The following is a 144,179-nucleotide window of genomic DNA, read 5'->3' as shown; positions in this document are numbered from 1 at the left end:
GAAACTGACATTTGACAACAAAACAACACACAGAATAGGTATCATCATGAGAAAACAAAGCATGCATATGGCATATAAAATAAACAACACATTGCAAAAAAAATTAAGATACCCAACACCATCATAGATAAAGACTGTGAGTTAGTATCCATTGTGCAGACATGTAGAAATCTCAGGATAAAATACTCTGGACATTTAAGAACACTGAAAAGTGACAGCACTCATTCCACATTTGCAGACAACTTCATTAAAAACAACCACAACCCAGTGCCGTAGGAGCAGACTTCCAAATCCTAAATCACAGTAATTATCTGTCCCATTTTAATAACAGTTTTTTAATAAAAGAAGAAAATTACTACATCAAAAGCACTACCACACAGGACAAAAAAGTCATCAACATGCAAACAGTACAGCGCAAAAAAGTCGTCAGCGACCGAATAAAATCCTATTCAACGCAAAAAACGAACTATCAGACGACACAAAATAAAACACCCCACACACACCACGTAAACCGAATGAAAACAAAGCAGTGAAACAAACGACAGTCAGAAGCACATACGAAACGTAAATAGTGCAAGTGAAACGTATGTCCAAGGCACAACAGTAGAACAAGACGCAGTTTTCACAAACGAGCGGGAGAAAGTGTTAGTAACCGTTTTTAAAATATGAAACATAATGCCCGCAGGGCAGTCCAACAACACAAACACAATAAAAATACGTTTGGCATACAAATGCAAACCAGCCTTCGCTGAGAACAAGCCAAATACAGGAATAGTAAAGTGAAAAGGGGCATATATCACGATTTTTACCGGAATGTATATTTTAAAGGTTGATTGTAAATAATATTCAGTGCAGACGATATCCTACCTTCCCTTATAATTGCAGATGAAGTGGTATGCTAACTTAGACATGTTTGCTGATTTCGGTTGCCAGACAGACGCAAAATAAAATATTAATTATGTACTTGCTGAATAGGCACACCCATTATTAATCCATTATTGTTGTTCCAGTGTTTGGAGCCCTTACCAAGCAGGCATGACAACAGACATGGAACAATTTCAGAGACTCGTCGCTAGGACATAGGAAAAGTGTAACGGAAATGCTAGGATAAAAGGGGCTGTAGGTCTTGTGAAATTCAGAGAAACTATGCGACGGTTTTGCTGCCACTATCGCAGGGATCATGAGAATAAGGTAATAGAGATTAGGGCACGTACAGGGCAAGTAGATAGACACTTTCCATAGGTCAATACGCGAAAAGCATTGGGTTGGAGAGAAAATTGATAATTACCCGACGCACCACCTTTCAACATGACCTGAGCAGTGGTTAGCGGAGTATGTCTGCGTAGATGTAGGCCAGACGTGGGCAACCTTTGGTGACCCGGGGGCCTGATTCACATACTACTTAACCTCGCGGCCAACAAGTCACGTGACACTGACAGTAGCGCTCTTAGCGCATGAAATCAAAACTGTAGCGTCAGTGACGGTTACGGAGTAATGCGCCGATCTGAATGGCACCTCTTGCCCGATTCACAACGCCAACGAATTATGCTCCAAAACACGCGATTTTTGGGGTTCCTTCAATTTATGTTCACCCCGTTTTCGGATCTTTACATTTATTTACACGTCATAAACATTGTTTGTTTACTTAAGATGTTTTACAACAGCTGTCTTAAAAACTTGGAAGCGAAGCTTTAATAGAATATGGAATCAGAGCACATTGACAAGGCGTGGCTGCATTTGTTTGGTGGCAGTGCTAGCGTGCGATAAATGAACTATCGAAACTCGGTCAGTCAACTTGAAGCTGATGTCTATATCTGTACGTCTACGGAACATAAGGCGACGTCGCCCTCATATGGATGTGTGTTCACGCTGGAGGAAACGCAGTACCGAACGGTAGAAGTGGGTTTGTGAGATACCATCCAGGATACAAAAAAAAAGGATACAGTATTAGAATTTTGAAGCTAGCACTGATAATTGGGTTTATCAGTGCACCAACGGATATTTTTAATAAATATTATAGGGTAAATTTTGCACCCTGATGTGAAATCGAAGACATCAACATTATATACAAGTATATACATACAGATATATTAATACGTACATACATACAAACATATCAAACAGTATTTAGAAGTTAATGCGTACAGCATTTTGTACCCTAAAAGTGTGTTTTGTTTTGTACTAAATAACGTTAACAAATGTAATTTTCTGCTTCAGTTGAGCTGACTCTTTTTATTGAAAATTGTTTAATCAATTTAGGTTCCTATTTATACACAGCTTTGCCCTCATCTTTGTTCGGATATTCTAAAACCGAAATGGTTTTGTGGTGTCAGATATTTGGCCTCTTTATTAACTTGAGTCGTAGGCAGTTGACGCCTGTCTCTCCCCTCCGCTAACGTGAGCGGCGAAACTTTCTTTCCGAGAATGCTTGTCTGTGCCATGTAGTTTCGTTGACCTTCTACCATTCCAAATGCGTTGCGTAATGATTTGACGTTCTGTCGCATGATATCTAGTATAATGTGTAATGTTATTCGCAGGCACCGACATGCGTATCGCACACTGAACCATATGACATATTACATAAATTGCAGTAAAATAAGCGCCCCAATTACAAGAGACGTTGTTCTGTCCGTTACGTGTGGAAGCCAGTTATTTAGTGTCGGGTTAAGTAATCCGTTCCGGTGACGCTCCCATGACAGATTCAAAATTTAAGCGCTGCCGCCGGCCTGGGCATAGAGCAAGTGATGGCAAGGCAACTATATTTCGATTACATTAATTTTGCGATTGGCGTTTTAGCGAGTCGACGTAAGGGGCCAGCCGTGAGCAATCTTGGCGCCACGTGCTCGCTATGTTGCCAGTTTAGTTAAGTGCGTGCAGACAAAGCGCTGATGGCTGTGTGCCAACATCACGGACACGCCTCCGCCGTTGCCATCTGTCAATCACAGCTATTTTGTTCGATCTGTAGTTGTGCATAGTGTAAAGAATTCGACCCACTAAGGACAGAGAAAGGAAGTACGTCTTGTGGAAAGCAAGAGATAACAGAGGTGACTGAGGTAGTTTTTCTGGCCGTCAAAATTTCTGGAAACGGCCAAGCAGAAAGTTCTGCCACCCGACTCCCACGAACTCGGCAGTTTTAAACTTGCTCAACTTGCTCAACAACATCGAACTCGGCAACCTCACCGAAACTGGCGTCTGCAAGTAGCAGCAGATCTACAACGTTCTCTTCGCCGCTACCTGCTACTAGGCAGTAAGCCATATAGTAACTGTGTTAACTTAAAGAGTACTGTCACATTTTTATTACAAAATCTGCTAAAGTAACTTATTATCTTGATACCAATACTCAGAAGAATGACGAAAAAATATTTAAAGAAAAGAGTACATAATGATCAACTTCTGTTGTAAGTGCTGTTATTGAGAATACATTTTTAAGCTAACGATGGCGTTTAAACTTCTTACTAAACACACCTCAGTTAGTGCTGTCTGTACAAACTACCATTTCTCCATTGCAAGATTTTGTTTTGGATGAGTACCTGTCTTTCATTAGTTTTCTTGTCAGGAGCCAGAGCCGACACGGTTTAGCCAAGTGTGAGAATTACTCTGATGCCACTCACGAAAATTCCGGTTCAAACGAAGTCAAAAACACAATGAAAGCTCTTGCATGCATTTGTATTTCTCCAAAGTACAGACCTGTACGGGTACGCCCCGTTTTACCTGAAGGGTAAGTTGCGGAATTAGTGTAGGGGGATTAGTAGACAAGTCCACGACCTTTTATGAATTGCAGAGTTTTCCCCACCTCTATGACCATCCCAGGCTCCCGAGAAACCAGTCCAATCCTGCCAACGATGGCGTTTGTGACGTTTCAGACTCACACTTAAGAGGGCTTTTTATGGCCCCCTGGCGACAAACATGCTTTGCTGACGTGCCGTGTTGTATCGTTGTAGTGGAACACATGTAGTTTGTTCAAATGGCTCTGAGCACTATGGGACTTAACATCTATGGTCATCAGTCCCCTAGAACTTAGAACTACTTAAACCTAACTAACCTAAGGACATCACACACATCCATGCCCGAGGCAGGATTCGAACCTGCGATCGTAGCAGTCGCGCGGCTCCGGACTGAGCGCCTTGAACCGCTAGACCACCGCGGCCGGCACATGTAGTTTGTCATTTGTGGTAATAGCATCGTGATTTGAGTGCTGGAGGAGCCAATTATGAATTTGAAGTGCGAGTTGCAGGGAAAAATGATAGGATTTTGATGTTATACTGCAGTGTAATTTTTTCACCACTTTGAGACTGTGGCAGGCTCTTTAGTCGATCTGTCCAAATAGGCGGCAGCTTTCACCGGTTTGACAGCAAAAGCAATGCACAGCATTGCGGGGAATGCGTGCAGACATCCGTGTCAACTCGGCACATATCAAAATTTCTGTGTCGGAACAAGAAGATGGTCGAAACCAAATTACTAATTGGATACACTTCCCCAGGAGATCTCCGAAAACATCGTTCTTGCACGAAATCCTGAAAGCTGTGTATCAAGGATTTCAGGTAGATGCAGGATTCATAAGTTACGGAGAGCATTTGACCGAATACCACACCACTGCATATAGACAATAGAACGACTAGAAGGGGTCAAAAACGGCAATTACTAAAAGTATTTGACTCAATAACACACCACTGCTTACAAGAAAAAGTACGATCTTGTAGGAGTATCAAATTCAATTTGTGAATGGATTGAGTATTTCTGTGCTGGAGAGTAGTCGATAGAAGTTATTTCAGGTATACGAAGTAGAAGCAACTTCAAGCATGGCGGCCGGCAGGTTTGTTGGGCATTGGTGTTCGCATTCTATATTAATGATCTGGCAGGCATTATTAACAGTAACCTTAGATCTATGAAGACGATGGAGTTGTCTACAATGAAAGTACTATCTGAAAAAAACTGGAACACTATTCAATTAGATTTTGATACATGTACACAGATTTGAAAATCATCTAAAGACTGGTACATTTAAACGTTCAGAGCTGTACAGTTGTGCACTGCACGAAACGCAGAAAAGTGAAAAAGAAATGGGTATAACAGCATGTGATGATATGACGGGGAATGGTCGCATTGGCTCAGTTGTAGGTAAAGTAGATGGCAGACTTACGGAGTAGAATACTGGGGAAACAGCGTCTGTCTGTGAAGCAGATTGCTTACAAAACTCATAAATTGTTTCATCTTCGCGAGAGCGTCTTCCTGATGAAAAACTTGAACCAGCAGACGACTGAAGATAGACACGAATTAACTATCCCCGACTTAACTGTCCCCCGAAATTCTGCGTATGAAGATATGTGAGGAATGTAGTAACGTACTACAGGTTCCTACGTATCGCTCCTATGGGGACAAGGAAGGTTAGGCTAATTACAGTGCTCATAGAGGCATTGCATCAATCATTGTTCCCGCGCTCGGTACGCGAATAGAACGGGAAAAAGCCGCAACTGTTGGTAGAGAGAGAAGTATCGTCTACCAATCATTCCACAATGGTTTTCAGTATATAGATGTAGATTTTCTATGTGCCCGACTACCTGACGCGCCTAGCTGTGTTCAGTTTCATTACACTTACAATTAAATCTTCTACTGTGTTTCATGAGTCATTTGTTTTCCTATTGCAAAGAGTGAACACGGTTAGGGAAATGATATGAAGCTCTCTGATAGTAGTTGGAGCGAGACAGATGACATGAAATGGAAATCATTGGCTACTAAATTCAGTCAGTTCTTCGTAACGACACTGTAGGATGCACTAGAATATAGAAGAGGCTGGTCCAATGAGGGTGGAACCACTAGGTGTGCTTAGGCAATCATTGCTTACATCAGTAACACTTCCTGCTGTGATGTTATTTCAACCGAAGTTACGATATGTTGACCTGATTTGGTAGCGCCAGCCTTGGCGGGAGCCAATATGCAGATGTAGATCCGCTCGCCAGGAACGAAGTGCCGAGTACCTGGCACGGCGCAGGCCACTCCCGTTTTCAAGAAGAGTCGTCGGACAGACGCACATAATTATAGGCCAGTATCGCTGATGTTTGTCTGTTGTAGACTTTTGGACCATGTTTTTGGTGACGCATTATGTTTTTGGAGAGTGAAAATCACTTCCGTCAAAATCAAATGATTCCGCAAACGCACTGTTTGTCCGTGAGATCCAGGGCGCCGTTTGGCGAAGGCGCTAGAGTTGTTTCCATGTTTCTTGACTTCCGAACAGCGTGCGATACTGTTCGTTTAATGTGCAAAATTATAGCTTATCGTGTATATGACCACATTTGCGATTGAATCCAGGACTTCCTTGCACGTAGTTATTAACGGAACAAAATTGACAAACGAAAGTTAATTTCTGGAGTACCGCAAGGAAGTGTAGTACAGCCGCTACTGTTTTCAATTTATATTAATGACGTAAATGTGATAAAGTCGTGCAGGAGGCAGGCAACCATTACTATGATAATTAGTAGTTCTGCATTCAGCGTGACTGAGTCAAATCAAATGGCTCTGAGCACTATGGGACTTAACATCTGAGGTCATCAGTCCCCTAGAACTTAGAACTACTTAAACCTAACTAACCTAAGGACATCACACAACACCCAGTCATCACGAGGCAGAGAAAATCCCTGACCCCGCCGGGAATCGAATCCGGGAACCCGGGCGTGGGAAGCGAGAACGCTACCGCACGACCACGAGCTGCGGACTATCTTAATGGTCTTGTGTTCCGAAGACAAGAGAATCGAAGCGTTTGAGATGTGGCGCTACAGAAGAATGTTGAAAATTACGTGGGCTGATAAAGTGAGGAATGAGGTGGTTTTTCGCAGAATCTGAGAGGAAAGGAATACATAGAAAAACACTGACGAGAAGAAAGGAGAGGATGATAGTAGGACATGTGTTAAGACACCAGGGAATAATTTCCATGGTAGTAGAGGGAACTGTAGGGAGAACTATAGAGGAAGGCAGAGGTTGGAATACATCCAGCAAGTAACTGACGGTGTAGGTTGAAAGTGCTACTATTGAGATAAAAAGTTTGGCGCAGGACAGGTATTTGTGGCGGGCCGCATGCAACCAGTCAGAAGACTGATGACTCAATAGAAGTCAAGCTGAATGCGTCGGAGGCTCCGTCAAGCTATTTACGGATGATGTTGTACAGGAAGGTTGCAACGGCAGAAGACTGAAGCGGAATGCAGGAAGATCTGCAATCTAGCGACGATCGGTGCGGGTAGTGGCAGTTGGTAGTAAGTAAACGTGACGCCTAAATAGTGGAAGCGATCCGTGGGTGTTCGACTACACCTTATATGCTACGAATCACTGGTAACAGTAACTATCTTAATGTACCTAGGGGCAACAATATGGCGCGATCTGAAGTGGAAGGACAACATAAAACAAAGTGTAGGAAAAGCAGATCCCAGAGTAAGATTAACTAGAGAACCTTGAAATAGAATTCATGTAAGAAGTGTCTTTTGACCGATTCTTCAGTAGTGTTCAGCAGTCTCTCACACTCTCTAAAGGGAAGAGGGGAGAGAGAGAGAGAGAGAGAGAGAGAAGATTCGACGAAGAGCGCGAGTTTCGTCACGGGTCATTTATTGGACCCGACAGCGTTACGGAGATGCTCAACTACAGTTGCAGACGCTACAAGAGAGGGATTGTGCGTCACGGACAGGTTTGTTATTGAAATTTCGAGAGCGCGTGTTCTAAGGAGAGTCGAGCAACGTAGTACCGTACTTTCCCCAACATACGTCTCGCGAAACAATCACGACGAGATGTCATACGGAACTATACCAACAATCGTTCTTCCCACGCGCCGCTCGCAAATGGAGCAGGAAATTTGTCTTAGATAAATTAGTGGTACTAGAAGTATCCCCCCCCCTCCCCCCACACTTGCGCGCGCGCGCCCACACACACACACACACACACACACACACACACACACACACACACAACAATAAGGTGACTTCCGAACTGTAGATGTAGAAGCACAGGATCGAGAGTTATGCAGATGCAGTGGGAGGAGTGGCGGTGTTTTTAGTGCCGTTCTGGAGGAGGAAGAGGCGCGCCGCTAATTTTACGCGGGTAACCGGACTCTGAGCGGCTCTGCTGCAGGCGCCGGCCGCCAGGGCAGTGCGCGCGTATCTGGGCCAGAGAGAGTAAGCAAGCAGACCCCTCTCCGCCGGGCTGCACCGCCGCACGTCGCATCGCCGGTACCGTTCCCAACGCTCCACATAGATCCACCTCCTTTCGCAGTTTCTGCCATTATTCACCACGATCATTTTACGAAAAGTGAAAGTCTGCGTATTTGAATAAAAAATGCGCCCGATATCCGTGGTATGGGATTTGTCGGTACACATTGTTGCATACACTTTATTTTTTGCCCCTCAAACTAGATTTTGTTATGATTCGCTCAGTTGGATTTAAACTAGCTCGCGTCTTACGTTGAAGGTGCAAAGTGACGAAGTTTTACTGTCCACAGGCAGCCGCCATAGCGCTTCGATCTCCGAGCGATAGAAATTCGTTCTTAGGGAACCTGGACGTGAACGGGTAGCGTATTCGCCCCATACTATGAGAATACATTAATTGTTATCTATACCGTATAATATAATCATTATACTGGTGATGTAAAGGGCTGTTTCCGTATTTAGTCTCCAAATTACAGGATGTGTGGCATATCATATCTATGGCGATGTTGAATGAAGCCAAGCACAGTTTCAATCATCTAACACTTTTTCTACTCGTTCTAGACACTGTTATGAGAAGAGTCACAGCAGGCAGGAGACGAGGAATCCAGTGGGGTATCCACGAACGTCTGGAGGATTTGGATTTTGCAGACGACATAGTTTTACTAGCTCCAAGGCTGACTGATGTGCAAGCTAAATTAAACTTGCTGAAAGAAGAAGCAGAGACTGCTGGCCTCAAGATAAATATAGGCAAAACAAAGGAAATGAGAGTAAATTCAGGGAACATGGAGGTGCCATTGTTAATAGGTGAGCAGCGGGTGGAGACTGTCAACTCATTCCTGTATCTGTGTAGTATAGTGGCGGAAGATGGTGGAGCTGGAGATGACGTGAAAAACCGCATTAAAAAGGCAAATGCTGCCTTCATACAGTTGTATCCAATATGGAAAAATAGAAATATCACGTACAAAACAAAAATCCGTATTTTTAATACAAATGTGAAGGCTGTCCTTCTGTATGCCAGTGAAAGCTGGAAAATGGATAAAAAGATAACATCCCAGTTACAAAGCTTGTCTTCGACGCATCATGAATATCTGGTGGCCAGAAAAAATATGTAATGAGGAGCCCTGGCGAATAACAAACCAGATACCTATAGAAGACCAGATACGAGAAAGTGGGGCTGGTTGGGGCACACCTTAAGAAAACCAGATGGAGCCATCGAGAAAAAAGCATTGGAATGGAATCCCCAGGGAACAAGGAAGAGAGGAAGACCAAAGGGCACATGGAAGAGGACAGTGGAAGGGGAAGCAAAAAGAGTTGGCAAGACCTGGGCAGAATTGAGGCAAATGGCCAAAGACAGAGACGGATGGCGAGTTCTCCTGGATGCCCTATGCCCCAATACGGTGCGTGGCGGAGGGCACCTCGTACCACAACTACCATCTTCTCTCCCTGTTCCACTTCCAAACAGAACGAGGGAAAAATGACTGCCTACATGCCTCTGTACGAGCCCTAATCTCTCTTACCTTATCTTACTCGCATGATATCCCAAATAGCGGTAACGAAAACTAAATGTGCATTCCGAATTCATCTCGTAGACAAAATGTTGTTGTAATTAAACCATAATAGATAAGTAAGATTGATTTCTAATACTGCTCTACCTTTATGCAGTGTTGGCATAAAACTGTCAAGTTCTTGGAATTATAGATCAAAAGTAGTGTATTCTCAAAGTGTAGGGTGAAAGTTCTGCCTGTCGCGTCCAGGACTCCTTAAAAAGTGTATATCCCCCAAACAATCACGTAAGAAAATGTGAAATTTGCATGGGAGTTTGATTCTTTATGCAGTGTTGACATAAAACTGTCAAGTTCTTGGAATTATATATCAAAAGTAATGTATTCTCGAAGTGTAGGGTGAAAGTTCTACCTGTCGCATCCCGGACTCCTTAAAAAGTGTATGTCCCCTAAACGATCACGTAAGAAAATGTGAAATTTGCGTGTCGTATAGATCTCTGTAGTATATCAAAGCGTATTACAAGTCTGTTCTTAATTTTAAATAGGACCAGATTTATGATATTCTTTTTTGAAACGAGTACCACTACTTTTGTTCATAATTGTCTTCCCACCGACGAACTGTACTTTAGCGGCTCAGTTGTGTTCACTGTATACATATAAAATTCGTTCATATACGCAACATTAATGTTTTTGCCTTATATTAAGCAAGTAAATGTGAAAATCGTTACAAAGGTTATATTTTTATTTTTTTATCCTTTTTCAACTTTTATTCTCTCTCCTCAATGGAGAGATCAGAGAGCTTATGCCCGTTTCAGTCGTAGGTTTGATTCTTCTGTTATCACTCTATTTCTTTGAAGCAAGGAGACTTTTCAGTTAATTCTCTGTTGTATGCTCATTTTCGTTTGTTATTTTGGTTTGGTTTTGATTTTGAGAGACTGTGGGATAACCCCAGCATTCAAAATGGTTCAAATGGCTCTGAGCACTATGGGACTTAACTTCTGAGGTCATCAGTCCCCTAGAACTTAGAACTACTTAAACCTAACTAACCTAAGGACATCACACACATCCATGCCCGAGGCAGGATTCGAACCTGCGACCGTAACGGTCGCGCGGTCCCAGACTGTAGCGCCTATAACCGCTCGGCGACCACGGCCGGCCCCAGCATTCAGACTACGTTTTATGGACGCCTCTCACATGGCATTGCGTATTCGTGTTTAAGAACAACCACGTAAATATAAGAAATGGTCGAGATGCCAAAATGTTCCCGAATAAATAGTTTTCTTCTTCAGATATTCAGATAAAAGAAAGGAATCTATAAACTGTGTCTTACATCGATATACAGATGATTGTTACACTCTCAATGGACGCGTGACACAGTTTTTTTCGTTATCTCAGTTTGTTATCAATATTTTCGGTGGCCAAAGATGAGTGCAAGGAAGCATTTCATACTTGATGACGCAAGTGGGTGGTGAGGGTTCTCCTGTTTCTTCCCACATAAATACAAGACTTGTTACTATAGCTTTCCATAATCACTGTCCACGCGCGCATTGCGAGCTGTCGACAGGAGCTGATGTGAATTGGAACGTCATTATCTAGTCCAGTGACCAAGTTACTTCTCGCAACTACCGAGTTCGCATTGCGAAGTAATACCTATTTTCTTGTTTATCTTCCTTGTATATCAGAACGTTAATTACACGCATGAGGAATAACAGCATCTTATTACTGTCGTGCATGTAAGAAACAGGAAAAAAGATGACATTAACCATAACGGCAAATTAATCACAAGAATGTACATTCATGTGCATCAGACTTTTAACTAGCAGAAACTAGTATAGGGAGTTCAAAGTGGGTGCACAAATGAAGGTCCATAAATCCGGTAGTTTTTCTGCAGACATGGATCAGTCAGAGGAGACGAACTGTACAACGATGTTTGCAATATAGCCCTCCTGTTAGGTAACAACTTTGTCCAACAGCCAGACGATGCCAAGTACAGCGAATAGGTTGCATGTTTGTACAATTCGTGCATAAAATCTTATTTCTCAGTGTTCGAGCATACTTCACCTCCATTGCAAGATCTGTTTCAAACTAATGTCCCATATATATATAAGGGACATTCAGTAATTAAAAATCGAAATTGATGTAAAAATGAAAAAGTGTATAAAGAGGAGTTTTGTACTTTCATGCCTTTACGTTGACATCACTGGGATGATCTGTCATATATCCTCAATATCGCATTGAACGATGGCGTGTCCGCTTGAAATTTCCACAGTAGTTGAACAACTTTTCACGATCTGTGTTTTGCTTTCTGGAGATGAAAACCCGGCTAAAATCCTTTCTCTACTGATTTTATAGTGTGATGAAAGCTTTATGAATTGCGGAAATTTTTATAAGTTGGTAGAGCAGTCCAAAGACGATTCTTCCTCAGTAACTAACGAGCAAAGTTCTGGCCGGCCAGTGTTAACTCATTCCCTTGAAACTGCATTGCCAACATTACTCTAGGGGATCGACGTGGTACAGTTGAACATGTAGCAAAAACAATTGCATTACGTATTTGCACAGTTAATAACGTTATCAGCAGCAGACTCAAGTACAGCATAACAAGTCCGAGGCGGGGTCCGGAAAGAGCTAACACAAAACACAAGGAAACAAGACTCCACAGTGTGTGTCTCTGTGTGCGTGTGTGTGTGTGTGTGTGTGTGTGTGTGTGTGTTTTTCCAGACTTGAAAAAACGCTATGAAAGGGAAGGTGCCTCTTTTGTAAACAAGATGAAACTTGAGGTCACAATTTTGAACCGGAGTTCAGAAACAACGAGGAGGTCCTTATTCGTGGGAAAGTCGCTCAAGCAACAATACAAAGACCTCTTTGCATCAGGTTAAAAAAAAAATAGTTCAGTGCTGACACAAGCGTATTGTTTTGGCGGGGATTTTGTTGAGAAGTAGCAAAAGTCTCATTGTGTAAAAGTACACAGTTTTTTTTTCAATGTTACTTTGTCTCTCTAATTATTGAATGTCCCTCGTAGTTTTGATAAGGAACCCATCTCCGTAGATGTACGGTTTAGATATAAAATAATTTGAATATTGGACGGATGGTACTGTCTAAGAATGACAGTACTCTTTTGCCCACTGATTTTGTGTGTCATTAAGCGCACCGCCCCAAACCGACTAATCACTCTCTGTTGACCTACCATTCGACGGAAAACCCATATTTTGTCAACTTCTGCAAACTGTTCATAATAATTTCGATGCGACTCGACTGCGTACGCCACTTTCACCCGAATCCTGCACAGAAATGTCCTCGTCATACATACAGGCGCGTGGACGGTAGCGCTTTGGCACTGTTGGACGAAACAGCAGTACGACGACTGCTTCTTGTCCGAATGTTCTAGAGAACCAGCCATGCGTAAAGGGACGTTTGACTACGTGATACTACAATCAATAGTTGAACCCTTTACGCACTGCTCTAAATAGAGGAACTAGTCAACTGATTCTATCACTTCTTTGTTCTTTTGTACTATTTGCTCTTGATGCACTCGTTACATATTACTTTATTATTATCGATTTTCAGGCCTGCTTTAAAACTTGTTGCGTTCTTCCGTTCGGTATCGTACTACATTTGCACTAGAGGTAAAGGCTACATCGTCTGCAAAAGGAAGGTATTGCAGATAAAATCTAGTAGCAAGTATTTCTTCTTCGTTTTCCGTTTAAGGATCTGTAAATTTGCTCTAGGGTTACTGAGAATGATTTTTGTGGTATGGAATAACCTTGCCCGAGTCTTATTTCAATTCTGAACTTTCCAGTATTTGCATCAAGTGTATTGGAAATTTAGCATTGACGTCTATATTCTTCAGTAAACTAACGTATGTTGGATCAATGCTTTCTCTCTCTCGAGTCATTAGTTCTATTTTTGTTGAAAGTATTCTCAAAATCTAGACACAGGAGTAATTCGTACTCATTCTCAGGCTGTATAATCTCGCACTGAGCTCATTTATGTAAAACTTTACTATCCATCACATTAAGAATAGTCGTCGCGCAGAATTCGATGTCTCATGTCAACACTTATGGAAAATGATGTTGGCATTCGCTGAATGGGTACGCATTTAGATGAGCATTCGCAACCGGGGTAAACAGTTGAAAAATACGCGTAAAGTAATCGGTCTCTGTCTCTGCCCCCCCCCCCCCCCGACACACCCACCCACCCACCCACACCCACACACACACACACACACACACACACACACACACACACGATCATGGGGGGGGGGGAGGGGAGGGAGCTTTTGTGTCGTCGGATGGCATGTCGAAGTGTGTCACAATTGCCCGTTTCCTTTCCGAGTCAACGCAAGCTTACACAGAGGGCGATAAACGATGTTATTATATTTGTAATTGGCTGTTCGTTCCTTTTTATTCCCCACCTCGTGATTAGTATTTTTAAGAGAAGTCAATTACAGTGAAGCGGTATTACGAGGAAAAAATGTCCGAACATGTAATATGGACTTCTTATGACGTTTGCGAATCTGTTCGTAACGAGCGATAAATTCAACGTAATCCGTTGGTTCGGTACGTTTTTACCAATTTAATTAGCACTGTCCGTATCACAAGCATGTTGTTATCATCAAATGTTCGGCGGAAGCCACAGAAAGACAAGTAATGACAGAACTCGCAAGTGTATTTAGTAAGTTATCACTAATACTTCGACTTTTAAAAAGTCACGCCTTATCAGTGCCCTTGTTCGTCCCCACTGGTGAATTTTATAGTTCGTGGCCGTATTCGTCGTTAGACAGCGAAACTAACGAAGTACCAGCGCCGAAGAAGACGCAAAGTTGAGAACAAAGTGTTAATAATGCATGATGTTTACTCATGGTTGAACAGAGGTAAAGGTGATTATTATAATCACTGCAGCCTGTGCTGCTCGTCATCTAGTGTGTGACACGATGGAGAAAACGACGTAAACGGTCACATTAGAAGCTGAATCAATAGTGAAGATGTACTATTCGTTTGTGTGCTCACTGTTTCATACTATTTTCGACGGTGAGTTTCTAGTAAGTTCGCAGCGTGAAAAGCGAGAATAATTATCAATAAGCTAAAGTGCCCTACATTGCTTCGATTCAAACTGTGTTATCTGTACCGATAAAACACTCCCAGGATTCAAAGTAATAAACCGTTAATTGTAGATTGTATAGCGTGAATGCTCTATAAAACTAGCATGCCATTTATCTCGTGAATAAATGATTCACGATTTCGAGGTTTTCGGCAAATGGTAGGCAGAGGGGCACGTAGGCAAGTAATTTTGTTTACTTGAGGAAGCCTCTTTAAGTCTTGTATTAACCAAGATATTAAAGACATATGGTCTTTTTGAATCTAGAACTAAGCACGTTTTCAGCGGCATTCGAAAGCCCTTGAAAGGACAAGCACAGTTATATAAAGCTTGTTAATGTTGGTGTTGGGCGGCTGATGATGCTGTGGTGTACGGGAAGGTGTCGTCGTTGAGTGACTGTAGGAGGATACAAGATGACTTGGACAGGATTTGTGATTGGTGTAAAGAATGGCAGCTAACTCTAAATATAGATAAATGTAAATAAATGCAGATGAATAGGAAAAAGAATCCCGTAATGTTTGAATACTCCATTAGTAGTGTAGCGCTTGACACAGTCACGTCGGTTAAATATTTGGGCGTAACAATGCAGAGCGGTATGAAGTGGGACAAGCATGTAATGGCAGTTGTGGGGAAGGCGGATAGTCGTCTTCGGTTTATTGGTAGAATTTTGGGAAGATGTGGTTCATCTGTAAAGGAGACCGCTTATAAAACACTAATACGACCTATTCTTGAGTATTGCTCTAGCGTTTGGGATCCCTATCAGGTCGGATTGAGGGAGGACGTAGAAGCCTTTCAGAGGCGGGCTGCTAGATTTGTTACTGGTAGGTTTGATCATCACGCGAGTGTTACGGAAATGCTTCAGGAACTCGGGTGGGAGTCTCTAGAGGAAAGGAGGCGTTCCTTTCGTGAATCGCTACTGAGGAAATTTAGAGAACCAGCATTTGAGGTTGACTGCAGTGCAATTTTACTTCCGCCAACTTATATTTCGCGGAAAGACCACAAAGATAAGAGAGATTAGGGCTCGTAAAGAGGCATATAGGCAGTCATTTTTCCGTCGTTCTGTTTGGGAGTGGAACAGGGAGAGAAGATGCTAGTTGTGATATGAGGTACCCTCCACCACGCACCGTATGGTGGATTGCGGAGTATGTATGTAGATGTAGGTGTAGAAATGTGCTACAATTGAAAGACAAAGTGGCTGGATCAGATATTTCGGTGTATTGAATATGAACAAACATTTGAAATAATTTCATCGAGCCCTTTTTATACGTTACCGTATTGTTTCAGTTTCGATGAGTCCTAGCTGAGATTGTAGTTGTGTTGTATGAATTAGAGCCAAGAGAAAGTTTGTTTTAACATATAGGTATGTCTTATTGCTGCATGTAATGACGGAGCCTGGCATTAGAGCCCCACTTGTTGATGTTAAGAAGCCTCACAGTACTTTTGTTTGGAAGCTTTGTAAATATGTTAAAAAATACATCGTATCATAAAACACACACTTGCTTCAATATCTCGGTTGATATAGAAGTTAAAGAGTAGTACATATGCAACAAAATTACGTGCACTCTGTTAGGTATCATTTGCCAAGAGCCTCGTTTCGATATCTTGAACATTTTACGATATAAAAGTAATGCAAGGTTTAGGGGATTCACACCGTATGTTTTAACTTTAGACCTTTATGTGTTAGCATTACAAAGAGGTCACAGATTAAATCTTTAGCAAGGCATTTGAAAAATATTAGCTGCTAATATCTCACCATGCGCATCAGGAGGACAACAGAAAATGAGTGTCCGGGAGATGCAGAGATCAACCTTCACAAAATGGACACTGTCGACGTTCAGGAAATGTTCAAAACAAATCATTAAGTTGTACCATGAACGAATAAAAAATGGCGCGGCACAGTGATCACAAAGGTTCGCCCCATCAGGATCGAAGGCGAACTCCTTGGGTGTTACAAACCGGGCAGGACGATCATCTTCGTGTCTATTTGTAAAGAATGCATGTAGAATTATATTGGTGTAACGGGATGATGAGAACTGCGGAATGTGATGGCATGAACCCGATGCGAAACTGTCTGTCGTGGAGCTTATCGTGAAACTGGCTATCCTTTAAGACATAGCTGTACGTTGTGCGTTAATGTTTTATAGGCACGAAAAAAAAAAAAAAAACAAACATCCAGAGGCTCCAGGCGGTATGAATTGCAATGTCACACACTATTGAGGGATATTTTGCTCTAAAGAAGTATGATTTCTTATATGCAGACCAGGAACTAAGCAAAAGCCAGTTGTTTAGACTGTGCTCATACCGTAGTTGTAGTTCTTTTACGCCAGTTTCCCACTCTTGCTTGCTGCGAAGTAAACTCACCTTGCACAAACGCTAATATTTCATCTGCCACTCCTTTCTCTCTCTGCGAAACTCCTCAGGCTCCTTTCTGACAAAATGTCAACTTAGGCAACTGCTGTTGTACTTATAATGCAATGTTCGCCTTGTTTATCGTTGCCATTACTCTGGTTTGTATCGCCACTACTAGCACTGTTGTGAGTCACTCGTCGACTAAGCAGTTCAACTACGCTCCGTAGCCTTAAGCTGTGCTTACTGACCATTGGATACTTCCTGTCCCGACCCCTGTTGTTATTGGCCGCCAATATTGTGGTTGCATGGCAGACAATATGTGGGGTGTCGAATGCCGTAAACATCTTTGGCCTTTCGCGACCTCGTACTCAAGGTGTTCCTTGTTAGAACATCAGTATCGAAAAACGCCGACTGTGTTTCGAAGAAAACCTGGCAATCTCGGTTTATTCCCAGACCTTCAAAAAAAAATTGTCGTAGCGTATACCGTGGATAAGGACTGAGGAGGTCGTAAGGCACCTGTGAGAGAAGGGACTAGCAGGCGCGCCAGCGGTGGCGGAGGGGATTTGGGCGAGGCGCGCCGAGCGCAGGCAGGCTACAGGCTACCCCGGCCAGGTCGATAGTGCAGCCGGCCAGCTAGCTAGCGGCGCGCCGCTGTGCTGGGCATGGCTCGCTTGCGCCACGGCGCGGTGCGCTGCGCTGCGTGCACGTGTGCATCCTGTAAACAGCCGCCGCGCGGCTGGTCGCAACCGCCTTGCGCCACCCGCCACCCGCCACCCGCTGCCCGCGCGGCCCATTTATTTTCCGCCACGCTCTTCTTGCTAGATGTTGGCACTACTGTGCTCACTGGTAACGCGAGCCCGGGCATTCTAGTGACGTGGCAGATGCCCAGCTTCCAGGAATTGACAGCACCGTGAGGGTCGCAGTGATAAAATACAGAGCGCCAAAAGGTTGCCCAGGCGGCAGTTACAAGTGACGGGCTCGGTGATCTAGTGTTTAACTGCGTGTCTGGAAACCGAGAGGTGGTGCGATCGAATCCCGCTCAAACCACCGAAATTTTTCAGTCTACCTTTAACCTACAGTCCGATTAAAATTACTTGTTCATGTGTTAGGAGGAGCAGTGTTGGAAGTGGCCGCCCCGAGGTATGTCGCAAATGCGAGACCTCTGTCGGCAGCCAATTTTAAGTGACCAGTGACTGCATTGCGGCAGACGACGGGCTTTGTAGCCCAGAATTTAAACTCTTGTCTTTGAGCTAGCCACAATGGCGGTTAACAAATCGCGGCAGAACTAAAATCACGATCTCTTTGTTCGCTGCAGTTAGAAGTAATCTCTACGTGCAATCTCAAGCCAGAAAAAATTCAGTTTCAGCGCTAAAAGCGAATTGCAATTTCTCGCTATTATTGATTACCTGAAACTGTCGTCACATTGGCTACAAGAGCTGCCGCGTTACCAAGCGATGAGCAGTCATCGTTGGAGCTTGGTTTTAGGTTATACGCGACAGAGGCAGGTTTCAAACGAAAATGAATGACAGGATGAAAAATAAGAGCAAACAAAATGACGCAGCAAAGGATTAGAAACAAAAAATACATTTAAACCAGTTAATTGAATTAATATAATAATAAAACTTTTTTGATTAGATTTATAAATAATAGAAAACTTTCAGTAGATTTAACCACATTCGAACTTCCGATCTTCTACACGCCAGATTTGTACGCTATACATTGCGCTACGCCATAAGTGGGGGTTTACAGATGACTGAAGTCGTCAGTCGCAACGATGAATTGCAGCCTTCAAAAATTCGGCCTTACTGAATACCGTGCTAATGTAAGCCGTTCTCAGTGATTATGATAACTGTTTGTGACGCTGAATCGCGTCTCGTGCGAAAGTATCCAATAGACCTTGGCTAGTGCTGTGTATGAAAGGTATGTCTTTCATTAGTGTGTGTGTGTGTGTGTGTGTGTGTGTGTGTGTGTGTGTGTGTGTGTGGTTATCGTATGTGATGGAATACGAAATAAAAGTGCCAGACCCGTGATTCGAGATTCAGACGCGTCAAGAAAGAATGCTGGAAGTGAACTGGTTGTGGCAGTCTGGCTGTGCTGACGGTTTGGGCGTGATGCTTAGCGCTCCGATTGCGGGAAACCCAACTCCAAAGCGTGAACTGTCAACTATCAAGTAATTTTAATCACACTATAGCTTTCAACTCTAAGCGATTTGAATAATCGCCAAGAACGACACTGTTGGTTCCCTTTCCCTGATAGTTAGGGACACGAAAATCGCTGAAGTAACATCTAATTGAAAGACTTGAACCAGGCCGATGAACCACGCGACCTTATTATCTACACCTTTGCTAGTACGAGGGTGTGCTGAAAAGTAAGGGCTCTGAATTTTTTGTGTGAAAACTCTGAAAGCTTTTTAAATAAGACACATCTTTAACATTCTGCATCTTTATTTTTCATATCTACGTATTTATTCATCCTGGCGACGAACAAAATTCTGTCATCGACTGATCATTTTGTTGATACCATCATTGTAGAATGTTTGGACTTTGTTGATGGAGACCACAACCTCACCTCTGCTTGCACGGCTATGTCACTGTCAAAGTGAAGTCCTTGAAGGTGTTCTTTATGTTTTGGAAACTTTGATGATGCAGAGGGTGCTCCACGTGTGGAAGAACTCTGCGAATTCGAAATTCGATTAGCACGCTGTTTCTCATGCACTGACACAGTTGCGTTACACACTGCCATATTAAACGCTACAGTTCAGTACCCTGTAGTGGCAGAGTGTTGCAAATATGTAGACCTGAAGTATAAAGACGAGGAATGTTAATAAAGTTTGCTTTATTTAAAAAGTGTTAAGAGTTTTCATTTTAAAAAATTCGTAGCATTACTTCAACATCCGTACAGACTTCAGCTATGGATGTAGACTATACAAGAGTATAAGTGCAGATACTTTTATATGCCGTACCTTAATATGTACACACATCGGTGTGTTGGTTGTTTTTTTCTTTGCGTCGAACACTCTTCGCAGTAACACGTCACAAACTTTACGACCTGATGTTTTCTGCATGGCCGTAACTGCACCACTAATTAGACTACGCCTGTCAGTATAGACTAACCGTTTGGCGTCCACATGGCCACACCCGGGCATCAGTGCCATACGATTATTTCATTTTCACCAATCTAAAAACATAATACTCGTGATACCTATAATTATTAGCCCGTAAAAAGAAGTAAATACTGTTCAAATATTGTTCAGTACACCGTCCTCTGTCACCGGTAGAAATATCTGCATTTACACCCTTTACACGCTGTGTAATATGTAAAGGGGATACTATAGCAAAGATCTCGAAATTTTTTTGATAGATCTACTGCACATGTTTACACGATGTTCTAATAAACATTCGGCTATATTTTTTCTTGTATATATAATATATAAATACATGTTCCTACCGAGACTACTATATAAAACCAAGTAGTTGTTTAAGGTTGTTCCCCAATTCCGTAAAAATATAGAAAAGTAGTCGACCGATTTACCTCATATTTTTACACAAGACTTCAATAAACGTTCAGATGTACATAGGCCGAAACGTTGTTAGCAAAAATCTCTAAAAGATCTTGACTGATTTACTTCAAATTTTTGCGCAATGCCGGCCACTGTGGCCATGCGGTTCTAGGCGCTTCAGTCTGGAACCACGCTGCTGCTACGGTTGCAGGTTCGAATCCTGCCTCGGGCATGGATGTGTGTGTGATGTCTTTAGGTTAGTTAGGTTTAAGTAGTTCTAAGTCTAGAGGACGGATGGCCTCAGATGTTAAGTCCCATAATGCTTAGAGCCATTTTTTACACGACACTCTAATAAAGATTCGGATGGACAAAGGCTACATTTGTCTTTAATATAATACATAAAGGGGAAAAGTTGTTAACAAAAATCTCTAAAGGTTCCTCACCGATTTACTTCACATTTTTGCACGATTCTCTAATAAACGTTCGGAGATTGGGGGCGAGGGGAGGTGGGGGGGGGGGGGAGACGAAATTCCTATAGATGGGAAGAGAGGAGATGGACAGAGAGACAGGAGAAGAGGAGGAGGAGGAGGAGGAGACGGACAGAGAGATGGAAGAGGAGTGATGGATAGAGAGAGACGTTGTAGGAGATGTGGGCAGAGAGACGAGGAGGAGCAGATGGACAGAGAGAGAGGAGAGAAGATTAGGATTATATCCAATTCCCATAGATATTTGGCAGTTGCGAAACACTGCCGCATTCGCTAGTCAGTTATAAGACAAGGACTCGACAAGTCTTCGGAAGTCGCTGCAGAAGTATTGAGCCTTGCTGCCTCTGTAGCTGTCCGTAATTGCGAAAGTTTTGCCGGTGGAGGATATTGGGCACGAACTGACCTCTCGATTATGTCCATAAATGTTCGATGGGATTCATGTCGGGCAATCTGGATGGCCAAATCATTCGTTCGAATTGCCAGACTGTTCATCAAACCAGTCGCGAACAATTTTAGCCCGGTAAATGGCAAATTGTCTTCCATAAAAATTCCATCGTCATTGGGAAACATGAAGTCCATGCAGATGGTCTCCAAACAGCCGAACATAACTGTTTCCACTCAATGATCGGTACATTTAGGCCAGACGCCCCAGTCCATTCCACGTAAACACAGCCCACACCATTGTGGAGCCACCACTGGTTTGCACAGTGCCTTTTGGACAATGTGGGTCCATGGCTTCGTGGGACCTGCGCCACACTCGAACCCTACCACCAGCCCTTACCAACTGAAATCGGTACTCATCTGACCAGCCCACGGTTTTCCTGTCGTCAAGGGTCCACCCGATATTGTCGTGCTGTTAGCAAAGATATTCGCGTCAGTCGTCTACTGCAGTACCCCATTAACGTCAAATTTCACCGCAGTATCTTTACGGTACGTTCGTCGTGCGTACCACATTTATTTCTGCGGTTATTTCACGCGGTGTTGCGTGCCCGTTAGCACTAATTCTACGGAAACGCTGCTGATCTCCGTCGTTAAGTGATGACCGTCGGCCACTGCATTGTCCGTGGTGCGAGGTAATGCTTGAAATTTGCTATTCCCGGCACACTATCGACATTGTGAATCACAGAACACCGAATTCCCCAATGTTTTCCGAAATGGAATGCACTATGCGTTTAGCTCCAACGAGCATTCCGCGTTGAAAATCAGTTAATTCCCGTCGTGTGGTTACATTCACATCGGAAACTTTTTCACGGGAATTACCTGAGTGCAAATGACAACTCCGCCAATACACTACCTTCTTGTACCTTGTGTACGCGATGCTACCTCCATCTGTATATATGCATATCGTTGTCCCACGATTTTTGTCACCTCAATGTATGACTTTGTAAGTGCTGCATGTGTTGAAGTATATTTTTTAGCTTTTTTGCTAAATAACACCTCATTACTGACGAGTTTGACTCTGTTGGTCATGATTGTCTGTTATACGGTGCAGTTTGCTCAGCGGCTTGTGCTGCTGTAGCACTTAGCCGTGTTAACCTTCAAACTTCGATTGTACACAGATAAATGACCTTGATAGTGGTAGAACATACTCATCTGCACATTTCAAAGTAGCTTTTAATCGGTTTCAATTTTTAGAGTTATCGTTAAAACATCATCATTGGTTATTCCGTTAACATTCTGACACAGACGGGTATGCCATTTGAGATTTCGATTACAAATAGAGTTAAGAAAATCCTCTGCTTACGTATGTATATTCTTTCTGCTGGTTACCTCTCTTGTGTTTTACTCCACACGGAGGCCAACTATTTTGTCGTCTCGTTGTTAGCAGAGGTCGAATTAGAAATAGTCAGTACCAGTAAACCCCACGATTCTTTAGAGTATCTATCTCCGATGTACAAAATAGTCTCAAACTTCTGATTACCTTAAAAATGATTTAATGTGTTAAATATTTGATGTGAAGCATGAAAGCGAGAAAAAGGGTTTAAAATTATACTTTAAGTTTGTTGGAGGTCGCTAAGTGCTGTCACTTCGAAAACAGGGGATAAATATAGTCCGGGTAAATTTTCGCGCCATTTTAACCAGAAGATTTGTCTTTGACGTCATACCTCCTTAAGTATGTGTCGTACAGTTATATAATTTTGCAGGTGCATTCAGTCTACAAACTGTGTTGCGAGTAGAGTCGGTAGTAAATAATTAATAAATTAAAACGTGATGCCTGATGTTGAAGTTCTTCTGCGTGAACAGCGAAAATGAGGTAAGCGATGAACATGATAGCTGTTTACAATCTGGGAAACGAGTCTTGAAATTTGCTATTCCCGGCACACTATCGACATTGTGAATCACAGAACACCGAATTCCCCAATGTTTTCCGAAATGGAATGCACTATGCGTTTAGCTGACAGCTCGGGTTATTTCGGCGCCTAATGACCGCTGGAAGACGGTCAATGACTGACGGCTCTGAGCAGGAAGCATGAGCCACAGTGCCGCGCTGCAAAACAAACGCGGATTTTGGACGTACTCAGTGAACTTCTTGCGTGCAAAGGGTGCTGTGGTTCGCTTCTTAAACTAGAGGTCTAGGTCGTAGTTTATAGCATATTTAGTTTCTGCCATTTTTAATGTATACTCACTTTTATTTCTGAAAGATGATATTTTTAAAGACTAAATTTTCATTGTGTAGAGTAGTCGATGACATACGATTTAGCTACTTAGTAATTAATGGACGTAAAATATTAACGAAAAGGACAGACTTTGTTGCATTGTGGTTTAGGTTTCTGCAGAGGATCATGGGTGTGGTTAGATAGAGTAGAATGACGGTGACAGCTCTAACAGTGCAGAAGAAAGCAGTTCGAAATCTGATTATGGCAGGGATGTGAATGGAACTATTTTATTACTGTAACTGCAGCGTAGCAGAATTTAAGAGAGCAGCATGCTGTATACCGATCATTACATTGTGAGTGCTTCCCTCCGATTATAAGTGTTATATACTGATATTCTGTCGCTCGTTGTTGAAAAAATTAAAAATGTAGATATTTAACAACGAAAAGAAAAACAATGAATGTTCGACAGTATTGCTTCTCAATTTTTAGAATTTAGTTATTAGCACCTCCTCTCTCTCTCTCTCTCTCTCTCTCTCTTTTTCTTCTTGATTAATTAATCAATTATTATTTTTTGTTCCACCAGTCTTCTGACTGGTTTGGTGCGGCCCACCGCGAATTCCTATGCTGTGCCAACGTCTTCATCTCAGAGTAACGCTGGCAACCTACGTATTAATTATTTGCTGGATGTAGTCCAATCCCATCCTTCCTCTCCAGTTTTTACCCTATGCAGCCCCCTCCAGTACCCTGGAAGTTACTCCGTGATGTCTTAACAGAGCTCCTACCATCTTGATCCTTCTTCTTGTCAATGTTTTCCACATATTCCTTTCCTCGTCGATTTTTCGGAGAACCTCCTCATTCCTTATTTGTCAGACCATCTAATTTTCAGTATTCTTCTGTAACACCACATCTCAAATCCTTCGATTCTCTTCTGTCCCGGTTTTCCGACAGTCCATGTTTCACTCCCATACAATGCTGTGTCCCAAACGTCCATTCTCTAAAATTTCTCCTCATATTAAGGCCTATGTTTGATACAAGTAGACTTTTCTTGGCGAGGTATGCCATTTTTGCGAGTGCTAGTCTGCTTTTGACGTCCTCCCTGCTCCATCCGTCATGGAGCAGAATTCCTTCACATCGTCTACTTCGTGAACCCCAATCTCGATGTTAAGTTTCTCGCCGTTCTGATTTCAGCTTCCTCTCATTACTTTCGTCTCTCTTTGATTTACTCTTTGATGAGTACTGATAACTGTAAAAATCTTAGGCTTACGTGTAGGATTTGTATGCTATGGCGTTGTTGTTGTTTCTGTGGTCTTCAGTTCAAAGACTGGTTTGATGCAGCTCTCCGTGCTAATCTATGCTGTGCGAGCCTCACAATGTTTCAAATGGCTTGAAGCACTATGGGACTTAACATCTGAGGTCATCAGTCTCCTAGACTTAGAAATACTTAAACCTAACTGACCTCAGGACATCACACACATCCACGCCCGAGGCAGGATTCGAACCTGCGACTGTATCAGCAGCGCGGTTCCGGACTGAAGCGCCTACAACCGCTCGGTCACAGCGGCCGGCTGTTCAAAATGGTTCAAATGGCTCTGAGCACTATGGGACTTCATCTGTGGTCATCAGTCCCCTAGAACTTAGAACTACTTAAACCAAACTAACCTAAGGACATCACACACATCCATGCCCGAGGCAGGATTCGAACCTGCGACCGTAGCGGTCACGCGGTTCCAAACTGAAGCGCTTAGAACCGCACGGCCACACCGTCCGCGGCCGGCTGTGCGAGCCTCTTTATCTCCGAGTAACTACAGCAACTTACATCCTTTTGTCTTCATCTCCGAGTGACTACTGCAACGTACATCCTTTTGAGTCTGCTTGCCGACCGAGGTGGCCGAGCGGTTCTAGGCGCTTCAGTCTGGAACCGTGCGACCGCTGCGGTCGCAGGTTCGAATCCCTCGGGCAGGTTTAAGTAGTTCTAAGTTCTAGGGGACTGATGACCTCAGATGTTAAGTCCCATAGTGCTCAGAGCCATTTTAACCATTTTTTTTAGTCTGCTTACTGTATTCATCTCTTGGTCTCCCTCTACGATTTTTAGCCCCCAAACTTCCCTCCAATACTAAATTGGTCATCCTTATTGTCTTAGAATGTGTTCTATCAACGGACCCCATCTTTTGGTTATTTTGTGCTACAAAATTCGTGACTCTTCAATTCTATTCAGTAGTTACGTGATGTACTCATCTAATCTTCAGCATTCTTCAAATGGTTCAAATAGCTCTGAGCACTATGGGACTTAACATCTGAGGTCATTAGTCCCCTAGACTCAGAAATACTTAAACCTCACTAACCTAAGGACATCACACACATCCATGCCCGAGGCAGGATTCGAACCTACGACCGTAGCGATCGCGCGATTCCGGACTGAAGCGCCTAGAATCGCTCAGCCACAATGCCCGGCTCAGCGTTCTTGCCTAAACTGTTTATCGTCCATGTTTCACTTACATAGATGGCTACACTCAAGACAAAGAATTAAAGAAAAGACATGCTAACACTTTAATTTATATTCAATTTTAACAATTGTATCTTCTTCAGAGACGCTTTCCTGGCCATTGCTGGTCTACATTTTATATTCGCCTACTTCGGCCGTCATCAGTTATTTTTCTGCTCAAATAGCAAAACTCATCTACTTCTTTAAGTGCCTCGTTTTCTAATTTGATTCCCTCAGCATCACCTAATTTAATTCGACTACATACCGTTATCCTTGTTTTGCTTTTGTTGATTTTCATCTGATGTCATCCTTTCAAGGCCCTGTCCATTCCGTTCAAGTGCTCTTCCTAGTCGTTTGCTGTGTCATACAGAATTACAATGTTATCAGCAAACCTCAAAGTTCTCATTTCTTCTCCCTAAACTTTAATTCCTACTTCAGGTTTTTCTTTGGTTTCTTTTACTGAGTTTTCAGTGTACAGATTGAACAACAGCTGGGATAGGCTACAACCCTGTCTTACTCCATTCACAGTCACTGCTTCCCTTTCATGCCCCTATTCTCTTACAACTGCCGTCTGGTTTCTTTACAAGTTGTAAATTGCCTTTCACAGCCCTGCCACCTTCAGAATTTCAAAGAGGGTATTCCAGTCAGCATTGTCAAAAGGATTCTCTTAAGTTTGTGGTGTATATTTTTAATATTTTTGCCACTGAGTACATGAGTCGTAGCGTACAGGGTGCATTTGGCCATGTAATATACAGTAGATCATTCCTACTCGTCAGTAATTTTCGCCTTTTAGAAACATACTTTTCCTTTAACTCATTAGATTATGCACTTGTCATCAGTGTCGTACAATTTGCATGTAGAACCTGTAATAAAATGCTGTCATGTCTCCACATGTATAAGTAGCCTCGTTAGTCAGTCATGATGGGGCGAAGTGTGTTCACTGAATAGCTTAGTTTGAAATACAGTTTAAAACCGTACTCTTTCTTCTGGAAAACGCTTCAACAAGACTACTATTTACAGCGACAGACAGCTGAGTAGTTGAAGTGCAATGTCGGTGGCGCGCAGAAACTCACCCCAGCCGGACTGTGGCGCGGGAAAATTTACGCGCTCTTGGGTTCGTGCGGCGTGAGCGGCCTGCGCGGGCAGAAGCTCTTTAGCCTAGCTAGCGGTTGGGACATTGGCCTTGGCGCTGACAAATGCCGTGTGTACGCTAGCGCAGCCGTGGCGGTTTCAACAAGCACGTAGCGTGCGCCTGCTGCCACTTAACTATGCACACTCGGGCACTGTCGTAGCGTGTGAAGTTTCGTGGCATCACACCAGCGGGAAGCTACTAGCTCATCTAGAGTGAAGTACTGCCAGAAAAAAGCTGCGAAATATTCAGTCAGACCTTGATAAGACTTCAAAGTGGTGCAAAGATTTGCAACTCGCTTTAAAAGTTCAGTAACGTGAAATGTTATAAAAATTTTAAAGTAATATTCTGTGACTACAATATTAAAGAAGAATCGAAAAACTGACAGAAGTTTACTTCTGCGAAGGTCAGTTTGAAAACCCCGCGGAGTGGCGGCGTGGTTTTGCATGGCCGCTCCCGCCGGAGGTTCGAGTCCTCCCTCGGGCATGGGTGTGTGTGTTGTTCTTAGCATAAGTTAGTTTAAGCAATGTGTAAGTCTAGGGACCGATGACCTCAGCAGCTTGGTCCCTTAGGAATTCACACTCATTTGAACGTTTTTGTCAGTTTGAATTCCGGAGAAATGAACGCGTTAGGCAGTTATGACGCAACAACTTCTCTAAAAGGATAGGTTAAAGAAAGGCAAACCTACGTTTATAGCATTTCTAGAGTTAGAGAAAGCTTTTGACTGAGTTAACTGGAAAAAACTCTTTGAAATTCTGAAGGTAGCAGGGGTAAACTACAGAGAGCGAAGAGCTATTTAGCCAATCCGCGATTTTCTTCAGTCTGTATATCGAGCAAGCACGTAAACGAAACCAATGAACAATTTGGAATTTAGTCCAGGGAGAAGAAATAAAAAACACTGAGGTTTGCCGATGACATTGTAATTCTGTCAGACACATCAAACGACTTGGAAGATCAGCTGAATGAAATGGACAGTGTCTTGAAAGGAGGATATAAGATGAACATCAGCAAAACCAAAACAAGAAAAAAGGAATGTAGTCGAATTAAATGAGATGATGCTGAGGGAATCAACTTGGGAAACGAGACACTTAAAGTAGTAGATGAGTTTTGCTATTTGAGCAGTAAAATAACTGATGACGGCCGAAGTAGGGAGGATATAAAATGTAGACTGGCAATGGCAGGAAAAACATTTCTGAAGAAGAGACAGTTATTAACATCGAATGTAGGTTAAAGTGTTAGCATGTCTTTTCTGAAGGTGTTTCTCTGGAATGTAGCCATGTATTAAAATGAAACATGGGCGATAAAAGTTTAGACGAAAAGAAAACAGAAGCTTTCGAAATTTAGTGCTACAGAAGAATGTTCAGGATAAGATAGGTAGACCACGTAACTAATGAGGTGGCACTGAATGCAATTGGGCAGACAAGAAATTTGTGTTCCGCACTGACTTGAAGTAGGGATCGGTTGGTAGGACACGTTCTGAGGCATCAAGGGTTCACGAATTTAGTGTTGGAGGGAAGTGGGGGCTAAAAATCGTAGAGGGAGACCGAGAGATGAATAGAGTAAGCAGATTCCGAATTATGTAGGTTGCACTAGTTATTCGGAGATGATGAGGATTGCACAGGGTAGAAGACAACAAGACAGGAAGATCACGACAACAACATTAAAAGAGTCACTGTTGAAAATTGTCAACTCAAGCACATACCTACGTGTAACGATTTGTAGGGAATGTAGGCTGACTCTTACAGTGAAGATAACAGCAATCAACCATATTTTATTACATTGTTTTATTTATTTATTTAAATAACACCGTTAACTGATTTCGAACCGACCGGTTCAATATCAGGCGGCTTGTTCAAGTTAAGATACACTGTACATTTGCTTTCATTTTTAGTTCTCAAATGATGAAATTTTCTTGCGCTGGTGGTGACCACAACTAAAAAAGGGCGTGAGACAGTGTCTATTTAACTTTAATTGTGCCTCACAACGATTTTAAACGACGCAAACAAATTATCTAAGTGATGCTGGTTTGGCTACGTTCAAAATGGTTCAAATGGCTCTGAGCACTATGGGACTTAACTTTTGAGGTCATCAGTCCCCTAAAACTTAGAACTGCTTAAACCTAACTAACCTATGGACATCACACACACCCATGCCCGAGGCAGGATTCAAACCTGCGACCGTAGCGGTCGCGCGGTCCCAGACTGAAGCGCCTAAAACCGCTAGGTCACAGGGGCCGGCTTCAGTGCTGTATTGAGTAGAACGTTTTGTCGCAGTTTGCGAATTTCGAGATGGCAGAGTTAAGAGGAACAACGCATTTGCATTAAATTTTGCATGAAACTCAAGAAGACACTTACAAGAGTTAGGGGAGCAACGCAACTGCATTAAATTTTACACGAAACTGAAGAAGACTTTTACAGAGACATACAAAATGATGCAGGAAGGCTTCGGTGACGAGTGCTTAAGCCGTACTCTGTGTTACGAATGGTTCATACGGTTTAAAAATGACCGGACAGAAGATGACGCCCTTCGACGTCTGCCGACGACGCTCATGTCAGGTACGTCAACGAAAGTGTGCGCCCCAATCGGAGACCGACTGTCCGAGAGACACACTTGTACTCTGCCCAGCATTACAGTCTGATGTTAGTCCCGCCATAGTTAGCCACCTGTCCCGGTTTACCAGTCTGCCCAGCCTACGACGTCCGACATCTGTAATGAGGGGTGGCCTCCCAACCCCACGACTTCTGGACATGGTTTCACCACCTGTTGAAGACACCTATCACAGCACTCCTAGAACACCAGACAAGCCGTGCGGTTTCCGAAATGCTCGTGCCGAGCCTCCGGGCGATCATAATCTGCCCTTGGCCAAACTCAGGTAGATGGCGTCCCTTCTCCATTCTACATACAGACAACACACTCACTGATACTACATGCATCTTGCGTATGTCTGACTAGCAGTCATTCCTCGCCAGATGACACTGCTATCGCTTGGACGGTTTATATCGACAGTAGTCTGATGGTAATAATGTTCTGGCTGGTCAGTATACTCGTAAGTCCACTTACAATTGCAGCTTTCACTAGCCAAGTTAAAGAATGTGCCAGGGAAACTTCTTTAATACTGTCAGTCTAAATACGACTACCTATCAGTACCGCTGTACGAAATAAATGAGAGTTTGGCATTACATCAGAAAATGCAGACGCCTATGAGGGGTGTTGCAGGAGGAGAAAAAGATAAATTTTTTAGACTGTGTGGCCTAGCTGCATGCATTTAGCGCTAGAAGCAGCGAAGTACGAGAGGAAGGCACACCCATTCGTTGTTCGGTCTAGTAACTATGTCGAGGACTATAAACATAACAAATATGGGAGAGTACAAAAGCTCGATGAAGCAGTACTATCATTGTTTGAAGACCTCTGTTGCAGCATATTTTGATGCGAACTGCAGGGTTTATTTGGATCTGCTACGAGCGAAGTTTTTGTAATTAAAGACCTTTTTTCCGTCACACAGTGCATTTTCTGTCTGTGACGTTTTCGCTGGCAAAATGAAATTTTGAAATCGCAAACCGAACACAAATGTTAGCTGATTTAGATGAATGTTTTAGATTCACTTCGTCCGTCAGCAACTGCTGCCGGAGGTTTATTTGGACTTGTGAAAGCGCTAGCTTTCATTCGTTCATTGACAAACCTTACTCCACAAATCCTAACATAGAACCTTCTGGGATATGGAACGAATCAGTTTACACATTAACTACAAGCCAACTCGGTAAAGAAAACAAATACCACATTATGACTACTGATAATCTACTCTTATTGGCCGTTACGCGGATTACTTCACGGAAAATTGTTACTCTCGAAAAAAAATTGCTCTTCCTCTTACGAAATTCAGCTGGTGTCTTTATTTAATACTTCAATACCTAATTATCTATCTAAATTACCGTGTAACACTATCAACTGTCTATTTACTGGCAAAGTCTACACCAAATGTAAACATTAGTATTAAATGGAATTTACATCCCAGAGTCTACACACCTGGCCAAATTCTTGCATTATTTCCTTATAAGATGCCTAAAAAACGTCCCACTGAAGAATGGGAGTTGGTTAGATTAGAGTGAACGTAATTACGGTTTTACGTGGCAAGTTAAATCTGTGTACCAGAACGGGTTTCAAACAGCAGCTGTCCTGTCCGCCATTACTTAATTAACATGAGGAAAGCACGAAGCTTCCCTACAAAGCTTAAAGGTATGTCAGTTGCTGTTGGTTCTTTCACCATTGCCAAAGTCTAAACAAGACGCTGATCACAACCATATAAATGGATATGTGAAGTGCATCACAGTTGAAGCCACTCCGCCGACTTGGTTATCGATGAACGTAAACTGAAATGATTAGAACAACGCAAACATTCAGTCCCCGACCGAAGAAAATTGTTTAATGCTCATTTATAACGTCCTGTCACTGATTTGTTGAAAATGGTTAAATTTAGCGCCATGGTCCTTCCTATATATATATATATAGTTTCCGTCACGTAAACCTCGCTCGTTTTCTCATGTCTGGACTGTTATCCCCTGTCTAACGACTGCGCCGCCTATAGAACATTAAGCTCTGAACAACAGTGAACGGGGAAACAGAGAGAGCAGATCGTGTGAGATCCTTCGTCACGTTTAACAGCTGGTGGAGACCAAACATAGTTTCGGTCAGGTTGTCTAGTTCTATAAACGCCATGTATTACAACAAAACTGGCTCAGAGGCAAGCGGGGAGCGAAGAAAGAAACAGTTTCATGAGATACGCATTCGACTCGGAAGAAAATCGAAGACAGGGAACCAGTTACTTTCCACGTAATTAGAACCAATTCAAGCGAGGCGCGTGAGACACGCAGGTCCGCATAATTGTTCGTCAGATGTCTCGCTACAGATTTATGCATTAACTTAAATTCGTTGATTACCTTCCGCGAAATGAGCGAGGAGGCTCAACGCTATTCAGCGTGTGGACAAACAGTTATCGTTGTTGGTGTGCAATTTTTACTGTCGCAGGAGAACCAGAACAGCGTGTTATACGCTGCACTGCGTCTCGAAATGCACTGACTTTAACAACTCTCTAGTCACTCTGTCACATACATGTAACTAACTAACCTGAATACGAGAAATATGCCATAGTCGAGTTGGAAGACGCTGAAGTAGCAGTGGTTTATTTATTTATTTAACTACCCACAGTTTAGCGTTATTCTTGCTGTGGCGAAATAAATAAAAAAAATTAAATTTGTTGATTTTTTTGAAAAGATGAAAAATTATGGACATGGAACTGTAACTTTAGAATTTTTGAAAGGCTTTTTTACGGATTGTATTGACCGGCTTGAATGCGGACAAATTCAGTGCTGCGTGAAATTTGCCTGTAATATAATTTACCATTCCGATTAATTACATTTTTGAATTCTATGTCATTGTTGATTTATTCAGAGTTCTCACCTTAGACGTAGAATTTGTCCTTCTGCCACAATATTAATTCATTAATCGCCATCGATGTTCTTCTCTGTTGACCGTGTGTACCTTCCTGAGTCGGCATCGGTTCACTTCACGAAGACGGAGGAAACCAAGGAATACAATGCTACGTCGCTTTAAATAATTTTCGTAACACTTCGATACTTCTCACTATTTTTTATTCACAAGACAATAAGACTTGCTCTGCTCGTCGCACAAGCCATAATTACTAACAAGATGGCTGCCTTTCCTCACACACCAAAAATTACGTCCGTCCTCTACAAGGCAACAATCGAGAGTGTCTGTTAACTCCTTCTTGGAGTATGAAACAAAAGAGAATCCAATATGAACATTACAAAGATTATAATCTACATGCCTCTCAATTTAATCTTTGGCGCAGCCTTTAAGGTATTGTATGTCTCTGCGTCGGAATGTGTCATTACATTGCACAGAAAAAAAACGAAGTACGTATTCACAAAAATATCTGACCCCCTCTCTTATCAATTAAGGGGTGCTAGCAGGTAGTGAAATTTTTAAAAAAGTTGGGGTTCATGTATAAAATTTTGTTGTAGATAAAAAAAATGTATATTTATATAAATGGACGACGTTTAGCCATGTCTTTAGAGAGCCAGTGTATCATAATTGTAAACCGACTGACTCTAGCGAGTTGTCGCGAATACATACACGGAACTTGCAAAAAAAAAAGAATTAAACTACACTGAACTGGAATTTCATATCAGCGCACACACTGCTGCAGAGTGAAAATCTCGTTCTGGAGGCATCCTCCAGGCAATGGCTAAGCCACGTCTGCGCAATATCCATTCTTCCAGGAGTGCTAGTCTTGCAAGTTTGGCAGGAGAGGTTCTATAAAATTTGGAAGGTAGGAGACGTGCTACTGGCGGAAGTGAAGCTCTGAGTCGTGCTTAGGTAGGTCAGTCAGTAGAGCACTTGCCCGCGAAAGGCAAGTCTCGGTCCGGCACACAGTTGAATTGAACGGAACTAAATGGTGTATAGTACCTGCATGTCAATGCCACCATTCCCAGAATTTGCGATTTCCAATCTATAGTTACAACACAAATGCATACATGAGAAAAGAGGACCTATGCGCTGCCTTGGTCAGAACTTACCATGTTTAAAGATTTAAATACATGTAAAAAATTCGTGAAATTGCTGCTACGGAAAAAAGAAAAACCGCGATAAATTAGCTCGTTGGATTCGTCGTCGATTGATGAGATGTGCGATGATGAAACACAAACAGATCGTGAATATGTTCACAAATTGTGCTACGGGTCGATGTGAAAGCCGGCAGGACGTTCCACGCATTTCGCAGTTGCTCGTGCGCCTAACATTGGAGTGGTCAAAAGAAGAGGAAGTTAATAGAGAATGAGTCACACACATGTCGTCGTATGTCAGTAGTTGCAAGTTGTCGGGTAAGATAAGCTGCAGCGTTGATAAAAACCCGTGTAACATTGTGCGTTACATGTTTTTATCTTAGAATTTCTCAAAGTAGTTTCTGAGTTCCGCCATGCTAATTTTAGCGTATCAGTAATCCGGGATCTCCCTGTTACAAGTAGCCCGCGGAGACTGAAGAAACACTGTCGCCAAAACGATGACTTCGGTGACTTTGTAAAGAAGATGTACAACTCTCGAAGTATTGTTTCTACTACTACTACTACCACTACCAGTACTACAGAAAGCACCTGTAACAGTGGTCGATTCGAATCAGACCTGTATCAGTGCAGTAGATTGGAAAATGTACATATTGGGAGGATTAATCTTAACGTATCCTTGATGTATGCTGAGATGCCTCAAAGGGAATGTAGGAGGGGCATTCTGACGGAATTTTTTTGTGTGGAGTGCCCGAACCAGATTATGTATTTGATTCTTCCCGCTAACCCCTGTTGGTTTAGTTGTCAGGTAGCGGCAGCAGTGCGGAGCGTTCCTAAATTGCATCTTGCATCGGCGTGCGTATGAAACAGAGGCGTGTCCATGAATTCCTCATTCCAGAACAGTGGAGGCACGAATTTCCAGTCGCCGCAAAGGCTACGCTAGCATGGAGTTCACTTGCAAATTTGATAGGACTTCCGTGTCACATCCACCGTACAGTACTGCGGTAGTACCTTCAGATTTCCGCCGCATCCTTCTTTGAGAGATGGACTACGTGACCAAACGTTTTCCTTGACTCATATGCTGTTGTTAAAGCTATAAGACAATGGATGGCCACAGCTAGTTCACATGCGGGCTCTTGTTCATCGCCGACAAAAGCGCTTAACGGGTGGTGATGACTATGTGGAAAAATGACGGAAATCGTGCTCTGTTTAACTGCGTTAGTGTGCGTTATGTATCTGCTGCAGTGTCCATCGTCGTCTGACATACAGTAATTAGGCGTATAGCCGATCCGCCTTCACGAAGTTTACGTCCGTTGATTCCTAGGTTGACATATGCATATCTCTCCGTCCTTTCGGTCTGTAGTTCAAAATTTTCTTGGATGGTCTTATTCATTCTCTTTGCGTGATATTTCCACTTCTCTCTATATGCAATTATTTCTTTATTAATAGCATCTTCGTCCTCTGTTTCATCTCTTCTTGTGCAGCACTTCGTACCCCCCCCCCCCCCTCCCCCCTCCCAGAATCTCATCTCTCCTACTTATATGTTGCTGTCGGCTTTGTTTTCATATGTCCAGCTCTCACTTGCAAACTTGTGTCGCTATAGTTCTACAAAAGTAAATTTTTGCAGTGAATGTTCTGTTTGTTGTCACACATATTGTCTGAAATTTGTAGCTGTACTTACCGTGATTGTAAAAAGAAGACATTAGTTTCGGAATGACCCTCGTATTACTCACGACGACGAATCGAGTAGGCTCAGAATTGAGTTCTTCTACTGTGTAAGAGACCAGCGGAAAAATGTTCCTGTCGTAGCTAAAAAAAAGGCGAATATTCATCTGTTTGAAAGACCATTACTGAAAAATTGGGGTACCAGCCAGATGCCTTATTCTGCCTTCTTCAGCATCTTCAAAAATTTTCCCAAAAATGTAGGCATCGAAAATATTTGCGCTTTTTTTTTAACATGCAACTCACCTCATATTCCCATGAGCTCCCCTAACCGTAACTCACTTACACCCATTAGTCTATCGCTGTAAGTCGCTCATACTCTTTCACCCCATCTTGCCCATTCTCGCTCACTCATTTATCCCAACTCATTTCATTATCTCTTTGTGTCTCTCCGTCCACGTCTCCGGTCTCACAGCCACAGCCTCCTTCGTTTCTGTCCTACTACTGTCTCCTCTAACTGGTATTGTCTCCCTTTTGCTCTCTCTTACTGCTTCTATATCATTCATTCCTTCCCACTGTTGCTGTCTCTTCTCACTGTCAGTATCTCTCTCTGCCTCGTTGTCATTGTCATAGACTATCTCTCATTAACACTAGCTCTCGCCCACTTCCACTTTCTGTTTCCTCTGTATCTGTCCCAGTTACTATCTGCTCCACTCTCTTCCTAACACTGTTCTGCTATTCTGTCATTGTCAGCTATGTTTCACTGTCGCTGTGTCCCTCTCTTTCCCTCACACTGCTATTATCTCCTTCGCTCCTTCTATACCACAACCACTGTCTACTATGTTCTAGTGTTTATTACTCTTTGTCTCTGCCACTCTGTCAGCATAAAAAAGCGGGAATATGCCAAAATTTTTGGGAAAATTTTTAAAGATGCTCTGGGAGGTAGATTGAGACAGCTCGTACCCCACTCCTCAGTCACAGTCTTGTAAGAAACAGTAGAACATTCGCCTTTTTTTGTGCTCCGATAGAAGCATTTTTCTGGTGGTTCCCTTCTTTTCCCAGCTACGGCAGGGCGTGTAACTAATATGAAAAGAACTTTATGGGTCAGTACAGTTTTGATAGTTTACTTCTGTGAAACTGAAATAACGCAAAACTAATTTTACACCTCAGACCAGATTTTACGTGCACAAAAATTTTGCTTGTGCTTCAGTACTACAACATGGGGTTCCAATTACCCTTCTGATGATAACGGAGCCACTTGACCGCATTGTTTCTGTGCTACATCGCTGTGTTAACTACGTTTCCGCCAGACATGGATTTTACGTGCGTATTTTTTGTCTACAAGTAGGGAAACTTCGCACCTTGGAAACGGATAAAGATATCAAGATAATTTTCAAGGCTGTTCGATATCGGGATCTTGCGAAAACGTCGTAAAAATTACACCTATTTGCTGTACAAAGCAGTCTTGCCATCCGCGTTTTCATACCCAGAAGCCATGTTTTTGGGGTGTTTCTCGATAACGAATAAAGATTTTTGAAAATGGGATGATGGCTTTTCTAGATAAATGCTTGGAGAATATACCGTTGGAATCTGAGCAATTTGCTGCGGTTAATTATTTGTATATCTGCTGCCGACGGCGTAAAAATGGTGAAAAATGCTTTTTTGGGGTTTTGTCAGGAACCGTCCATGAGCTAGATGGTGCCTCAACGAGACCCTTAAGGATCACCATAGACCACATACAATGCAAAAAGAAGCAACCGATTTGCTTCCTCCATTTGGCCAAACAGCAAGAAGTGCGAAATATTGAAAAAATTAACTCTGCACTATAGGATACCTACAGTAAGACGATCCTTATGTTGGGCATGCGCAAGGGATATCCAAAACACTTGATCCTACCTATCTATCTATCACCAATAAAACCTGAAGTACGAGCGCCGGAAAAACCCAGTTTTTTTGCGTTTTGGAACATGTTGGTAGCACATGCTGTCGCAGCTGTACAGATTTCCTGCTGTAAAGTAACGCATGTTTCTCGTTTCCTTCCGCAGGCCTGCCTCTGGACATGGACATATCGTTCAGCAACGTGCTGGAGGACGCACGTCAGTACTTCCAGGGGCTGCCGTCTCCCGCGTCGGGCCCGGGCGCTCCGCCCCCGCAGGCGCCGGGCCAGCAGCCGCCCCCGCAGCAGGCACAACCGCCCCCGCAGCAGGTGGGCGGCACCGCCGCCGCCGCGCCAGCGCCGTCTGGCCAGCCTCCGCCGGCGCCGCCCCCGCAGCAGGTGGCACCGCCGCCGTCCGCCCCCGCCGCCGTAGAGCCGCCACCCGTGGGTACACAGTACGACGTGGCGCCCGCCTCCACAGCCGCCCCTACCGTCTTGTCCTACTGGCCGCCCCCAGCCTCCACAGCCACCACCTACCCTCGTAAAAATGTGAGTTTTTCTCTAACCAAACCACAGAATTTTATGATGTGACAAATTTCGGATGATTACAAGTGAAATAATAAAGAAAGAGGTGAAATAAGTAATGGGATACCTCCTAACATCGTGCCATACTGCCTCTGTAGCCGTCCATAATAACGAAAGTGTTGTCGGTGCCGGATTTTGTACATGAACTGACCTGTCGATTACGTCTCATGTTCGGTGGAATTCATGTCGGGCGCAGTGGGTGGCTAAATCATTTGCTCGAATTGTCCAGAGTGTTCTTCAAACCAATTGCGAACAATTTTGTCATCCATAAAAATTCCATCGTTATTTGGGGACATGAAGTTCATGAATGGGTACACAGTACGACGTGGCGCCCGCCTCCACAGCCGCCCCCACCGTGTTGTCCTACTGGCCGCCCCCAGCCTCCACAGCCACCACCTACAGTGGCCGAACATACCATTTCCAGTCAATGATCCGTACAGTGGGACCAGAGGACCCAGTCCATTCCACGTAAACACAGGCCACACCATTATGGAGTTACCACCAGATAACTTGGGTCCATGGATTCGAGGTTTTTGCGCCACACTCGATCCCTGCCATCAGCTCTTACCAACTGGAAACGGGGTTCATTTCAGCGGGCTACGGTTTTCCAGTCGTCAAGGGTCCAACCAATATTTTCATGAGCTCAAGAGGGGCGCTGCAGGCGATATCGTGCTGTTTACAAAAGCGCTCGGGTGGGTCGTCTACTGCCATAGCCCATTAACGCCAAATTTCCCCGCACTGCCCTAGTGGATACTTGCCTCGTACGTACCACATTGCTTTCTGCGGTTGTTCCACGCAGTGTTTCTTGTCTGTCATCACTAGCAACTCTATGCAAACGCCGCTGCTGTCGGTCATTAAGTGAAGGCCCTCGGCCACTGCGTTGTCCATGGTGAGAAGTAATGCCTGATATTTGGTATTTTCGATACACTCTTGTCACTGTGGATCTCAGAACACCGAATTCCCTACCGATTTCCGAAATGGAGTGTCCCATGCGTGTCAGTGAATTCCCGTCGTGCGGTCATAATCACGTCGGAAACGTTTTCACATCAAACACCCGAATACAAATGGCAATTCCGACAGTGGATTGCCATTTTGTTACATGCTACTACCGCCATCTGTATATGTGGATATCTCTGTTTCATGATTTTTTTCACCTCGGTGAGCATAAATATCCAGTGATGTTACGAAAGCTCGCTGAAAAGTAATTTTGTTCTCAATATTCTTTGAGGCATTGCAGTGTCACGCATATTACTCGGCCGACTTTCCCGCTTCGCTGACACAAGTTGCAACCCTCTGCGGTTAGAAGGCTCCAAAATGTAGCGTCAAACATGTCGGTATGTAACGGAACTATGGCTTTGTGTGGGGAACAGGGTGCTGTAGTCCCTCAGGAAACTGAAAGCACGAATTCGAAGAGTTCGTCCACACATGGTGCTTGTCTCCTCCAGCATGAGAATGCCAGATCACACACGAGCTTTGCGACATCTGCAGTAATCGGACGCCTTTGGTTCACTAATCTATTATCCTCCACACTGCCCTGATTTGCCCCATTCGTTTGCAGCGGTTTCCAAAACTTAAAGAACTTCGAAAGTGTTGAAGCGGTGCAAGCAGAAGTGAGGCTGTGGCTCCGTCAACGTTATACAGTTATGATATCAAATAACTGGTTTCTCGTTGGAAGAAATGTCTTCGTCGCCAGGGTGATTATCTTGAGAAATAAATACGTAGACATGAAGAATATTGATGTAGAAAGATACTAATGTTTGTATTTAACATAAAAAATTCGGAGGCACTACTTTTCAGCACGCCTTCGTAAGTGCCGAAATTCAGTACGAGTAGCGTAAATGCAGTGTGACGAGGGATAACAACAGAACACACGAGGTATAACAATAGAACGCTCAAAAGTTCTGCTGTGTAAAAAAAAGGGAACATTTACAGTGTACACAGTTGTGCGGCGACTTCTCTCCACCATAGTCGGCTGTAGAACCAGTGAAAGGAAGGAAGGGGGAAAAAAGAAAAAGAAAGAAAAGACCAGATCACAGAGAAAATCACGAATGACTTATTTTTCGTCTTGGAGCTGTTTTGTTTATTTTGTGATCATCCAGTTACTTATTCTGTGATAAAGAGTCCCGAACATTGAATTGTATACTGACCTTGACACAAATATGACGTAAGACTGGTTATCTCGAGATAGTCTGAAGCGACGTTGATCCTCTAGTTCCAGTTACGCGTTAAGTGCGATAAGCGCTTCTGAGAGCACAGTCAGCTGGAGCGCGTACACAGTCACAAGCGGATTTATAATATCTTTCCCCAAAGTACTGGACGCAAGACACACGTACGCCATTCAAATTGCCTGATCTACTAGCCGTGTCTCTGGGTGGATCTCTAGCGCAAGTATATTGCACTCCCCATTCATGCAAGGAACTTGAGCGTAGGAACGATACTGTTGATGTCTGTGGTAACGATATAGTTTTGCCCGCACAAAGGCGTGATCTTTCGTTCTCATTTCAGTATTAAAAGAGACCATCATGAATCAGACGGTTGGGTGTGAAAATAATACCGCGTCGTTATAATTAAAGTGCAGCTACTCACGGAAGTCCACTGCAGACTGTAATTATCGTATGGCAGCGGAACTTAGTAGATATTCTAATGTGTTAATGCGGAACCGATTTACGGTGGAAAAAAATTAGTTCTAATTTTGGCTACAAGGTGCAGATCTGGCGCTGTGATTGCAAGAAAGGTGTACAGAAATGTTTCCATCTGTAATGGATTAGGAACGTTACGTAAGCAGAAGGTGTCAAACAAGCGAGAAAGGCATAATGTTGATTTTATTAATAATCGCGTCTTACACAGTTTGTTCAACATAAGCACCGGATACGTCGACGTAACGCTGCATTCATAAACCGTCGTGATCAACAGTTGTTCGCAGCAGTTCCGATGAAATCTGAGCAGCGTGTTCGTGTATATACCTACTGGCCTTCGGATCAGGTAGAGACCGAACGTGCCCCTGTTAAACGCGTTCTTTTAGATATCTCCGTAATCAAAAGTCACATGGATTCAGAACAGGGTATCTTGCAAGCCGTGCATCTGGAAAACCTCTGGAGATAACGTCCGTGGAAGGTTGCATTTAGCAGTTCTTCCACTGGGCGAGCGCCATGAGCTGCCGCCCCATGTTGCATGAAAACAGTGGTTTCCACATAGCTGCGCTCTTCCAAAACAGGAATCACATAATGAAGGAGATCTCGATAACGTGCTGACCTTACGGTACACCTGGCAGGCCCTCTGTGTGTATCCTCTTCAGAGAAGAGCGGATCGAGAATAAAGGCGCTTGTGAATCCTCACTCCACAGTCACTTACGGCGAGTGCAATGGTTCTTCCTGCACAACACTCGGTTAACAGTGCATCAAATTCGCCGGTTTTGTGTATGTCACACCATAGAATATCGCTGGCCACATGTCATCGACCTCGATCTGTGACAGAAACCGACGAGCAAATTTAAAACGTTGCTGCGGATCATGAGGTTTTAGTTGTTGAACGGTCTTGGTCTTGTGAGGATACCAATGTAAAATAACGACAAAGTATTCTGTACTGTTGACCATGGAATGAACAATTCTCGTGACACCGCACGAGCACTATCACTGCCCAGAGAACGTGTTGAATAGCCAGTTACAGTACCAGCAAGCTCGTCATAACTTCCAACGGGATATGACACTTGCCTCACACCAAGCTCACCCGTGTTTTCGAACCTCATCATCACCACATTTAAACAATTTAATGACATGCAAACTCTCCTAAAACATTTCAGTCGTCGTTCTCTCTCTATACAGCACTGTAATTGCTGACGGTCACATAAAACACTTTCACTAACTGCGCACGGCCTCACTTCTCGATAGCCATACTGTTCACTCACGTTATGGCTTCTCAAATGACAGCTTGGCTGCCACACCGTGATACGAACTGTGTTAAGCGCCAGATTTGCACCTGGTGGCCACAATTGGAACTGATTTGTTTTCCAGCGTAAATCGGTTGCGCGTTAATGTACTGGCATATCTGCCAAGTGTCGCTGCCATACGATAATTACAGCCCACAGTGGACCTCTATGAGTAGCTGCACTTTAATAATTATAACCACATGGTACCAACGAAAACTCGTACTTAAACGGAATTAGCTGAACGTACTTCTCCTTGAACCTACTTACTGCGTGTAATCTTTGGTTTCCGTCTTCAATACTTACCCCTCAAACTTTCCCCATTATCAAATTAACTATTCCTTGATGCTCCAGGATGGGTCATGTCAACCGATTCGGTGAAGCTGTGCCATGAATTTCTTTTGTCCCCGATTCTATTCAGTACGCCTTCATTAGTTATCTAACCTCAACATTCTTCTTTAGCACGACATAAAAAAAAAAACCTTCTGTCCTGTTCTTGCGTGTGTTGCTTATCAACCATGTTTCACTCTCGTACTAGGCAACACTCCAGACAAATACTTTCAGAGACGACTTCCAACCACTTACTTATTAGATGCTAAAATATTTCTTTTTATTTTCCTGTCCTGATAGCAAAATCACTTTAGTAAACTTATTTGCTTATTCTAATTTCCTCAGCCGTCGCGTGATTTTATTCGGCTACATACCATTACACTTGTTTTATTTTCATCTTATAACTTCTTTTCAAGACACTACCCATTCCGTTCAGCTCCTTTTCCAAGTCCTTGCTCGTCTCAGATAGAATTACAGGGTCATCGGCAAACATCAGAATCCTAATTCCTTCTCCCTTAACTCTGCTTCCAAATTTTTCTTTGGTTTATTTTACTACGTGGTCACTGTATCAATTGAATAACTTGTGGAATAGGCTACAATACCGCCACATTCTGTTTTCGATCCTTTTTGTGGCCTTTGGCTCTTACTACTGCAACCTGATTTTTGAACAATTTATAGATGACCTTCCACTCCTTATCTTTTATATTTGCTTGTATTCAGAATTTCAAAGAATACATTCTTCATTGTCAAAAGCTATTTCTGAACTTACAAATGCTATAAACGTAGATTTGCCGTTCTTGAGTCTATCTCCTAAGAAAAGTTGTAGGATCAGCGTTGCCTCACGTGGTTCTACATTTCTTCGGAACCCAAGCTGATCTTTCCCAGGGTCGGCTTCTACCAATTTTTCCATTCTTCTGCAAATAATTCGTGTCATTATTTTGCAGCAATGACCTATTAAACTGGTGGTCCGGTAATATTCACACCTGTAAGCATTTGTTTTCATTGCAGTCGGGATTACTACGTTTTTCTTGAAGCCACGGGCTATTTCGCAAGTTTGCATACCTGGCACACCAGGTGGAATAGTTTGTCCATGGCATTTTCCCCCAAGGATCTCAGTAATTCTGGGTGCATGCTACCTGTCTCAGCTGCCTGATTTGGATTTGGGCACTTGCTTTTGAGGGGGATCGTTTGAGAAAATAAACGGGTACTGATACATGTAAGCTAAGGTAACTCTTCGTGTTTGAAAAATAATTGAACCAAATTTTGCACATCTTGTGATGTTATTGGCTATAATCTGGATTTGTTTTTTAGTTTTTTGTCAAGTAATTTAATTAGGACATTGCTGGATGCTTTTAGAACACAAACCAAATCCAACGAAAGCGTGTGCTGATAGGTGTGAATATTACCGAATATCAGTTTAACAAGTCATAGTTACAAAATACTAACACGAATTGTTTACAGAAGAATGGAAGAAAACTGGGAGAAAGCGAGGGAAGATTACTTCGGACTCTGGAGAAATGTAGGAACACGCGAGGCAATATTGCCGCCGTGACTTCTTTTAGAAGATGGTTAAAGAAAGGCAAACCTACGTTTGTAGGATTTATAAAGGTAGACAAAGGTTTTGACAATGTTGACTAGAATACTCCCTTTGAAATTCTAAAGGTAGCAGGGCTAGATTACGGGGAGCGAAAAGCTATTTAAAACTTGTACAGAAACCAGACGGCAGTTGTAGGAGTCGAGGTGTATGGGACGTAAGCAGTGGTTGAGAAGGGCGTGAACAGGGTTGTAGCCTACATCTCATTTATTCAATCCGTCGATTGAGGAGGCCAAGGAAAAATATGGAGAAGTTCAGTTAAAGGTCAAGAAGAAGAAGACGATATACAGTTCAGTCAAGAAGAGAGTAGAAGGTTTTGAATTGTGGTACTACAGAAGAATGCTGAACATTAGATATGTAGATCGCGTAACTAACGAGGAGATACTGAATAGAATTGGAGAGTCAATAAGTTTATGGCACAAGTGGACTAAATTAAGGGGTTGGTTGACACATTCTGAGACATCAAAGGATCACGTATTTAGTATTGGAGGAAAGTTTGTGTGTGTGAAGGTTTTTCTTAGTAATTAGATAAACAAATGTGTGCACCAGTTTTTTAATGTTAGTGTTACAACTCTCGCAACAATTTATGAATTATATATATAGCATTTTCTATTTCAGAAAAATGTAAATAAATTTGACATTAACACACTTTAAAAAATTTTGTATCACAGGGAGTTATGTTATAGTATGTGCGAAGACTATAAGAAATTTCACATTTTATCTGCGATGGTTCAGCAGAAAATATTCCTCATACACTGAAAAATGAAATCTGCGAGAAACGCAGAAATAAGATTTTATTAGCGTTTAAGCCAGAGGGAAGTAACTTAATATTGGCCATAACCATACATTTGGTGATTTTGGTCTTCATTTAGCTCTTTTCCCGTTGTATGATTCAGTTTGGCAAATACTGTTTACTGACATTTCTGGACTAGCGATACGCATGTCATCTATATTTTTCAATAAGTTTTCAGTGAAGCAACGTGCACCAGATCCTTGTCTCACAAGGGTCCTGATTCTTCCACTATTACCATCACTCAACACCAAACAAACATCATATAAAAATTTTTTAACAACAGTAGATAAGGAAAATTTTGTCTTTGGGCGTCTGTCTTAAATGAGGTTATTAAAGCTCTCGTTAAAGTTTTGTGTTCCACCAAGTGTACATTTCTGTAACAAATTATAATTAATCGCATCATAAATGGTGATGGGCTCACAGCCACAGTACTCTACGGGAAGTAATAAAATATCGCAAAAAAATATAGTTTTGTAGAAAAGGGGTCGTAACACTGCTCATTGGCCCAAACAATATGGCCTTTACAGCATTTGTAGCACGAATTAAAGTCCGCAAATTGATGACATTATTTCCAACATGCAACAGAACTAAACGGTGGCAAAATAATTCCAACGTTTTTAAGCAATTTTTGCGCACACTGAGGTGACAAAAGTCATGGGATACCTCCTAATATCGTGTCGGACCTTCTTTAGCCCAGACGTAATGAAGCAGCTTGATGCGGCATGGACTAAACGAAACGTTGAAAGTCCCCTGCAGAAATAATGAGCCATGCTGCCTCTATGGCCGCCCATAATTGTGTAAGTGTTGCCGGTGCAGGATTTCGTGCACGAACTGGCCTCTCGATTACGTGCCATAAATGCTCGATGGGATTCATGTCTTGCGATCTGGGTGGCCGTATCATGTGCTCGAACTGTCCAGAGTGTTCTTCAAACCACTTGCGAACAGTTGTGGCCCGGCGACATGGCGCATTGCCATCCATAAAACCACATATTTGTTTGGGAACATGAAGTCCATGAATGTCTGCAAATGGCCTCCAAGTAGCCGAACATAACCATTTTCGGTTAATAACCATTTCAGTTGGACCAGAAGACTAAGTCGATTCCATGGAAATACAGTCCACGCCACTATGGAGCCACCACACTTTGCACAGTGCCTTGTTGACAGTTTGGGTCCACAGCTTCGTGGGGTCTGCGCCACACTCGAATCCTACCATCAGCTCTTACCATCTGAAATCGGGCCTCCTCTGGCCAGGCCACGGTTTTCCAATCGTCTAGAGTCCAACCGATACGGTCACGATTCCAGGAGAGGCGCTGTAGGCGATGTCGTCTTGTTAGCAAAGGCACTCGTGTCGGTCGTCTGCTGCCATTGCTCATTAACGCCGAATTTCGCCTCAGTGCGCTAACGGATACATTCGTCGTACGTTCCACATTGATTTTTGCCGTTATTTCACACTGTATTGCTTGTCTGTTAGCACTGACAACAATGCAAACGCCGCTGCTCTCAGTCGTTAAGTGAAGGCCATCGGGGTGGTATTCTCGGATCAATCTTGACGCTATCGACCTAGGAGTTTTGAATTCACGAACAACTTCCGAAATGAAATGTCCCACGAGTCTAGTTCAACTGCCATTCCGGGTGCAAACTGTGTTAATTTCCGTCGTGCGCCCACGACCACGTCGGAATCATTTTCACATGAATCACCTACGTACAAATGACTGGTCCGCTAATGCACTGCCCTTCTATATCTTGTGTAAGCGACACAATCGCCATCTGTATATGTGCATATCGCTTTCCCATGACTTTTGTAGCCTCGGTATACATCCCCCCTTATCCAAGGCCATTTGCCAACATCGCTGCTCCTCGTTACCGCAGAGGTGGTAGAAGGTTTTTGTTGAAGCAAAGAGCTGTGGGAGATAATGCTCAAGGCCACCAGATGAGTGTGAAGGCTGGGGGACTGGACGGGCGAACCGTGAAAGCGGCGCTCCTACACCGCGCGCCAGCCAGGCCGGCCGCCTCAGCTGCAGCGTGCGCACGCATCTCTCGAATTAAACGACGCACAAGCCACGAAGGCCCGAGCAGGGAGCGCGGTCGGGGTTGCGAACCTGCCAGTGGCGTGTGCAGGCGGTGTTCCATTGTTCATTCAAGTTTCGTCTCATCTTTGACAGCTAGCTCGTTTTGTTGTCTTGGTGGCCAAGGGCGCTCGTAAAATTTGTATGGGGAGCGGGTTAGACTTGGGCGTATAGTGTACTTTTATTATTTTGGAAGACGGATGACAATTTGCAAGTAGCCATAGAAATTATCAAATAGCCATAGAAATTATCAAATCCGACCATCTTAAGAACATGTGTAACACTAAACCTATTTCTTTTCCTTACGTAAGTACACCATATTGTTTGCTTTGCCAGAGAGCTAGAGGGAGGGGGCGGGTCCCCACTGTTGCTCATACCGGCGCCCTTGTTGATGGGTGCCTACGCTTCTTTCATCGTAAATTCAAATCTAGTGTAAACATACGCACTCTCATTGATTGTTGATCGGCCGCAGTGCACACCCAGTGTTGCATCGCTACTAAAAAATAGGGCTCACTTGCTACACATCAAAGCGAACTGGGTAGGGCGGTAGCACCATTGTGCTTACGACCAAAAATATATTGACTGAGTGGGTTCGGGGGCGAGGAGGGAGGTAGTAATAGCGTACATTCCGGTATTGTTACAAGTGTAGAGCTGTCGCACGCTGTACGCCAGTGCCTTGCGTAACTATCCCAACAAATCGTGGGTTCTGCTTTTGTTTGACAATATCGTTCGCACGGTAATTTGTAAGCATTCAAGTTTGATGTAATTATACCATTTGCCGTTTTAACACTCGCAATACAAAAGGGGGGGGGGGGGGGGGTACTTCATAGCCACCTTCACTGGTCGTAACAAAATAGCTGGTCAGCTATAATTTAAAAAAAAAAGTTATTTGTTTTTAATGAATTTAACCAGATTTCAAATATGTTTTAAATTTGTCACATAAACTTAACGCAAAAAGTTAAGTCTCGGTAGCCGATGTCACTTTTCCCAATGAATGTCACATTCAGCATTTCGACTTTGAGGACCTTACTTACATATCAATATCTCTTTAAAATGTATGTTGAGAGTTAAATTCAACAACAGTGAACGAAATTTTCATTTTTAAAAGTTTTTCTGTGGTGGTCATGAAGTAGGTAGTATGTTTTATTGAACATGCATTGATATAAGTAACAGTGTGCTAAACGGTTTTTTCAGGTTCTGGACCATACTCACACATCAGTACGTCTTTAGACAGTATGTTGTTAAGACAATTCAAGAACAATTAAAGAATTTTGCTTTTTCTAAAGAATTTTTTGCAGGTGGGCATAAACTACCCCACCTAGCCTTCTTGGTAACGCACGATATGGAAAATGCCTTGATATTGCTTGGCTTAATTCTGACGTTAAGTTTTTTCGTAAAAAATTTGATACGACTTATCTGTTTTGAAAGTACTTCTTATTTGTAGATGACGATTCGTTTATTCTGACTCTTTCTAAAACCAAATCTTGAAGTTTCCTTATTATCCTTGAAGTGAAGTTCTTGCGACAAAAACTATGGAGCTTTCTTTGCAACACTAATTTCAGAAACTAATGCCTCATAACACATTTGTCGGTATCGTCACTGACTCAGTCACCTTTAACGGTTCATTTCAGCGCTCACCCCTTTCTCCCCCTCGTTTATTTACAGTGCAAAATAGTAATTTACCTATGTTTAATGACAATTTGTATTGCTATTACAACAGTTTAATTATACGTTCTCTAAAAGAAGTTTTTTTTTTCCCCGGAGAATGTTAAGTTCTCCCTGCCCTGTTGTTTGCTTACCCATTTTTTCAGCCACAACATAACTGGCAGGGCATGTAAAACAGATTTTGCCGTGAAATGTGATTTCTTTTTAGCAGTCGACGCTGTGAGAGCTCTATGTAATGGCTGATTCCATCCAGCTTTCTCAATCGATCATGGTCGTTGCAGCCTCCATATTACGTAGCTTGGCACTGCAGCCTCCACGCACCATAGGTGCATGCACATGCTATTATATTCAGCACCATTATATTTTTGTGTAGGGTGATCTTGGTGGGCAGGATATTGTTCCACCACGTCCAATTGAAGTCGACACATTCCTACTGAGATAACAAGACAATTTCACGATGATACTGTGGTGGCACGCCATCTGGTTGTAAAATAAATTCTCTGCCCATATCCTGTTGTAACTGAGGCATTAGATAATGTTCAACCATGTCCAGATATGATATGTCAGCTACAGTTGACTCCGCAAAAAATAAAGAACCGTAAATCTGGCCGACCTTGACCCGGCGTCCTACGTGATACACAGCCCAGTATCGGTGGAACGATTGTACCAATTAATAACAGTTTGTTTGAGGTGGTGACGTGCTATATCCTGAATAAAAATTGAACATATACTGCATTCAGTGCTGTGTCAGACATTTGTGTAAGATATTTATCCTTTTCACAATAAAGGTTGCTTTTGTATAACTAATTTATAAACACGCTGTATAATAAGACATTGAAACAAAACATAGCACCGCAGCAAGTGTATTTTGTAACTGGGCTCTTCGTAGTTTGATGTCCAAATTGGGGACCCATTCGAGGTAAGACGGTGTGGCGTTGAAGCCAGCTGGGCTGCCCTGATAGGGTCGTAGTTCACCGTCCTGGGGGATGTGTTGGGCCGTTTGATTTGGAGCCCCACAGACGCAGCTAGGGCTAGGTAGCTTTTCCCAAATGTGCAGATTGTGTGCGCATACGAGGATGGTTTTGTAAGTCTGGTAAATTTCCATGAAAGAATGGAACGTTTTTGTTGCACCTTCATGGTTAGTAAGCGTGATTACTCCAAGGATCGTACAGAGAATTTTCAACAATATAACAGCGTACAGTTCAGTGTTGACAGCCTTCTGAATTGGTAAGTGTGTCGTCTGCGATTGAAAATGGGTAAAACTAAGTTTCCTGCTGTTATTAAATATTTTAATTTGAAGGGTTGGGCTGCCGCACATATCAAAACAGAATAGGATGAAGTTCACGCAGACTCTTCACTATCTTTGAGGACCATATACTTCTTGATTAAGGAATTTAAACGTGGTGAGACAGGTACCGGAAACGATACGCGCTGCAGCATTCCAGGAAGGTCATCTCAAAGGAACCACTGACAAAATCCGTGATATGATAATGAAAGAACGCCGAATAAACATTCATGAGATTGCTGAGACTGTAAGCATCTCAACTGAGCAAGTGCATAATATCCTGCACGAGAATTGGATACGAAGAAGCTGTATGCGACGTGGGTGCTGTTATTCCTCCAAGTCGTCCAAAACCGCACTTGGGACAACATTTCAGCACAATCTCTGGCGATGTTTAATCGCAATCCGCAAGACCTTTGGCGCCGATTTGTAACTCGATGAAACCTGGATCCATCACTACACGCCAGAGTCAGAACACAGTCACAACAACTGACAAAGCCTGGTAAAAGTGCGCCGAAGAAGGCAAAGATCATTTTGTCAGCTGGTAAAGTGATTGCCCCTGTTTTTGAGATTCCCAAGGAATTTCCTCATAGGTTACTTGGAAAAGGCAGAAGCATAACTAGACCCTATTATGCTTCATTGCTGGATCGTTTGAGATTTGCATTGTCTAAAAAAAAGACCAAGGTTGTCAAGAGAAAAGTGCTCTTTCACCAGGTTAATGCACCATCCCACAAATCAGTGATAACAATGGCGATAGTGCTTGAATTGGAGTTAGAACTGGTACCTTAACCACTTTATTCACCAGACTTAGCCCCAAATGACTTCTACCTGTTCCAGAACTTGAAACTTTGGCTCGCTGAGAAGAACTTTTCATCAAATGAGGAAGTGATAGTTGCGGTCAACGAGTATTCTGCAGACTGTGACAGAACCTGCTTTTTCGATAGGATGAAAAAGCTGGAGAATCGCTGGAGCAAGCGTGCAGACGTGTTCAAATTATTAGACTAAAGACATTTTTTCCAAAACTGTACGTTTATTACACATTTACATCCACATACAGATTAAATTTGTACATTCAATACTTTGTATGCGTGCCTTTGTTCTTACCTTTGTATCCTTTTTGGCGTAGTTTTATTAACTTTTCACATGACATTTTAATATCATTGTCATGGTACCAGATTTCCTCCAGTTTCCCCATGAGATCTTGTTTGGTGGTTACTGTAAGTTTCCTTATTCTCTGTTTCACAATAGCCCATGAATTTTCAGTTGGGTTCATACAGGGCTATTTTCTGGCCAGAGCAACACTTTCAGTTACTTTTCTTCCAAGTACTTGGAAACACTTTTGGCTTTGTGGCAAGGTGCCCCATCATGCATAAAAATGGCATATTTATTTGGAAACCACTCATTTATTTGGGGGAAAAGTTCCTTTTCATGGATTTCTGTATAATGTACTTGCCTCATTGTTCCTTCACGATGTGTAATCTGCCAATGCCTTTCTCGGACGTCACATTCCAGACCATAATGGAAGTTGGATGCTTCACACATTGCTGCACACACTCAGTCTTGAACTGTTCTCCGGGTCTGCGACGAACATACTGGCTGCATTCTTCCATCGCAGTGAATACAGATTCATCACTGAAGCATACCTGAAACATGATCACAAAATTGAAAGTTAGGAAAGCTGGGAATCGTAGCATGAGATCTCAACAGCTCCAAAATTCAAATGTGCGTTTCTTCAGTATCAATAAAACATCACAATTTCAAGCCAGATCTAACTTTAGAGATCAGACCAACTCAATTTACCATGTCATTGTACGTTCCTTAGCCCAGTTCTCTCTTGTCCACTCCTGAAGTTGTTTAGCCCACTACAATCTTTTGGTTTTCATGACAGGTGTGATTTTCTATTTTTTTTCTTGGTCAGTATCCCTTTAAACGGCATTCAGACAGCCTGCTCCTCACTGTCACAGGTGAAACTTCAACACCCAAACCTTTCAGCTGATGGCTCATGTCTGTAGAAGTAAGTTTAAGGTTCATTGTTGCCATGTTTGTAAGTCTTCTCATTATTCTAGGGCTAATTTTTCTTTTACGTCCACGTTTTCCTTTCTTGTTTGGCTCGTATTCACCACCTTTCTGCACTGAACTTTTGATTCTGCTGACAGTTTTCTGCGATACTCTCATTCTGTCAGCAATTTCTTGCTGTGTATAACGATTTTCACCAAGAAGTGCTACCACAGCCGAAACTTTCCGAGGTGGAGCATCTTTTGTCTTCCCCGTAACCTCACTTTCTTTGGAAAATCCACGATTTATTCCTATAGCTGAAAAGATGCAAGTTCACAAGCTTTGTAATGTCTTGTTAATGTAGCAAGAAGATGATAGAATAAATAACAAGCTGTAGTACACAACAGAAACATAAAACATTACTGTAAACACAGTTTTAAACCATGTACCCAGACAACTAACACTAACACGATTAGAAGGAAATATGAAAAATGGTACGAGCTGTGAAAAATTCAGTGACCTGCGAGTTGCTTGAAAGGGAAATATCGTGGCATCAATCAAACCATTGAAACAAATCAGTAATTACACTTTTCTCTCCTATTTTTACGCCAGAAAACATAAGAGCGTCAAAAATAATCGTTTAGTTTAATAATTTCAGCACGTCTGTATGTATCTCGAAGGAGAGTATGTCGAGAAGTGAGGTTAATTGTTTACGACTTATCAAACCACCCTCGTATTCCATGCGCCGTACGGAGTCTGTTTACGCTTTTCCCATATCTGTATTTGAAGTACAAAGCTGATAGGTTTTTCAAATTGATTGTTATCGTCACGGCTCTCAGGGAAGGCACTACCACTCGAGCTGTCGTGCCATTTGATATCCCTGCTGAAGTTTGTTGCTACCAGATGCTGGGCCAACTCGGGACGTTTATAGAGCGGAGTGGAATTATTTCGAAAACATTGGTTATTCGTGTACAGAAAGTGGAGAGACCAAGTTACATCACTGGCCATTAAAATTGCTACAACGAGAAGAAATGCAGATGATAAACGGATATTCATTGGACAAATATATTATACTAGAACTGACATGTGATTACATTTTCACGCAATTTGGGTGCATTGATCCTGAGAAATCAGTACCCAGAACAACCACCTCTGGCTGTAATAACGGCCTAGATACGCCTGGGCATTGAGTCGAACAGAGCTTGGATGGCGTGTACAGGTACAGCTAGCTGCCCATGCAGCTTCAACAGGATACCACAGTTCATCAAGAGTAGTGACTGGCGTATTGTGACGAGCCAGTTGCTCGGCCACCATTGACCAGACGTTTTCCATTGGTGAGAGATCTGGAGAATGTGCTGGCCAGGGCAGCAGTCGAACATTTTCTGTATCCCGAAAGGACCTGCAACAAGCGGTCGTGCATTATCCTGCTGAAATGTAGGGTTTCGCAGGGATCGAATGAAGGGTAGAGCCACGGGTCGTAACACATCTGAAATGTAACGTCCAGTGTTCAAAGTGCCGTCAGTGCGAACAAGAGGTGACCGAGACGTGTAACCAGTGGCACCCCATACCATCACGCCGGGTGATATTCCAGTATGGCGATGACGAATACACGCTTCCAAAGTGCGTTCACTGCGATGTCGCCAAACACGGATGCGACCATCATGATGCTGTAAACAGAACCTGGATTCATCCGAAAAAATGACGTTTTGCCATTCGTGCACGCAGGTTCGTCGTCGAGTACACCATCGCAGGCGCTCCTGTCTGTGGTGCAGCGTCAAGGGTAACCGCAGCCATGGTCTCCGAGCTGATAGTCCGTGCTGCTGCAAACGTCATCGAACTGTTCGTGCAGTTGGTTGTCGTCTTGCCAACGTCCCCATCTGTTGACTCAGGCATCGAGACGTGGCTCCACGATCCGTTACAGCCATGCGGATAAGATGCCTGTCATCTCGACTCTTGGGATCCAGCACGGCGTTCCGTATTACCGCCCTGTACCCACCGATTCCATATTCTGCTAACAGTTATTGGATTTCGACCAACGCGAGCAGCAATGTCGCGATACGATAAACCGCAATCGCGATGGGCTACAATCGGACCTTTATCAAAGTCGGAAACGTGATGGTACGCATTTCTCCTCGTTACACGAGGCATCACAACAACGTTTCACCAGACAACGCCGGTCAACTGCTGTTTGTGTATGAGAAATCGGTTGGAAACTTTCCTCGTGTCAGCACGTTGTGTGAATGTTCTGAAAAGCTAATAATTTGCATACCACAGCATCTTCTTCCTGTCGGTTAAATTTCGCGTCTGTAGCACGTCATCTTCGTGGTGTAGCAATTTTAATGGTCTGTAGTGTATTTTGAGCACACTGTAACAGACGATACGGAGGAATGCAAAACGCGACATTGACTCGGGATTGAACTTAGGACGGAGAGCGATGGGTTGGGTGTGTGCCGTAGGAACACCGGTACCTGAGCGCGGCGCCGTCCGTGACGACGAGCAAGCAGCAGCCGACGGTGTATAACGGCAGCCGGCTGTCTGCGGAGCACGCCGCCTTCCTGCACCAGAGCCGCCAGCAGCAGCAGCAGGCGGCGGCGACCAGCCACAACCTGCCGCCCATCGCTGCCCTGTCGGGCTACCGCGGCGCCGGCGCGGCCGTGGGCGCAACCTCGCAGCAACAGCAGCAGCACGCTTCCTCCGCAAGGATGACTTCGGGGTCGCAGAAGACGTCGCAACGCAGCCAGCAGCAGCAGCAGCAGCAGCAACAGCAGCAGGCGGAGTACGCGGCGCAGCAGAGCCGCTACCTGCAGTACCGCGCCGCCGCCAACAAGTACCTGCCCGCCGCGGGGGCGGCCACCACGCTGCCTGCGCACACTCCGCAGCAACAGCAGCAGCAGCAGCAGCAGCAGCCCTACATCAACTACCCCACGCCGCCCTCGTCCGGCTCGAGCCTCACTTCCCAGCAGCAGTCGCAGACCCAGCAGCCGGTCGCGCAGTCCCAGCACCACCCACACCTCCACCAGCAGCAGCAGCAGCAACAGCAGCAGCTGCTGCAACACCACCACCAGCAGCTCATGCAGCAGCAGCAGCAACAGCAGATACAGCAGCAGCAACACCTTCAGCAGCAGCAGCAACAGCAGCAGCACTACGCGTACCTCGCCCAGCACCAGGCGGCTGCCCACCATCAGCAACAGCACCACCAGGCGTCCCAAGAGCACCTCAAGGCCGTCGAACAGCAGCAGAGCAAAGCTCGCCAATATTCACAGGTTGGTCATCAGCTTTACTGTCTTCCTCTTCAGTCCCTAGCTGTAGCAAAAGCCGTCGACACTCGGGACGTGCGCGCAGATGAAATATCCAGTGGCAGTTGTCGCCGTTATTTGGCTAGCAGACCGTACATTTTGTTCACGAAAATGGACGCACGTGGAATTCCTATGTTAATCGTATTAAAACGCGCATTTACTTTCTCGACCATACGCTAGTCAGGTTGTTCTGTCTTTGGTGTACATAATTAAAAACATCAATTTCCGTGAACATGTAATAATACAAAAATAAAGATAAATTTCCGGCCAGTAAGGTCATCAACTTATAGAAGTTCACCAAATCGAATAAACTCACTCCTGACAGAGAGCACACTTATATTTACATAACGTCAAATATTATAAAATTGTTACTATTCTCAAGACCTTTCAGAAAACGCGAAGGTAAAAAAAGTATACAAAAGGACGCTAAACTTCTACCGCTCCACTCTCGCTTTCGTAACAAGCCGCCACAACAAACTACACAATACTGACCGTCTATTTTATGTTACAGTCTCCTAAAGGTTTTAACCGCCCTAATGCTACTAATTGACATTTAATTATAACAAACCGTAACAGGACAGACACGTTTTAATGAATCTTCAATGGGTCGTTGCCTTAAAACGGCCTACTCCTATAACACGCGAGTTATAACGCAAAAATAACTAAATACGAAAATTATTTAACCACCAATACGACGTTTTTCGAAGTTATATTATAACAAATCGCACCAATAACGATTCGTTCTCGAGACGTTCAATGTGCTGGTGTTTGGAAACAGCATGTATTCGGGGGGTACCGTATAACATAAAACCCATAGAATATGGGCTTCTACTGGACGCGACAAATACAGTATAGCGTCTTGCCTTCTGCTTGGTTCTACTTTATGTGGTACGTTGCCGACATATTGTAGAACTTGTTTTGTGTGTCAGCGATATAGGGGAAAAGATGCATTGCTACTCACAGTAAACGTGACAAAAAGACTGTTACATTTAGCTTTCGGCCAAAGCCTTCTTCAGAAAAGGAAATACACACACACACACACAAACACACACACGCACACACACATTCACACAAACATTACTCTTCTCACGTCCGTTCTTTCTCTTCGTTCCTATGTTTGTTCACCTTCCGGTTTGCTTGCAAGGTAAGTGTAATAGTCTTTTCGTTATGCCTGTCCACAACTCGACGTGTCATCGTTAAGGTACGTAGCAGCCTTATCCTTTTCATTATATTGTTGATATTCCAGTCTGGAGTTTCCATTATTTTATTTTGTGTCTCACGTGACTAAATGCGTGACTAGCGTGAAATAGGAGGAATTGACCTCACATGAGCTTTAGTTAACTTATTCCGTATGCCGACGACTTTTCGTGTCTGAATGAGGATGGGGATTAACATCTAGTGTCTCACGTGAAGTAGTTGTCAGACCATTTCTTTTAACGGAAAAAAAGTTAACAGCTGAGACTCATACGCTGCTAATAGTGAGCGAGCATTATAGTTTGACTTAAATTAGTTTGCAGTTGATGTTTGAGGTCCAAAGTGTCAACATTGTCACTACGAGTGCTGTGTGCATGCGGCTGCCACAGCCTCCATGTCCTACAAAAATCACGTAAAAAATACGAAAATCGGGTATTGTGTACATATCTATATGCTTTCTAAGTAGTCTGTTCTAAATTTTAAATGAGGCGAAAGTTTAATTAATTTTTTTAGTGTATTAAGTTTTGCTTTCCGAGAAACGGTTTTAAAATTATCGTATCTCGAAAACGAAACCACTGAAATACGTTTCTTCATTGATTAACAAGGTAACTCACTCAGCCACGCATCTCTCCAGAGTTGCGTATTGCATCGTATTTACTAGGGTCCAGCTCTTGAAAACGGCATTGTTTGTAATTTTATCAGCATTTTTTTCCTGACCAAGTATGAAGTTTGAAATCACTAACTCTCATACAAAAATTATCACGAAATTCCAAAATTTGCATATGATTGATTTCTCCAGCATCTCTCAGCGCACAATAAAATCTGTTCTTAAGTTTCGTCTTTTTTCTCCCGGATTAGGTGGGATTTTTACACCCGAGAAAATTTCCTACTCGAGAATTGGGAGGCACAGTGCTCTGCATAGCGAAAATTGCAACACAGACAAAAATGTCATGCTACCATTGTGTAGCCCGCTAGCTGTCAAGTGCCAGCTTCTTCTAATCTGACTGTAGAGCAATGCATCCACTGGGCGAATCCGAGCGAACGGTTCTCGTTTCTCACCCGGCTCATCTTCACTGAGGCAGTGACATATCCCTCGAGCACGCAGCTGCGACATCAGGCGACGCACTATCGGCGCGGGTCACGTAATGTGATCTGGGGTATCAGTCACCTTCGGTAACTTCCGTCAAACTGTGCGAAGTTTATTCGCCTTACACGAAGAATTTCGAACACATAAGCTAACCTGGGCTACATAATGAGCTGTAAGTCTATGCCGGTCACAAAAAAGACCTAGAATGTTTATAGAAATGCAAGTTCATTTTGAAAGTACAATACGTTAAGGGGCACTTGAAAATGTTGAAATCTCCCTCGTGAGCACGAAGAGACATAACTTACTGAATTACACCTAGGCACCTTAAATCTTCATAGAAATACACGCTGATTTTGAATGTTCAGGACGAAAGAAAGGAAAAAAGGATGAAATTGTTTTCTTTCTGATACTTAACATATAATCTCTGACACTAACCTTTTTCAGTTCAGGATAAATTTTATTTACTAATTCTGGTTCCGTCAGAGGAAGTTTATCATAATAATTGTAAATAACTGCTGACACTGATAAGTACGTCCAAATATGGACATTATTTCACATGCGAATTTCTGGTATTTTAATACGATGGTAATTACATACTTATAAAATCCAGCAGATAGATGATTTTAATACGTTACAAAACAACTCCTCAAAAGGATGCATACAGCACTTCGGTAAAAGTTCGACTTTTGTACTTACGAGTTACGGTATTAGTAACTTGTTCATATCGTCTGATAATGAATTTCTAAGGAGGAGAGTATGGAGTTATCTATGACATTGGTGATGTGCGTTTTCATTGCCGTGTGTGCAGGCCAATACGTTGACCCACCTGGTGTCATTGACGTAAAATTGTAGTTGAGAGGGAAGAACCAGCAGTGCACGCCACGAACTGTCCACATTGTTTATAAAATCCGTATATATTTTGTCCGTAAGGCAATTACTTCACACCAGTTGCGCGTGTGCTGAAGCTCAACGTACACAAGTGAAGGTGTGCTCCCTACCCTGATGCCGAGTTTCACCAAGTCCAGGGGGGCAATGTAGCATAGCGCTGTGGATTTAGTACCGTGTATTTCAGATTACTGCATCTACGTTACATTTAACAGCTTTCAAAGAAAAATAAACCAAGAAATCCGCAAGGGGCCAAAAGTTTGGGTGTTCACGTGCTCTTGTGCTCTTACACAACAGCCGCTCCTGGATTTTTCAGGAAAGAAATCCTAGGTGCTTTTAGCAACCTCCCCTAACTCTTAAATGATATCGATAGGTTTATGATTCAAATTTTATGGAGAATATTTCCGCGACTGAACTATCAACTTTCACCAGTTGCTCGAGCTACGTTCTTACCGTGTACTGGCAACCCATGCGGATTTCCGGACGCTACAGCCTAAACTGCCAACATTGGCCCACTTTCAACCACAGCAGCAGCTGCCGGACTTGGCTAGTCGTGTGGCGCATGCTTACGAGACACTTTCCTTTGACCACGTCTCTCGACCCCGTCACAGCGGTCATCTCGTGACGCGACCATAATAAAGATGGACAAATGGTTCAAATGGTTCTGAGCACTGTGGGACTTAACATCTGTGGTCATCAATCCCCTAGAACTTAGAACTATTTAAACCTAACTAACCTAAGAACATCACACACATCCATGCCCGAGGCAGGATTCGAACCTGCGGCCGTAGCAGTCGTAAAGATGGACAACTTAAAACATATAGTGTATCATACACATTGAGGAAACACACGACATCACACCTTTGTGCATCGTTTGGCCCTTACTAACACAGTGGTGAACCTCACCATGACTGTACTCTGTCGTAATGAGTTGTGTCACGTTATGTTTTGACGAACGTAGTGAATGGAAAAGAGTTTTGAGTTTTTTTGTGTATTCTAAGGCAATGCGTTTCATGTAAACGGGTAAGTAAAGAGTAAAGGACGCAGGAGCGACAGCAATAGAAAGTAAATTGAGGTGGGGTGTAGACGTCCTTGGCGGCTGCGTGGTGCTTATGCAACAGCGTGCTCGGCACTCTCTCTGACGGGCGCCGACCCGCCGCCCTTGTTCTGAGACCGTTTCATCTATTTGAGCGCCCCTTCTCCTCAGAGCTCTGGCTTTGGCGGGCGCGCTTCATAGACACCAACACTTGTTTGACTTCGGTGACTGCATCATGTTAAACTGCATATCAATGTATGTCTCGTAGGCCTGCAGCGTAGTATAAGTCAGCAAGTGACATATTTATATGGAGTGCCCAGACTCACTGCGCTGTGTGATATTAATTTCTGTTTTATTTCCCTTTCACGATGGATGTGTTTCGGATGAATTGCTATTATCGAGTGACCTGAGGTACATTTTGATTTACATTTTTGTTATTATAGAACACTGAGCGTGAATTGCTACTTACGTCTATATTTTGTCTAGATCACTGGTTCCCAACCTCCAGTAATTACCCTCCGGGGGTAAGATAAAATTTTCTGAGGGGTAAAAAACAAGAGAGTTCTACTGTGTTTCGGTCACGAAACTAATTTTTTTTGAAGGTTATTAGTGTTATCACTGTTTTGTAAGACCCTGCAACGCTCTGCCACTGCGCCAGCGTCCAGTGCCAATGGTCACGTGCCCATTTCAGTCGTAGTTGCCAGTGTCGTAGTGTTAACACCGGCACATGCATGGGTCGTTGGCTGCGGAGGCCCGTCGTTAGGAGTGTTCGGTGCACTGTGTGTTCAGAGCACTTCTACTCAGCCTAGCATTAAAGTCTGATGTTAGTTCCGCCACAGTTCGCCGCCTCTCCACTTTTGCCTAGCCTGCGACATCCGACATCTATACGTGTTTTGACCTTCGTTTCGCCACATGTTGAAGATACTCGCCGCAGTACTCCTCGAACAAATGGTTCAAATGGCTCTGAGCACTATGGGACTTAACTTCTGAGGTCATCAGTCCCCTAGAACTTAGAACTACTTAAACCTAACTAACCTAAGGACATCACACACAACCATGCCCGAGGCAGGATTCGAACCTGCGACCGTAGCGGTCGCGCGGTTCCGGACTGTAGCGCCTAGAACCGCTCGGCCACCCCGGCCGGCACTCCTCGAACACCCAACAAGTGCAGTTTCCGAAATGCTCGTGCGGAGGTTTCCGAAATGCTCGTGCGGAGCCTCCGAGCCATCACAATCTGTCATCGGTCAAACTCAAATAAATCGCGCGGCTTCCGCATTCTACACACGGACAGCGAGCACACTGATACTACATGCACCGTGCTTGTATCTGACTAGCAGTCATTTCTCTCCAGGTGACAGCTGGTATCGCCTGGACGCGTTTGTATTGATATTAGGTCGGTGGTGATAATGTTCTGCCCGATCAGCGTACAGGGTTGGTAATAAACTCAGAGCAGGCCAGTGCAGGGGACTTGGAATCGAGAAAAAAATTCCAATTAACCGTGCGTCAGAACTGTAGAGCTACGCCCATAAAACGACAACCCATCATCGACGAGCGCGCCGAAGTTTGCCCGCTATTGTCTGTAGTGGAGTTGGCGAAACATCCCTGACAGCCGACCGCAGTTGCCAGCTTCCCAGCTGTGAAGCGCAAACTGCCGCAAGCGCTGACAAGTCAGCTGTGGAGCTGCAGCACTGGGGCATTGCCATAGAGACGAGTACAGATCTGGGTTACGAAATTGGCTGATCTATAAGAGCGAAGCAGCCGCACTATCCGATTGCAGCTGCTAGGGATCTTCTGTCGCTGCGTCTACAGCGGTCGTGCTGATTTGTCCGACTAATACGCTGCTATGTTAAGCAATGATAGTTGTGTTCCAGTACTCTCGCTGTCAATCTTGTAGCTATGTTAAAAGCAGAAATATCTTAACATTTGCTATAATAATGAGTTGAGAAAAAAAAGCGTGTTTAAAATTATATTCTTTTTTCTTTTTAAACATTGTCGTAGTTTTCACTTGTCGATGTTCAGTAATTGTTAGAATAAAAGTTCATTCGAGCTCTCTACACATCAGCAGCAATAAAAATATGTGGCTTTCAAGAGTGATTAACAACATTTCACCTTACAGCACCACATGTCAAATATCTTACTCCAGCGCGTTTTCGTCAATACGGCATGTTACCTTAATCCTGCTCGATAGTACTGTTATTTTATGAAATACAGTCTGGCGTGGAATAGCGGGGTACTCCTGACTTTTACTGTACTTTTCGCACACCTATTTGAATGGAGAAAATTAATGATGATGGATATACGTTAATTCTACTGCTATGTGTTCTTTATTTATATCAAAACAAATTCACTGGAGAGAAACAATATTTACATTAAAAAATCAGAGAAGCGAAACAAAGCACTAAACTGATGAAAACTAAGGTCTCGAAAATTAAGTACACAGCTTTGGTAATTAAGACTAATGCAATTGTACGCTTTAATGTCTGTAGTACAGAACTTAGTTGAAGTATTGAAGGAAATTTCTATTTCAGTCCATTTCACAAACCCTGAACTTGAATTAATTTTCATTCGTCGACACGCTCTAAGCGGGATGAATAGCTGCAGGCTGCACGCATATTTTTGTTGCAATTTTGACATACGACTTCACTTTTCTTATTAGACAATCGAGTACTCGGGGAACATCTCTTCCATTTCGTACTACCAGCTCGTAGCCCTAGAGATGCCACAGTCTTATTCAGACGAGCCTCTTAGTCATTTAGGCAGCCTTGTACTGGATAATCTTCCATTTAGATGTGACCCTCACAGATGCCTTGAACGACGTCTCAGGAAATCAAGTCCGCAGAAGGATGAGTGAAGCGGTTCTAGGTGCTACAGTCTGGAACCGTGCGACCGCTACGGTCGTAGGTTCGAATCCTGCCTCGGGCATGGATGTGTGTGATGTCCTTAGGTTGGTTGGTTGGTTTTGGGGGAAGAGACCAAACAGCGAGGTCATCGGTCTCATCGGAGTAGGGAAGGACAGGGAAGGAAGTCGGCCGTGCCCTTTCAGAAGAACCATCCCGGCATTTGCCTGGAGCGATTTAGGGAAATCACGGAAAACCTAAATCAGGATGGCCGGACGCGGGATTGAACCGTCGTCCTCCCGAATGCGAGTCCAGTGTGCTAACCACTGCGCCACCTCGCTCGGTGATGTCCTTAGGTTAGTTAGGTTTAAGTAGTTCTAAGTTCTAGGGGACTGGTGACCTCAGAAGTTAAGTCCCATAGTGCTCAGAGCCATTTGATGAGTGAAGTAATGTGAATTTACGCCAGCAATGTTGAGAATTCCAAAAAAAACACTGCCATTAGTCAATGACAGGTGCGCCTAATAGTTGAAAAGGTAATACATGTTTTATGTAATCCATCAGCGCCTCCTTTTATTTGATTGTGGAACAATACAATGTATGGTTTGCCGGTTTCATTGTAATTGCTTTGGCAGTGATGCATGGACAGCCTTATTTTTCCTGAGCACATAAGAAACAAGTATAGTACAATGTTTTTCATCTGGCCGTTAAAATTTTAGCAATTTACATCAAATCAGTACCATTCGTGCCATGTCACTTTAATAGACCCAGAGTTCAGTCTCTCAGCCTGCTCTGCACAAATAGCTTCGTGCGGTCAAGGTGCTTTTCGCGTACTTGTAAAGTATTGTTTCGTAATCCAGTTTCCTCATTAACACTGTGCGACACCCGTCTGAATAGGCTTTTCTGTCTAGAGTAGTGTGCTGTTAACACAGCCGCTATTCGCTGTGTGTATTTACTTCCGTCACTGCTACTGAAACAAAACGAGAAACTCACAGCTGGACTATTGACGTCAGGCTTCTTGCATTCGCAGACATGCCCGTTCGAGTACTCCAATACGAGGAGCCGTGGTTTGTTGATATTTTCGCAACGAGACAGTTTCGAGGGCATTCAGTGGTCGACTTGGCCTTCTTCGTCGGACCTTCTTCCTAGTAAAAAGAAGAAAGGAAACAAAAAAGATGAGAAGTTGCAACAAGCAACAGTTTTATAGCACGTGCTGGATGGTGGCAAAGTTTCGCTGTCACTGTGTAAATCCATACATATTGTGGAAAAGTGAATGAAGTGCAGTACCAACAGGCCATCACAGTAGAAGCAGACAGGTGGACACTAACAGAAAAAAGCCGTCCACACTGTCGCCCAGCACCCAGCATTATGCTAGAAATAGATATGTATTTTCCGGAAAATCAGATGAAAGTAAACCTGAAAAGATTCGAAAACCGGTTCATGGAATAATAAATAACTATTCAAAAAAGTGACTGTTTGCAGTTTTTGATATTTACATTCAATTAACAGTCACGGGTTCTAAAATATCCATAATGGATAAGCTTAGATGAGAAGTTATTACTGTATCTGACTACCTATGCAGAGGTGCTGGATCCAGTCTCCGACAAGTTTGTGAGATTTTACTGTGAAAGGACTGTCTGCAACAGTGTTTTCTCAGCCTTTTCACACGAAGTGTTTGAGTAAATTAGCAGTGACCTTCAAGCAATTTAAAGGACGTCAGTTTAAACGTGTGCTCAATTTAACGCATCTTCTGAATAGAGTCTATAGAAATGACCTTCCATCGTACAATGATTGCTGTTTGCTGACGATGCAAGCATGTTAACCAGATCAAGCAGAAACAACTTCTAGGAGCAATAAATGAAATGTTCGCTAGTATTGTTGATTACTTCGCGTATTGAAAATATTATTAATTCAGTTCTGCACAAGGCAAGATCAGTAACAATACAGTACGGGAATAAAAAGGGAATATGTAAAGCTAATTGTTCAAAGTTTTTGTGTGAGCATATCGATCAGAAGTTCAATAGGACATGACATATATCGTCTCCAGCGCTGGAGTTCAGCAAGATTTGCCCTTTGTGTAATTGCTGATTTTGGTGATGAAAGAATTGTAAAATTACCGTACTTTGCATGCATCCATTCATTGATATATCGCTTGGAATAATTTGCTCGTGTTACTCCACACAGGGACACAAATTTTTATGTGGCCGAGTGGTTCTAGGTGCTTCAGGCTGGAACCGCGCGACCGCTACGGTCGCAGGTTCGAATCCTGCCTCGGGCATGAATGTGTGTGATGTCCTTAGGTTAGTTAGGTTTAAATAGTTCTAAGTTCTAGGGGACTGATGACCTCAGATGTTGAGTCCCATAGTGCTCAGAGCCATTTGACACAAGTTTGTTGATATTACGTGGCATAATTTTTTTATGTTATTCTACACAGAGACGCAAGGTAATCATTCGAGGCAGATGTGTCGACTTGCAGAACATTGCCAAAATACTGTCCCCCTGAACTACTCTCAATCTCTTCAGAAAGGGACGGTTTAAAAGCGCAGGCACGCCAATTCCAGCGCCTATTCTCAGCATACATGGCTCTTGACTAACTGCCCAACATCTGTCACTAATTCCCACTACACGGTCAAAGAAGACACGGCACGGCTTGTAGAGACGAAGTTCAGTTTTACAGTCGCTATTCTGAAGAATATGGTCTCACTATGAAATAGGCATGTTCATTTATATTTCCTGTATGAACCCAAATGCATCAATCTAAATATAAAAAATTAGTATTTTCTGCGCCAGAAGAGAGGAGAAAGAGTGAAAAATCGAAGTCGAAATGATCTCCACTCCAAGTAATCCGAAAGCTATGGTTCCAACAAAGCACAAAGTGCAGTCAAAGAATTAAGAATGTAGCAGTCCAGTTGGCATGGCTGGACAGAAGTTTATCAAACTCCTGGGGCAGGATAAGTTTCGTCTTGGTTTCTAGACTGTTAAGAGTCGATTGTACCTGGCAGTTTTTGATGTTTTGGATGGCTACCAACATTCATCTTGTGGAATACTGGGCTGGGTTATACTTGAAGAACTCAAAGAATATAGATTTCAAAACTTTTTATGGAACTTTAATCATGGTAGTCATGTCCGCCCCCGGTAGCTGAGTGGTCAGCGTGACGGACTGTCGATCCGAAGGGCCCGGGTTCGATTCCTGGTTGGGTCGGAGATTTTCTCCGCTCAGGGACTGGGTGTTGTGTTGTCCTAATCATCATCATTTCATCTCCATCGACCCGCAAATCGCCGAAGTGGCGTCAAATCGAAAGACTTGCACCAGGCGAACGGTCTACGCGACGGGAGGCCTTAGTCACACGACATTTCCATTTCCACGGCAGTCATGTATTTCCTATAGAATCCATTTACATAATCAGATGCGAAGTTTTGTAAGCAAACGCTGTTACACGTATTATAAGTTGAATAAGCGTTTTTAAAGTTTATTTCCTATTTCTTCACTTGAGGAGAATTAATTAGTGGCATTTTTGCTGGTTATTTTGGTTTATTATTAACCAGTAATCAACTGGAATTTCTCAAGTTCTCTGACATCAAATATAACAGTTTTGAATCTTACGCCAATGCCTGCTCTAAGGGTAATGTCGTGTGTCCGTCCTCGATCTTCTTGTAGGCAGTTGTTTAAAAAATTGGCTTATTTACAACAGTCTCATAGTTCATTTGCCTTGTAATGAAGTTTGTTGTGTAGAATCAAGGATAGTCTGAAAACAATAGTAACGTTCATAAAATAACTGTAGGAACAAAAATAGCCTCCACTACCCTCAATTCAAGCTTATTCTTGCACAGAAAGGAGGTAAGTACGTCATCATAAAAAATTGTGACCACCTTTTCTTGCGAATTAAAGATGGGGGCAGAAAATGAAAGTTTTAAAAACTAATTTAAATCATTTCCTCTTGACAACTCTTTCAACTATAGAAATGAACTTATGAATGGAGGCTATGTAAGCGGTTAGGTAATACTTAGCGTATTTTGTATTATATTAAGATAAAACAAGCAGTTACGGAATTGGCCAACATGTACCCATGTTTTCGCACAGAAAATGCAGCTTATTTGTAGACCTACTGACACTTGAATTGAGATACGCTAACGACGCTTTCGCATCATAGCGAGTTGTCATGAATATGATCCACGGAGCATGGAGAAATCTGAACTAAACTAAATTCGGCTCGATCACAGCTGCTTCCTTGGTGATTCGCTCTGAGGAATCCAGGTGGCCGCAGAAATCACTACTCCCTTCTTCCATCGTAACACAACACAAGCACGATACTACATACGCCCATTAAGTTCATCTACACTCAACAGATACACTGAAGGCACAACTCTCAAGAGTTCGCGAAGGAAAGTTGCCTTTGTGCTCAAAGGACGGAAAACTCCAGAATCAGGTGTCTGAACTTATTCTCGGGGTCTCCCAGCCAGTCATGTCTTTCAGCTTCTCTGTTTCTGAAGACTGTTGCTGTACTTAAGCCAGTAGTTGGTGATCGGTGTAACAGTGTAGACCTGTAACATTATGCCGTCCATATTCGACTGCGTCTGGGAAGATAACTGTTTATGGTATAAAGTAAACAGTTATCTGTACCAGTCACTTTTATTTTCTAACCTTACACTGACATATTCAGATGGATTAGTGAATTACATTAGGATTCCTTTATTTTGATGTAGCCAGCTGTCCTGTCTTAATCTTCGTTTTGGAGATATTCCAGGAAAAAGAACACTGAGGTTGTTATAAATACACATTTGTACTATGAAATGACACACAAACATTAAACAAAAAATTGTTTTGTTGAAAACTTGAAATGCAGCTTACTTGTTTCGGGTTTGCGTGATATTCAGTGACCCAAATGTATATTTGTAACGATCCTGAGCGTTCTTACTGTTGGAACATCACCGAGCTGAATATTAAAACAGCGAGCTACACAGAGAAAAATAAATTCGACAGTAACCCACTGATCGACGGGGTTTTAAAGCCCTCGAAACGCGTTGTGAAAGAAAGTGAAATAACTGTTAATTTTTGTATCAGATTATGTCTTAATACCGACCCCAACAGATTCTTGTCTTTCTTGTTTTTGTATCAGATTATGTCTTAATACCGATCCCAACAGATTCTTGTCATGAATACAGAAACTTTCGTTTGCTCGAGATAAAACGGTATTTATTCATATGAAGAAGAGAAGAACAATAATTGTGAAGACAGACAACAATGCCTTCCGCGTCCCCGTTTTATTTTGTGATTGTGAAATTACACAGTAAGTACTGCGTATTTTATCGACCCAAATTCGTTAAAAAAATCAGGACAGGCTTTCATATTCTTGCTTGCGCGCACTGTAGACTATTTTGTGGTAAGTTCCCGCGGAACCAAACTGCGGAGGTCATCGGTCCCTAGGCTTACACACTACTTAAATCTAACTTAAACGAACTTAACTCTAGGGACAACATACATACTCATGCCCGAGGGAGGACTCGGAACCTCAGCAGCCGCGCGAACAGTGGCAAGGCGCCCTATACCGCGCGGGGCTGTAGACAATTTCGTTATGTTTCGTAGCAGTTCCAAATAAAGTAGCAGATCCTATAAAGCAATGTTGTTCGTCTTCTGGAATTAAGGAGACTTTTGATAGAATGCATCGTTCGGGGCATGTACATTCGTCAAGAATGACTTAAGGACGTTTGGAAAGGAAATCGGAAAAAGTGCAAAAAATCTGCGGGCAAAGTATAGTCCACACCAACACTTAATCTTTGTGATTCGACAATAATTTGATGCTACAAAGTGATGTCATATGTTATCGTAAGCCGTTAGTTTCCAAGTTCAGATAATACGATTGATAGGCCAGGTTCTCAGATGTCAGTAGTATTTGTTTGCGAATTGATATTGATCTAGATTAGGTAGCTGCTGTAGGCTGACGTCAAATGTTCCACACCTGTTAGAGAAGAGATATTAGTTGTGTCACAGCTGTGACGCTCAAAATGAACAAATTGTTCGCAGCGACATGATTCATGATTCTGATTGGGGCAACGGGCGGAAGCCAAGTTATTATTGGCGCCAATCCCGTACCCCTTTATCATTACGTCATATAGCCGTATATCGAACACAGGCATTACAGTAATACATAATCATCGTCTTACATTATGGGATTCGACAGCTGCTTGTTCCTGAGAGAAATTAAATCATTAAAAATCGTAAGTCACCCTTTACCTTGTTTACAACAGAGAAAACTGCACAACAATGGAGCCCTTTTCTTTACTTGGGATTGTTCGTGACTGCTGAAATGAAACGTTGTTTATGTAAAGCAAGAGCTCATCAGTGCTGTACACACAAGAGAGAATTACCAGTACAAATTTTGTACATTTGTGAAAGTTGTGCCGGACATTTAAAGGTATGCATTCAGTCCATAAGATGTGGAATCTAGTAGTAATGCCTGCGGACGATATTAGTTGGGAGCATCGGATCCAGTCTCTTGTATTGTAAGCATTAAGAGATACCGATATTCCAGGAAGACCAATTTGCAATTTCCATCTTTTGTATAATTTTTTTCCTGTTACAATTTTTTGCAAATGAAGTTTATGATGTCCTAATTGCACAATAATGACCTGGTAGACAGTAATAGTTGCAACATTAGTTTTTTTTTGTTGCAAATGGTAGTGATCAGTAACAAGGTGTTACCAGACAAAAGCCGCGCTTATGTTGAGTCAGGTCTTGAGAAGTTTTGAAAATGGTTCATAGTTGCTAACATGCTTTAAATGTTCGGGAATGTAAAATAGTGCACTTCACAAAATGCAGAAACATATCATTTTCTGACTACAATATCAGTAAAACACTATTGGAATCAGTTGACTCGTGTATACTTATAGGTATAACAGTTGGCTCAGTTGTAGTAAATTAGTTGGCAAACTTCGGTTCATTGGAAGGATTTTGAAGAATATTAGTCGATTGTGTGGGACCTATACCAAGTAGAATTAACAGGCAATATTGAATGCATAGAAAGAAGGGCACCACGAATGGTCACAAGTTTGTTAGACTTGTGGAAATGCTGAGAAGCTAGAACTGGCCACTTCAAGAATCAGTATTAAATGAGGAATTTAAGAATATTCTGCTGACCTGTATCTATTGCTCCTGTAGGAACTGTAGAGATGAATTTAAGATTAATTAGGCACTATATGTGCAGAGATATGTAAGTAGCTATTTTTCCTGCGGTCTAGAATTACACAAATGGAATGAGAAGAAAACTTTGTGATATAAAGGCAAGTATCCTGAGACATACACTTCACAGTGGCTTGTAGAGTATGGATGTGGATGTAGATGCATTGTGTTCTTTTTGCAGCACCACATTCTCACTGTGCTGTCTCTCTTGTAAGTAAATGCAGAGCATTGTTAGGCAAGCTGCTTGCTGGCTGCCCCCCACACCACCACCACCACCACCCAAGTTGCAAACTGTTTTCATGTTCAGTGGCTCCTTTTTGAGCAACAACATAAGCGACTGATATGTTGACATATTGTTGAACTTATTTTATGAGTTGATAGCTGTTGGAAATAATGTTAGAAATAACTAACTCCACCCATGGATTTGTTTAAACTGCGTGGACAATAAATTCTAAGTGCTGGAGATGGAAAGTAGTTTAGTGATGATGCCTTACGGGACCATTAAATTTTATAAGAATTTGCCATGACTAGTGCCAGTTTCATGCACAAAACTGTTTAGTGAATTTATTTTTCCTTTAACTAGGCTGTATTTATTCATGAAATAGTCTATATATCTACTACAGTCAGCAGATTTTGGTCTTTTTTCCCACTTCTTCTTTGTTTGCACTGTGCAAAGTAGTGTGCATTCATCAATGTCTTGTGCATTGTACTTACTACACGGTAAATACATACTGCAACTCATTTTATTGTGTTCTCTTACCAAAGTGTGTTGTGTGAGACAATGTTTCATCAACATAAAGGCCGAAATAATAATAATAATAATAATAATAATCTCAGCAGTAGACATGTAGACTCTTGTAATAAATACAGCCTATTTAAAGAAAAAATATCAGTAAATAAATATAATATGTTTGTATGGCATATCACATTTGTTGATGAATTGACTTAAAATCACAGCTGCTGTTGGTGGTGGTGGTGGTGGTGGTGATGACGATGAAAGTGTTATTTAATCTGTTCAGGTTAAAGATAGTGAGACTGATCATACTTTAAAACACTTTTCCCCTTGCATGCTATCACTGACTTTAAATCTTATTACAGTATGTTCAACTATTTCAAAAATATTTAAGTTAACGTTGGCAACTTAGCCTGACCATTGGCTTTATTTACATATGAGGTAGTTAATTTGTATTTTCTACATTACCATGGTCTGACGTTTTTCACACACTGATGTTAATTGTTGAATGTTGTGCTGACAGGCATACTACGAAGCTACACGTCCGCACACTAGTGCCATCGTGTCAACAGTGCTGACCAATGGCCACCAACACCAGCTTCAGCACCAACACCAGCACCAGCACCAGGTGCAGCCGCAGCGCTCGGCATCTGCATCCTCGTCTTCTTCGTCGTCGGCGGGTGGTGCAGTGTCAGCTGCAACGCCCACCCCTGTGGTTGCGCCAGTGCCAGCACCCGCACCCCTCGTCCCGTCCGGCAGTCACCAGGTCGCTCCCTCTCAGCAGGTCCAGCCGGCAACGCACGCGAGCCGTGCCGGTGCGGGAGCCCGCAGCAAGCGTGAGTCACCACTGGACCTGTCAGTGAAGACAGTGCGCCAGTCAGCCGACTCCACTGCCAAGGATGACCCCGACCTGGCAGCGGCTCTGCACGGTGCCAAGGTACAGCTGCCACCCCTGCAGCTGCCCTCCAGTGTCGCATACCCCACCATTGACCCTCGTGGGCGACAATCTGCTGCACACAAGGTCGACTTTGTGCCCAACTTTGGCTCTGCTCAACACCCACACCACACTTATGACGCACAGCGTCTCCAGCAAAACCACCTCCAGGTAACAGCAAGTTCTCTCACTCAATTATTCTCATCTATATCAGAATCGCCTAGGTGTTGGCACGTGCGAGCCAAGGCAGTTAGCGCTTTTGGTGCAGAGATTGTAAATATAAAACAGTCTTGCTTGTTGGGGACCAGATCTGGGGCTTTAAATTGCTTTATGTGACACACAATTTGTCTATGAGTTTTGGAATAAACCCTACCTAACTACAGTTTGTGCATAACTGTCTCAAACCTGGATCGTAACTTTTGTCTTGTCTCATAGCTAGATGAGAATCCATTTTTATGTAACACTTGCAGTTCCGTACACCTTCCCTTTCTGCAGGCACTTTTATGGGAGCAATGTGTTCACAAAAGTTCATGCAGTTAGGATGATGTAATGTAGTTAGTAAAGGATGGACTAAACATTTTTGCGCTGCTTGTTTATGTATTGACCACAGATAGGCTAGCCTACTTAAAATTCAGAATTTAAAATTTGTTGTCTTGCTGTCAATTTACACTTCTCTTTTGTTTTTGCAAGTGTTAGCTGTTCCCAACATGATTATAATACGTTTTATAAATATGTACAAACAAGCATAGTTTGCATATGGTATAAAGAGCATGTTGCTAGAGCATTTTTATATTAACTTGTTCTAGGCCCTATAAAATACTTGCGTTAGCGTACATTCCACGGATTTGCATGATACTGTATCCGATTGTCAATTTTAAGCATTATATACCAGTTGTGGCTTTGAACATTCAAATAGGGCAATGTATTAAAAATTAGGAAAAAAAGTGGGATTAAAAAATTTCAGGACACTCACTGCAGGGATGTAATTTTGATTCTGTAAAGCTTTCCTTTCTTTACAATGCTTGAGGATATCTCATTTCCTTCTGTCACTTCTGTTCATCCACAGTTCTACAGTTTAACACAAAATGCAATGCAATATAATTTAGCATTTTACACTCACAAGAAGTGTTCTCAGAGTGAACATCAACTGAAGTATTAGAAAAAATGCAAACCTGACAGAGATTAAATTCACAGTTTGGGGTCTAGCAAATACACATGGAGCAACGAAAGCGATGTTATTCATGTTACTAATGAAAATACAACAATATACAGACTGTTGTAATGACCTGTATTTCTGTTGTTAACACAACAATGCCTAATAATCTGTTAACGTCTTCAGTTTTCTTACAAAATTTCATTTTCTTGTGCTATAATTTTTAACGTGCATAAATTTTGCATAACATCGCTTTCGTTGCTCCATGTGTGTTTGCTAGACCCCAAACTGTGAATTTAATCTCTGTCAGGTTTGCATTTTTTCTAATACTTCAGTTGATGTTCGCTCTGAGAACACTTCTTGTGAGTGTAAAATGCTAAATTATATTGCATTGCATTTTGTGTTAAACTGTAGAACTGTGGATGAACAGAAGTGACAGAAGGAAATGAGATATCCTCAAGCATTGTGGTATTACTAGCATTTGGGTTGATGAGTGTGTCACTGCGTTTCATCTTTCTGTTGGAAACAGAATTGTAATAAAAAACTATATTGCTTGATGATTGTTCTTGTTTCTGTTCGTTCTTATCTGTGCTCATAATGTAATGAGATTGAATAGAGAATTCAACATAATGATGTGGCTGCTATAAATGAAGTCTTCAAATTGAAGTCTTGAAATTGAAATACATTGATCAGTACTGAATGCCTTTCAATCAGTATTAGCCTTAGCTAGCTGGTGACACCGTGTTTAATGTGTCTCATGTGTGCAGTAAAAGAGATTACAAGTTCCTGTACACCAACATTTCAGTGATCTGTTTTAAATGATTTTGTGATGCCTTCAATTGACATTTTCTTTATTGGATGTATGACTAAAATTTTGGCTTAGTGCCATTTTCAGGTATCTAATATACAAGCATTACTTATTGAATGCATTGATATCGCTTACAGATTAAATGTAACAACACATCATACCCAAACATAGGCTGCGAGGATTATAAAACAGAAGATTTGTTACATTATGCCACGTATGTCTTTGCTCCTCTCTTGTAGTTATTAAATTTATGACTGCATGTAACAACCATAAAATAAATTGGAAATATTTTTCATTATTATCAGGGCATTTTACTTATCAGCAGTTTTTGAAAAGCTCTATATAAAGTTGATGTCTTTAACATACATTACTAGGAAACATAGCTTTGCAGCAACTACTGAGTAGTAATGTGCTCTCATAAAAATGAAAAAAATTTTAGAATTTACTTTATGACTATAACATGCAGTCATAATTATAACATAGGAGCAAAGAGGTATTAACAAATGCTGTATAAAGTTAGTTATATGTCTCCTAGTATATTTTGGGATATGACTTGTTTTTATATTTAACTCATAAGTGATATTAATGCATTCAGTGTACAGTGTTTCAGTTTTTGATACCTGAAAATAGGCTAAAGCCAAAATGGTACAATTTTACATCCATCAAAGAAAATGTCAGCTGAAGGCATCTCAGAATCATCTAAAACGTTCATCGTAGATATGGACCCAGTCAGAATGAAGATATATTTCAATGATTGTTAGTTTCACATGCCACGTTTGGTTTGGTAGACATAGACTTCCTAAATACAGTATTGTCTGCAAACCAACACTGGCAGTGGCCATAAAGCGTAACTGTTCGCTGTTATGTGATTTCTGTTGACTCATCTACACTGGTCAGCCACCATACTTAGAGTCTTCTAAGAGTATTTGAATGGTATGCAATTGTGTTTCATTGTTGATGGATGCAGCATGTGGTTTCCATCAGGAAATTGGTGTATTATTTCTCCTCCATAATTATGTTATTTATTCTAGTGGGTGTTCTTACCTTGTGTGCTTGGTGTTCTTTTAGAGCCGTAACAGTTCCCAGCATCAACTGTACAGTGCACAGCATCAACAACAACAGCAGCAGCAGCAGCAACAACAACTTCAGCAGCAGCAACAGCAGCAGCAGCAGCAGCAGCAGGGTAGTGGAACCCTTCCTCACATGGGAAGCTTCAAGAAGGCCGCTGCTGCTTCTGTTCTCCAACAAGCCACTTCTGCTGCTCCGTCCTCAGCTTATGACTTGAACAAACAGTCTCACTACTATGGGGTGCAGGTCCCACAGCAAAGGGCAGTGCCATATTCTACACCTGTTTATCCTGGCTATGATTCCTCTAAGAGGGCAGCTACTTCTGTTGAATCCTACAATCGCACTGAGTATGGGACTCAGGCAACGGGTGTGGCATCCTATGCACAGGTAATGTGAAGTTTATTATATCTGTTGAGGTTTGTACTTTGTATGGAGACCACAGGCATAGGCTACTTCATTTTACAGTTGCATAGTAGATTGCATTCATGTAATTATTCCTGTAAGGGGCAGTCAAATGAAAATGAGACAGATGGAAAAAAGTTAGTTAACTGTTTGTTATTTCAAAAGAAATTGCATTGCCCTCGGTGAGACAGGATGGTCAGTGCCTTCATGGAAAAATTTTTGTGTTTGCCTACGGACCCCGGTTGTCCTCAGATGCGCATCTCTTCATCTGAAGCAAATCAACGGCCATGAATGCCTTTCTTCAAGGCAAAAAAATATTGAAATTGGATGGGAAGAGATCAGGACTGTATGGAGGATGCTTTAGAGGGCTTCCCAGCAAAACTTTGCACCATATTCAAAACAACCATGATGTGTGTGAGAGTTGTTTAGAGTATGCTGCAGAAGTTTCGCTGGGAAGCCTGTACACATCCTCTGTACAATACTGATATCTCCCCATCTAATTTTCATATTTTTGGAGCCCAAAGAAAGACATTTGTGGCCAACACTTCGTTTCGGATGAAGAGGTGAGTGCCTGTGTACAATCATTGTTCCATAGGTAACAGCTAACATTTTTCCATGAATGCATTGACAGATGTGTCTCACGGTGGGGTAAATGTATTAACAGTTATAGTGATTACTTTGTAATAATAAACATACTTAATTTTATCTCCTTTTCAATTGACTGTCTCTTATAAATTACTAGACTCTCTTCATTTGAATAAAACCTCCAACTTCCTTATGACTTGTATTCACGTCTTTTTGGCTTCCCATCAGATGCTGAACTGTTCAATGGTTACACTGTCTTCATTGTCATTTTTTACTCTGCTTTAAAAGTCTTCATTCCTATTCCTTTCATTGCAGTACTTTCTGATGTGAAATTTACCTCTGTCAACATGCATTCACAATCAGTCAGTAATTAATAAAATCCCGCATTATCAGAATATAATTTTTTTATACCTTGATAAGTTTAAATCCATTTCTCTTAATATTATTTTGACATTGCTGAAGAATTTTTCCATACAGACAGCACCCCAATTGCTAACTTTTCTCTCCTCTTCTGAGCGAATATGTTGTTCAGTATAGTGGTAAAACTTCTATTTTGCTTTAAAAATGGATTAAAAACAGTCTTGACTGCAATATAGTATTTATTTGCAAAGGTTACTGGTCTTGATCAGAATGTGACCATCTTCAGCCCAGTTATACCATGATGGTAGGTGGTAGCAGAGAACAGAGCAGGTCTTGTGACTCCATGAACATCAGCTGCAGTTGACATTTGTGGAGTCGCAACACCTGCTCTGTTCTCCACCGCCACCTACCATCATGTAATAAACAGTTTGAAGATGTTGCATTTTGACTGACACCGATAATCATTGTGTATGAATATTTTATTGCAACCAAATTTATTTTTAATCCATTTTGGCCAGACTGGTGTTGTTTGTGACAAGAAATGTTCTCAAAAAATTATTTTTAGTTTGCTCTTGCACTAACCTCAGTCCATGACTTGATTTCCCCAATCACCAGTGTTACACATTCTATCCCAAATGTTCTTTGTTGTTGTATAGTTTCGTTTTCTTTCTACAACAAACTCCATTTCAGAACTGAGTTCGTGTTCGTTTATAGGACATTTGTAAATTATTTTTATTGATTTTTTAATGTACTTCGTTCATTAGTTGCTTCATTTTTTCCTCTGTTGTGCAGTTGGCACTGGCTGTAGAACTGAGAAATACAGGACAGTTCAAAACGAATATAGCAATTATAAATGGCTATAACTGTTTAAAGTGTAGCGGTACACTGATGAGAATGACAGAGAATACAGTATTTTTTGCATACGTTACAGGTGTTCATTCCCTTTGATCACACTGACAACATTTAATTGACTATGCATTTCATACCATACAGTCTGAAGCAGAAGTGGAGTAGCCGACTCAAGCACGTTAGAAATAAAAGTTTTGAGTTTATAATTGTTTCTGCCGAAGGTTGTATCAATATCTGTCTCATACCCCATACAAAGACTAATGAGTAGACGCCTGAAAAATATGCATTTGAGCGAATATATGTGTGAACTTGGCCTGAAAATGCAAAATTGCTAAATTACTTAATAAAATAGTGAACTGTATCTAGATAAACTATTTTAACAGAGTAATTTAAAATAGCTTTATTTTCTGTGTATAAATATCGAAAATGAAACCAATTTTTGTTTAGTGGTATTGCACGTCATCTGGAAAAGCCTAATTTGGAATGTTAATGTGTATAAGAAAGTGTTTGCAGAATAAGAAGTGTGCAAATGCGAAGGTGTACCAATGTTCTCAATGCCCTGCTGCCTTGCTGATCGTGGGCAGTTGAATGGTGTGTAAGATACATGCCACCTAAGGCAACATAGGACTCAACTGTGGGATCTGGCTCTCAGAACAAAGAAATTCATAAGTTTGCCTGCTAGCTAAATTTATAACTTAATATAATGTGGACACTTTTAACGTGAAGCTGTTGGTGGCATGTATTGCGAATTGTGATTGCATCAATCATTGGGAGAGGCGAACCTGAATTACCTCTTCTATGATACTGCCAACCTCAGCAAGCAGTTGCGTGGTAGCTGTAACCAAATGCTGTGTGTTGTGTGGTGCCCATTGTTTTCTTCTCTTATTTTGAAATGAATCAAGAGACTAATCCTGTTTCATCACGGAGTTTGATTACGACCCTCATCACACCAGAAGGAATTTGTGATCCCTATGACTGTGTGTCAGTTCTGCATTCGCAGAAACACTGAACATGTGTGTAGGCTGTTTATTTGCACTTTGCAGTATAGTGATTGCAAAACAAAACCTGTTGGCATATGTTGACTACACTGAAACTTTTCCCTAATGTACGAACAGAGTTTATTTTTGATTGTACTTCTATGTTACTTACTTTGTTGGTTCTATCTGTAACATTGTCATATATGGATCATATGCCCACACAGGGTCAAAATCATTATTCTGCAGATTTTGTAATTATTAAATTGTGTGGCAAAAGAAATATGTCCAAAAAGCTTCTAAAGTCCGAGAATGACTGAGAGTTCACAAATGGGACAATACTGCAGTTTCTCAGTGGAATCAAACATTTGTTGAAAGCTTAAATAGAGCCAAAAGAAGAAAACAGGCAATAACCATTTTGGAAAAAAAGCTGTTGAAGTTTTTGCAAAACTAAACATTCCAGTCGAAAAGCTTGGTGATCACTGCTTTTTCTTCTTCTTCTTCTTCTTCTTCACCAAAAATAGGTGCTACAATTTCAGGTTGCCGTTCATGAGTATCAGGTCCATGGATCTGGGTGGCCAAGAGAACAGTGTCATCATTTTCAGTGCAACCAGTGTAACAGTTTGGAAGACATTAATTTAAAAGTGTGAACCTTCATACTCTTATGTGGTGGTGCTCTATCTTGTGGAAAGATGTACCCCATGAAAACCATATCAAACTGTGGCATCAGCCATTGTTCAACCAAGTCCATCTGTACGGAATCTGCCTTTTTCATGTATGATATGGAACTATTCACATACATATCACCACTAGTGCGTGACTTCTGATTCAATGCGCTTCACCAACAATTGAAATTCCAAACTTTTGTTTACATTATCTGTACGTGTTATTGATGTATGACTACAAATTAAATACCTGTAGTTGTTTGTAATCGTTATATCCGTTTTGAATTTCACTGTACCTGTGCTTGATAGAGATTGAGTAGATTTTGGCACAGCTAAATGTATCATGGTATATTCCTGGCAAATGTCAGTGTGATTCCTAACTTCCTGAGTGTGCTGGATTACAGTATTTTTATTGTTTAAGTTTTGCTTTTGGTATCAGAAGTGAGGAAATATTTTGATAGATGCATGTCCAGAAATTCATTGTTTCATCCTTTCCTGCATGTTTGAGAATTGAGTAAGATGAGAAATGATGCTAGATCGCATTAATGTGATGACCAAAATTATTTATTGGCAAATACAGCACTAAAGTTTGTTAGTTCCACTTTTTGTCATCAGTGTTCTCAAGAGATGTGTTTCAAGTGGTGGGAACAACACTTGTAAATGTTCTTTCTTTTCAGGCCAGAGATCACTCTGCAACTACAGGCCAAAAACGTTCCTCATGTTCATCCGTGTCAGACACGCGGCAGCATACGGTAGCTAAAGTTCCTCGCCTGGACTCTTGGAGGACTGCCATCGAGCAGCAGATAGAGCAGCGTATCCATTCCTACAATGGCCCACGACAGCAGCAGCAACAACAGCAGCAATCTCAGTCAGAGATCAGTCTGCAACACCAGGTGCAGATGAATGGCAGGCACAACTATCCTCACCACAACCATGTTGTCCAATCTCAACAGCAGCATCAGCAGGCACAACAGCAGCAGCAAGTGCAGCAACAGCAGGTGCAGCATCAACACCATCAACAGAATGTGCACCAGCAACCTGTCATGCCATATGGCGGTATTGGACCTAACTACCAGTACCAGACAGGCCACTCACTGCAGAAGCTTTTGGCTGGATCACTGCCACAGGCACAGCACCAGCAATCATTGCATCACCATCAGCAGCAGCAGCAGCAGCAGCAGCAACAGCAACAGCAGCAGGTTTGTTGACTCTTGTAATTGAGACAGTTTAATAATGCCCAAACTGGTAGCCTTTGGTGGTATGTATGCCCTTGACTGTGTTTGTGTTATGCAGATATGTATATATTAACATGAGAAACTTGGATCATACTGCTCTCCACAAAAACTTCTTTGGGTGTCCACCTCATAATTATCATCAACTTTTAAATGAAAGGGAAAAGTTAATTAAAATGTCTGTTTCTGTAGCACATTATTACAGGGCTGCCCTCTATTTTATAGTTCAGTGGGACACACACATTGCAAAATGTTCTATGTATATGAAGAGAGAGAGAGTATTTTGTTGTTTGAATTAGTGTAGGTGGACATTTTGTTTTACCATATTTTAAATATTTTGTCTCAATATTTTATGCAATGGTTTTAATGACCACCTTATCAAAAACCTAGAAACAGTACACCAGCTTACCTAAACCAATCACAACACTGTGATTCAAGTTTGTCTTAAATATGTTTTACTGTTTTGTTGTACTTCCAAAGAAATTCCTTTATTTGTACCTCTCCATACTTGTTTTTCTCTTTGAGGTGTTGCTGAAATGTTGAATTCAGAGACTGTAAGTCCTGACGTACCCACAGAAACAAGAAGTATGTGGTAGTTTTAATTCTTGGTGATCCAAAGATTTTGCAGCTTTCTCTAATCATTGATAGATTACTTGAGTACTTCTGAAAATGTGAGATGCAATACTGAGTGGATTGCGTAAAACTAAACATACTGTAGCAGTGTTAACTGGTATTTAATTCATTTCACTTAAAAATATTTTGATGAACAGGTGAGAGCTTCGGCTCCTATGACAACTGCCCAGGGCATAGTTGACAAGCACGTGATAAGCATATTGCGCACCAGCCTGGAAGTGAAGGAAGCTCGTATCAGTCAGCTGCAGAATCAACTACAGCAGAATAGTCGCCAGGCACAACAGCTGCCACCACCACCATCACAGCAGCAGCAGCAGCAGCAACAACAACAGCAGCAACAGCAACAACAACAACAACAACAACAGCAGCAGCAGCAGCTCCGGCAACAGCAGACTCAGCCATCTGCACAGATGCAAGAACCTCCGGGTACCTACAAACTGCACCTCCCTAAGGCAGTCGATTCGGTCTGTCTTGATCACACTGCAACAGAGGTTGACCACACGGCTGCAAACCTCGCAAGGATACGCACAAAGGCTGAACTGAAGCAGGTATGGAGTGATAGGATTAGTGCATCTGGAATTTCAACTAGGTGTGTCCTTAATACATCTGAGCAAAATGGGGAGTACATTAATGGGCTGAGAAGTAATTTCATGCCATTTGAGTAAGTTTTTTTCAGTTTTGATGGATTTCACTTAATCGATTAAGTCTCTCTCTGATTTCTTCATTGAGTCATTTCTGTATGTAAGAAGTATTAGAAAGATGCTATCACTGCTCTGCCTTGTCTGTTCATTCAGACCCTTAATCCTAACATTACTGGTAAAGTTTTTATTGCAATAAATAAATGACTCAGATTGACATTCTGGGACTAACTTCTACCATTGCAAATTTAATGCAATATTTTGTAATCTGTACTACAGCTTTTTGAGCTACGTAGTTCTGCTTTATTTCCAAAAACTGTGGCACAATTTCAGTGTTTGTACATTTGAGCATCATTATTACTTTGCTCAATGTAGCGGACTACCAGCACACATGCTATATTACTGCTCATAAAAAGAGGAGAAATGTTTCTGATATACAGAAAGCAATGGCTAATAAGATTTCTGACAAGGCTCTCATTACTTTTGGTACACTAATTTGTCAGCTGATGTTCATGATTGATTGCCACCCAAAAAGGTTTAGAAGTGACTAAATTTTGTTCTATCGCTGCACTGTGAAAAGGGCAGGCAATCTCAGCATCCTACCTAAAATGAGTTGTTGTGGGTTTTGTCAAATTGTAGTTGTTAAAAACTACGGAAGGTTCTATATTTAGGCTTGCAGTATGTTTGGGATTAGCTTGGGCAGTTCTAGTTTTTTAACACTGTCCAGGACTGCAAAAATATCAGGGATTGAGAATTTTATGACTGGTGAGGATAATTTCTTTTTAGACCTATTTGTTCGACATCTCATTTTAGATATTTTGTTATGGTGGTGCCTCTCCACTGATATCAGTGGTGAGGCAGGGTGGTTCCACCACCAACTTCTCACATTTGCCAATGCAACAGGGGCAATGTGTTTATGTTGTTTTTGTGTGTGTGTGAAAAGGAACTCGTGTACAGGTTTTTGATCATTTTATCTCTATTCCTTTTTTGTCTCACCGTTCACCGTTCAGCGATGTTAACCTACTGGCGTTTAAGAATTGTAGAGGACTTGTTCTGATAAAGTTAGTATGTTGCAGCGAATAAATTAATGAACTGAAATTGCCTAATGTGATTTAAAAGAGAATGCACTAGTTGTGGATAATTCAAAAACACAGTGTAGGTTGTGGTCAAATTCTGAGAAAGTACTAGATATTATTGAAGAGATGTTCAAAGAAATTTTTAAGGTGTTTCAAAAGATAGATATTTCATGTTGTAATATTTCTAAAATGGTTAAGTTAGTAAGTTCTTTGCTTGGGACATCTGCTCCAGTTGAGAGAAAGTTTTTTTCAGTTGTGGGGAATATTTGGTCTGTGGGAATGGGTAGACTTTCCATACTTGCTGTTAAAAATGTACAACTGGGACTGAAAAATAAATGAAAGGCCTACATTAGAATTGATTTGAGTATCAGTTCAGCTGCTGTTCTCTTGCAACGAATATGGTGGCTATAGCGATTTTTTAGTGTGCTTGAATTTCAGTCTGGTGGCTTGATATTACTGAATTTGTCATTTAGGAAATCTCATCTGTCTGCAGTCTTTCATTGGTTTAAGGGAATGAGACATGAAAGAAATTACTTGTTAATTAAATAAAACCTCTTTCCTTTCTCGTGTAAAATAGTCACGTCAGTTCATAATCTAGCTTGGAATGCTTTATGGTAGAGTAATAAAAGATCGATTACTTCCACAGTTTTCACCAGACTTTACATTTATGTGCTCCTTTGAAAGTAAAAGGCATCTTATTGACAAACAGTTATCAATAATATTGAAAATAGTTTGGAAATAACGTTTGATGGTGACTGGAATTCTGTTGTATTTTTACGTAAGGAACAGTCATCTGAATATTCAGAAAGTCATTACATCATCCTAAAATAACAGGTAAGTGATTGAGGAGTTACAGTGAATTATAATTGTCTATCTTTATTGGGTGGCTAGTTGTGGCTGGTATGGTGGCTTTTGTGTGAGTGTGAATACCAATGAGTAGTCAGGTTTTACACTCTTTGAGGCAGCTTGGAACTTCTGCAATAAGTGTGCCAGATTCCAATTCTCTTGTAACAATGTGCTTTGCTGTTATATATTGATATAAGTTCTTTGGTTCTAGGTGGGTCAAAACTTGGAGCAGCAACTACAGTTCCGTTCACCAACACCAGGCAGTGCGACCAGCTCAGCAGGCCCTTCTCCTCGTGGCACTCCACAGCTGTTTTCACCTCCACCCCCACAGCAGGGCAGCCCACCGAAGTTAACACGTGAGCGTGTGCCGCCAGCTACCACACCCACTTCGGGTCCACCACGTCGACGGCTGTTCAGTCCTCATGATTCATCTTCCTCATCAGGTGGACATATGGGAGAAGACAATCATGGCACTTCTCTTGCGAGTGCCCGTAATGATCCATCAGGCTTACGTTCCTCCTCGGAGACTTCTGTGTTTGATTTCCGTGACAGCGACAGTGATAGTGAGATGCCCGTGCTTGAGAGGCAGACTCTGGACGAACTGCGCCGAGACCGTAAATCGATGGCCAATAGTGCAAAAGCAGCAGGGCACCATCCATATCATCACCAACATTATAGCCAACAGCAGCAGCAGCAACAGCAGCAGCAGCAGCAACAACATCATCATCATCAACAACAACAACAATTACAAGTACTGCAACAACAACAGCAACAGCAGCAACAACAACAGCAGTTGCTGCAGCAGCAAGAGCAGACAACAGATGAAAATACTGATAAGGTTAGTGCTGATAACACAGCAGCTGAATCTGCTGATCCAGAGTGGTCTAACACCTGTGAGCAGTTCCTCGAACAACTGCGTTCAGGATCTGGGTCAGACCGTGTGAAACGGAAGGGTCCTTCCAAATCTCGCAGAAGGTATGCTATTGGTCCACTGGCTGGCCTGGGCAATATTATACGTGGTGGGAAGAATGAAGCACCATACTTCCAGATTGACACCCAGCAACCACTTCAGGCATATACCGTGGAACCTGCAACAGCTGCTGTTACTGCTGCTGAAGCAGCAGAGGCTGAGGGGTGCGTTGAGCGTGTGTTGCAGGTTGAGAATATTCTGCAGATACCGCCCGAGGAGCTTGAAAGGGTTGAGCAGTCTGAAGATGCCGACGACAGGCCCGATAATGATGAAGAGGGTATAACTGTAGATGTCGAAGGTGAAGACGACTCTGTCGCTCCACCACCGTCACTGCCCCCAGAAAGACCAACTCCTGTGGAAGATCCCATCAGAAGTGAATATAGGATTGTCAATGATGGTGTGATAAGGTTAGTCAAACTGGTAGAGAGGAAAGTACTACGTGAGGAAGGTATAAACATTCCCAGTGATAAGGAATCGAGTGGGAAGTCGGGTAGAGATGGGTTTAGGAAAAGTGGGAAGGACAGAAAATCGATGAGAGATGGTACTAGGAGAAAGGATGAAATGAAGAAAATGAAGGAACCAAGGAAGGTGAAACAGCACTGGAAAGCTGTAATGAAACAGACTTTGCAACAGCCAGAAGACCAGCAACAGGAAGAGCTCAGGAATGACACAAACGAAACAAAGGTAGAGGTAGTAGAAGAGCAGTGTGCACAAGTAGGAAATGAGGAAACTACATCTGTGAAAAAGTGGCAGGAAGGCGACAATAAAATTTCAGGAAAAGAAGCAACAAAGAAGAGAACGAAATCAGACATTTTGAAGATTTCAAAGGTGCCAAAAAGGAAGTCAAAGGAAGGTGATGATGAGGTAGATGTTGAAAGAGATCAGAGTAAAGATGTTAAAAAGAGTTTAGAAGCACTCAATAGAAGGAAAAGTAGAAGCGAAACATGTGCACTGAAGGAAGATGATGATGTCAAGCCATTGAAAGATAAGGATATAAGACCAGACACAGGAGAGACTGACATGGTAGAACTTAAGACGGTGACAGCAGAGAAGGATTCTAAATCGGCAAGTGAGAAGACAGAAAAATCTGATGTTAAGGAGGAGAAGGTGAGGAAACTAATAAATGAGAAAGAAAGCTCACTGACTGGTTTGAATAATCGTGGTACTTTAGTAGTGAAACTTGAAAAGGATTTAACAATGATAAAGGTGGAAAAAAGTACAGTGTCTGAACATGAAGAATGTGATTCTGACGAAGATGCACCATTAGTTGCACGGCAGCGAGGTCGACCACGGAAAAGGCAACTACAGCAGCAGAAGGATTTGTTGAGATTCCACCAACGACCCCGAAGTGCTGGAGCTATTGACGAGAAGGATGGTGAGGACGAGATCAGTCTGGCTGAGATGAAAGCCCGCCTGGGGCTTGGTGGTCAGCGCGATGCCTCTGTTGCGAGTGAGGCTGCCACCAGTGTAGGAGGTAGCATTAGCCACAGCAGTAGCAGTGGCTCAGAGGATGAGACAGCCAGCGAGCCGCCTAGGACACGCCTGCGATCCAAAGATCCTCCTGTTGCTCCAGCACCTCAGCAGCACCAGAAGAGACAAAAGAAACGCAAGAGGAGGAGGAAAGGCCTGCGAGGTGCTCAGAAACGACAGCGGCAGAAATCAGTAAGTAAATTCATCTCAGTTCTCTTATTACACATTTTTCACACATACACATATTTGATTGAGTAGATATGATGGATGATTCCTGTACTTGATAGATGAACCCTATACTTGGTACGTTGAATAGTCTTATTTCTATGGCAAAGTAATATTATATTTAACAAATTAATTCAGGAACAATAATACAAAAAGTGAATCTCCAACAGAGTTTCATTTTGTAATGCGATGTATCAGACTCACACTCTCTCTCTCTCTCTCTCTCTCTCTCTCTCTCTCTCTCTCTCTCTCTCTCTCTCTGTGTGTGTGTGTGTGTGTGTGTGTGTTTGTGTGTGTGTGTGTGTGTGCGTGCGTGCATGCGTGCGAGTGTCCTCGTGTAATTCACAATTGCAAGTATTTCTTTTAGTCCTTCTTATTGACCAAATAATAGCATTTAAACATATCTTTAGGTTCTTTATTTTATTTTTTCTTTGAAGAGAAAGATAATTGCTTTGTTTCCAAAAATTAGTAAGTTTCGTTAGTTGGAACGCCCTATCCCGACAATGTTAAATTTAGGGACTTAGCTTCCCTGTATTTCAGGAACCACTGTAGCCATTGACATGAAACTTTTACAGGACATTAAACTGTATGTTCTGAGTCTACTGAACTACAATAATTGCAGCCCCTGCTTTTGGAAATACAATTTTTTAATTACTTGGTTAAAGTTTTGTTTACTTTTTTTGCATGTTATCCTAAATAATTTTAATTATACATAATATTATGTTCTTCTTTTAGTTCAGTAGACTCAGGATATGTATGTTATTATTCCCTCAAGATTTGAATATGCTACTCAAAGTGGTTTCTGAGATTTAGGGGAAAATGCAACAGAAAAGGTAAATTTTCAGGAACGGCTTCTAAAGTTTCAAAAGACTGACAAACTGCCTATTGGCTTCTGTCTCGGGTTCTTTTTTCTTATTTCCTTCTTTCTGGACTCCTTAGTGGCCCACTGTGCTGCATACCCTGCTTTATCAATGCGAACCTTGTCCATCTTTTCAAGTTCGCTGATGCAGTTTGAGCCAGGATTAATTCCCATATGCTGTAGCGCTTTCACCCTACCAATGTTGTCATCATTAAAAGTAATAACAGCATCACTGACCCCCACTTTAGTGTCTTCATTCCAACAAAAAACATTTTTTTGGTAAGTGAGTTCATGTAAGATTATTGAAAGACTCATTGGGATTTTGAGTCTGACCGTGCAGGCACTTCTCTAGTAATTCAGGATTTGCCAGGTCTCTGTAAATAGGTTTTATGATATCCGTGACTGCTGCTGGGTGGACTGTTTATGACTATGAACTGTTTTGAGTAGTGGGCATTGCAGTTATTGTACCATCAATCAGGTCCAGGAGGACAAAGGTGGTGTACTGGTTTTTCATCAGTTGACAGTCTGTGGAAGAAGATAGCCCATACTGCCTGCTTCATTTTCAATAAATCCTCAGTATTATTTCTAATGGCCACCCAATAATACTGCTGTAGTTCATCAGTCATTTTGTTTGTCAGCCTGCCACTTATGGTTTTACCATCAGAAAGTTTCTTGTCTCTTTTTTTCAACTTCCTCAAGCTGGTGCCCACCCTCTTCGTGACATGACCAACGCATTCCAGTTTTGCGATAATCTTCTCACCATAAGGCTGAACGGCTACTACAGTGCTACATGTTTTTGATTCTCTATCACCTAAGAACTTAGCGTAACACACTCCCCTTTCGTTCACAGATCAACTAAATATTTCAATAGCTGCAGAGGCCTCCTTACCACCACTTGTTCCTTCATAATTTCTGTCATAGGTGTTTCCTTCTTCATTCCCTGATTTACACTTATAACAATGTATGGTACCCACAGTGGTCATTGTAGCAACAGAATCCTTAGAACAGTAGCTGTGCTTCTGCGAAGTGCCATCAAAAGCTACTGGCTTGTCAGTCATATCATCATTTATTTCAACAGCTTCGTTTGCAGCACCCTTTATTGACTCATATGCAACAGATTCCACAGCAGTTCCAATAAATCTAGCATACCTGTCAATTTTACAAGGTGTGCGTGGCATATTCATTACAGCACACATTGTTTCTGCTGCAGTGTGTCCTTTGCCAATAGCTCTCAATCCATAAAACCACCTAACATTTACTACAAAATAATTATCTTTACACTTATCAGAATTCCTAATTGAATGAGTGTATTTACAACTGGCACAATTAATGATTAAGTTTCCTGGCTAATCCATTTGATACTTCACTGTCTTCATGTAAACTAACTGGCCCTCCACATATTTTACGACACACACATTCACCTAACATCCTTGTTAGGATGTGTAAATCTGTCAGAATATAACCTAACCTACCATTTACATCACTTTCATTTTGAGAAAACTGTGTATCACAATGTTTTATTTTAATCTTCGAAGCACTAATGTGTGTTTCTCTTGATACTGATGAGTTTGCCTGTATTTCATTGTCTGTAACTTCACAAGCCACATGTTGAACACAATGTTGCCCTTCATTCGAAAATCTTTTACCATGAAACCCATGTTTCTTAAAAACACTTCATTTTGGAGTCGTACTTTACTTTTTGAGAGATTTACCAATCTATTCGTCACTTTTCCTCGGAAAAACATTTGCACTTCGACATACAACGCATTTTTATATTATGAAACGATACAATACTGTTTTTGACAGTGCTATCAATACAAAAACAAAATTTAACCTTTATAACTCAGCAATCCACAGCCTTCTATATAAAAAATTACTGATTTTATTAGATCTTGAAGTAATGCACATAAAAATTTTAACATTTTCAACCGATGTAGATTATATTTAAAAAAATAAAATAAAATGCGTCCCATGTAAGTTTATAAAGAAAATTGCAAATTTTATGATGAGATAAAAATCTGAATATGTGAAAAAAAAATTCTGTTGTGACTCCCCTTAAATACTTGTTTCATTAGCCTACACACATTTTTTTTCTGTAAGTGTTGCCATTTACCTTTGGAAGATGTAAAATATATGATACACCAGTCTTTATAATCAATAAGCAGTTTGACTTTAGAAATGTCATATAATTCTGATTTCACCATTTTGTTGCATGAACAATATTTAAAAACTGTCTAAATGATGATATTATGCTGATTAGTGATAATGAACTTTTTTGACTGCTTTGAGTGCTTAAATATAATGAAAAAGTTTAGCATGAACAACTTTCCCAACAGGAGAGACTAGAAGACTGATTCATGTTAAAACTGAATGTTGTTGATTCATTTTAGCAGACAGCAAAGTAATTTAAGTAATTTACATACTGTTGGACTATTAGGAAATACCATTAGAAAAATAAGTAAAATATGTGTCACTGATGCCTTCTCTGTATCACAGAAAATTGAGAACATAATATTGGAAGTTGGATCTTGTTGACAATAGCTTACAGGCCTCAATTGTTTCAACCTAAGGCATGGTAAGTGGGATGCAGCAGTTTCTGTATCTGAATACTCTGATGACCAGTATTAAAAATATTGTTTCTGGAAAAAATGGAAAGATTTTATTTTAATATCTCGTTGATGTTTAGGTCATTAGGGGAGAGCCATTTTGCAGTGTGATGTTTCTGATTTTGTTGTAAGCTGTTCTAATTGTCTTTACATTTGATTAATTTGCTGCGTATGTTTTGATGATGTTGCAGGCGACAGGCAGTGAGTTTCGACCTGGTTGGGAAGAAGAGGTGTACAGATTTAAGCAGTCCCTGAGAATGCCGCCATCACTGATCAATATCCCACGGCCACCACGTTCAGCCTCATTGCCTGACCTTGACAAGCAACGTGCAATGTCCCCTTACACTGCAGACAGTTGTTCAGACTTAGACTCACGCTCCAGTTGGAATCCCCTCCCTTCCAGTGCTGTGTCGACAAAATCCTCACCAGTTAATGCGAGTGCAAACAATAGTGCATGCACTGAATCAGCAGATGTGTCTTCAGCAGTTACACCAACACCACCATCTTCATCAAGAGCTACTGGTTCTGGAAGCTCTATCGCTGATGTTTTGGCAGACCGTTACAAGCTACAGAGAAAGACAAGAAAGAGGGGCGCAGCACAGAAAGTTGGTCCCCGCCTCATACCACGCCCTGCCAGCAGTGGCCCGGAGCTACTACCTTCGCCAACTGTTGTTCTAATTCGGGAAAAGGACCTTTCGTGTTCTTCATCGCCATTACCTTCCACTACGTCTGCATCTACAGTGTCCAAGTTTAGCAAAAAGCTCAAGAAAGGTTGTACAGGAGGCAAACAAGAAATAAAGAGCAGTGAAGAAACCCTTGCCAACTGTGTGCTGCCCAAAGCAGCACCTACAGACTTCCATCAGGCATTCCGCCAAAATGGTGGTATTTTGGGTGACCGATATGCCACACTAGTGTTCAAATCACGTACTCGCACCGAATCACGTGTGATGCGTCGACGTGCTGTCATCCGGGAAGTGTTCGGTGTGGACGAGCAACGACCTGCTTCTGCGCCTCCAGTCCCTGGTGCTGGGCACAACCATGAACGGAGTGCTGCACTCATCCGAAGTAATAAGGCTGTACTCAACTCGAAGCGCCGTCTTGTCCAGGGCCGTGTGCGCAATCATGACTTACTGCGTGTACTGGCTGCCAACAAGGTATTTTTATCACCTGTGTTTTTTCGTGTGTTCCTTCAGTAATGTTTCCTGAAATAATGAGACTTTGTATTTCAGATAAATATAATGTTAGTTTGTAAGTCATGACTTATTGGTGCAAATTTTTATTAAATTGTTCTTCCTTAACGGCAGCACATACTAATCGTTGGGTGGTTGTGAATATTGTATCATTGAAGTACTTACGTCTGTTGCATTGTATAATTTTCTCATATCTGTGTGAGACAAGTACCTATTCCTACGATGGAAAAAACAATTTTCTTCTTTGAATGGAATGATAGCAAAATTTCCCCAGCAGTGAAAGTTTCACATTTGTTAGAGACTGTTCTTATTAACCTGGTCAGAAGGAAAAATTAAAAATTATGGCCAACTTTCATGACACATTTCTCATCTTTAAAAAATAATTATGTTGTGTAGAGAATGGGTCTGCGAACACTTTGTTAGCATGTGAGAAGCCATTTTCTGCAAATCTTCATATTGCTTTAATCTTGGAAAAACACAGGAACATATGTACTACAAGAAACTCTCTCTTACATAAAATGTTGAAAATGCCTTCCATTAATATTGATGCATACACCAACAAGTTGCTGCATTGAGTCCTAGATGTAGCCCAACAAAGACTGCAACTTGCTTTAAATGTTTTGAAATGTAAAATTGGGCACAGCACAAAATACAGAAATGTGATATCCTTTATCCAGAATGTCAGTGAATTACAGTTGGAATCAGTCAACTCTTAGAAATACATGAGTGTAACAGTTTGTGTGATCATGAAATGGAATTATCACAAAAGCTCAGTTGTGACCAAAGCAGGTGTCAGATTTTTAATTGTTGGTAGAATACAGGGGAAATGCAGTCATTCCACAAAGGATGTGGTTGTACAAAACATTCGTGTGATGCATCCTAGAATATTGTTGGTATCAGATGGGACTAACAGGGGAAACTGATTGCACACAGGGAAGAGAAGCTCAAATGGTCATTGGTTGTTTGACTTAATGGAGAGCATCATGGAAATAATGAAAAACCTGACATTGCAGATGCTTGAAGATAAGTTCCAGTTATACCATGAAAGCCTACTTACAGAGTTTCAAGATCAGTATTAAGTGGGGAATCTAGGAATATACTGCAATCCCCTGAATATTGCTCTCCTAGGGACCCTAAAGGCAAGATTAGACTAACTGCAGCAAACAGAATAACGATATTTAAGCAGTCATTCTTCCCATACTCCATACATAAATGGATTGTGGACTGCAAAGTGTGCTACAAAGAGAAGTACCTTCTGCTGTGCATCTCACAGTGATTTGCAGGGTAATGGATGTAGGTGTAGATTATTGTATATGTTTTCATTGTGTTCCACAATACAAGTACAGAGTCTGTAGTGTTCACATAAACAATTGATGGTATGTGTATGGAAGGTAACAAAGTCAGCAGTTGCATGTAACATTAACTTTAGTGAAATGGAACATGAAACATGGGCATTGAGCATAAGTACTGCATTTTAACCAGTCATAACTGGTATGGCATTATGAATATTATATGTAAGAAAGTGTTTTACGTGGTATGCCTATAAGTTCTGTTGTCATGATTAATGTATGACAAATAGTTGCAGAAAATAAGTTCTAGCATGAAAGTAAAGTGGCTCTGGATACATGTATATAAAATAAGACACATTCAGATAATTAAGATCATCCTATGTTACCATATTTATAAATTCATGTTTCATATAGGTTTCACAGACAGCAAGTGCTAGTAGTGAGCATGACGAACAAGACAAAGACGCAGCTGATGAAACAGCAAGTACCTCAGGCTCACAGAAGCGGCCAAAAATTAGAACTGTACGCAGGAAATTCCGTTCTGGGTTTGATTATATTCGGAAGAAGAAGAAAATTCAGAAGAGGGAAAATACTGAGGCAGAAGCTCCAAAGGACAGGAAAAAGGTAGATAACACTATCGCATTCATGTAATATCCAATTGTATTTACATGTTTAAGCTTGCAATTAAAATAAATGTATTTGATATAATCCTGATCAAAAATTGATAGCCTTTTTCTGTGGTTCGCATAAACTGTGGTAAAGGACAATATTTTAACCAGTTTTTTTTCTGTTTGAGTCAGAATGTTTCATTCTTTTTGGACTATGAAATTTCAGACCCATTAAAATAGCAAGGGGAAAGAAATGCATGGGGAAAGAAACAGTGTAGGTAGTAAGCTTGGTAACTCCGGATAGCACCTTCATATGACTCATGAGCAGCCCTCTTCCCGTATTTTCAGCAGCTCTATATAGAGTTTTCAAGTGGTTTCATATTTTAAAAACTTCCATCATATTGTATCATTAATAACAAAAAATGTATCTTTTCAGGGCCCTATTCCACGGCCAAGCTGGCAGTCTGTCCAGGATATAATGAATGAGATAAAAAGCTGGGTAATTAACAAAGGTTTGGGAGAGACAGTGCTGCATCGAGCTTCCAAGTTGGGCTACACGGTAAATTCACATTTAATATTAATATACTGAGGAAACAATTTTAAATGTGCATGAAATCCAAAAGTTTTACTTAAAGATGGACTTTAGACTGACTGAAGTTGCCTGCCAGGCAAGTAACTGGAAATTTAGTGCTTGTACACAGATTTCTCAGGAACCAGCTCTCTTTAATTAACTTTTCAACTGTGCAATATCACGTGAACTTAAATAACAGAATACAAGCACAAAGACAAATGGCATTCACTGTTCCAAAGGAGTGGACACATCAGTTCCCTGTTTTAAAGGTGTAGGCTACTGCTTTTTTGACTTGCACTGTCATCTGTATATGACTGTGCAGACAGTAATAACCAGGTGTGCTTCAACCCAGTGTTAATTATGTTATTGTCAGTTTTAGATTTTGTCATCATCTACATATTTATTCTGCTTGTTATCTATTTCGCTTTACTTATAATGTGTATTTCATTTTGTGCAGGATATAGTAGCGTTTTGTTTGGAGAAATCTGATAATTCTCCATCTCCTGAAGACAATGCTCGCTACACACCTCTTCATGAAGCCTGTCAAAGAGGTCATTTGGACATTGCACGGCTGTTGCTTATGTATGGTGCAGATGTTAGTGCCAGTGCATGGGGGGGCTACAGGTATGTTTATTAACATGAAATTCTATCTGTCTGCCTTCCAAAACTTATGAAGTGTCTCACTTTCGTTTTGGTGAAAAATTAGCATCAATGTGTTTCTTGTAAGTTATAAGATAATGTGGGGGAAGAGGATGAAGTGCAGATAAAATAATTTTTCTATAGAAAAACTTTACAATTTTCTTCTGAAATGGTCTTTGCTTGTTTCCTTCTTGTGGGTTTATTTAAGCTTTCAACAAATGATTGTTTAAGTTGAGAAGTAACAGCTTTTTCTCACCTCATTCTTTGATTTGAAGCATTTGACTATATTATCTTTTTTCCTCCCACTCAGTTCGAAAATTACAAAATCTGCAGAATACAGATTGTGAATCTGTAGTATAGAGGCGCTTGTTAACATATTGCAGAGCCCTGTCTTGTGGGCATTCACAGCCATGGTGACCCAATCTTGACCGTGTTACAGATAGAACTGACTGGGTAGATGAAGAGCCTAAACCTACTCTATTTGCACTTTCAGGCTCTCAGTATGGTCGAAATCCCTACTGATTTGTTTTTCCAGTTTCTGTAGTTTCGACACCATAATGTGACAATTAGTTGCAGGCTTAAACAAGTGGTAACTTAAACCACCCAAGATTTGAGGTATGAAGCAGGGGAACAAGCCCTGCCTCCCTCTTGTAGGGTAGCCACCTTACATCTGCATTATGTTTCTCTGCAAAATCAGAACTGTCACTAGCCATAGGGATCACTCATACCTTCTGCTAATGTGATAGCCGCACTCGAATTCCGTGATGAACTATGATTAATTTCTTTATTCATTTCAAAATAAGGAAAGAAAACAGTGCACAGCTCAAATCAAAGCAATGTGCTCAAAGCATTTGGTAAAGGATACTGTGCAATTACTTGATGAGATTGCCTGCATTGTAAATGCTACCAGTATCTTATGCAGCTAAAAGTCAAGCCTCATTCATCTAAAACTCACACGTAAAATGTCTCGATAATACTAACTTTTGCTAGCAGCCATACTTACATATTTCTCATTGTGAAATGCTAAGCCCCACACTGCCATAAGCAGTGTATATCTTATAGCAATCATTCAGTCGCCCACAGTTGATGTGACCCCAGAGCATAACATAGAAGCTCACTGATAAATCTTGTTATCATGCAGACGTGTGTGTGTCTTACTTTCTAATCCACAATCTCTTTCCAGTTGGGCTTCACCAGAAGTTGTGCAATACCAATAACTGAAAATTGGTTACTTTATTGAATTTCATATGCAGAAAGTAAAGCTGTTTCAAACTATATTAAAATAATTCATCTGGGTATAGTTTTCTATGAAATAGAATTTATTGGGTAATTTCGTGTTTTCACATTTTGAAGCAGAATTCACACCTAAATTTGTATTTATTGCTAATGCTAATTTCTCAGGTCCATACTTAATTATATTATCATTCAGATTTGTGTTCGTTATTAGAAGCAACTCGTATTAAACATAATGCCTGTGTGTTGTAGATTATACAAAAAAGAGTGTTACTTTTAATGAATTTGAAATAAAACTGCAAGAGTTGATAGATTTAACAGGAAAAGCTGATTTTGTTAGTATTAATCCTGTATTTATATGTTACTGATGAAGTGAGTGGGAAGAATGACAATCAGTTTTTGCAATGTTTCTTGTGGTACAATGGTCAAATACTTTAACATGTATCTGCATTCAAGGAGGGAACACAAGTAGTAGTGTAAGATGTAAGGTATTGATTGCGTTTGTGGGGCTGTAACTCTGTGGAGTTGCCTCGAAAAATATCACTGCCCTGAGGTAGCTCAACTAAGCTCTCAGGACCTGCAGTTAGTTCACTGTGATCGATATTTGTGACAACATGCTTTCTATCTTGTAGGACAATAAAATATATTTGTATGAAATTGTATGACCTGTTAGTTGTTATTGTATGTAACTACTATCCCGAATACTGAACTTCCAACACATTGATTGATTGTTACTTTCGTATCATTACTGTTGTTAATAATTGTTCTGCTGACATTATTGTCTGAACAGAATATGAACATATTGTAAATATTGTCTTGAATTAGTCTTTTGCGGTGAACTTTGCACTTTTCCTATCTCTCAAGAAGTTTCGTAGCTTTTTGCCTTGAAATATTTTAAAAATTAGCTTATTTACTTCAAGGGGAAAAATGGTTTGTTACAATATTTCTCTTGTAAGAGATGTCTCTCTCTCTCAGCAATCTATAAAATTAGTCTTATGCTTGCAAAATATGTATAAAACTCTCTGTTCCAGACCACTTCATGAAGCTGCAGAAAATGGCCATGTTGAAGTTGTTCGGCTGTTGTTGTCATATGGAGCTGATCCTCTTTTGGCAACGTATAAAGGGTTGACTCCTTTACGGCTAACTACCGATGACCTCTGCAAACGATTACTTTCTGAATATCTTGCTGATGTTCAAGGAATATCTGCACCAACATGGAACTTTCTAGGAGCTGCCCAATGTACTGGTTAGTACAAGTGTCATCTTGAAGTACTTATATGCCCCCCTCCCTTTTTTATGTTTTAAATGTCTGTGTGGGGATGAATTATTACTCACACAAGAGAAAAGGTGTTGAGCAGCATATTGACGTAGAGTATAGATAAGGTGATCAGTGTCTGTTAGCTACATGATCTGTTACTTTGTCCAAAAGCTCAGTTAGCTATTTATCTTTTGTATTTGCCTGTCTGTTGGTCAGTGCCTCTTCTGTTCTCAAATTTTTATATTCAGGGTGTATGCACCCCAAAGACAACTGGGAATCTGGGAAAAATACGGGAATTTTTTGATCCAGGACAAAACTGGAAAATAGTTTGGAATTCTTGAGGACTCTGTAATTTCTCCTCTTTTAGTTTTCAGTTAAATTTCTGTGAAAGAATTTGACTTGAGCCCCCTACTGTAAAATAATACTGCAACAATAAACCATAAACTTGAACAATAAACCATAAACTAGAGAATAACACAAAAATAAAACTTTAGTTTAAAGAAAATGCAGTGTTTACAATACAAAACACAGTACACATACAAGTGTCTGCCAACAGAAAAACGTGTCAAAGACTTTAAGACAAAGATTATGCAGTACTTTGTAACAGCAAAGTGCTTTCGGTGAGTGTGTCATCACAACCGTCTTATGCTTCTAACAGGTCATGGGAAAATATTGTGAATGCTGGTTTGAGAAGCGTTACTTAGTGAATTTCCTGGTACACAAAATAAATTATGTTACGTGTGAGAATGTGCAATGAATTTCTTAAATCGTGGGTTGTTTGACTCTTTCAAAACTTAACACTTTGAGGACCAGTCACTTAGAGAAATTTCAGGCTGAGATGACCAACCACTTATGCATTTAAAATTTTACTAGTACACTCATATTTGATGTATCTTAAAGGGTAACACATGCTAAAAAAGACCAATCTTCAAGGTTACTTTCTCATATTTAGTTCTTTCAAAGATTACAAATTATGCAACAGCAATAGCAAAATGGGAGTTCTTGAACAATTTCATACATAATTGGCTTTGCTATGGAACAGTCTTAAGTGCTCGATGGAATATATGTTCAGCCTGGTAACCCATGAAGTGTTCAGTGCACAGCAGTGAAATTTACAATCATGTTTGTCAGAAATGTTCAGCTGCTGCAATTTAAGCTGTGCTCTTATGATCCTGCTTAACCACACACACTCAGAAAAACAGCAAAAATATTTTGATGACCAGTATTACATGTGAAAGTTTAAATTTTCTTGATGAAAAATATCATCTAGTAGTCATATTTATCAAAGCAAGAATATATTTTGGTGTTCTGTTTTTGGAAAGTACTGTGCTTTATTGGTGAATCAGTATTTATACTTTTGTAATATCAAAATATGCAGTGTACATGTTGCCGCACATTAAATATCTTTCCAAACTGTGTTGTTTTTGCTGGGAGTGCCAGAAAGTTCTACACTCCAAACTGTGTTGTTTTTGCTGGGAGTGCCAGAAAGTTCTACACCGGTGTGTAAAATCTTTACCATTCTAAGGATTGATACTTTTTACAGTTCTGAGGAAAAGTATATTGTCACTTAACAATGAAAAAATGTACTTTAACCTGTGGTATGGAATAAGTGCATTTTCACCTGGAAAAAATTAACTGGGAAATCTGGGAAATTTTTTTCTTATCCATATATATTCCACCTGAGATCTTCCATTGTTCTTGTCATTTACATGACAATGTCATTTGTTTCAGATTTTCTTATTTTATTCAAACAAATAATGAATTAGGCAGTATGATTCATATTATTTTATATGCTTCTTTTCCACTGTGAAAACTTTTGTTTTGTAGATCCCCTACATGCGGGCTATGATCCATTGGAGGACGTGCCTACCTTCGACCCTTGTTCAGAGGATGAAGCAGAGATTGAATTTGAAGTCAGTGAGCAGGTCCTACCTGCATTGTACAGATTGCACGGGGAACCTGCGTTGGAGCGCTGGGTTTTACTGCAAGATCTGGCTGCTGTTCTGCGCATAAAGTCGAGAGACACACTTCTTAGACAGTTGAGTCCTGATCCTACAAAACCCTCACCTGCTCGTGCTTTGTTGCGTGAATTCAAAATGGCTGACTTCCTAGAACAAGCAAAGTGCTGTCAGCTGGTGGGAGGTGGTGAAAAATTTAATGTGAGGTCATCAAAGGTGGCCCTAGTGAAGTACAATGATAGGGTGCGGCAGTTACTCGGTGTTGAGAAGGTGTTTATTAGGTGACACCAGGAGGAAGCCGGTGAATGTGACATTTAAGTGTTCCTCTAGAACGAGAGTTGTGTGACTGGGATAGCACTGTATTTTTACCTTCAAAAATTGAACTCTTTAAGTCTGCTTAGGGAATCAATGAAATGTGCAATTACTTTCAAAGAGGATTGTTGTGATGGTGAGCTTTATAATTTTGGTTTGACTGCATTGTCCAGAATGGTCATGGTCTTTCGCACTTTCATTTTTTGTAGTATATTTATTCTAAGAACTTGTACAGGCCTATTTATTATAAAGATTATGTCAGAGAAATTGAAAATTATTTTATATCAAATAGACGTATAAATTATTTATTGTATTGTAAAGCAGTTTGATTTTATGTAAAGTGTACATGACGTTCTATGCTTTGGTGCTATGAAAAAAAAAGAGTTATATAGTTTTGTGTGGAAAAAAGAAAACCTTAAAAAATCTTCTATAAATGGTAACCTGGTCCTCTGTGAAAGTACCTTGGTGCAATAGAAGTGAATGTGACATTATGTTCACTGCTGTAAGGAATTTATATTGTTTGTGTACTTAAAATGAGTATCAAAAGTTTTAATTAATGTGAATGTTATGAAAGCTTGTGTGAGTAGTTACATAGAATAAGTATGTAATGGTTGTTGTACATGTTTCAGTAGCATTTCTATCGAAAATTTAATTGATGTAAATGTAAAAAGTAATTTTATGTGAAGTCATCTCAGGGAACATAATAATAAATATGGACGTTGTAAACAATAAAAAGTCACGCTTAGAATAGTATTGTATACATTATCATCATAGAAAATGTTTAAAAAAGAGAAAGCTGATCGAGTTTGTGATCTTAATCATATTTGTCTTTGTAATTATTTTAGGAAAGAGCTGTTTTATGTGAGATAATAGCATTCATTTCAAATGTGAAAAGGTGGTGACATCTTCACAGTCCATTTTCTATGTGTAAAATATTTCAATTATTATCATTGGAAGAATAGTGAGATAGTGCTTAACAAGCAAAGTCATTGGTGCATTATTTCATAACATAAAATGTTTAAATGTGTTTTAAGCCTTGAAACTATTGCTGTTGTGTATACTGTACTCTAGCATTAATTAATTACTTCAAAAGATACGAAGGAGTCATCTGTGATGAAGTTGAAGGGGGAGTGCAATGCTTTTTTATGTACATCATGATGGTATATCTCCTTGTTATTTTTTGTTCCAGATTAGGAATTACTGTGATTGTGTGTTTGTCAGAAGCTTGTGAAGATGGTAGTTTGTACTGTAGTGGGAATTATATAACATGTCATTTTTCATAGTATTTTATTAAAGGAATGTATTTTATATATGGATTTCTGTTACTTATAGTAAACCAGAGATGCTAAAGGTTACTGGATCTGTTTCTATCTCTCTGTGCAAAGAGATTTCTTTTACAGAATACATTGTACGCTTATCACTTTTCCTGGAAATGAAGAGAGATAATACAAACAGTGATGTTCTGATTATAACAGTATCCAATTTCACTTTAGTATCTAAAATCCATTAAGTGTCCAAAGAATTTTGAATAAAAGTTTTGCAGACTTGAGATTCAATGTCTCCTACATTTTGACCATACTTCACAGTAAAATGTGGCAAATAATACATTGCCGTCATTTTATCATTTTCTGCAACTCTTGAGAAGTCCATGACATACATGGTAATACAACACACTTGAAAGAAAAAATTAATTCATTTCAATCTCCTTCTTTTTTCAAGGAAAAAATGTGTTTTTATGACCCTTATGGTTTTAAATATTGAAAAATTCTAATCTGTGTTTCAGAAAAAATTCATCATAATTGCAACAATATGGTCTTGGTCAGTTTCCTTGAAGCAAGACAAATGACACAGAACCAGTGTGATGGGTACATGTACTTTATTTCCTTGTCCATTATTAGTGTTGTGACTCAGGACTCAGTAAAAGAGATGGTTACAAGAACTCTACAGATTTATTAGGTCATGGTATGACAGTGTAAACAGAAGCGGAACAATACAGTGAAGTGACAGGTAAAGACTATTTAGTGACATTTACAGGCTGGCGGCCGGAGACAATGCACAACAATATATAAAGTCTATTCACTGAGAGCTGGGACGAAACATAAACAGTGTCACGTGAGCGACTACGCTCGTTTCCAGAGAAAGCATTCGGTGTTCACGTGATACGTAGGGGTGTGGAAAATCCTTGGCCCATGCTTTGCAGCTGGCGCCGTTCGGCTGGCTGCAAAGCTGTCACAGCGGACCATGACAAACCTGGGCAACAATGTACGAAATAAATTTAACAATAATGTTAAAATAATGTTAAACTGAGTTCATTCTGTCGAAGCAGATTTATTTTCATTCAGGTTGCTAACAAAATGCTCCATTCAAACACAATTAATTGTTAATTTTAATAACAATACCATTAATAATAATGATAAAGGATGAAACATGGTTCACTGTGTCGAACTTGAACTGTTTTCATTGAGGTTTATAACAAACCGCTCCTCTCTTTCCTCTATAATGCAGTCTAATTTCCACATTTGAGTTTCCACTTTTTCTACGACATGGAGGACGCACTTGTTCCAATCCTCTGCAGTCACTGTTCTTACTGCTTCTTCTAGCAGTAGTTTAACTTTCGGCATTTTGTATGTTTTGCCTTTCACTGCAACATAGCCTCTGAATCTGGCCGACACTAACTCGATGGTGTTTAATTCACATTGGAACGGAGGAATTCTGAGAACAGTTTTCCCTGCATTCTTCGCCATTTCATCTATTGCGTATTCGTTGTGCACTGTTCTGTGATTTTTAACTATATCTAGAAGTTCTTTCTTCAACATACTGTCTTCGAAATCGAAGTTTTTAGATTTTAGCCACTCTGATATTTCGTGCTTATTGGAATTCGCATTGGGAACTTTTTCTTTTCTACGGAATGGTACAGTGCGTTATCAAGAACAATAACTGCATTTTCGTGAATCCGAGGAAGAATGTCTCGAAACCACTGCTTTAAGGTTTCGGCGCACATCTCCTCATGATGATCTCCACTTTCCTTATGATAATCTCCACTTTCCTTGGATTCAAAAGTCCACAAACACCCTTCAACGAACCCTGCTTTCCTGCCAATGTGTGCGATAATCAGACGTTTCCCTTTACCTGATGGGCCCTTGCTTCTGGTGGATAATCTGGACAGAAATGCTTGTTTTGAGGAATTTATAGTGTCATCTACCCAGACGTAACTTTTGGGTATGTTCTGCGTTCGCCCACATCTCGTCCAAATAGTAAATGGACCTGCCTTCATCTCTCAACCGTTTAATGGTTTGATGATAACGCCGCCTCCATAAAATGATGTCATCCCTGTCTATTAGCATGCTATCGCGCCCACGCCGGACATATTTGAAATTCATTTCTATCAATAACTTATAAAATGTAGTTCTCCGAAAATTGCCCAGATCTGCATCTTCGTTCACGACTGTAAGCACTTTGTCATTTGTTGGCAATTCGTTATGAAAAAAATATCCGTGTGCTTTCCTTCGTATTGCATTTCTGTCGAAGTCATCAACACTTTCAGAAAGTTACTGTTGTAACTTTCCTTTATTGGGAGACTTCAAAGAGTGTGTGGCCTTGTACTCACTTATCACACGATACACTGAAGAACGTTCAACACCTGTAGCTGCAGCTGTTTTCGAAACAATGTCACTCATCGACTGCTCTGGATGTAACAGTTCCGTTTTATACACATTAAGCACCATGTGCTTCTCAGAAGAACTTAATGATTTCTTCTTTGTTTGCTTCTTTGGTGGACTCAGAACTGACACGTGTCGACCTCACTCGCTGAATTCGTGGATGACAATGAGGACAGCTGTATGTGATGCTAATGAAATAAGTGAATATATAAAATAAGACACCATGCGATGCTATTGGATGCGCACGTAAACAGTGAATGCTCAGCGTGACTACAAAAACATATACTTACTCTAATAATCAACAACTTGTCTTTCAAGCATCTTTACAGATGAACTTAAAACTTAAGATATCCTGAAATCGCCGCTGTACAACACCCACTAACGAGCTCACACCTGCAACTGAGACGGCCACACTGACTGAGCGCCGCGCCTGCGAACCGCACAATGCATCGCTCATAAAGGACAAATGGTTGCACCCATCGTATTCGAACAAACTACAAAATTAAATTCAAACCTTTCTGAAACTTTTCTCGCTTACACCCCCACAAAAAAATTTAAAGGGGAAAAGTTTGTCGCTTACTATATTTCGGATGATGATTTGGTAAAAGTTCCGCATCAGACGTGAGATTTTAATTTATTACCTCACTATTACTGACTCTGTTGGGCAGAAAATTTGCAGACATCATCAGCATACAGTACTGAAGGCAATTATAAAATTATTTTGCTGTGCGACACACAGTTAGGGAGATATGGCGTGATAAATATAGAGTAACGCGAGAAAACAGCTTTTCCTGAAAGCTTAAATATTTCTCTATCATGTTCGGTGCCAAATTGTAAGAAACACGACTTTCATTTTTTAATTTCTGACACCCCTGCCTCGTACACCCCTCGACGGCAGCGCTGTGGTCACGTGCCTTGCTGTGTTTACAGTACGTCTCTTGTTTCGGTGAATGGAGTGTAGAGCAATTGCCCATCGGGGCTGCTAGCAATTGGCTGCAGGCAATTAAGGTGCTGGACCATGACCGGTGACCTCTGGTGGGCACCTGGAGCAACTGAATAGTGTGCTCACACACACACACACACACACACACACACACACACACACACAGTGCTTGCTGAGACAAGAAGCCATCTTGGCTCAGTGGCTAGTGTGGAAAGGAAAATGGTAAGGACAGTGCTTGGATGGAACTTCAGGGGTGTGCATTTTTCCACTAGGGAAGACATTGGGATTAAAAGAGACAGTACCGGAGGAAGCAAGACTACAGAAAAGAAGGAAGGAAACAATATGTGAACAAGCAGGAGTGGAAAATTAAAAGAGGAACTGAGAGGTGTGACACTTCATGTTGTCACACAGAATATATGAGGAGCCTGCACAAAAACCATGAGCTGCCATCACATTCAAAATGGCTACACCCATCGAATGTGCAGCATGCCGATGTTCATATGCCACAAGCCCTGAACATCTACAGAGTCTTGCTCCCAGAGTAGAAATCCATGCAATATAGGGTAATAGCTGATCTGGAGATGTATGCTCCCATATAGGAAGTTTCACTGGCTTTAGCATATTATACATGGTCTTCAACTGCTGCTCTACCAACAGATTTATGACCTCATGACTGTATGGAGGTCAGCACCCTGTACCATTGTAGACATTGTGCTAATTTGTTTCATGTGAATCCCACGTCTTGGTATCCAGTAGAATGTCGTCTCATTCCATAGACATTTTAGTTGAAGGGTGGCCTAGTTTCTCTGTGGGGGAACACTGAACAGATACAGAGGACATGTATACCAGGTACATCACTGTGAGTTTCCACTGGTTGTGGCAGCACATCCATCTCAGCACAGAGGCTAGCTGCAGACGTGATCTTGCAGTGTGTACGTACTTTTAGAGGACTCTTGGTAAGGTGGCTGATGGGATAAGTTAACACTTTAATGGCTGATTAAGAACACACTATCCTTGTAAGGATGATGTTTTTGAGAATTGTTTGCCCTCGCCATAAATCTCCTTGTTGGCTTATCATACTTTTGTGGATGATTGATTTCAGAAGTGCCCGCCATGGTATCTTTTCACACTCTGTGATTGATCTGCATGCATCTGACTGGACAATGATTAGTTTTTCTGCAGATGGGAGACATATGGACTGACACTAAATACAGAGCTTGAAGGGATTTCAGTATCTTTTGACCACCGTGCAAGAGATTCATCTAGTCACTCTTCATTTTCAGTAACCCCCCCCCCCCCCCCCCCCCCTTCTATGGCCAATAAGGTGTCACTTTTAAGGTATTCAATGAAAACAATCAGCATTTTTTGACAAACTGAGGTAACTGGATCTAAAAAAATCTGCTCACCAAATGGCGGCAGAACACACATATAAAAGATAACAATTAGATAAGCTTTCTCCTTCTTCAGGCAGATTGGTTGAAGGGGGAAGGAAGAGGGGTGAAGGGAAGGACTGGAGAGGTCTAGAAAAAGTGGTAGATTTTGGGAAAGTCATCCAGAACTGCAGGTCAGGGGAGACTTACTGGACGGGATGAGAAAGAGAGACTGATTGTTGGGGACAGCACTGGACGACATTTCAAAACCTGAGAGCTTAAAGTGGAAGACAGGATAATGTGTAAGGCAGAGATTACTGCTTAAACATCGTGCACGAGTTGATATGAATGAAAAGCTACGTGAAATGAATGTAACAGAGGAAAAAAATGCTTTCTGAGAAAACGTTTCACATCAGGAATTTCTGGATCAGCCTGGACTTCATTTCTGTTAACTAGATGCCAAAAGAATTTTATTTCTTGGGTGACAAAGAGGCACTTTCTCAGATTCAGGTGAAGACTTGTGCCACAGAAACACTTCAGCGTATCTGTTAATTGATGTTGATGCTCTTCAAATGTCTTTGAGAAGAAAATAACGTAATCTACATAGGAAAGACATCATTCATTTCAGATGTCAACGTAAGTTGTCTATCATGGATTCAAAGGTGTCTGGAAAATTACACAGATCAAACAGTGGAAAACGGAACTGTTGAATCAATCTCTTCCCAGTCAGCTTCGATCTGCTGGTAGCCAGTATGTACACTCATAGTAGAGAAATGATTCATTCCCATCAGACAGTCCAAGGTTTCATCAGTTTGTGGTAATGAGATGTACATCCTTTTTGATGATTTTGTTCAGTTGCCAGTAATCTACACAAAAATAATGTAAGCCATTTTTCTTCTACATAAGGACCCCAGGATAGGGCCAAAAACTCTTTGACTGCTGAATGATGCAACGTAATGTCCACTTCCTTCTGAATATGTGCTGTGGAACTGGAGACACACCTATATGAGCTTAGGCTGAGGGGGGTTGACTCCCATGATATGATGTTTCACATTCAGTCATCTGGTATGCTCCACCTCCACTATGGACCTAAATCTGCCCAAAAATGTATGCACAGTGGTCGACATTCTCAGGCATTGTTACTCAGTCAAGATGAGGCGTATTGGTGGCTGGATAGTAGAATTATCTGATATATAGTTGGTAATGGAAGTGTAGCATGATTCTCTATCAGTGTCACTGATTCGATATTCCTGGACTGGTTTGGCTGATCCTACATACATATCCCTAATGATAAGTTGCAGGTGTTTATAGAAACTGGTGTCCCAGAGTTCTCCTTGTTTACTTCTGATGGTATCATCATTGCTGACCTATAGATTCTCTTGTGTGGCTGAGAACTCTTTCGCACTTGACTAGAACCTGTCTTGCTGATGCATGGCAAATGTTTCTTCAACAATAGACAGTCATACAGAGGAACTATTTTTCAACCATCAGCACAATGTCTTTGGTGGTGATAAGCATCTGATGTAACAGAAAATGATGCCCCACATTTGACTAGTGCGTGGACAGGATGGTTGTCAATGACGACATCAATGTGATTTCCCAACATCTTGGAACACCGTGGCAAGTAATGTCTATTGAGGAGCTTCATCTGCAGCAGACTTCCCCTGATGGTCACCTTGTTTGTTTCTGTCGATTCAGCAGCTAAGAGACTGGAGTCTGGTGACAGAAAACAAATGCAGTGAGCAGTAGATAAATACAAGGTGCTATCCAAAATTTTCGAAACTGGTGCTGCCATCTGTTGAAAACCTTACCTTTGGACTAATCACTCTTGAAATAGTTCCCATCCACACGTACACACCAGTCCCAGCACTTCTGCCACTGGTCAAACATTCTCTGGAAGTCATGTTCTTTGAGGGTGTTTATCACCACCAGCGGTGCTTCTTGAATCCTCTCTAGAGTGTCGAACCAGAGGTGGATAATCAGAAGCGGTGTGATGAAGGTCCGTGCACACTTCAACACGCTGTGCCTTCTGATCCATCGTAAAATCGCCACACTCCATACACAGAGTATTACAGAAATCACCGTGAATACGCAACACATCCTCCCAGCAGAATGCCACTCTGCACACTGACTCATCAGATACGCAGCTCTCGTCACCAAGCGGTGCAAAGATCTACTACTCCTACTTTCCAGGTGGCAGCACCAGTCCTGAAAATTTTGCATTCCATCTTGTACTGACTGTGGCACAGTGATGGGCTTTGTACCACTATTCAGCTCTAGTCACCTGCAGTTGCCTGTTATGTACTGAATTGTTCTGTTGTTTGACTTATTGTAGCAAAGTACTAGTCAAACACTTCTTCTTTCTTTCCAGTAGCATATGACAATCAAAGTGCCTGCAGTGGAAACAGCATGGTGTGTTATCCTCTATTCTCCAAATGCCCATCTGTCTGTGCAGTGATAAAACTTGTGGGGAGGCCAGTTGTATCTGTCTCACTGAGTACGTTGGCTCCATCTGATGACTGCTGCATTAAGTCCAGCAGGTTCTGTTCTGTTTGTCCATTTGTTCTGACCTGTAGAGATTGGTACAAATGATCAACATACTTCTTCTTAAATTGGCAATGCTACTTCCTCCTGGCTGGGTTCAAGATTCAATGCTGCTGCTTCCAACCATCTTCATTCAGTATTAAAAGATGTCATAAATTTTTGTCCAGCATCTGGAACAGGGGCCACAAGCTGAAAACAATAACAGCTCCAGCAACTATTTTATTTTCAAACACCGTGACTGGTTTCAGAGTCTGTCTGTGAACCTCCACAACACTAGGCTCAAAGCCACTTGAAAATGGCTGTTGCTTCTAAATCTCACTGTGGCGTTTGAAAATAAAATTGCAACTGCTGATGTTAGTTGTCTCCAGAATATCATAAACCCTCGTATCTCTTCTTTGACTATTTGTTGCATTAAACAATGGAAGCTCTAGGTTGGAATATCAACAATATAAGAAAAGGGCAGATTGCTGCTCCCCACAAAGATGCCATATTGAGTTTCAGGCAGGCACAATGAAAAGAACTGCTACAAGTTTGCTTTCAGCCAAAGCCTTTTCCAGAAGAGAGGAAAACACACACACACACACACACACACACACACACATTCATACAAGTAAGCACACGTCATGCACACATAACCGCCATTTCTGGCAGCTTGGATCGGAATGTGTTGCTTTGATAAGTCTCTGGGCAATGGTTAATGCAGATTGTGAGAACTTAGATGGCTTTCTCACACTATCTCCCACTGCAGTACTCGCAACTGCTGATTGCTAGATTCATAATGGTTTACATTTTGGATTTTCTTGAAAAGTCCACTGAGAACATTTCTAAGTGTTACTTGGTATTCACTTGGCTGTGAAGAATTTTCTCACACTATCTCCCACTGCAGTACTCACAACTGCTGATTGCTGGATTCATAATGGCTTACATTTTGGATTTTCTTGAAAAGCCCACTGAGAACATTTTTAAGTGTTACTTGGTATTCACTTAGCTGTGAAGGAGGCTGCAGCTTAACAACAGGCCCATTTGTTCATAATGGGGAGGTCTTTAAGCTCTCAGTCAACTTGTCAGTATCCCTCAGTCTTTAAAAGGGATACTTCTTTCAGAGTGAAAAACAACACTTGAGAATCATATCAGTCTGCCTTCTATGGCTTTCAGAAAAGTCTCATGATAACTGCATGTGGCTTAACTGGACCCATTTTGTACAGAGCATTGGGCTGCAAAGTATTACAGTAGCCATTGGTAACTTGACAACCTGTACAATTAGAGGAATGTACTGTTTGTATGTGGTTTCCTGCCTGTGAAAGTGATAGTTATCATGCAGATTTGTTGAAGCCATGGAGATATTGATAACTGAGATATCTGGCATCTCCACGAAACTACAACAAAGAATCTGGAATCAAGTACCAGTTATGAGAGCCAGCTCACTAACAAGAAATAACTCTTCATACTGAAAGAATGTTTACTCAGTAAACACGAATTACATATGGGAGGTGAATTGCGTGCCTCAGTGGAGAGTGCGCCCCTATTTATATATGATGTTCTAGTAAAATCTAAAAATAAGTAGGTTTCAGAACATTTCAGAAGTTAAAAATCATAAAATATAAATAACTGGAGGAGGCTTGAATCAAACTGGTGACACTGAAGGTACCAGCCAGTGTCTAGAGCTGCTACATCATGGCAGGTAATATTAAGCATGGAGCAATACTGTGTGAAGTTGATAACTGAACACCATGCAGAAGCATTCATTCATTCATCCATTCATTCATCACACATTGTATTCTGCAAATCCCAACATGAAGGAGAACATTCAAAAATCTGTAACAAGTCAAGTTATACATTAATGGGGAGAAGCCATGACTGTTGGCTACTTCTGTAAAGTATACTGACAAATTATGACTAGCACAATTTCCTCAAACTGATAATTTACTTGTAGATTACTTTATATACGTATGTTATAAAATCAAGTACTTTGTTCAGCCGCTGCTCCTTCCCCTGTTCTACAGAGGTGCTGTTAAGTAAAATGAAGCATTTATGTAACTTTACACACACCACGATCAGCTGTCTATGTACTGGCAAAATGATGATCTATCTAATACAAAAAGTAGAGGTACAAAGAATTTACACTCTTGAGTCAAAATATTCTGATAAATTGTGGGAGTGTCTAATGAGGCATCCTTTTACTTTGTTTTTAAATATTTGAGGATGTTCTGTTTCCTGCCCGATGCCCACTGGCTACCTGTCTGAGTCTTTTACACCAGAATATGAAACTTATTCTGACCTCTAGATTGGGATGCACAGTCTGTATGGACATTATTTCTACTTCTAGTATTGTGGTTACAAATTGCTGAGTTCATTCTAAATTTCTAAATTCACTCTTTCTATTAGCCTCAAATGTCCTTAGAGAGCATTTCAACTGGCATGTAAATATAAGAATTCCTAGATCCCTGAAGAGGCTTCCGCAAGATGTTCAGCTATTAACTCCACACAATATTCTTAATGCACACTTCTGTATGCCCCAGAGAAGATTATGCCACAAGAAAAAATAAAGTGAAAGTATGGTAGCAGTCTTTTAGAGGTCAACATTGCTGTATCCAGTGAATCAGATCTTGATACGTGTGATCAAGTTTGTGTGGGCCCACCGCCAGCTGTGTGAAAATCACCATGATTACATCACGAACAGTGCTACAAGCCAAGGACAAGTCTTCCAGTGCCACATGGTGCCAATCGGCTTCTTCCATCCCAAAATAAGCATGTGAACATGCCTACTGTCACTTGCATACCCTCACCATTCAATCCTCAGACTCCGTGATCCAGCTTTTATAATTGTAATCACCACTGTGAGGGACTTAGGCTTTGCAAGGATTACTGTGCTACCTGAATTCTCACCTACAGCTCCTAGTTGACTACACCTGACCTTGATTTCTAGTGTTGTACTTGTGTTCTGCATAACCAGTGTGTTGCACTTAATAAACAAACCTTGAACCACAACTCAACAAACACAGTGGGAGAGATATCTGTGTGCAAAGCAGGTAGAACTCTGCTTTTAGCGTAATTTATCCACAGGCTGGTGCCACCTCAGTTTATTATGCATTTGGATATTCAGGAACCAAAAACAAAGAAATAGTGGTTGCTGGTGATTTCAGTGTAGATTTCCTTAAAGACTTTCCCAATAAGAACTTATTTGAGTTAGTAACACTATCATTCAACTTAATTTCCACTGTAAAGTTCGCCACTAGGGTAGCCAATGGCTCACAAACAGCCATTGATAATATCTTTATAGAAAAGTCCAATGAACAAAATTATATTACAAAACCAATATTCAATGGCTTCTCAGACCATGACATGCAGTTGCTTCGGTTAAATGTTAATACTGAACAGGATATAAAATCTGTTAAATCTGAGCTCAAGAGGGTAATCAATAAGCCAAAAATTGATTATTTTATAACACTCCTCAGAGACATTCACTGGACTGATGTTTACAGTGCTCATGGCATGAATGAAAAATATAACACTTTTGCTAATAAAGTGCTTACCTTATTCGAACACTGTTTTCCCCCAAAACTTACCAAGGTTAGAGCAAAGCCTACAAACAAGCCATGGATTACTCAGGGAATAGGGGTATCTTGTAAAACAAAAAGAAAACTGTATCTGTCAATCTGAAACAGTTCCTATGTTGATGCTATAGCACATTACAAGAAATACTGCAAAATATTAAAGACCATAATACGGACATCAAAGCAAATATATTACAAGGAAAAGATACTCATATCAGATAACAAAATAAAGACAATATAGGATATAGTGAAGGAGACCGGTAGAACCAGACATGAAGAGGAACAAATAGCATTAAGAGTAAATGCCACATTGGTGACAGATGTGTATAGCGTTGCAGAACTTTTTAACAAACATTTTATAACTGTTACTGAAGAGATTGGGTTGTCAGGTTTGGTAGATGCTGCTATGGGATACCTCAGACCAGACATTTCAAGTAACTTCCATAATATGAATTTGACCCTCACTACCCCAGCAGGAATAATGTCCATCATAAAATCTTTAAAATCAATAACATCTAGTGGGTATGATGAAATATCAATAAAGTTAATTAAAGAATGTGATTCTGAGCTAAGTAACATATTAAGCTATCTGTGTAACCAGTCATTTATCAGTGGAATATTTCCCGAATGGCTGAAATATGCTGAAGTTAAACCACTGTTTAAGAAGGGAGATAAAGAAATAGCATCAAATTTCCATCCAGTTTCACTGTTGCCAGCATTCTCAAAAATTTTAGAAAAAGTAATGTACAATCGGCTTTATAACCACCTTATCTCAAATAACATACTGTCAAAGTCACAGTTTGGATTTCTAAAGGGTTCTGATATTGAGAAGGCTATCTACACTTACAGTGAAAATGTGCTTAAGTCATTAGACAAAAAATTGCAGCAACAGGTATATTTTGTGATCTGTCAAAGGCATTTGACTGTGTAAATCACAATATCCTTTTAAATAAATTAGAATATTATAGTGTAACAGGAAATGCTGCAAAATGGTTCAAATCTTATATCTCTGGCAGGAAACAAATGGTGTTATTAGGAAAGAGACATGTATCAAGCTATCAGGCATCATCCAACTGGGAACTAATTACATGTGGGGTCCCACAAGGTTCCATTTTGGGGCCCTTACTTTTTTCTTGTATATATCAATGACCTTTCATCAGTAACATTACCAGATGTTCGTTTTGTTTGCCAATGATACAAACATTGCAATAAATAGAAAATCAAGTGTAGTCTTAGAAACATCAGCTAATAAAATATTTGTGGACATTAATCACTGGTTCCTAGCCAATTCTTTGTCAGTAAACTTTGAAAAAACACACTACATGCCGTTTAGAACTTGTAAGGGGTGTCCCACGAGTATATGCCTAACATATGATGACAAGCAGATAGTAGAAGTGGACAGTATTAAATTCTTGGGATTACAGCTTGATAATAAATTCAACTGGGAGGAGCACACCACAGAACTGCTGAAGTGTCTTAACAAATCTCTATTTGCAATGCGAATTGTGTCAGACATAGGGGACGTAAAAATGAAAAAGCTGGCATACTATGCTTACTTTCATTCCATAATGTCATATGGGATTATTTTTTGGGATAATTCATCATGCCAAGCTAAAGTTGTCTGGGCACAAAAACGTGCAGTAAGAGTTATATGTGGTGTGAATTCAAGAACATCCTGCAGAAGCCTGTTTAGGGAACTAGGGATACTAACTACCGCTTCCCAATATATTTATTCCTTAATGAAATTTGTCATTAAAAATATATCACTTTTTCATACCAACAGCTCAATTCATGGAATCAATTCTAGAAATAGGAATAATCTTCACAAGGATTTAAAGCCACTTAGTCTTGTACAAAAAGGTGTGCATTATTCAGGAACACACATTTTCAATAACTTGCCAGCAGCCATAAAAAGCTTAACAACCAATGAAATTCAGTTTAAGAGAAGCCTAAAGGATTTATTGGTGGCCAACTCCTTCTACTCCATTGATGAATTTCTCAGTAAAACCAACTGATTTGTGTGTGTCTAATTTCAGTGCAGTAATGTGTTCATTGTAAATAAGTATTATAGTAGTTGTATTACACGTTTATTACCTTATAAGTAAATAAAAAAACTTTTTTATTTTGAATTCAGTGCATTAGTGTTTGTAAAATGACTCTTTCATATAGTGTTCATTAAAAAATGATGACCATTCCACTTGGGACCTGTGGATGGTACATTAGCTTGTTTGTTTTAGTTGTAAATATTTGTCATGTATTATTGTTTTTCTGACATGTTCCACATCCTGGAGGACCTCCTCACTACGGATCAAATGGAATGAAAGTAAGTCTAATCTAATCTTCACACATGGGACTTTGTCCAGTGTGTCCCCATTGATCTCTACTTCTGGTAGCTGTAAATCATTTTTATTTTTTAGGAATTTTTAAGACAAGTGTTTGTGAGTTAAGGGATAAACTGTTGGTGGCGAAGCAGTTGTAAACCTGTTCCATTATTCTCCTGGCTGTGTCTTGTATGAATGTACACTCCTGGAAATTGAAATAAGAACACCGTGAATTCATTGTCCCAGGAAGGGGAAACTTTATTGACACATTCCTGGGGTCAGATACATCACATGATCACACTGACAGAACCACAGGCTTCATCCAGTCCCAAACATGCTCAATGGGGGACAGATCCGGAGATCTTGCTGGCCAGGGTAGTTGACTTACACCTTCTAGAGCACGTTGGGTGGCACGGGATACATGCGGACGTGCATTGTCCTGTTGGAACAGCAAGTTCCCTTGCCGGTCTAGGAATGGTAGAACGATGGGTTCGATGACGGTTTGGATGTACCATGCACTATTCAGTGTCCCCTCGACGATCACCAGTGGTGTACGGCCAGTGTAGGAGATCGCTCCCCACACCATGATGCCGGGTGTTGGCCCTGTGTGCCTCGGTCGTATGCAGTCCTGATTGTGGCACGACGCCAAACACGCATACGACCATCATTGGCACCAAGGCAGAAGCGATTCTCATCGCTGAAGACGACACGTCTCCATTCGTCCCTCCATTCACGCCTGTCGCGACACCACTGGAGGCGGGCTGCACGATGTTGGGGCGTGAGCGGAAGACGGCCTAACGGTGTGCGGGACCGTAGCCCAGCTTCATTGAGACGGTTACGAATGGTCCTCGCCAATACCCCAGGAGCAACAGTGTCCCTAATTTGCTGGGAAGTGCGGTCCCCTACGGCATTGCGTAGGATCCTACGGTCTTGGCGTGCATCCGTGCGTCGCTGCGGTCCGGTCCCAGGTCGATGGGCACGTGCACCTTCCGCCGACCACTGGCGACAACATCGATGTACTGTGGAGACCTCACGCCCCACGTGTTGAGCAATTCGGCGGTACGTCCACCCGGCCTCCCGCATGCCCACTATACGCCCTCGCTCAAAGTCCGTCAACTGCACATACGGTTCACGTCCACGCTGTCGCGGCATGCTACCAGTGTTAAAGACTGCGATGGAGCTCCGTATGCCACGGCAAACTGGCTGACACTGACGGCGGCGGTGCACAAATGCTGCGCAGCTAGCGCCATTCGACGGCCAACACCGCGGTTCCTGGTGTGTCCGCTGTGCCGTGCGTGTGATCATTGCTTGTACAGCCCTCTCGCAGTGTCCGGAGCAAGTATGGTGGGTCTGACACACCGGTGTCAATGTGTTCTTTTTTCCATTTCCAGGAGTGTATTTGGATCCTTGATCAATATACTTGTGCAACCCACTGACTTCCCTGATAGAGTAGTTAGATTTCTGGTATGCACTTATATGCACAGTCTGCCACAGTCTAGGCAGTGTTATCATTTCCAATGTCCGTACTCACTGTAGTGCTCAGCAAACGATTACAAGAAAAATACACACACAATAACATACATTGGCAAATATATACATATTTCAGTTATACTTGTAATAAAATGTTCCTGATATAATCAGGCAGTTGTTACATATTAGATACACACAGTTACCCTTATTTTATAATGAGAAACAGGAAAAACATTTAAAATAAAGGAATAAGAGTATCTCATATTTCCTTACATTAGCATTACATAACATCATTAATAATCAGATTAAACTAAGGGGATGGAAGCTGTTTAATACTACTGTGTACATTTATTCAAAATACTCACTTTACCAAAGTCAAATTACAAAAAAATTTTCCAAATGTTATTTAGCATTTCCCAGAAGTACCATTTTACTAATGTTAAATTTTGTCAGGACATTCAAATACAATTGATTGAGTAGCAAAACATTTTTCTCTAGCACATCATTATTTGAGATAATCAGCATCAAAACTGTAAAGACCAAATTTGCATAGAATGAAACACCAAACACACAGCCATATATAGTCAATACTTTATCAGTGTATTAGTATTTAAGAACATTTTTCTTCAGTATTGCCATAAGTTATCTTCCTAATACTAAATGTTGCTTCAGTTATCCCATATGCTTCACCATAGGAAAAAACCATATTTGTTTGTATCTCATTAATCTTATATCATTTACTGAAGCCTGTTTACTTTATCAACCTAGTTATCTAGAGGAATGCATTCACAAAAATTAAGCTACTGTAAAGTTAGGTTCCCTAACTAGCACCATGTCACATAATGTTTCTTATTAATTATGATTATTATTTCTCTATTGGCTATACTTCATTTATTCCATTATACTTCATTATACTGTCACTTCCTTAATGCTACATACCTCATCATATAACAAATAAATGCATGCTTTGCTTAAAGTACAAAAAGTGACTTTAAGGAATGACAGCCACAGTAACCAACCATAATATTATAGGCAAAACTCCACTTTCCAGTTACTGGAATCATTACCTCATTTGATGCCAACACATTATTCTAAACTGAGGTCTGAAGCAACACACAGATATGAATGTTTTCTTTATTCCAGAAGCATTACTATATGCAACTATGCTGGCCTATCAAAAGCCTGATTAAATACCTTTTGCAGCATGGGCATGCAGGAAGAGAGTCAGTGAGGTGTTGAAAGGTACCGACAAGGATGTGTTGATAAGTCAGCTGTAATGTTGTGGGCAGCTGCATCAGGTTTCTCAGTTGAGGATCCATGGTGCCAACAGCCTGATCAAGGTGGTCCCACACATTCTTGATTGTATTTAAATCTGGCAAGTTTAGTGACCAGGGGAGTATGGTAAACTCACTTTGGTACTCTTTGAACCATGCACACATGCTGTGAGCTGTGTGTCATATTACATTGTTCTGCTGGTCGATACAATTGTGACCCAGAGAAACAAACTGCATGCAGGGGTGGACATGGTCCTCAAGGATAGAGGCATACTTGTGTTGATCCATTGCACCTTCCAGAATGATGAGATCAAACGGCGAATGACACAAAGACATTCCCAAGACCATAACACTACCTCCTTCAACCTAGACACTTCTGATAGTCATTGCAGGGTGTTTGCTTTCAGTCTGATGGAGCATACAACTTGATACATCTGTAAAGGCCACCTGTCACCACTCAGTGGATGTCTGATTGTGGTATTGGTGCAACAATTCCATTATTTTCATTCATTTCCTTGATGGCCTGCACCAATAGTAACTAATTTCCTCATTTCCTGACTTTTCTTGCACTTTGTGATTTTCATCACAGGTTCTTGCCTGATGTTAATTTGTTCCATCAACTTGGAAATGTTTTTCTCTTTCACTTTACAATAATTAATAGGTGAAGCCCTCTTCATTTCATCCACTACCTGACTGTCATCTACTTCATTATATAAAGTTGAATCCAAACCTGATGTAAACTCATTACCATCATAAGGTTCACTTTTAATTTTTGTGACTTTCTCCCTGTCTTCAAACACACCTTGTCAGAAGGCTATTTTTTGGCTTGTAGCTCACTTTGGCAAACAGTCATTCATATTCAAATAACACTTTACTTTCAAATTAATGAATGAAAAGTCTAGGATGTAATAATAACAGTTTTATGAGAAGGATACTGCTACTCACCATATTGTGGAGATGTTGAGTGACAGACAGGCACAACAAAAAGACTGATGAACAAGTAAGCTTTTGGCCAACAGGCCTTCTTCTGAATTAGGTGACATACACACACATTCATGCAAACACAACTAACACACACATGACCACTGTCTCTGATTGCTGAGGCCAGACTGTGAACAACAGTACAAGTTGGGAGAAGCAGTCTGTTTGGTGGGGGCGAGGAGGAGGCTGGTGCAGAGAGGGTCAGGGGGAGGGATAGCAGGGCAGTGGTAGGGGATGGTAAAGTACTGCTTGTGGGAGCATACAGGGACATTGTGGAGAGAGGATAGGCAGCTAGGTGCTGGGAAGTTATGTGGAGGGAAGGAGGTGGGGAGTGGAAAAGGATTTGTTGGAATAAAAGGCTGCGTAGTGCTGGAGTGGGGAACAGGGAAGGGGATTGGTGAACGATGGACAGTGACTAACAAAAGTTGAGGCCAGGAGGATCACAGGAATGTAGGACATATTGTAGGAAGAGTTTCCACCTTCCTAATTCAGAAAATCTGGGAGTGGTAGGAAGGATCCAGATGGCACAGGCTTTGAAATGAACATTGTGTTGCGCAGCACGCTCAGAAGCTGGGTAGTCCAGCTGTTTATTGCGCATAGTTTGTCGGTGGTCATTCATGTGGACAGGCAGCTTGCTGGATCTGATATCCCCATAGAATGCAGCACAGTGGTTGCAGCTTAGCTTGTAGATCACATGACTGGTTTCACAGGTAGCCCTGCCTTTGGTATAGGTGATGGTTGTGATCAGACTGGAGAAGATGGTGGTGGGAGGATGTAAGGGACATGTCTTGCATCAGGGATCTGAGCTATGAGGCAAGGAGATGAGAGCAGGGGTTGTGTAGGGATGGACCTCTCCCACAGTAGTGTTCTGCCTCCCACTGAACCTACACCATATTCTCCTCCATCCCTGCACAACCCCTGCTCCCATCCCCTTGCCTCATGACTCAGATGCCTGTAATAGACCTAGTTGCAAGTCCGTTCCCATACACCCTCCTCCCACCATCTACTCCAGTCCAGTCACAAGTATCACCTATCCCATCAAAGACAGGGCTACCAGTGAAACCAGTCATGTGATCTACGAGCTAAACTGCAACCAATGCGCTGTGTTCTACATGGGCATGACAACCAACAAACTGTCTGTCTGCATGAATAACAAACTGTGGGCAAGAAACAGTTGGGCCACCCAGTTGCTGGGCATACTGCCCAGTACAACATTCTTAATTTCAGTGACTGCTTCACAGCCTGTGCCATCTGGATTTTTCCTACCAACAACAACTTTTCTGAATTAGGTAGGTGGGAACTCTACCCACAATATATCCTACGTTCCTGTAATTCTCCTAGCCTCAACCTTCCTTCACCCACCTATCCCCTTCCCTGTTCCCACGCCACGACTACACAGCCCTTTATTCCATCAACACATCCAGTCTTTTTTCTTCTCTCCTTTTCCAGTCCCCACCCCTTCCCTCCACATCCCTGCACCAGCCTCCTCCTTACCCCCACCACGCAGACTGCTTCCCCTGCTCCATTTGCATGAATGTGTGTGTGTATGTCATCTGATTCAGAAGAAGGCCTTTTGACCACGAGCTTCCTTGTTCATTTGTCTCTTGGTTCCCTGTCTCTGTCTGTGACTCATCATCTCCACTGTATGGTGAGTATCAATCTATCCTTTCCATAATATTGTCAATAACTCCAAATTATCTCCACACAGTCACTACTGCTGTCGAAATCCAGCTCAATGCTCCTCCTCATAACTTTCACATTAAGCCACTCGTACTTCCAGGGCTTTCATTGCAGTATTTACATTCAGCAACACTGTGTTACTGGTTCCTCATTGACTGTCATTGAAAATGGCATTGGTGGTAACATCAGACAGTCGTGCCTCCCCCTCCCCCTCTCCCAATTGGTTGAAGTATTCTCTGCATAATGGCACCTCATTCTTTCTGTATTTCATGCACTAAAATCTGTGCTATCCCAGAAATTGTTTATTTACTGCCCTATTTGCCTATTTGCAGTCTAAAAATAATTTTAGTTCATATATGCAACACAAAAATAAAGGGTGTTTCAAAAAATGTTTACAAACTGGCATGGCACATTGGGCATACAACAAAGATTAGTAATCACATAGGAACTGGGGATTGCAAATGCTATGGGAGGGCACTAACGGTCATGAGAGGGCCTTGCTATACAATTTATTTATTTTTTTTTTCCATAGGACCAAATTGAGGAGCAAATCTCCAAGGCCATGGACTGTGTCAGTACATGAAATTACAACATAAAAGTAATAACAGATAAAAATAAATGTTCATGAACCTGAAAAAAGTCAGTCCATAAGTTTAAGTAAATGCTATCAGCAATATAATAAGAATCAGCTTAATTTTTAAAGGAATTCCTTGACAGAATAGAATGAGTGACCCATGAGGAAACTCTTGAGTTTTGATTTTGAAGTGCATGGATTACTGCTAAGATTTTTGAATTCAAGTGGCAGCTTATTGAAAATGGATGCAGCAGTATACGGCACACCTTTTTGCACAAGAGTTAAGGAAGTCCGATCCAAATGCAGGTTTGATTTCTGCTGAGTATTAACCGAGTGAAAGCTGCTTATTCTTTGGAATAAACTAATATTGGTAACAAGAAATGACAATAAAATATTCATACTGAGAGACCATTGTCAAAATACCCAGACTCGTGAACAGAGGTCAACAAGAGGTTTGTGAACTCACTCCACTTATTGCCTGAACTGCCCATTTCTGAGCCAAAAATACCCTTTTAAAATGGGAAGAGTTATCCCAAAATATAATACCATATGACATAAGCGAATGAAAATAAGCAAAGTAGACTAATTTTCATGTCAAACGATCACTCACTTCTGATACTGTTCGAATAGTAAAAACGGCAGTATTAAGTCTTTGAACAAGAACCTGAACATGGGATTTCCATGACAGTTTACGATCTAGCTCAACACCTAGAAATTTGAACTCTTCAGTTTCACTAATCATATGCCCATTCTGTGATATTAAAACATCAGATTTTGTTGAATTGTGTGTTAGAAACTGTAAAAACTGAGTCTTACTGTGATTTAGCTTTAGTTTATTTTCTACAAACTGTGAACTTAGGTCATGAACTGCACTATCTGAAACCTAGCCAATGTTGCACACAACTTCCATTACGACCAAACTAGTGTCATCAGCAAACAGAAATATTTTAGAGTTACCTATAATACTAGAGGGCATATCATTTATATAAATAAGGAAGAGGAGTAGCCCCAACACTGATCCCTGGGGCACCCCCCCCCCCCCCCCCCCACTTGACAGTACCCCACTCAGACCCCACATCACAGCTGTTATCAACATTGTGAATAATGACCTTTTGCTGCCTGTTGCTAAAGTAAGAGGTGAACCAATTGTGAGCTACTCCCCGTTTTCCATAATGGTCCAACTTCTGGAGCAATATTTTGTGATCAACACAATCAAATGCCTTAGTTAAATCAAAAAATATGCCAAGCATTCAAAACCTTTTGTTTAACCCATCCAGTACCTCACAGAGAAAAGAGAATATAGAATTTTCAGTTGTTAAACGACTTCTAAAGCCGAACTATACATTTGACAGCAAATCGTGTGATATAAAATGATAATAATAATAATAATAGCTTTATTCAACATTGAATGGTACACTGCACATGTACAAAGAAACAGTAATGATTAAAGTTATACAATAAAGTTGTACAATACACAAGACACATTCTTCTGAATACGTCATTAATTCACAAAAAAATTACAATGAGATGTTAACTGATTTCTATTCACATAATTTCACAAAGCATTTGTTGTTCTTCATATAAGTATGGTACTCTTCTAATGTGTAGAACGGGTGTTTTACTAAAAATTTCTTAAGCTCAAGTTTCAGTTTAATTGTAGGAAGAGCCATGACTGCTCTAGGCAGTGCATTAGCTAACTTTATACCTGCATACTGAGGCCCCTTTCCGTAAAGTGCTGTTCTGTGGCTGCCAATGTAAAATCTTTCTTTATTTCTAGTATTGTACTGGTGGAAATCCAAACAAGTGTTTGGATGCAGTCCTTTCACAAGCAATATGGCTTTTAGAATGTATGTATTTATAACAGTTAACACCTCTGTTTTTGGAAACAAGTTGTGATAAGATTCCCTATATTTTGCTCCACAGATTATTCTCACACCCCTTTTTTTTAAAGAATGAGTAGCTTGTGTAGATTATCTTTGGTTGTTGCTCCCCAAATTTCAATACTGTAGTTCAAGTGAGAGGAGAAAAGAGCATGGTATGCAGTCTTTAGGGCTACAGTGTCTTTACAGAACTTGCTAATAGTACTGATTTCAAATATACTTTTTGACAACTTAGTTGCTAGGGAGTCAATATGTGTGTCCTATTTCAGGTTACTTTGGATTGTTACGCCAAAGAATTTTACACTAGACTCTTTCTTTACCAATTCGTTTTCAATGTATAATTTAATTTCATTATTCAAACTACTTTTGTTGAACTCCATCAAACGTGTTTTACTGGTGCTTACATTTAAGTGGCTTTCATTAAAAACTGAACAATTGCTTTTGTCACATTATTACACTCAGCCTCTAGTTCATTACATGATACCTTTTTACACACAATGGACGTGTGATCAGAATACAGAACAATTTTGGAATTTATAGTGCAGTATTTAATATCATTTACGTAGATCAAGAACAGAAGTAGGCCCAATACCGAGCCCTGGGGCACGTCATATTTTATGCAAGTGATCTCTGATTTGTAGACACCACTTTCCATTTTAAGCTGAACAAACTGTTTTCTATTGCTCATATAACACTTTATTAGGTCATAAGCAGCACCTGTTATGCCCATGTTCCATAGCTTGTGTAATAGGATGTCAACATTCACACAATCAAAAGCTTTTTTCAGGTCTAGGTATACACCTGCCACATCTTCCTTGCTTTCGATACCCCCTAACACCTCTTCAATTAATTGAGCAGCTGCAGTGCTAGTTGATTTACCTTTTAGGAATCCATTTTGATTTTCAAACATCAGGTTGTGTTTGTTAAGAAAGTTTATAATCCTGTTGTATATAACTTCCTCAACTATTTTGGAAAAGACAGGAAGGATTGAGACTGATCTGTAGTTTTCTATTTTGTTGTTGTCACCTTCCTTAAAAATGGGGGTTACCTGTGCTATTTTTAGTCTGTCTGGAAAGGTGCCTGATTCTACTATATTGTTGACTGCTACAGACAGAGGTACAGAGACATTTTGGCTACAGGCTTTTAAAACATTAATATTTAGGCCATCATGCCCAGCTGAATTAGAGGGTTTTAGAGAGCTAATGATGCCCATTATTTCTGCGCAGTTTGTGGGTGCTAGATATATACTATGGTCACATGTATTACCTTTAAAACTGCAGTGCATGTTTTTATGTTTGTCATTTATGGCTTCCCCTACGGAAGAAAAATATTCATTAAAAATATTTACAATTTCCAGTTGGTCTTTTATGAGGATGCCATTGTCATTAATAGTAAAGTCCACACAGGATTTATCATTGCAGGTTCTAAAACTGTTTATGACTACCCAGATGCCAGCAGTTACGTTGTGTGAGTTTTGAAGCTTATTTGCAACATAGTTGCTCCTGGCCTGTGTAAGTCCTTATAGTGTGCTTGATGAATTTTGAAGGCTTCCTTTAGCTCAGGAATCTCTCTATTATCCAGCATTGCACTGTGGAGTAGCGTTAATTTTTCCCTAGCTTCAGTGACATTACTATTTACCCAAATATTTTTGTTTATATTTTTTGTTTGTTTCCTTGTATCTTTATATACACAGCCTTTTCAATAACGTTTGCAAACACTGATGGCATAAAAATAGGACTAAAATTATCTACATTATCCCTTTCTCCCTTTTTATAAAGCAGCTTTACTACCGAGTACTTTAATCGCTCAGGAAACTGACCATTCCTAAAGGAAAAATTACAAATATGGCTAAATACAGGGCTAACATGTGCTGTACTTTAATATTCTGCTAGACACTCCATTATAACTATGAGAGTCCTTAGTCTTCAGTGATTTAATTATTGACCCAATCTCCCTCTTGTCTGTATCACAGAGGAGTATTTCAGACATCAATCTCGGAAAGGCATTTGCCAAGAAAGTTATATGATTTCCTGTAGAAACTAAATTTTTATTTAATTCACCAACAATGCTCAGAAAATGATTGTTAAATACTGTACATATATCTGATTTATCAGTAACAGAAATATTTTTATTATGAACTGACCTTGTGCTGCTGACCAGACACTTCCTTCACAACTGACCATATGGTTTTAATTTTATCCTGTGAATTAGCTATTCTATTTGCATACCACATACTCTTTGCCTCCCTAATAACATTTTAAGCACCTTACAATACTGTTTGTAATGGGCTACTGTAGCTCGATTGTGACTACTTCTAACATTTTGATATAATTCCTGCTTTGTTCTACATGATATCCTTAGCCCACTAGTCAGCCACCCGGGCTGCCCATTACTGCTAGTACCCCATTTAGAATGTTCTAATGCAAAGCAACTCTTAAAGAGCATGAGAAACGTGTTAAGGAAAGCATTGTATTTACCATCTATGTTATCGAGCACTATAAACATCCTGCCACTCTTGTTCCTTGGCAAGGTTTAAAAAACTCTCTATTGCTTTTGGATTAACTTTCCTACATAGTTTGTAATTAAATATGACATTGGTTTGAGTACAAAAGCCTTTTAGTGTTAAAATTTGTGAATCATGGTCTGAAAGTCCATTCACGCTTTTACTAACAGAATGCCCATCTAGTAATGAAGAATGAATAAAAATATTGTCTATGGCTGTGCTACTGTTCCCCTGCACCCTAAAAAACACAATCTGCATCAGATCATATGAATTTAGGAGATCTACCAACATCCTTTTTCTTGCAACATCATATACAAAATTTATATTGAAGTCACCACATATAAATAATTTCTGGTACTTCCTACAAAGTGAGTCATGAACCCTCTCTAGCTTGAGCAGAAATGCTCTGAAGTTGGATTTAGGGGACCTATAAACAACAACAATTAGAAGTTTAGTTTCACTAATTTCAACTACCGCTGCACAACATTCAAATATCTGTTCAGTGCAGTGTTGTGATACGTCTATGGACTCAAATGGAATACTGTTTTTTTACGTACATAGCCATTCCCCCACCTCGCATGGAACTCCTTGAGAAACAGCCAGATAATCTGTAGTCTGGTAAAGGAAGCCTCTGAGTTGTCAAATTGTTTAAGAGGTGCTTTGATATACCAATAATTTCAGAGTCAACATCTATAAGCAGTTAACTAACTTTATCTCTAATACCTCTTATATTTTGATGAAATATGCTAATTCCTTCTCTACTCGGAAACATTACATCCTCGGAAGGTGAGCCATTAGTTAGACGGACTTCCTTGAAGCAGGTATACCTATCAGCTGACTTCAGTCTAAAAAAGGTGCAGCCCTAACACCAACTACTGCAGGAATTTTTCCATGAGTGACACCACCACCACCCACTACACTGTCACCTATAAGTTTAGCCAGCCTCCCCCTCCCATACCGATAGAGGTGCAGGCCATTCCTAGTGAAACCCAATCTACTGATAGATGCAACTGGCACCACTGAGATGTGGTCCATGCCCTCTGCCATCAGCACCCTCCCCAGCCCCACATTAACGCACCTAACGGCCACATTAAGGTGAGGCCGATCATGATCTGAAACAGTTGCACGAAACGCACATTAGTGCCACCAGTTTGAGTAGCTATCTTAACTATGTCACCACCCACATCGTATTCCCTGTCCCTATCATTACCTGATCCTACTTCATAAAATTCTTACATAACTCCCCTATGCTGTCAGTCACCTGAGCCAACCCTGCACTAGGCTTCACAAAGCTGGTGACCTGGTATTCACTCCCCAACACTTCCTGCAACTGCTGGCCCACATCTCTACCATAGGAACTACCTGGCAGCAGAACCTTCTTCTTTCTGCTAGGCTTTGCTACTAACCTAAGCATCCTAATTGCTGAGGACTGCTGCATGTTCCCTACATCTACAGCTACTTGAGGCTCCTCTCCACTCATCTCTGACAGTTGGTCATATCTATTGCATGTACGCAAAGTAAAACTGTCTGAATACCTCCTCTTCCTAGCTGCCTTCTTACCAACTGCCAGTTCCCATTCCCCACCACCCTTCACCCTCCTCAACCTATCTAGTTCCTCCTTTGCGCATTGTAACTGCACCTGAAGGGCACAAATCTTACGCTCCTGCTCCTTTATCAACTTATTTCTACTACAGATTCTGCATTCCCAGGAGAGGATCTCACTAAAATGACCACTAGCTTCCCCACTGCATTCCCCCCAATGAAAATACTTTGAACAAATCCCACACCGTAACCCACTACTCACAAACCTACAACAGAGTCCACACTTCTCACTCATGGTAAAATTTTGCAGTTACTGAAAAAAACTACACATCTATGTTACCAGAGTTCAGTTACACCAGTAGAACTATTTAAGAACTAACAATAATGGTCTCGAAATTCTCTGCCTACTAAGAAAGCAACTACTCGTATTAATACTACTACACCACAGCTAATACCAATACCAACAAAACTTCACAAAATTATTAGCTAAAACCAAAAAATTCAAACAGCCACTGGAACACTAAGCAAAGTTAAAACACTGAATGAAAATTTTACTGAAATATTTCGCTAGAAACAATAAGAAACATCAGTTGAAAACTAAGCACGAAATTTACTATACGACTTCAATGCACAGAAAACTCCAAAAAACACAGCGAGTGAATGATTACAAATGTTATTAAGTTGTTATTTCTCCACAAATGGCACACAACACCGCTGAAATCTATTAAATTTAATAAATGTATTACAGAGCACAAAAAAGTTTGTCAGTACTTCGCTTTATAACTGCTACAGCTGCAGTGCACGCCGCAAAATGTTATGGACAGAGCACATGGAGACCATCGCCATTCACACCGCGGAAGTGTTAGGAGTAACATAGCTAGTTACATGTACCACAAAATGGCTGAGATGCATTTGATTTGTAGTGCAGCCAACTGCAATGGATGACAAGCTGTGCGCTTGTATCATGTGAAATATGTCGATAGAAAAGTGTCACACCACACATTATTTGCCACCCTGCATTGCTGACTGTGCAAAACTGGTCATTCCACATGCACAAGGTGGATACTGCCCACCAACTTACAACACAGACAGCTGTGGTGGAAGAAAGTGTTCTCAAAAGGATGCAGCATATGCTGTTAACAAGTACTGAGGTGTATTACATGCCACTGATATCCCCCAACACTCCATCTGGCACACTGTATACAATTAAACACTGCATCCATTTCATTTCCAACATGTCCAGACATCACAACTGGGAGACTACAACAAGTGCATGGATCTGCATGGTGGTTTCTGCAGGAATCCAATGCAGGCTGAAGCTTCACAGTGATGGTCCTCTTCACCGAAGAGGCTGCGTTTTCACTCAAGGGTGTGATGAACGTTTACAGCTTCCATACATGGGTGAATGTGAACTCACATGATACATGTTTGCATGCCTCACAACGAAAATTTACCCTTAATGTGTGGGCTGGCACTGTTCGATTATTACAGCAGCAGGATGTCTTTGAGAAACACCAGGTATCTTTGAGAGTGTGCACCGCACTGATGTCAGGCATGTCTTGATGCATCTGGACAAAACTCCAAGCATTTCCTGTAGTGGGCATCCACTTGTAGCATGTGACTAAATAACTGAAACACCATTTAGTAGTCCCAGAAGGCTTTTGCGACTCCCGGTTCCTATGTGATTACTGATTCTTGTTGTATGCCTGATCTGCCATGTCAGTTTGTAAACATTTTTTTGAGTCACCCTGTATATTTTACTGTTCAATAGTCACTCCATGACTTTACATAAATAGTTCACAGTCACTTTTGTTCTAGTCACTGTTTCACTGTTTTATGTGAGTTATTTAACACAATGCTTTCACTGCCGAGTTCTCCAAAACCACAGTGCACCAAATGTAGCAGAACAAACCTGACACAATTTATGTCAAAGGCCTTGTGGTACTGATTTCAGTCCATAGATGTTATGAAGCTGCAAAAATGTTAATGGCTATAGGAAGGTTTCCACTCAATAATATACAGAACTCAACAGTTTTAATTTACTGATTGACATTTTTCTTCCCTTTAACAGACTTCATCAAATCTACATCTACATCTACATCTACATCCATACTCCGCAAGCCACCTGACGGTGTGTGGCGGAGGGTACCTTGAGCACCTCTATCGGTTCTCCCTTCTATTCCAGTCTCATATTGTTCGTGGAAAGAAGGATTGTCGGTATGCCTCTGTGTGGGCTCTAATCTCTCTTATTTTATCCTCATGGTCTCTTCACGAGATATACGTAGGAGGGAGCAATATACTGCTTGACTCTTCGGTGAAGGTATGTTCTCGTAACTTTGACAAAAGCCCATACCGAGCTACTGAGCGTCTCTCCTGCAGAGTCTTCCACTGGAGTTTATCTATCATCTCCGTAACGCTTTCGCGATTACTAAATGATCCTGCAATGAAGCGCGCTGCTCTCCGTTGGATCTTCTCTATATCTTCTATCAACCCTATCTGATACGGATCCCACACTGCTGAGCAGTATTCAAGCAGTGGGCGAACAAGCGTACTGTAACCTACTTCCTTTGTTTTCGGATTGCATTTCCTTAGGATTCTTCCAATGAATCTCAGTCTGGCATCTGCTTTACCGACGATCAACATTATATGATCATTCCATTTTAAATCACTCCTAATGCGTACTTCCAGATAATTTATGGTATTAACTGCTTCCAGTTGCTGACCTGCTATTTTGTAGCTAAATGATAAAGGATCTATCTTTCTGTGTATTCGCAGCACATTACACTTGTCCACATTGAGATTCAATTGCCATTTCCTGCACCATGCGTCAATTCGCTGCAGATCCTCCTGCATTTCAGTACAATTTTCCTTTGTTACAACCTCTCGATACACCACAGCATCATCTGCAAAAAGCCTCAGTGAACTTCCGATGTCATCCACAAGGTCATTTATGTATATTGTGAATAGCAACGGTCCTATGACACTCCCCTGTGGCACACCTGAAATCACTCTTACTTCGGAAGACTTCTCTCCATTGAGAATGACATGCTGCGTCCTGTTATCTAGGAACTCCTCAATCCAATCACACGATTGGTCTGATAGTCCATATGCTCTTACTTTGTTCATTAAATGACTGTGGGGAACTGTATCGAACGCCTTGCGGAAGTCAAGAAACACGGCATCTACCTGAGAACCCGTGTCCATGGCCCTCTGAGTCTCGTGGACGAATAGCGCGAGCTGGGTTTCACATGACCGTCTTTTTGAAACCCATGCTGATTCCTACAGAGTAGATTTCTAGTCTCCAGAAAAGTCATTATACTCGAACACAACACGTGTTCCAAAATTCTACAACTGATCGACGTTAGAGATATAGGTCTATAGTTCTGCACATCTGCTTGACGTCCCTTCTTGAAAACGGGGATGACCTGTGCCCTTTTCCAATCCTTTGGAACGCTATGCTCTTCTAGAGACCTACGGTACACCGTTGCAAGAAGGGGGGCAAGTTCCTTCGCGTACTCTGTGTAAAATTGAACTGGTATCCCATCAGGTCCAGAGGCCTTTCTCTTTTGAGCGATTTTAATTGTTTCTCTATCCCTCTGTCGTCTGTTTCGATATATACCATTCTGTCATCTGTGCGACAATCTAGAGAAGGCACTACAGTGCAATCTTCCTCTGTGAAACAACTTTGGAAAAAGACATTTAGTATTTCGGCCTTTAGTCTGTCATCCTCTGTTTCAGTACCATTTTGGTCACAGAGTGTCTGGACATTTTGTTTTGATCCACCTATCGCTTTGACATAAGACCAAAATTTCTTAGGATTTTCTGCCAAGTCAGTACATAGAACTTTACTTGCGAATTCATTGAACGCCTCTCGCATAGCCCTCCTCACACTACATTTTGCTTCGCGTGATTTTTGTTTGTCTGCAAGGCTTTGGCTATGTTTATGTTTGCTGTGAAGTTCCCTTGGTAACAAGTTCACAGATATAAAAGAATAATTAGTGCACACATCAGGATAACCCTTACTGTATGCAAAACTCTCATTGGAGAAGTTGAATATTCAATTTTGGCACCAAAAACTCAATTCACATTTACATAAAATCAACACAGATTGTATAAAATACTGGCCTATGGTGATTAGATAATTAATACATTATTAGAAAGTTGAAATACTTAGCTTTAAAATGTTATGTGGTACTACATGAAATGCCAATTTGCTCACCAAATTTTAAACATTTTGAACTAAAATGTTAGTAGCAGTTAATTATATTCTATAATTATGAGTGCCCTAATCAAAATTAATTATGACAATAGAATCAAAATGAGAATATAATAATAAATTCCAGTGAAATTAAATCTAAATCAGAACTTGAGATTTGTAATTTAGTTTTAATTACATTTTACATGTAAATTTTCTCTGAATAATGTAACTGAGTCATAGCCATTTTTATTTTCTTAGTTGAATATGACTAATGAGGATTGCTTTATTTCAGCCATTTGATCATCATGCTTAGATAAATAATTTATTATGGAGCTCATATGTATTCCATTTGGATTTAGATGGATTTAGAAATAAATTATAAATTGCTGTTTAATTATGACCTTATCCTTCTGTTGGAAATGTTACTTTTGGTATCAAGCCAAAGCACAGTAATTCTTTGTGCCTTGACCAGAACTATATAAGACAACACTCATACTAAAGTCTCCACACACAATTATTTCCCACTTTTTTCTACTAAGTCTCAGTAGTAACCCCTCTAATTGCTTAATGAAAGTTAAAACATTATCTGTTTGACGCCAATAGACTGTCAGCATTACTATGTTCTGTGTTTCCAATATATTATTGAAGTACATCATTCAGATAGCTGTTCAATACAGTATTCACCGAGGTCTATGGCTTGGGACTTTATTCGACTTTTTGTAAACATAGCCACTCCACATTTCCTCCTCTATGGTAATATGATACTAGCTTTTATCCATCTAGGTGCATCTCTTCAGTTTCTGTGACTTCCAGATGATGTACTATCATGCATAACACACCTGCAGAAATACCTTCGGATTTTTCATTGTCTTGTATTGTTGTGAGAAGCTCATTTTTCTCACTGATCAAATTTCTTATGTTTTGATGAAAATGTCCAAATGTGCTACGATTGTTAACCTCTGTACTGTCCAGGCTGCCATTTTTTTCTTCTCCATTTATTGTTGCAACTATATCTATAGTTATTAGGCAGTCCTGTCTTTTGAAAATATCTACACTAAAAAACATAGAGTGAAAGTAATGGGAATCACTGTGACTGGACAGACAGTGATCTGGTTACATTAAAAGCTTCTGGAAATTGGTCAAAAACATTCAGTTGTAGACTAAGCCATGTGTGGTGTGACTGTGCGAGGGGTGATGCATCGATCGTGCCCATGTGCAATACCCCAGTCTGTTGAGTGACTATTGTAGCCCTGCATTTATATGTTCAACAAAACATTTCATCCAGGGCTTCTCATGTCACTCAAAGAGTGATACAACCTTCACATTTTCTTGTGGAGCATTCCCAGTGATGCACTTCATGTCATTCTCAATATTATGTAGTTGAGGTTATGGCCCTAAATGTTTCCAGCACTCCCAATAACCACTAAATAATCTTCTTTATCAAGCTCTTTCCCCAGAGAGCCAAAATCACACATGACATTGTTGAGCCCTGTGCTTGGCTACTTGTTACCTGGTATATCTTGATAAAATATGGTAACTGTAGTGGAACAGGGTGGCACAGAAATTTCAATATTTCTTAAATAGTTAAAACATGACCACATTTATTTACACTATTTGTACATAACTTCTATGCTTTGGATGTAACTGTTCCACACTCTGATAGTTCAATAGTACTGTGGATCACTGGCTGTCAGTACATTGTTCAGTCACTCATTGACTACCAGCAATGAGTAACATCATGCTTTCCTTTTTTATACAAGTTAGCAATTTTCCAAGGAAGGCTTCTGGTTGAACTATTCCATGGAATGGTGTAAGGTGGTGAGGTCTCTGTGCCACATCTGTGCTGACATAAAAGCAAGTGTCACTGCATCCACAACACCACACGAATCCCAATGAAGAACATGATCAGAAATTAAAAACTGCTCCATGAGTTGCATGAGCTTTGTTTCCATGGGACCCTGTTAACCTTCTACCTCATCACCATCTGCAGTGACCGGAAATCAGACAAGACCTAGAAGGACTTAACACCAATCTAACAGGCCAACTGGTCAAGGGCATTACAGCAAGTCATCTGAGGGTAAACAAGTGGGCAACAACAACTAAATAATGACAAACAGTGAAGATAGCATAACAAGTCCAGCAATTAAACCAAGATCAAAATCTAATATGCAGTGAATTCAGAACCAAGATGTGTAGCGAGATCAATAAAACAGAGCAGAGAAATCATTACTAACTGTGGGGCTACTGTACTGCTGGACTTAAAGGACCTCTGTGTACACTAATTGGTCAGAAAGATAGACCTGTCCTCATGGTGGCACTTGTGGCAGTGACGCTGGTGCCCACAGATGTAGCAGTGCTGTCTATCAGCTACCACCAAGTTCCATACTATCTGGTGGGCCTTCAGACTTGCTGGGTTGGGATACTAGAATTTGGCAGACTAATGTGATAATAATGTTATTGGAATTGTTGGTTTATTATAATTTTGGTAGCTTTTCTGGAAGCAATGTTAATATCTTTGCTGAATATTTGAGACTTCAGATATGGTGCCTTCTGACATTGGCCACGTTTGCTCATCCCTCATAAGCAGGCTGCCATAACTGTCATGGTAATTTCAAGATGTGTGTGCCATCAGATACCTATTCCATCCCCTGATACAGCTTACTCACCAAACTGATTTTTCTGCCTTGCTGAAACTTGCCAACAATGTGATGTTCAACATAGCATCTCTTCCTATTCTTAATTTATGTATCAAACATACCACTTGCAACCTCACAGATGTATCTTAGAAATTCAAATGGCTCCAAGCACCATGGGACTTAACATCTGAGGTCATTAGTCCCATAGACTTAGAACTACTGAAACGTAACTAATCTAAGGACATCACACACATCCATGCCCAAGGCAGGAATTGAACCTGAGGCCGTAGTAACAGTGCGGTTCTGGACTGAAGCATCTAAAACCGCTTGGCCACAGTGGCCGGCTGTATCTTAGAAGTTAAACTGAAGAGAGGTAAACCTAAATTCATAGTATTTATAGAGTTAGAGAAAGCATTTAACAATTCTAAACAAAATAATATCTCTTATAAAGTTTGAAGGTTGCAGAGATAAAATACAGTGAGCAAAGGTTATCTACAACTTGTACAGAAAGCAGACTATAGTTACAAGTACTGATGGACAAAAAAAGGAAGCAGCAGTTGAGAAGGGAGTGAGACAGGATTGTCATTTATCCTACATGTTATTTCTACATCTATATCAACTGCTATACTCTGCAAATCACTGTGAAGTGCATGACAGAGGGTACATCCCACTGTACCACTTATTAGGGTTTCTTTCCATTCCATTCACGAATGGAGCATTGGAAGTACAATTGTTTAAATGCCTCTGTGTGTGTTGTAATTAATTTAATCACGTCTTCACAATCCCTATGTGAGTGATATGTATGGGTTGTCAATTAAACTCAGTTTTTGAAACTTTGTTTTTAGGCTTTTATTGGGATAGGTTATGTCTGTCTTCAAGAATCTGCCAGTTTGGTTTCTTCAGCAACTCTGTGACAGTCTCCCATGGGTCAGACAAACCTTTGGCCATTCATGCTGCCTTTCTCTGTGTATGTTCAATATCCTCTAATCCTATTAGGTACGGGTCGCACACACTTTAACAATATTCTAGAATGGGTCACACGAGTGATTCGTAAACAGTCTCCTTTGTAGACTGACTGCATTTTCCCAATATTCTACCTACAAACAGAAGTGTACCACCTACTTTACCCATGAGTAAGCCTATGTGATCATTCCATTTCATATCCCTACAAAGTGTTACACCCAAGCACTGTATTTGTATGAGCTGGTCAATCCCAGCTACGACTCATTGATATTACAGTCATGGGATACCATGTTTTTTCATTTTGTGAAGTGCACAATTTTACATTTCTGAACATTTAAAGCAAGTTGCCAATCTTTGTACCACTTTGAAATCTTATCAAGGTCTGATTGAATATTTATAGATTTTCTTTCAGATAGTTTGTCATTATAGATAACTGCATCACCTGCAAAAAGTCTGAGGGTACTATTAATATTGTCTGTCATACCATTAATATACAACATGAACGGCAGGGGTCCCAACACACTTCCTTGGCACACACTTGAAGTTGCTTCTACATCTGACAATGCTTGTTCATCCAAATAACCTGCTGAGTCCTCTCTGTTGTGTGCGACTTTTTCGCAGTGGTAAGCAGAGATGGGATACAGAGTAGTGTAGTAACTGTCTTCCATAGGAAAGCTGACCAGGAGAAGAAACGAACAGCAAATAAGTTATCACAGTAAACAGAACATTTACTTAGCTTGTATTTCTCCAAGCATACAAAGACTCATAACAAACAATGCAGCAAGATATAGAGTCCAGCTTGTACAGTAGCAACAACAATGTAACTCTCTGGACTAAATCACAGTTGATTGTGTCATTGCTACGAGTAGATGGCATCAGCAAGCATCATGTAGTTGAGAGCCTCCAAGTGGGAGTGGCATGAGTGTCTGCTGTGCCATCAGATATTGCAGCAGCAGAGGGCACTCATACTCCAGAGCCACTGGAGGCATGGCTCAGTGGGCACACACCACTGTGTCTGCCAGATCTCATGCAGTGACTGTTGGTATCAGATGGAAACTTGTAATTCTGTTGCCAACATTTTGCCACCCAGGGGGTGTTATTGATATGTGATACTACACTCCCTACCAAAAAATCCTTAATCCAGTCACACATTTTGCTAGATACATCATCTGATCATACTTTTGACAATTAATTTAGATGTGGTATGAGTCAAACACTTTTTTGGAAATCAACTGCATCTACCTGACTGCCTTGATCCAAAGCTTTCAATATGTCCTGTGAGAAAAGTGTGAGTTTGGTTTTGCATGATTGATGTTTTTGGAAGCCATGCTGGTTGGCATGGAGGGGATATTGTCCTTCTTCCAGCTTATGGGCACAGTTTTTGTTTGAGGGATCTACGATTGATTATCGTTAGAAGAAGTGCTAACTCAGCTGGAAATTGAGCCCTGGAAATTCGTTCTGTTTTAATGATCTCAGCTATACTACGCTAACAGTTATCTCATTCATCATTTCAGTGGTACAAAGATCAAATTGGAGTAATTCTCCTGGGTTTTTCTTCATAAAGGAAAATTTGAAAATGGAGTTAAGCATTTCAACTATTGCTCTGCTACCCTCAATTTCAGTTCCTGTCTCATTCATGAGAGACTGGATAGGAACTTTGGTGTCACTAACAGCTTTTATGTGATTCTTCAGTTTCTCCCAGCGTATTTGTTGCTCGAACAGCCCACGGGTATAATGCGCGGTTCATAGTGTCCAACGGGCACAATATTTCGGCTATCAGCCATGTCACCATCTTCAGGTGCACTGACAAACTAAGCTCCTGAGGGCGGGTGGCCAATTTAAATCCCCTCCCCCCACGGGCCGCTATCTTCGCTGTCTGCGCTCGCGCGGTGTCGGTCGCATTGCACCTTAAGTTCCAGCAGTACCTCAGGCAACCAGGTTAGTCATACCACTCGCAGGTGATGGATTTGCAAGTGTTAAGTCAATGGTGAAGTTTCACTTGCATGAATCCAGCTTGCAAAACTTCATATGCATGTTCTTTGATCCACAATATAGTGGTCCAATTGGCTTCAGATCCAGGAGAATGCACTACAGCTCTCAAACTTGATAATGCTTCCAAGAATGATATTTTGAAGATCACTCACTCTTTCAAGATCATGCAGGCAGTAAACATGTACTTTATGGCTCAACCCAAAAAGCAGCAGTCCAGCCGCTGCCTTGGAGATGGAATTCTTGTACGTCTTTTTCCCAACAGAGGCCTGATGATTCATCAATTCGGGCATGTCCTCTGAACAGTCTGTCACATCCTTTCAGTGTAAGCAGTGGGGTCTCCCATTATGTCCTGACTGCTTCACAACACACCCATGTGAAGACTATCTGGATCACTCAATACACTCCACCCATTGTGAGAAACATGGGCATCCCCGTGCTGTCTGTTACCAACTGTTGAGAGGGTCGGATGCTGCTCCCACATCCATCAAGGGACAAGGCATGAACTTCAGATAGTTGTTCCTCAGGATGCTGCTTCTGCCACTAAGTTGTTTATTGACCTCACAATTGCAAGCTAGGATGTCTATCGTCAGGTGGACACCATTTCTTTGATTAACCTTCACACTTATGCTTGTCTTGGTTCCCCTGACTTTTCCCCACCCTACCATATAGGTTGGCTGTGCATCATGACAGTTTGATCCCCACAAATGTCAATTCACAGTCAACATGGCATATAAAATGTCGTATGACTGATAAATCTGTTTGTTGTCGCTAGTGACTCAGGTGGCAACATTTTTGGTTGGATGCCTTCTCACTGTATGGATTCTCCATCCTGAGAGATTCAGGTCATTTCCAACATAGTTCCCTTCCAGGACCTCAATGACTTCAGTACCATCTCTGTGCCTCTATTTGAGCTTGGCCTGGAGTGCGACACGGATTTCCAGGCTCATATCTCCTTATGTTGAGATGCAATGGCCCATTTAAGCCAAATGTGGCCTATTTCTGTGGCTCTTAAGCAAGAACTCAATTACCTCCATGAATCTGGAGCCACTAAACTTGTTAAAAGTAGTGCTTGGGCCACACCTCTAGTAGTGGCAAAGAAAACCAATGGCTCTCTCCAGCTATGTGGAGGCTTAAATCAACAGTCAATCCCCAGGCACAAGTGGAAACATACCCCATACCATGTCCAGGGGACCTCCTCACAAAATTTGTTGAAGATGAATATTTTTCTAAGATCAATCTGGCCAAAGCATATTTGCAGATGTCAGTGGATGAGGAATTTCAACACATTATGTTCATCGACACCCACTTCGGCTAATACAAATACAAACATTTGCCCTTGTGCCTCTCTTCTGCTCTGGCAATCTTCCAGAGATACCTGGAATAGTTAACCTTGTCCATTCACACTTGTGCAAACTATCTTGATGACTTCATTGTCACAGGCTCTACACGTCAGGACTACCTGCACAACCTTCATACCCCCTTTATTGCACTGCATGGTGCAAGGCTTGAGTGGTGCTTACAAAAATGCCAGTTTTTTCAGGAGCAAGTGGTATAACTTGGACACTTGCTCAACATAGAAGGGATCCAGTCCACTGGCCACAATGTTTCTGCCATTGACTCTCTACCCCACCCCCATAACTTAGAGGATCTGCAGCCTTTTTTTTGGGAAAGGTGAATTTTTATTCTAAGTTCCTTCCACTGGCAGCCCACATTATGCATCTGCTCAACAAGCTGCAAAAGAACCACATTCAGTACAGATGGCCAGCTGCCTGTGAGCATGCTTTCACATGGTTGAAGCATCTTCTGCACACAGCACCCTGCCTTATGCCATTTTCACTGTCACATCCACTGCCTTTGGCTGCTGATGCTTCTCCCTATGCCAATGCTACAGTGCTGCTCATAAGAACAATGATGGTACTGGGGAACTGAGTGCCTATGCAGCCAAGATGCTGACACTCACTGAAAAGAATTATTTGCATCGCTTCAGGATTATACCAATAAACTGCAATCTAGAGTTCGCCTTGCCCGTTACTTGTGTAATCTCATCATTCCATTTGAGATCATTTTGAATAGTGACACCCAGATACTTGATGGATGTTACCACTTCCAAAGACTGGGCATTTGTTTTGCACTCATACATTAATGGAATTTTTGCCTTGTTATATGCAGTAGGTTACACTTACTAATATTGAGAGATAACTGCCAGTCATTGCACCACACATTTATTTTCACAAATCCTCACTGATTTGTTCACAACTTTCATGTGATAATACTTTCCTGTAGATTACAGCATCATCAGCAAACAGTTTAATGCCGCTGTCAATACCATCAACCAGATCGTTTATGTAAATTGTAAAAAGCACCGGACCTATTATGCTGCCCTAGGGCACACTTGAAGTTACGCTTGTTTCTGTTGAAGTCACCCCATTCAGGATGACATACTGCTCTCTGTCTGTTAGAAAAGTTTCTATCCAACCACATATGTCATCAGATAGAGCGTAAGCGCGCACTTTTTCGAGCAAGTGACAGTGCGTACTGAGTTGAACACCTTTCAAAAGTCGAGAAATATGGCATCAACCTTGGAGCCGGTATCTAGAGCCTGATGTATATCATGCACAAAGAGGGCCAGCTGTGTCTCACATGACTGCTGTTTCCTAAAACCATGCTGGTTTCTGCAGATAAGCTTCTCAGAGTCTAGAAAGGTCATTATGTCTGAACACAAAACATGTTCCATGATTCGATAACAAATCAATGTCAGTGAAATTGGCCGGTACTTATGTGCAACTGATTTTCTACCCTTTTTATAGATTACCATGACCTGGGCCTTCTGCCAGTCCCATGGAACTTCCCGCTGTTCCAATGATCTCTGATAGAAGATAAGAATGGTGCTATATTTGTAGCATAGTCAACATATAATCTTACGGGGATACTGTCTGGGCCAGATGCTTTCCTGGTGTCTAAGGATCTTAACTGTTTTACAATCCCAGATACACTAAACACTGTGTCAGCCATCCTTGCATTTGTTTGATAATTGGAAGGGGGAATGGTGCTGCAGTCCTCTACCGTAAACGAGTTTTTGAAAGCTAGGTTTAGAATATTGGCCTTCTGTTTATCATCATCCATTACATTACCCGTACTGTCAGCAAGAGAAGGTATTACATCGGGGAGCAGGGGGGGGGGGTGATGTCTGGTGGGTGATAAAAGGCTCCAATTACCATTTTATGCCCACACCAATACTGAGACTTGCCCAAACAATCTCACATGCAGCTTCAGCTTCTATCTCAGTGGATTTGAGTTTCTTATTTACTGCAGCAAATATGTGACCTCCATTTCCTATAAGCCTATCCTTCTGATATAAATTTAAATTTTTCCCAAAACTCTCACTGCTATCCATTTCAGGTTTCAACCAGATTTTGGTACCTAGTATTATGTGGGTACCACTGCTTTTCATGAGCACTTCAAACTCTAGCATTTTGTTACGAATGCTTTGGTGATTAACTGGTAGGAAGGAAGAGGGGGGGGGGGGGGGGGGGCAACACCTTACACTTATACTTCTGGGTCTCCTACAGCTGTTGCTGAATGGAGAGTCTTCTAATCAAAAACCCTTGTGTGGACCCCATCCATGGTCAGCTATCTTGGTAGTAGCCTCTGATGTGTAGTGCACATCTTATTTAATGTGTACAGTGACCAGGCAGTAAAGGAAACCAAGGAACACTTGGAGGTGAATTAAAGTTGAGGAAGAAGAAGCAAAAACTTTGAGGTTTGCTGGTGATACTGTAAATTTCATCAGAGATGGCCATGAACTTGGAAGATTAGTTGAACAGAATGTATAATCTCTGTTGATCCATTGTGGATATGGGACAGTGGCTGGCAACATATTAACCACTGAAAAATCACAAAACACCTGTATGTTTCAGAATTTATTTTATTTAGACAACTAGTTTTGCCATCTCATTAATATCATCTTTAGGGTCCTATGAACTCCACAACAGATAAGCAGATTTATTGACAACAAAGAAAACACTTCAAAAACAAATTCAGAGAGTCTAGATATTGATGGCTCCAGTAATGCAAGTATTGATGTATCTGTCTGTACATAGTGCATAGGGGCCTGAAGATTGCATTAATGAGATGCTGAAACTGGTCATCTAAATAAAATAAGTTCTGAAAACATACGGCTGTTGGGCAATTTTTCTATGGTAAAGAAAATATAATATCTTGAAAAAAAATTATGAAAGGAAATCAAAAAGGCACTGCTGAGGGAATTACAGTAGGAAATGAGACACTAAAAGTAGAAGAGGGGTGTTGTTATTTGAGTATAATAACTGATGATGGCCAAAGTTGAGAGGATGAAAAATGCAGACCTCCAATATGAATGATGCTTCTCTGAAAAAAAGAGAAAGAAAGAAAAAAAAAATGTTAACAGTGAATATAAACTGAAATGACATTAGTCATACCTCCCAATATTATGTTGGACCTCCATTTGGCTGGTGTAGTACAGCAATTCAACATGGCATGGACTTAACAAGTTGTTGGAAGTCCCCTGCAGAAATACTGAGCCATACTGACCTACAGACATTTGTAACTGTGATTGTGCTGTTGGTGCAGAATTTTGTACATGAACTGACTGCTCAATTATGCACCATAAATGTTCGATGAGATTAACGTTGGGTGATCTGGATGGCCAAATCATTCACTTGAATTGTCCAGAATGTTCTTCAAACCAATCATGAACAGTTGTGGCCTGGTGACATGGTGAAACATCATCCATAAAAATTTCATCATTGTTTGTGAAAATGACATCCACAAACGGCTGCAAGTGGTCTCAAAGTAGCCGAACAGAACCATCTCCAGTCAATGATTCTTTCAGTTGGACAAGAGGATCCAGTTCACTCCTTGTAAACACAGTCCACACCATTATAAAGCCACTAACAGTTTGCACAGTGCCTTCTTGACAACTTGTGTCCATGACTTTGTGGGGTATGTACCACACTCCAACACTACCATCAGCTCTCACCAACTAAAATTGGGACTCATGTGACCAGGCCATGGTTTTCCAATCATCTGGGTTCCAACCAATATGGTCACAAGCCCAGAGGAGGGGTTGCAGTTGATGTTATGCTTTTAGTAAAGGCCCTGGCATCAGACACCTGCTGCCATATCCCATTAACATCAAATCTTGCCACATTGTTCTAACAGATATGTTCGCCATAGATCCAGCATTGATTTCTGCAGTTATCTCATGCAGTGTTGTTTGTCTGTTAGCACTGAAAACTCTATGCAAATGCATAGTGGACTTGGGATAGCATCTTTGCCTAGTAATCAAAATGTCCTGGGGTCTGATCGCATCCATTGTTTAAATTTTGAGTGAAATCCATCAACAATGGCAGCTCAAAACTTCCAGCATAAGTAGTCACCCTTGTTCTGCCAATGGCTCAAAGAAGTGGGAGGACGAGAAAGAGGCTCAGGGTCACCCTCTTGTCCTGGAGTGGGAAACTGCCCCTAAAAGGCAGAAGAATCAGCAATGGTCAATGGCATGGAGATGCAGAAGGCAGTGGAAACCACTGTGTTAAAGACACTTAATGTGCATCCACAGTACATGGGGACTGCAACTGAAATGGTATGATGCTCTCTCCATTCACAAAAGACTCCAGATTATTCCCAATTCAACTGTCTAGAAGGGGACTCCCAACAGGGATGTGGTCTTGAGAAAAGGACTGAATAAACATTATATTCCATCCTGGATTTTCCATTGTTTCAATGAAAGAGTAATATTTTATGAGTCAGAGCATGGAAAGTCAGTAGTTTCAATGTTGTGAGGAAGCTGGCAAATCTGAAAAGAGAAATACAGAGATTCAAAATAGATATTGTGAAGATCAGTGAAGTGAAATGGAAAGAAGACGGGATTTCTTCCAGATGAATACAGGGTAATATGAATAGCAGCAGAAAATGCTATAATTGAAGTAAGATTCATTATAAGTAGGAAGGTAGGGCAGGGAGTTAGTCACCTTGAACAATTTAGTGATAGGATTATTCTCATCAGAACTGGCAGCAAGTTCAAGTATACACGCCAACATCACAAGCAGGAGATGAAGAGACAGAGAAAGTATTTGATGAATGTGTAATTCATTACATAAAGGGCAATGAAAATCTAATGGTCCTGGGTGACTGAACTGCAATGGTAGGGGAAGGAATAGAAGGAAGGAAAGAAGATAAGGTTTAATGTCCTTCGACATTGAGGTCATTAGAGATGGAGCACAAGCTTGGACTGTTTCAAGGATAGGGATGAAGTCAGCCAAGTCCTTTCAAAGAAACCATCTTGGCATTTGCCTAAAGTGATTTAGCAAAGTAATGGCAAACTAAATCTGTATGGCCAGACATGGGTTTAGACCATCCATCCTCCTGAATGTGGGTCCAGAGTGCTAACCTCTGCACCATCTTGCTTGGTAAGAAATAGAAGACACAGTTACAGGAGAATATGCACTCGTTAATAGGAATGAAAGATGAGAAAGACTAATACGGTTCTGCACTAAACTTTAACTGCAGGTATTGGAGTGTAAGGTTTACACAAAAGTGGGTAGAGACTCAGACCACAATTCAGTAATGATGAAGAGTAGGCTGATGTATAAGAGACTCGTTTGGAAGGATCAATGTGGAAAGAAGGGGGATACTGAATAATGGGGAATAGTGATGTATGTATGAAGTTTTCTTAGGCTGAAGATACTGCAATCATATGTTGAAGAGAAATGAACATTTCTAAAAAGAGTAGTCACAGAAATTGGACAGACAAATACAGATGCCAGGAAGGTAACTGGGAAGAACCCTTGGGTAAGAGAAGAAATACTTCAACTGGCCAATGAAAGAAGGAGGTGCAAAACTGCTCAGGAGAAGACAGAAATTCAGCAATACAGGTCACTTAGGAATGAAATAAACATGATGTGCAGGGTATGAAAAGTGTAATGGCTGCAGGAAAAATGTGAAGAAATAGAAAGAGAAATGGTCATCAGATGGAAACAAGTGGCATATACAAAAGACAAAACAACTTTTGGTAAAACTGAAAACAAAGGAGTCAATGCTGAGAATGCAAGAAAACTCCACAGTCAAACACAGAGGAGAGAGTAGATAGGTGTAAAGAATACCTAGAAGGTCTCTTTAAGTCAGAGGAACTCTCTGATGATGACATAAAAGAAGAAGTGGGAATCTATAAAGATGACTTAAGTGATCTAGTACTACAACAGAGCTTTAGAAGACTTGCAAACAAATAAGGCAAAATGCATAGACAACATTCCTTTTGACTTTCTGAAATAACTGGGGGATGTGACAACCAAATGACTATTCAAGTTAGTGTGTAGAATGTATGAGACTGGAGACTAATGACTCAACTTTCAGGAAAATATAATCCACACAATCCCAAAGATATCAAAGGTGAAAAATTGAGAAAACTATAGTACAATCAGCTTAAGAGTGAATGCATAAAAGTTGCTGAAAAGAATAACATAAAGAAGAATGGAAAAGAAAACTGAGGATATCTTAGATGATGATAAGAAATACAAATAAACATAACTGGTCTGGTCTTGGCAGCCAGAGACTGTGGTCATGTGTGTGGAGCCACATTTGTGTTAGTGTATGTGTATGTTGTCTAATTCTGATGAAGGTCTGTTCAGCTGAAAGCTTTGTTTGACAATATTTTCGTTGTGCTAATCTGTGACTCGGCATCTCTGCTATATGGTGAGTAGCAACTACACTTTTCACAATATTGTCTATATAATAAATCACCTTGAGATGGAAAAACTTTTGCCCATGATTCAGCATGATTTGAGAAAGTATCACTGAATGCGAAACTGAGCTTGCTTTTGTCTCACATGTATTGTGAACTATGGATGAAGGGCAACAGGCAGGTTCCATATTCCTAGATTTCCAAAAAACATTTAATTCGGTGCTACACAAAAGACTGTTAACAAAGGTACAATCATGTGGATATGAGTGTGGCTTGAATACTTTTAAGGAATAGAAACCAATATATTGTACTTGATGGCAAGGGTTCATCAGAGACGAGGATATCATCAGGAGTGCCCAAGAGAAGTGTGACAGGACTGGTATTACTTTCTATATACATAAATGATCTGGTGGACAGGGTGGATACCAATCTGCAGCTGTTTGCTGATGGTGCTGTGGTGTAGAGGAAGGTGTCGTTGTTGAGTGGCTGTAGCAGGATACATGGTAGCTTAGACAAGATTTCTAGTACTTGTGATGAATGACAGATAGCTCTAAAAGCAGAAAAATGTAATTTAATGCAGATAAATAGCAAAAGCAAACCCACAATGTTCAAAAACAGTAGTGTGCTGCTTGACACAGTCACATTGTTTAAATATCTGGGCATAATGTTGCAATGTGATATGAACTGGAACAAGCATGTAAGCATTGTAGTAGGTGAGGTGGATGGCCAGCTTCAGTTTATTGGGAGAATTTCAGGAAAGTGATTGTCATCTGTAAAGGAGATTGCATATAGGACACTAGTGTGACCTATTCTTGAGTTTTGTTTGAGTGTGTGGGATCTGCACCAGGTCAGATTCAAGGAAGACATTAAAACAATCCAGAGGCAGGTTGCTAGACTCCGATTAAAATTACATTGTGACTAACATTTCAGCAAGTCAAGTGTCAGGGTCCAGCCATGTTCCAATGTTGTTTCTTTCTCAAGTGCAACTTGCTCACAGTGTCACTGGTTTTCTTGGGATGTGCAGAACCTTGTGTAGCATGGCTGGCTGCATGGCTGCAACACTGCTTCCCTCCACTGTAGTGTGTCAACCACAAAGTAATTTTAATCAGAGTATAGATTTTATACCTATAGGTTTGAAAAACGTCCAATTATTATGGAGATGCTTCAGGAACTGAAATGGGAATGCCCAGAGGGAAGGTGACATTCTTTCTGAGGAACACTGTTGAAAAAATTTAGACAATTCTCATTTGAAGCTGACTGCAGAATGATTCTACTGCTGCCAATGTACATTTCATGTAAGGACCATGAAGATGAGAGAAACTAGAGCTCATATGGAGGCATGTAGATAGTTATTTTTCAATCGCTCTGTTTGTGAGTGGAGCAGGAAAGGAAATGACTAGTAGTGGTACGGGGTACCATCCACCATGCACTGTACTGTGGATTGTGGAATATGTATATACATGTAGACATAGAGGATGGGTTTGGCTTTAAGAAAGGTAAAGGCACAAGAGAGACAGTTCTGACATTATGCTTGATAATGGAAGCAAGACTTAAGAAAACCAAGACACCTTCATAATATTTGTTGACCTACAAAAAGCATTTGACAGTGTAAATTGGTGAAAGATGTTCAAAATTCTCAGTAAAGTGGGTGTAAAGTACAAGCAATACAATATGTACACTGTACAAGAACCAAGAGAGAAAAATAAAAATGGAAGACTATGAACAAAGGGCTCAGACTAGGATGGGATGTAGACTTTTGATCCTACTGTTCATTCTATACAATGAGGAAGCCATTGAAGAAATAAAAGATATGTTCAACTATGTGATTAAAATTCAGGGTGAATGAATATGAATGATAAAATTTTCTGATGACATTGCTATCTTCAGTGGAAGTACGAAAGAATTACGTGACATACTGAACTATGGTAAATGAACTGTCTACTGAGCACAGAATGTGGACTGACAGTAAACTAAAGAAAAGGAATGATACAAAACAAATAATGCACATAGCACACCAAGAGTCATGGGACTCATTCATAAATATCTTAGAACATAATGTACATGGTAGACAGCAATGTGCATACAGAGTCATGAAAGCCCTGAACAAGGAAGGAAAAAACACTGATTCACTGAACATTATACCAATGAGCAATAGATAAATAATTATACAGGCTCATGGTGTACACAGAAGAAGAAAGATGACACTGGAGAGAGTATGTACTATGGAACAGTAGATCCAATTACTACGGAAGAGCTAAAAGAGGCTTTGAAAGGCATGAAGAACACGAAAGGTACTGGAATAGATGGAATAAAACAGAACTAATTAAATATTTCCTCTCAAATTAAGTATTGTTCAGCCATGGCAGCCTATATGAACACAGGCTAATTGGTGGGTGATTCCCAGTGTTGATACAATATTTTACTAATGGTTGCTTTGTCCTTTCTCCACTCTGGATTTGAAAGTATCTGAAAACTGTCACAGAATGACTAATACTCAGAGGTGATCCACAGTCAGCCAGCAGGTTAGGTCGTAAACGACAAAGTGACAAGCTTTTTCTAAATGCCAACATCTCCCTGCAGTAACTTTTGACATACATTGGGATATGACATCACCTGGTGCCATTACATTTCATGTGCCCTCAAGGACTGGGGATACAGAGAGAGGCTCCCTAACAATTTTTAGTCATCAGTTTTTATTCCACCAGTTGTTCTGGGTTCAAGTGGTACTTCGCTTAGTTCTCTGTGGGTCCAAGAGAATGGCATGCCACTGGGCTCTTTTTCAATGCCATCAATGGGCTAGCGATCTCTGAAGTGCTGCTAGTCACCCCTGCACTGTATGTTGACAATGTCTACATTTGGTACAGCTCCCAGGGTCTAGCCTTGACTAAATACCAGTTCCAAGGCACCATATGACAGGCCTTTGCTTTAACCCTTCCCATTGTTTCCAGTTCTCTCCTGCCAAAATGCAGGTCATGCATTTTTGTCATTGTACCATGGTCTGTCCTAGTCCAGAACTCTACTTGGCTACTCAGCACTTGGATGGCGTTGCATAATCTCAAT

General features: G+C 41.1%; 1 protein-coding gene across 1 annotated transcript; it reads left to right on the top strand.

Annotated features, from left to right (window-relative positions):
• The first annotated feature begins 37,950 nt into the window (after positions 1 to 37,950).
• Positions 37,951 to 98,867, top strand: LOC124595618. Its single transcript, XM_047134438.1, has 13 exons — positions 37,951 to 37,982; positions 54,122 to 54,928; positions 70,431 to 71,012; positions 73,871 to 74,257; positions 78,383 to 78,904; positions 79,708 to 80,118; positions 82,342 to 84,762; positions 88,452 to 89,414; positions 91,154 to 91,363; positions 91,784 to 91,906; positions 92,376 to 92,542; positions 94,822 to 95,036; positions 96,876 to 98,867. Exons 2-13 carry the CDS (start codon positions 54,368 to 54,370, stop codon positions 97,289 to 97,291), a joined length of 6,978 nt encoding a protein of 2,325 aa, XP_046990394.1. The 5' UTR covers positions 37,951 to 37,982; positions 54,122 to 54,367; the 3' UTR covers positions 97,292 to 98,867.
• The last annotated feature ends 45,312 nt before the right edge of the window (positions 98,868 to 144,179 follow it).

This window comes from Schistocerca americana, chromosome 2 (assembly GCF_021461395.2).
Source record: "Schistocerca americana isolate TAMUIC-IGC-003095 chromosome 2, iqSchAmer2.1, whole genome shotgun sequence".
NCBI lineage: Eukaryota > Metazoa > Arthropoda > Insecta > Orthoptera > Acrididae > Schistocerca > Schistocerca americana.
This window is presented reverse-complemented; position numbering and strand designations above follow the sequence as displayed.

Excerpts from the sequence above, each read along its gene's own strand:
- LOC124595618 (XM_047134438.1), top strand. The coding sequence starts at position 54,368 with ATGACTTCGGGGTCGCAGAAGACGTCGCAACGCAGCCAGCAGCAGCAG. Across the intron at positions 54,929-70,430 it reads AAGCTCGCCAATATTCACAG|GCATACTACGAAGCTACACG; the intron begins GTTGGTCATCAG and ends TTGTGCTGACAG. Across the intron at positions 74,258-78,382 it reads GTGTGGCATCCTATGCACAG|GCCAGAGATCACTCTGCAAC; the intron begins GTAATGTGAAGT and ends CTTTCTTTTCAG.